The 144179-nt window shown below is 44.6% G+C and overlaps 5 protein-coding genes across 9 annotated transcripts in view; 3 read left to right on the plus strand and 2 right to left on the minus strand.

Annotated features, from left to right (window-relative positions):
• Positions 1 to 2247: 2247 nt before the first annotated feature.
• On the plus strand, positions 2248 to 85414 carry xkr6b (XK, Kell blood group complex subunit-related family, member 6b). Its single transcript, XM_056294923.1, has 3 exons — positions 2248 to 2816; positions 83372 to 83568; positions 84444 to 85414. Exons 1-3 carry the CDS (start codon positions 2248 to 2250, stop codon positions 85412 to 85414), a joined length of 1737 nt encoding a protein of 578 aa, XP_056150898.1.
• Positions 85415 to 95592: 10178 nt separating this feature from the next.
• Positions 95593 to 110111, plus strand: ccm2 (CCM2 scaffold protein). 3 transcript variants are annotated; one of them, XM_056294668.1, is made up of 11 exons: positions 95593 to 95654; positions 95866 to 96094; positions 102133 to 102309; positions 102543 to 102626; positions 103324 to 103507; positions 104088 to 104224; positions 106547 to 106682; positions 107144 to 107201; positions 107628 to 107763; positions 108412 to 108550; positions 108795 to 110111. In XM_056294668.1, the coding sequence occupies exons 2-11, from the start codon at positions 96065 to 96067 to the stop codon at positions 109097 to 109099; spliced, it is 1386 nt and encodes a 461-aa protein (XP_056150643.1). In that variant the 5' UTR covers positions 95593 to 95654; positions 95866 to 96064; the 3' UTR covers positions 109100 to 110111. The 3 variants fall into 3 exon arrangements, with proteins under 3 accessions (XP_056150643.1, XP_056150644.1, XP_056150642.1); XM_056294669.1 differs by lacking the exon at positions 95593 to 95654 and adding an exon at positions 95720 to 95730; XM_056294667.1 differs by lacking the exon at positions 95593 to 95654 and having other exon boundaries at positions 95730 to 96094.
• Positions 110112 to 119005: 8894 nt separating this feature from the next.
• fam167ab (family with sequence similarity 167 member Ab) lies at positions 119006 to 128263 on the minus strand. Of its 3 annotated transcripts, XM_056294647.1 has the most exons (4): positions 128188 to 128263; positions 126881 to 127053; positions 124182 to 125402; positions 119006 to 120093 (listed from the first exon to the last, which is right to left on the minus strand). In XM_056294647.1, exons 3-4 carry the CDS (start codon positions 124539 to 124541, stop codon positions 119830 to 119832), a joined length of 624 nt encoding a protein of 207 aa, XP_056150622.1. In that variant the 5' UTR covers positions 124542 to 125402; positions 126881 to 127053; positions 128188 to 128263; the 3' UTR covers positions 119006 to 119829. The 3 variants fall into 3 exon arrangements, with proteins under 3 accessions (XP_056150622.1, XP_056150621.1, XP_056150623.1); XM_056294646.1 differs by lacking the exon at positions 126881 to 127053 and having other exon boundaries at positions 124182 to 124897; positions 128188 to 128229; XM_056294648.1 differs by lacking the exon at positions 126881 to 127053 and having other exon boundaries at positions 128188 to 128222.
• Positions 128264 to 129371: 1108 nt separating this feature from the next.
• Positions 129372 to 139416, minus strand: lca5 (lebercilin LCA5). Its single transcript, XM_056294649.1, has 9 exons — positions 139065 to 139416; positions 136135 to 136595; positions 135289 to 135530; positions 134210 to 134515; positions 133426 to 133563; positions 133026 to 133122; positions 132364 to 132500; positions 132047 to 132227; positions 129372 to 131053 (listed from the first exon to the last, which is right to left on the minus strand). The coding sequence occupies exons 2-9, from the start codon at positions 136532 to 136534 to the stop codon at positions 130140 to 130142; spliced, it is 2415 nt and encodes an 804-aa protein (XP_056150624.1). The 5' UTR covers positions 136535 to 136595; positions 139065 to 139416; the 3' UTR covers positions 129372 to 130139.
• Positions 139417 to 142248: 2832 nt separating this feature from the next.
• Positions 142249 to 144179, plus strand: part of sh3bgrl2 (SH3 domain binding glutamate-rich protein like 2) — a 12631-nt gene continuing 10700 nt past the window's right edge. Inside the window, exon 1 of the mRNA XM_056294626.1 lies at positions 142249 to 142531. Coding sequence (XP_056150601.1) covers positions 142487 to 142531 — 45 coding nt within the window. The 5' untranslated portion in view covers positions 142249 to 142486. The remainder of the gene's footprint in view (positions 142532 to 144179) is intronic.

A 144179-nucleotide genomic window follows, 5' to 3' on the forward strand; every position in this document is an offset into this window, starting at 1 on the left:
CATCAGCCCCTCAAAGTATTCCTTCCACCTTCTTAGCACACTCTCCTCGCTTGTCAGCACATTTCCATCTCTATCCTTGATCACCCTAACTTGCTGCACATCCTTTGCAGCTCGGTCCCTCTGTCTAGCCAATCGGTACAAGTCCTTTTCTCCTTCCTTAGTGTCTAACCTGTCATACAACTCACCATACGCCTTTTCCTTTGCCTTTGCCACCTCTCTCTTTGCTTTACGCTGCATCTCCTTGTACGCCTGTCTACTTTCTTCATCTCTCTTACTATCCCACTTCTTCTTTGCCAACCTTTTCCTCTGTATAATTTGCTGTACTTCCTCATTCCACCACCAAGTCTCCTTGTCTTCCTTCCTCTGTCCTGATGACACACCAAGTACCTTCCTAGCTGTCTCCCTCACTATTTCTGCAGTGGTTGTCCAGCCATCTGGCAACTCTACACTACCACCCAGTGCCTGTCTTAACTCCTGCCTGAACTCCACACAACAGTCTTCCTTCTTCAACTTCCACCATTTGATCTTCGGCTGTGTCTTCACTCGCTTCCTCTTCTTGGTCTCCAAAGTCATCCTACAGACCACCATCCGATGCTGCCTAGCTACGTTCTCCCCTGTCACCACCTTGCAGTCTCCAATCCCTTTTAGATCACGCCTTCTACATAAGATATAGTCCACCTGTGTGCACTTTCCTCCACTCTTGTACGTCACCCTGTGTTCCTCCCTCTTCTTGAAATATGTATTCACCACAGCCATTTCCATCCTTTTCGCAAAATCGACCACCATCTGTCCTTCCACATTTCTCTTCTTGACTCCATACCTTCCCATCACCTCCTCATCACCTCTGTTCCCTTCACCAACATGTCCATTGAAGTCCGCTCCAATCACCACTCTCTCCTCCTTGGGTACCCTCTCCACCATGTCATCCAACTCACTCCAGAATTCTTCTTTTTCATCCATCTCACACCCAACTTGTGGGGCATATGCGCTGATAACATTCAGCAATAAACCTTCAATTTCCAGCTTCATACTCATCACTCTGTCTGACACTCTCTTCACCTCCAGCACGCTCTTGACATACTCTTCCTTCAGAATTACCCCTACCCCATTTCTCCTCCCACTCACAGCATGGTAAAAGAGTTTAAACCCACCTCCGATACTCCTGGCCTTACTCCCCTTCCACCTGGTCTCTTGCACACATAGTATGCCTACCTTTCTTCTTTCCATCATGTCAGCCAGCTCTCTCCCTTTACCAGTCATAGTGCCAACATTCAAAGTTCCAACTCTCACCTCCAAATGCCTACCCTTCCTCCTCTCTAGCTGCCTCTGGACATGCTTTCCCCCTCTCCTTCTCCTTCGCCCAACAGTAGCATAGTTTCCACCGACACCCTGCTGGTTAACAGTACCGGTGGCGGTCGTTGGTAACCCGGGCCTCGACCGATCCGGTATGTAAGTCTTATTTATGATCCGCATATTTGATTTGGCAAAGATTTTACGCCGGATGCCCTTCCTGACGCAACCCTCCCCATTTGTCCGGGCTTGGGACCGGCGCTAAGGATGCACTGGCTTGTGCATCCTCGGTGGCTGGGTTATTTAATATTCCCTTTTCTCCCACAAAAAAAGTGACCATCATCGATTGGTTAAAATGCTCCCACATATCACAGAGCAAGACTGTGCAAGATGTGAAAAATTGTGAAAGCATACAGCATTACATCATGCAGTCCTCTCTTCCATATTTGGGTCTTCAAACGAGACACTAGATGGCAACCACGTTGAGGGAGGGAGAGAGGGACAGAGAGAGGGAGAGAGAGAGAGAGAGAGAGAGAAGGGGGGGGAGTGAATTACGTCGTCATGGGACAGTGAGAGAGAGACGGTTTGCTCATGGCACTCAACCTGCAGCTGGAGGAGAGAGCTGCAGAGGGGGGGAAACGAACAGCAGGGCAGTAGATTACGCACAAGTAGGGGGAAAAAACTGGTCGACTACAGCTGGATGCGTGATTTCTACATTTGAACCTGTAGATTAGGGGATCCGTCAGCCAGGTGAGAGCAGCTCTGCAGGGGAAAGATGATGGGCTGCGTCCGTGACGCCGCTGGAGCGCAATCCGGGGACCGAGTAGGCGCCACCGCCGCACCGACAGCCCGCTTTTAGATGGCTCCAACATTCGGGGTGCACTCGGAAAACAGGTGTCAGGGAAGTGTCGTCACGAGGGCCGGAAGCCGGAGGAGGTGGGAACATCAGAGGGAAATATGGCAGCGAAATCCGACGGTCGCGGGGTCGTCACCGGTTTCGCCCAGCTGCACAACCTGGACGAGGTGGTGGGGACGGGCGAGGACGACCCGCGGGGGGGCAGCTCCTTCCACATTTGCCACTGCTGCAACACCTCTTCATGCTACTGGGGCTGCCGGAGCGCCTGCCTGCATTACCTCCGGGGGAGGGGGAAGGAGAAGGGGGCAGACGCGGGACGGGCGCCGCAGGAGGAGCGCCTCTGGCTGGACTGCCTGTGGATCGTCCTGGCGCTCCTGGTGTTCTTCTGGGACGTGGGGACCGACCTGTGGTTGGCCATCGACTACTACCACAAGCAGGACTTTCTCTGGTCTGGTCTGACCCTGTTCTTCGTGCTGGTGCCCTCTGTTCTGGTCCAGATCCTGAGCTTCAGGTGGTTTGTGCAGGATTACACCGGCGGCGGCCTGGGCTCCGTGGAGGGGCTGAGCAGCCGCAGAGCCACGACCAGCCTGCAGAGAGACAGGTGCTGCCTCCTCTCCGTCTGGATCTGGCAGACCGTCATACACATTTTTCAGATGGGACAAGTGTGGAGGTAAGCCAAACTTTGCGTGTGGATTTTATAAGGATCAGTTAACCCCCCTCCTCCCCCTCCTCCTCCCCCCAGGCAGCCCTATCTTGTCTAATAACTCATCCACCTTCAGGGGTGGATGGTGGAGGGTGGACGCGCCTAACCCCAGTCAACCCTCCTATTTCTTTTCAGACCATATTAACCACGTCTTTTAGCGCTGACGTGGGGCTGGACAGCAAAAAAACATCAGGGATCACGATATATTTCCACACAAGAACATTTGGAGAGATGCTCATTAGTAATGTGGATATAATGAGGCACCAGTTGTTCGTTTCTCTCAGCTAGAGCAGCTTAACAAGTTCAGAAATTTGCATGTCTTTACTGTAATGCAGCCTTTAAGACAAGGAAGTGACACCAGTTAAATTACATCCCCCCATATTAACGATGACCAAAATCCCAGACGATACCTAGTCTCGTATCGTAATGGCCAGATAGGCTGACGTTCATCTTCATTACATGCATTCATAGTATACGTCAGATCCTGATGTACGTTACGTGTACTTCAGTGCGAAGATACACGAATTAATGCCCCCCCCCCTGAAAGTGATGCCCATATTGGTAGTTGGTTGCCTGTCGCTGACTGACTCGCACTTCTTTTTATTTACCGCTGTGCACTCCTCCTCACTTCTGTCACCTGATATAACCTGTGTCAGGCTGCAGGACTGCGTGATGCCATTTTACTCGGTTTACTGCCTTCCTTATTTATACAGAAGCGATGCATTTATATGACCGAAACAACACAACACATTTTTCGGTTTGCAATGACTTTTTTTTTTTTACTTTTGTTCCGAACCAAATATGTCCGGAGACCGAAATGCCACAGCTGCTCGTTAAAAAAAATGTGACGTTTTAGTTATTTCATCACAGTGCGCCATTGCGCTGCACGGTGTGCGGTTGTGGGGGGGGGGAGGAAGGCGGCGGGGGGGGGGGGGCATTTTACATGTCGTCAAAGGAGGACAGACAGGTTGTAGCCTTAAAAGACTGTAAATGTGTGTGCGTCTTTGCGTGGTGTGTGCGTGCGTGAGCGATTTGAGGAGGACGCCGCGCCGTTCTTAAGTGCAGGCGAGGACTCGGCTGCGTTGACCCCCCCCCATCCTCCTCCTCCTCCTCCTCCTCACGCACGCACGCACGCACGCACGCACGCACACACGAAAACACTCCAACTCTGCAACTACAGGCCAGACGAGCATCTGTTTTCATGGCTCAGAAACGACACCCCCCACCCCCTCCTAATAGACATGATGTCATCCAACCTCTGCGACGTGCGCGGCAGCATTGCTCTTAAAACGCTCTCTTGTCACACGGAACCGACGCGTCAGGATGTCCGCGGTATCTGCATACGCGGCCAATATACGCACACTCGGTGTCTGCGTGCGTAATTTGTGTTTTGCTGACGTGACGTGCGGCGACCGGTAGTCAAATGTGACCCTGGTCTCTCTCTCTCTCTCTCTCTCTCTCTCTCTCTCTCTCTCTCTCTCTCTCTCTCTCTCTCTCTCTCTCTCTCTCTCTCTCTCTCTCTCTCTCTCTCTCTCTTTCTCCCCCCCCCCTCTCTCTGTACTCAGTGATCAGTGCTTGATGTGCAGGCAGCAGTCGCCACACCACCAGCCTTAGACCATGTACTGTGTAGGGCTGTTTAGTAGGAGCTTCTCAGCAGCCAGTTGTTGTTTTGTTTTTGTTTGTTTCCCCCCCCCTTTTGGTGCAGACAGACGCAGTGGCTGCCATTGAATGGTAAAATATAATGCACGGCGGCTGGCCGGAAAGGACTGCCGGCGGATAGAATTGCAAATTTACAGCATTGTGAGACTTACGATGGAGTCAAGTAATTTCTCTTTAAATGCTATACATATATATATATATATATATATATATATGCATATATATATATATATAGCGTGTGTGTGTGTGTGTGTGTGTGTGTGTGTGTGTGTGTGTGTGTGTGAGGCGCGGTTACGGGCACGTGCGCGCGCTCTTTTGCTCGGCGAGAGAGATCAAGAACTGGCAGTTTTGACAGCTTTCTTTGCCCCCCCATCAGTCAAAATGATTTTCTAAGACGGTTGATTTCGATAAATTACTAACATGCTGGCCCCCGAGGGGGTGAAAGCTGAAATCCATGTCCACCCTTTTTCATATCAAATTTCTCCGCAGGATACAGTACCTTCTCATGTGTGTAATCTGACCACAGTTCAAGCTCCCACCTCCCACTCAGTTCTGGTTTTGATGAAGTTTACAATTCCCCTCGCCATGAAAAAGAGATCGCCTTTATATACCTAAAGTACAAGCAAGCTTGTATTGGCGCTTGCTGGTGCATCGCACCTCATTAAAATAAGTTATTTTCCAGTGTGTAGCAATCTACCCTGCATAAGCTCATTTACGATGTACCGGAAGGCCGTCACATTGACTGGTTACAGCTGTACAGGCCCAGCTTCATTTACTCTTAGTTTAACCAATAATTCACTCACAAACACCTGTGGAGAAGTAGAGGGCTCATGCACTGGTGCACAAGCAAAGACACTGGTGATGGCGGTAAAGACACTGTAAGTAGTCAACCATGCCCAAATCCAGCCTATGATTCAGGGAATCCATAATAAACCATAATCCATTTGACAGGACCTATAGTGGTAATACCGGTGGTGACAACTAATTAGCATACTGTTGCATCTCTTCCTTTTTTTAGTATGAGGATATACCTCAAATTCTTGTTGATTAGGGGAAAAAAGGGTTAATCAAAGTGAGTCTTCAGGGATGATGAGTTGATGCAGACCGTCCCTGATACAGGCTCTTGTAATATCACGCATTGACTACTGCAACTCGTTATTGGCAGGCCTAACCCTAACCCTGCATGTACGTTCAAACCTCTGCAGATGATCCAGAACGCAGCGGCATGTCTGGTCTTCAACCAGCCCGAAAACAGCACATGTCACCCCACTGTTCATATGCCTCCACTGGCTCCCAGTCTGAAGACAGAAAAATAATCTACTCTTTGCATTTCCTCTGTGCACTGCTTGTTGGCACCTACGTCCTATTGGACTGCAACTTAGCTTTATGACACGTACTCATGTTGTTCTCTGCTGCCTAGAGCCTTGCTTGTGTGGTATTGTGTTGTATTTTTTTCCGGCTTCCGGTGTGGGAAGATGGCGGTGCAAATTCACGTTTGCAATGGCCTCACTCAGTACTGGTACGAGAAGATGGCAGCGCGAATCCGCGTTTGTGGCGGCCTCACCCAGTAATTGCCCATGCAGTGTCTGTCCACGTCTAAGTTTTGTCTTCGTTGATGGCTGGGAGAGCTGGTGCTGGATCAGCTGGGAGAGCTTGGTCTCTTGCGTCCTGTGGGCCCCAGGGACTGTTTGACCCCGTACCAGGGACCACGGCCCTGCCCGGAGCTGCATCTGAGTAGGTGACACCGAGGGCGGTCTGACAGGATGTGGCAGCAGGGCAGGCTAAGCTAACTGCTATCCCATGCAGTCCGGCAGTTCCGATAATGCTGAGGGTGGTCTGGCGGCGGTCTCGCCTAGCGTTGACTGTGGTGTTTTTGTGTCTTCATATGGAGTGCGGGGAGGTGTGTAGGTGTCGAGGGTGTCTGGCTGGGAGAGCTAGCGTTGGATCAGCTGAGGGGAGCGTGGTCTGCTGTGTCCGGTGGGCCCAAGGACCACGGCGCCTGCGCAGAGCTTCGCCCGAAGAGGAAACACCGAGGGTGGTCTGACAGGACACGGAAGCGGGGCAGGCTAAGCTAACTGCTAGCCCATGCTGACCAGCAGTTCCGACAGTCATCCTGGATGGCGTTCATTCCTTGGACAGTGATTTTTTTTATTTTTTTTTAGGTTGGATATATGTGTTAGTTTGGATATATGTGTTCTTATAGTAGATTTTGGATATGTGTTTTTGTCTTTGTGTTGCACTGCTGTGGGCTGGTGGAAAGGCTATTTCGTTTCATTTCATGTATTGCTCACATGAAATGAAATGACAAAGTGTTCCTGATTCCTGATCAGTTCTCAGATGTATGTCGCTCTGGATAAAAGCGTCTGCTACAGGAAATTGTAAATTGTATCTCTTAGAACCATACTGCATCATACAAACTGAACCAAGTGGATTCAAATGCCATTGTTCAGAAAGAGATTACATCGAGAAATCTCGAGATGCGTATCATTACACATCAACAGATCTCAGTTTACAGTCAGCGAAAACAACTGGCAACCATGTGTGGTGAAACACGAGGTCAGACCTACACTGCTATATTAGGAGTTAAAGAAGTGATTTGGCAAAATTGGAGACTTTCAGTTTGCCAAAGTGCTCTGTTTGGGACAAGAGTTTGAAACCCAGTGTGATAACGGGAAACCTCTGCAGTGCACTAGAGTCTGATATACGGTCTTTTAAGAGTTTAAGAGAGCAGCGGCGGCTGCTATCCCGGCATTGAAATTCAGACATAGAATCATATTAGTCAATAATGCAAAGATTGGACAGTCAGGATTTACCTGAGCCAAGGATGTTTATATGTCTATTCCAGGATTTACCCGAGCCAAGGATGTTTACATGTCTATTCCAGGATTTACCCGAGCCAAGGATGTTTACATGTCTATTCCAGGATTTACCCGAGCCAAGGACGTTTACATGTCTTATTCCAGTAAAAAAAAAAGAAAGAAAAGAAAAAGCTGCATCAGCGAGCAGGAATATATAGTAAAAGCTTAGCTGTGTTTTGGATCTATAAATGATGTAGGTAGGTTTGGAGATGTGTTGATTTATTGATGACTCAGAGACAACTAGTCTGGTGTCGTGGCCACTGTAGAGACAGTCAGTCCGTATACTATACATGCACAGGTCAGCAAACTGGACGATTTGACACATCTGATCGAGATGATTTAAGAAGCGCTGGACGTATGACATGGCAAACTGACGACGAGGATTTTGAGGGTGTGTGTGATTAGCACCCCTGCAACATGAGGGGGGAAAAAATGGAGGCATCATCTGGTGGCCTGTGCATCATGACTGCATGGAGCCTGTGGGGAAGGGGGAAGGGGAGGGGGAGGGGGGCTGTAATCATTGTCAGTGCACCGTTTCCCTTTGGATGTGATCGGCTGGACTGTTGGTTGGTTTGGGGGTCACAGGTCAAAAGCTGCTCTTGTCAGCTTAGTGAGAGTTCGTAACCTGGGGCCTGGAGGGCTTAACGGTGAATATGGAGATGATTAGCCACTGCAAGAGGCTATCTTGGCAAGAGGTAGTCTGTATTACATTACCGGTTATCGTGGGGGCCATATAGGCAATAAAGAGACCCGTGTAAAATGGTTTACTTGACCTTTCTAATGGATTGCACAGTTTGCGAGCTTTTTGTTATCGAGGGGGAATCAGATCTATTAACATTTGCTGTTTTTAAAAGCAGCTATTGTGGGTAGCCCCAGGCACGCTCAACGAGGTGCTATCCCTTTGTGCACCATTTGGCGCCCATTCAGATAGGAATGCAACGTGAAGTGGTGACAGGAGTCAAAAATGCTTCCCGATTATGTCTCATTACCGGATTCTGTTTTCAATTCTCGATTCAATTAGCTCCTTTCTATCTGTGCAGCTGAGGACCAGGCGGAGGACACAACCACCAGGCTTGTTTTGCATTTAACTCCATGTTGAGTGTCAACAGAACGGGGAGGATTCGTCTCCCAGCCTGAAATCCCTCCTCGTCATCGGCTCCCCGCAACTCTTTCATGTCTGCTGCACTCTCTCTCCGCGAATCCCCGGCGCCGCGCGGCTTGGAGAGTCCGTCCATTCATGAAGAGTGCGCACGTACGAGCCCGGGCGTGCATGCACGCACGCACCCACAGAGGTATACAGGCGCACGCTCAGAGGTATCCTGGAGTTAAGACGGACAGCTTAATCAGTGTAATCCCAAATCAGTGTCTTGAGCAAACAAAACCACATCCTTCTCCAACCCCACCGGGGAGAGGTGTCTGTAAAGTTTTAGAAGCCCTCTTATTCTTACTTACCTTTCTATGCTTTTCATGCCGGGGGGGGGGGCACTCGCCTCCTCCCTCGTTTTTTAGCTTTTTATCTCTTCGTTCTGACTAGTTTCTTACAGTCAAGTAAAAAAAAAAAAACATGACACGTGTGGCAGTCGCAGAGTCTTATTAGACCCAGTCTTTACAGGCCCGGTTCCAATTAGGAAATGGCCACTGTATGAGGACTTACAGCCCCGTTTCATGGGATGTCTTTGCGTCCCCTGCAAATTATTGGAGGAATGTGGAGACTGTAGATGGCTGAGAGATTCAAACATTCATCACATTGTGGCAATTATTCTCTTTGATATGCTGCATTCCAGGGTGGTGCATGGGCTGAACTGTTAGCGCTGTTGTCTCACAGCAAGATAGTGCTGAGTTTTAATCCCAGCCCATCTGTGTGGAGCCATGTTGCATGTTTTCCCCGGGTCCTCCGGTTTCCTGAACTGGAGACTCTAAATTGCCCATAGGTGTGTGTGTGTGTGTGTGTGTGTGTGTGTGTGTGTGTGTGTGTGTGTGTGTGTGTGTGTGTGTGTGTGTGTGTGTGTGTGTGTGTGTGTGTGTGTGTGTGTGTGTGTGTGTGTGTGTGTGTGTGTGTGTGTGTGAGAGAGAGAGAGAGAGATTTGAGCTGTATTGGACAAAATGTCCAGGGTGTTTCTTGCCTTCTGCCCAGTGCATGCTGGGATTGGGCCTCTGACCCTTGCAACCCCTACATTTGATTAATCCCTGTACTCTGTCCAGGTCAAAATGACTAATTCGAGTAACAACTATTAACCGTACATATTGTTAATATTATTAGTTGTTGGGAAATGGTAAATGGACTGGATTGATATAGCACGTCTCCACTCTGCAGAATACTCAAATTAATGCCCCACATTCACCTGTTCACACAACACTTCTACACATACTGATGGCAGAGTTTGTTTAACGTTGACACACCTTGTCTGTGTCATTTAATCATGAGTATGTCAAGACTACAGACAATAGAAGTGGAACACTGCATTGATGAACAGTGCAGATAGGATTGTTCATTATCCTGCTTTTTGACCGGTAATGAGATTTATTCATTTATTCATTTATTTATTTTTTTACTCATTTTCATTTCACGCACAAAATGTTGAGAGGGTCATGGCCAAGAAATATCTCCACAGATGGGTCACGGTTTGAAAACGTCAGGGAACCGCTGGTGTGGACAACGGAGAGATGGATGGACTGTGTTTGAGGCAGGCGTGGGAACTGTCTGGGACTGAAATTGCCTCCACTGTTCCGGTCTTCCTATGAGATAGAGCTGTCCGGTGCTGAACCGCAGCTTTGTGGCCATACGGTGTTCGGCTTTAACGAACATTTCTCAAAGCTCTTATCTTGTCTCCACGCAGCCCTGAAACACATAAACGACTCAATTGATCCCTTTCTAGAGAGGCCAGAACAGAAGGTCAGTTTCAGAGCAGTTGTTGACTCACTGTCTTACTCAAGGACATTTCCGCCGAGATACAAAAAAAAAAATCTTAGCTTATATTGACATGGCGCTCCGGCCCAGGCGTTTCACTTGCAGGAAGTCACCCAAATTATTATGCCATCCTTCTGCGCAAAAGAGTGTTACTGGTGGCAGGACATATACTTGACTTAAAACTCCATTCTTGCAACCTGCAAGAAGGAGCATGCTGGCTGTGTGTTATGATTAAACAGGAGATGTGGATTGAGATTACATTTGACAGATAGCAAATGTATTTTACAAACTTGGACCAAAGCAGGGCTAAAGTTCACTGGAGTCCTGAAATTCTCCATTAGGTTCTCCTGCAGAAACCAGTTCAAGTTTATAGAATTGAATTGAACATGTTTACCAGAAACCTAATCATTGGAAGGATGAAAAATTGTCATTTAATGATGGGCATCGGATGATGTGGGAATGTATTGGGCCAACATCCTTACCACAACCTTCATGGTGGTAGTTTGAAGATGAATTTACAGCGTCTACAATCTGAAGATGAATGGCATGGTGGCCCAGAGGTTAGTGCTGTTACCTCACAGGCAAGAAGGTCCTGGGTTCAAACCCAGGGTTGTCCAACCTTGGGGGGTCATCCCAGGATGTCTTCTGTGTGGAGTTTGCGTGTTCTCCCCGTGTCTGCCGTGGGTTTTCTCCAGGTGCTCCGGTTTCCCCCACCATCAAAAGAAACATGCATGTTAGGGTTAGTACTCCTGTCTGTGCCACTGAGCAAGGCAATGGGTAAAGGAGTGGAGTTGGTCCCCGGGTGCTGCATCAAGGCGGCAGCCCACTGCTCCTAGCTACACAGATCACAGCTAGGATGGGTTAATTTGCAGTAACTAAATTTACCCAAGGGGATTAATAAGGAAACTTAATTAATTAAGACGTCCAAAACCAGAAAGCAAGGAAGATAGTTTCATGGATCCTGTTAGGTCTAGTTGAGACTGGTAAACTGTCAGTCATCATACACATTTACACGTCAACATTTCAAACGTAGTCAAACACTTCCTCTTGGGCCACTGAGGGGTTTATCTGCTCTGCACCAGCAAAGGTGCCCAGGGTTTCCCCACTTAACACCAGTTCACAACGCGCTAACACCGCAAACCTGATGTTTGGATTATGCCCTAATCCTGAACAACACTGGGCTAACCGCACAGCAACATGATGGGATCTGCTCGTGGTTGACATCTGCCTGTGTTTCCCAGCTTGGTAAATATTAATACAGGCTGTGGAGAAGTCGACAAGAGCCTCTCTTGGCTGACTGGCTGCTTGTAGTTGCCAAAAAGGTTTGTATGCGCAGCGAAGCGAGACATCGAGACTGAACAATGTGACCAGCCGCCCTGTCAAGGAAGAGAGAGAGAGAGAGAGAGAGAGAGAGAGAGAGAGAGAGAGAGAGAGAGAGAGAGAGAGAGAGAGAGAGAGAGAGAGAGAGAGAAAGAGAGAGAGAGAGAGAGAGAGAGAGAGAGAGAGAGAGAGAGAGAGAGAGAGAGAGAGAGAGAGAGAGAGAGAGAGAGAGAGACTGGGTTGAATTGGTGGCAATCCGCATGATTGTGTGCTAAGGATTTAAAACGTGGAAAGATGGGAACATCTTGTTCCATGTCCACTGGAAGCATTGAAGGATTGAAAGATTGACTAGAAAAAGAGAGATACCCCTGTGTACTCACTGATAGTCAATGACTCAGGAGACACCCCCCCCATCCCTCCACCCCCACCCCCTGGCTCCGATCAATCACTTTACAGGTGTACAAAATCATGATGGGACATAACATGAAACTTTTGGTGTCGACGCGCACATAGCTGCGCCTCACATATCAGAAACTGACTTAAGAAAATGCGGAGGCTTCCTTCCATCGAGGATGGATGCTGACAACCCGTGCGCATGTTTATCAAAAATAAACATGTACGAGCGAGTCGGTATGCAAAGTTCTCACAGATGGCACATTAAACTTCCGCCGGTGCGGTAGAAAGTATCAACGTAGCGGCGCTCATTTTCCCATTAGCGCTGATAACGGGGGCAAGCCATCCTTTAAAGCCAGCGCTCGAAGGAAACCCCAAATTACGAGCTAGAGGAGGCAATCAAAACACAGGAAGAGCCGGCTTTCTCAGGAACACTTCCCAGCCGGGGGTAAAGGAGACAGCTACCATACGTGCCTCGGTTCTACAGTCAGGTGGGAGGTTGCAAGGGGAGAGCGTTTGCAAAAAGGGGAAGTCGATTCATTTGCTGCCTCAGTTCACCATGCAGGATTTGGATGCAGTTGTGTCGCTGACTGAAGAGGAAACTTGGAAAGGAGGATTTTTTTTTTCATTTGTGTGGTTTGTGTCTGGTTTATTTGTTAGCTTTAGAGAAACAGAATCCCTCGCACTGCATAAAATATTGGTTGTATGTCTGTGTAGAAATATCAACAGATGGGCATCCGGGTAGTGTGGCGGTCTATTCCGTTGGTATCAACACGGGGATCGCCGGTTCGAATCCCCGTGTTACCTCCGCCTTGGTCGGGCATCCCTAAAGACACAATTGGCCGTGTCTGCGGGCGGGGAAGCCGGATGTGGGTATGTGTCCTGGTCACTGCACTAGCGCTTCCTCTGGTCAGTTGGGGCACCTGTTCAGGGGGGAGGGGGAATTGGGGGGAATAGTGTGATCCTCCCACGTGCTACGTCCCCCTGGTGAAACTCCTCACTGTCAGGTGAAAAGAAGTGGCTGGTGACTCCACATATATCCGAGGAGACACGTGGTAGTCTGCAACCCTCCCCGGATGGGCAGAGAGGGTGGAGCAGCGACCGGGACGGCTCGGAAGAGTGGGGTAATTGGCCAAAAAATTCGATTGGGGAGAAAAAGGGGAGGGGTGGGGGAAGAAATATCAACAGATTATACAAAACGGACACATACCTAGACAGTGTAAAAATAAATAAATGGATACGGTGCACTCTGCTCGCTGTTTCCATGGCCATTTTTCACACCCACTATTTTTTTTGCTTGTTTTTTTGTTTTTTTGTTTTTGTTTTTTGCCAAGGGCTCATATTCTCCCTAGTTAGATGTAAGTGAATGAGAATGTAAAAAAAAAAGAAGGGTACTCTGACGCGTGAGTCAGCTGCCTCAGGCGTAGCTTCTGAGCAACACAACGCGGCGTGGTAAGCCTTGAGGCCTTGATCTTACCGAGTTGCCATCTCTCAACTCCGGTCAACAGGCAGGCGAGCAGACATACAAGCAAGCAAGCAGGCAGGCAGGCAGGCAGATTTGTATGCAGATGGTAGACACACACACTCACACACGCGCACATGCAAACACACATGCACAAACACCCACGCATGCAGACTCACAAACAAGCAAACTGCACCTCAGGGGAATAGAAAGTAGCTTTGTTACACACCTCCTTATACATAGTCACACATCACACAGTCTCTCTCACTCTCAAAGACAAACACACACGCACGCACGCACGCACACACACACATGCGTGCGCGTACGCATACCTCGAGGGAGTGGCAGAGTAGCTCTCTGTTACACTCTTCGCTGTCCTGTTTCTTTAGGCACTTAGATCAGCGAGAGCTGGTGCAGCCAGTGGACTGTGAACTCCCTCCTCCCCTGGTCCTCCTCTCCTATAGGAAAAGTCATTATGAGGGCCATCTACTATACGCTATCCCCTCTGGAATAGAGAGACCTGTCTCCTTCTTATTTTAGATTTTTCTACACTGGGCTGCTCACAGGCATTGCATCATATCTTGGCCCGGCGTGGAGTGCATTTAAATCCGTAATGACGGTTCGTTTTACAATATTCCTTAACGCTAATATACATTTTATAAACAATTGTCCCCTTGGTTTCTTCAGGAATACCTCAATTATATAAATCAGGATGCAAATGACTACAGCAGACACTGCTGGGGGTCCAGTGACCTGCTAGCAAGAGGAAGAACTTGTGACTGACTGTATGTGCTCAGGAGTTGCTGGAAAGTCATCTGGCACTTGTATGCCAGTGAAATTGCTTATGATGTTGTGTGAGTTTCTTCCTCTTTGAGGTTTGTCATTCATTCAGTGCGGTTTGGAGTGCAGTGAATGCCTAGTTGCTGGCAAAATTACTGGCAGCATTCTTCCCATTTTCCTCTTTATCAGAGGTCTGAAACCATCCCCGCTCCTACCCTCCGTCTAAGTCCCATGCACAGGCCTTCGTGGCACATCGTGTCATTTATATTTTTTTCACAGTGGTCTGTTGCCTACAATCCAAAGAGAAAATCATTATTTGGACCCACAAAATACTCACTGCTGTTGAGTCGCTTGCACACAAATGCTGTTTCTCAACTGAAGTCTTCAGCTTAACAATAGTTGAAGACCTAATATGTTCCCCCTTTTCCCCCCATCCTCTTTTTTTTGTTGCAGAAACTGTGCGAGTACTGCTCCCAGATGTACTATTTAAGATCATCGTGTGTTCACCCCTTCACACCCTCTCCATCTATTAGCGATGTTCGTATGCTGTCGCGGCCTCATTCGCATCTCTCCTCCCTTGAAAATTTCCATATGTTCTTTTATCCTGTCCCGCTCCTCTGTCTGTTATATCTGTTAATGTGCTTAGGCTCTGCATAAAGCCTTTTTATCCCCCTCTATCCTTCCTTCAAGGAGACACCATACAGTATGTTCTTCTATCCCGTCTCATCCTCTCCCTGTTTGCTAGTTTGGAGCGCTCTCTGCACGGCGGGTCTGAAAAGCCGTCATGTGCTCCGTCCCTCACCGCTAGTTAAAGTCATCATGGCACCTCCTCCCTCCTCGTCCACCCTCGTCGTTCTTGCTCTCTCCCTCTCCCTGTGTTCCCTTCACATAAAGCTGCATTTGACCTCCATTTCTGTCAAGGAAACTGGAGCATCTGGCTCCTGCCCCATTACAACTGAGCTACCCCCCCGCCCAGTGGCACTCCGTCCCTCCTCACTTCATCCTGCCATACCACCCTTCTTCTTATGCTTCCCTGCTGAGCCCCCGCTTTTTCTTTTTTAGATTTCTCCTCACTCTTTGTCATCCCTTGCTTTTCTGATCCACACAACTGTCATCTCTCTGTATCTCACTTTCGCTTTCACTTTCTCTTTCTCTCTCTTTTTAACAGGCTGTCCCACTTCTCCTTCCCATATGGTTGTACTTGAGCTCATAACTCCAACTGTTGGATCACTTGATTTCCTATATCACCTTTGTGGGGGTTTTAAAGGTATCTCCAGGGTTTTAATGGGAAATGATTGACGCTCAGCCAAAACGAATGCACACTGGATGATTAAAAGGAAATTGCTAGTTATACCAGTAACATGAAAAGCATATATGGAAAAATCCCTTTACAAACACCAATCCCTAACTTAGACATGGATAAAGTGCTCTATATGCACTGCAGTAATGACCAGAGACTGTTGCTGGGAATGTGTCTTGCAGTGATAACAGATGACTGTGATTAGATGCGACCCAGACATCCATCTACTTCCCACTTGCCCGGTTAGGGTCGTGGTGGCAGCAGGACAGCCCAGACGCTTCTTTTCTAGCTTCCTCCAAATCCTCCTGGGGTGATCCTCAGGCACTCCCTGGTCAACTGGGAGATATAGTCCCTAAAGTGTGCCCTGGGATCTCCTCCTAGTTCGATGTACTCAGACACTTTATTTGTCAGGTAGACAGTGCAATACGTAAGTACATAACATTTTAATGAGCATAAAACATAAAATAAACATAAAATTCCAGCCGCAGTAATTTTTGCAAACAGGTTTAAAGTGCAGTGTTTGGGGTGTCTGGGTAGCATAGCTGTCTACTCCGTTGCCTGTCAACACAGGGATCGCCGGATTGAATCCCCGTGTTACCTCAGGCTTGGTCACGCGTCTACAGACACAATTGGCCGTGTCTGCGGGTGGGAAGCCGGATGTGGGTATGTGTCCTGGTCGCTGCACTAGCGCCTCCTCTGGTCGGTGGGGGCGCCTGTTCAGGGGGAGGGGGAACTGGGGGGAATAGCGTAATCCTCCGACACTCTACGTCCCCTTGGTGAAACTCCTCACTGTCGGGTGAAAAGAAGCGGCTGGTGACTCCACATGTATTGGAGGAAGCATGTGGTAGTCTGCAGCCCTCCCCGGATTGGCAGAGAGGGTGGAGCAGCGAACGGGAGAGTTCGGAAGAGTGGGGTAATTGGCCGGATGCAATTGGGGAGAAAAAAAGTGCAGTGTTCGTGTCTGTGTGTGGGTTGTCCAGAGGGTGCGGGGGTGGGGGGGTCAGCGCTTTGGGCGGAGAGGAGGCAGCCTGAGGGAAGAAGCAGTTGCAGTCTGGTAGTCATGGCCCGGATGCTCCGGTACCTTCTGCCAGACGTCAGGTGGGTGAATAGACTATAGGAGGGGTGGGAAGGATCTGCAACGATGGTAGTAGCACAGTGGGTACAATGTCTATAGGGGAGTTCAGTGACTGGTGTGAGAGAATCAGAATCAGAATACTTTATTCATCCCCAAGGTGAAACTGGGAAATTGGAAATTGGGTGAGGGAGGTTTTGATGTTCCTATCAGTTGTTCTCACTATCCGCTGTAGGGATTTCTGGTCAGTGATACGGTAGTTCCCAAACCAGACAGTGATGCAGCTGGTGATGCAGTCGGAGAGGATGATCTCTATGGTCCCCATGTAGAAGGTGGTGAGGATGGGAGAGGAGAGGCTGTCCTTTTTTTAGTCTCCGAAGTAAGTAGAGGCACTGCTGGAATTTCTTGGTCATGGTGGTGGTGTTTTGTGTCCGGTTGAGGTCTTCCGTGATCTGTACTCCAAGGAACGTGATGCTTTCGACTGCCTCTACCGCTGAGCCATCGATGTTCAGTAGAGTGTGAGTAGTGGAATCCCTCCTGAATTTAACAATCATCTCTTTTGTTTTGTCAATATTTAGAGACAGACTGTTGTTGTGGCACCAGTGTACCCGCTGTTCGATCTCAGCTCGGTATGCAGATTCATTGTTGCTGATGAGCCCCACCATTGTCGTGTTGTCCGCAAACTTGATAGTTTGAGCCGTGCTGTGCAGCACAGTCATGGGTCATCAAAGTTAACAGCAGTGGCCTGAGTATGCAGCCTTGGGTGGCATCCGTGCTCAGTTGAGTGAGGTGTTCATGCCCAGCAGGTTCAGCTTCCCGACCAGTTTCTGTGAAATGATTGTGTTGAATGCTCAGCTAAAGTGTATGGACAGCATTCTGGCATAATTGTCTTTTTTTGTCCAGATGGCAGAGTCAGGTGGAGGGCAGTTGAGATTGCATTGCCAGTTGTCCGGTTGGGGTGGTAGGTGAATTGCTGTGGGTCAAGTTGTTCTGGAAGTTGGGACTTCATGTGTCTCAGTACCAGCCTCTTGAAACAGTTCGCAATGATCGATCGGCATGAGTGCTGCCGGCTGGTAGTCATTGAGACAGGACACAGTTGATTTCTTTGGCACTGGGATGACCTTGGTTGCTTTGAGGCAAGCGGGAAGAACCGTTGTGCTCAGGGATCTGTTCAAGATGTCTGCTAGATTGTCTGCCACATTCTCTGAGCACCTGACCAGATATGTGTTCTGGTCCAGCAGCTTTGCTTGGGTTGACTCTGCATAGAGTCGTCCTGACAACAGCTGTGGATAGACAGAGGTGTTGGTCGTTTGACGGAGGGGTGGTATTCCTCGCAGGTTTGTTATGTGCCTCAAAGCGGGTATAGAGGCCATTCAGCACATCAGGCCAGGGAGGCTTCGCTGCTAAAAATCTAGGGTGTTTGTTTGTAGTCAGTGATAGCTTGAATTCCCTTGAATGTACGCAATCTACTGCCAACCAGAGGTGCCCGGGGGATGGGGGGAGTGTCCTCACAAGATGTCTAAACCACCTCAGCTGACTCCTGTCAGTGTGGAGGAGCAGAGGCTCTCCTTTGAGGTTCTCTGGGATCACTGTCCTCCTCACCCCAATGCGGAGAGCGAGCCATGCAGCCCCACCGAGAAACCTCATGTCGGCCTGCATGTATCCGTGATCTCGTTCTCTCGGTCAGCTACCCGAAGCACATTATCACAGGTGAGGGTAGGAACGAAGGTTGATCGATAAATTAAGAGCCCTGCTTTTTCCTTTATCACCATGGTCCGCCACAACAGCGGCATTAGTGTAGTTGTAGTCAATCTCTCAAGCCAGTTTTTCCTCACTTGTGATTGAAACCCCTAGATGCTTTCTGGGAGATAACCCTGGCCTCAGACTTGGAGGTGGTGATCCTCATCCCGACCCCGTCACACCCGGTTGCGTAATGAGATAGTATATGTAAGATTGGGTAATATCGCAGATTTATATTTCACTGGTGAAGTGCACTTAATTACACAGAAAAAAAAATTCTCACTCTGTGCACTTGTCGTTCCATGGGACTAACACCAACTTACCAATTAAAAGCTAACTTTAAGAAACATTGCACACTGGTTAAAAGGGGTCAGTCATATATTAGGTTTCTTAGCAGTGTGAGTTAAACATATCATGGTTTAATGAGAACCACTGCACCAGACAGCCAAAGCCTCATTAGAAAAAAATAAAGAAAAAAAATATTGCACACTATTTTCTTCCAAAACCCTGATACTTGTGCCATTGTGTGTGCATAAAATGTCTTTCCGGGCACATTTTACTGATGTCTGTTTTTTATTCATATGTAGACTGTGTCTTGGAAGCTGCATCAGCAGTGCTCAGAGAAGACCACCATTGTTTGAGTCTAATCATGGTCGACGCTCCAGGCGTCAGTTTGATAAAACAGACAATCTCTGCTTATAAATAATTGAACAGCCCCTTTAGTTCGCTCACTCTCAGTGTCACACTTGCAAGCGTGGCACACTCGTTTCTTCTTATTCTTATCAAGGCTTGGTGATACCCTGCTTAGTGAGTTGTTATACTCGAGAAAAATGAGGCACATGAAGATATACTGCGGGCTGCATGCACTCTCCAACAACACACACTCTGTCCAAATCCCAGCTCGTGTTTCACTCCTTAAACATAACTTGCCACAGTAAGACACACTATGTGCCGTAGCTTTTTTACATTCAGGCCAGTTTGGCACACAATCAAACACTGTTCGGCATGCAGAAGCAAGACTCGATCCAACACAGTATCATAGACGTAGTCTAACTTGAGAAATGCTGAATTTAAGGGCGTCCGGGTAGTGTACCGTTGCCTACCAACACGGGGATCGCTGGTTCGAATCCCTGTGTTACCTCCGGCTTGGTCGTGCGTCCCTACAGACACAATTGGCCGTGTCTGCAGGTGGGAAGCTGGATGTGGGCATGTGTCCTGGTCGCAGCACTAGCGCCTCCTCTGGTCAGTTAGGGGCCTGTTCAGGGGGGAGGGGGGACTGGAGGGGAATAGCATGATCCTCCCACGCGCTACGTCCCCCTGGTGAAACTCCTCACTGTCAGGTGAAAAGAAGCGGCTGGTGACTCCACATGTATCAGAGGAGGCATGTGGTAGTCTGCAGCCCTCCCTGGATGGGCAGAGGGGGTGGAGCAGCAACCAGGACGACTCGGAAGAGTGGGGTAATTGGCCGAGTGCAATTGGGGAAAAAAAGGGGGAAGAAAAAAAAAAGAAGTGGAAAAAAGAAATGTTGACTTTAGCTGTAATTACAAAGTGATGGGGTTTTTTTGTTGTTGAGGATTTTAGTATAAAAATAAGACCATAACCTTGTCTGGAAGGAGGAAGAGTCTTTGCAGATACTGGGTTTGAGATTTTAATTCTGAATGTAAATACTTGTGTTGCGGAAAGCATCGACGCGGTTTCAGCATGAAAAACGCTCCTAAATTGGATTGAAAACGCAATGTAAGATTAACGCTTATTGAAATGATACCAGTCTCTTTTCCCGCACTGTCCACAGTGAATCATCAGAAAGTGATTGGATGTGAGAAAAAAAATAATGATGGCATAACGGTACTTTAAGTACAATATGAGTGAGATTCTGTGAACGGAGAATATGTTAGTGACGCTGAACACCAATTTATTGGGTTTATGATGCTTTATCACACTGGTAATGAAAATGTAATGTATTAAGAAAGATGAGTTGAGCGATTGTATTGGTCTGTGCCAACATATCTTTAGATGTGTGTCTAAATATAATTTCCATCAGATGGAAGCATGATAAACAGTGAAATGTTTTTTTTTTTCAATTTATCTCGTATCATTGAGTCATTTCTTTTTTCTTTTTTAACCACCCCCCTTTTTTTTTCTCCCTAATTGTATCCGGCCAATTACCCCCACTCTTCCGTGCCATCCCAGTTGTTGCTCCACCCCCTCTGCTGATCTGGGGAGGGCTTAAGGCTACCACATGCCTCCTCCGATACATGTGGAGTCGCCAGCCGCTTCTTTTCACCTGACAGTGAGGAGTTTCACCAGGAAGATGTCACGCAATTCCCCCCAGTTACCCCCCCCCACCGAGCAGGCGCCCCAACCGAGCAGAGGAGGCGCTAGTGCAGCGACCAGGACACATCCACATCCGGCTCCCAACCAAGCAGGAGGTAACACGGGGATTCGAACCGGCAGTTGGTAGGCAACGGAATAGACCACTACGGTACCCGGATGCCCATCATTGAGTCATTTCTGACAGACTGAAAGAGGGCATTTGCTATTCACATTTAAGAATTTGGCCTTAGTATTTATTTAGTCGTCTATGGATTTTCCTGTGTGAGTGAGTGTTTGAATGACTAATATCATGATCCACAATATTTATTCCCATAAACTGAACACTGAAGATGAATATGGTATCCGGCCCACACACACTCGAAATCTCTCTTTATTTTCTATCTAACTTTCACCCCTATTTGGGCATCCCTCCAAAGAACTGGCAACTGGTATTAATTTTTTATCTTTCGTTGCCTCTTCTTTATTTCCTACACTAGAGACGTGCTCAAACGAGTCAGTCTTTTGATATAAGTTTTGAAGTCTTTCTGATGAGTCATCTTGCTTTTCTGGGTTGTCGGTGAGCCAAAGACATGACTCAGATGAGCTAACTTTAGCTCTGTTGAACTGGTGCACAAAGCATCTGTTTTACAACGTCGATGTTAAGCGTCCAATGAGGACGTGGCGTAAATGATGTGTAACGTTAGTTCCTCATTTGAAAGTGTGCAATCGACCTACATCTAATTGTTTGTGTGTGTTCTCGTATGACACAACAGGCGGCGAACGCACTGAAAAGCTCTCATAATGTGCAACTCTTTAATAACAGAACATGCATTGTTGTAGAGTTGTGATTCACATCTATGACATTGTGTGCTCATCTTTCTTTCTTTCTTTTTTGGGATTCCCCCCCCCCTTTTCTCCCCAATTGTACTTGGCCAATTACCCCACTCTTCCGAGCCGTCCCGGTCGCTGCTCCACCCCCTCTGCCGATGATCGGGGGAGGGCTGCAGACTATCACATGCCTCCTCCGATACATGTGGAGTCGCCAGCCGCTTCTTTTCACCTGACAGTGAGGAGTTTTGCTGGGGGGACGTAGCGCATCACACTTATCTCCTCCAGGTCCCCCTCCCCCCTGAACAGGCGCCCCAACCAACCAGAGGAGGCGCTAGTGCAGCGACCAGGACACACACTCACATCCGGCTTCCCACCCGCAGACACGGCCCATTGTGTCTGTAGAGACGCCCGACCAAGCCGGCGGTAACACGGGTTTTGAACCGGCAATCCCCGTGTTGGTAGGCAACGGAGTAGACCGCCACGCCACCCGGACGCCCTGTGTCCTCGTCTTTCTCTACGTTGCCAAAACACAATGGCAGTAAAAGGCTTTTCTTGAATTTTTTTGAAGTTTTGATGGCATAGTAGTCTGCCAGTTACTAGCAGTGCCGGGACAGCATAGCTGGGGGCCCGTGGGGCGGGGGGGGGTATCCGCTCAGCAGCTAACAGTGATCTATTAGCTGTCACACACCACCAACCTTTTCAGGCCTCTTTGGGAAAGGGTCCATGCCAAGTATGCCTCAGACATGGAAACTCAGCCCTTTTTCATTCTGCCTCTTGCTTTTCTTTTTATGTCTTTGCCCACTTTCTGCCCTCCTTCCCTGGGGAGGCACTGATGCAAAAAATGCAGTAAATCAAGCCATTTTGCTATTTTTTTTCATTACATGTTGCTCATGGCTTTTGGTATCGGATTTTAGCCTTTGAGGTTAAAGCTCAGATAACGATACTCCATTTTAGCCTGGTATTGACCCGGTATCTGATACCAGTTTAGGTATCGATGCATCCCCATCCCTCCCTCATTTCACTATGTTGTCTGTTTTGTTGTAGTTTTGTTTTCCAACCTTGTTCCCTGACCTCTGTCTGTCTCTATCCCTCTGTATCTGCCCTCTCCCTTCTTTTTCATGTGCATCATTCTCGTTCCTCCTCAGCTCGCTCTGTTACTCTTTTCCTTCCCTTTGTCTGTTGTTTTCTCTCTCTTCTTTCTTTTCTGCATCCCCTCTCGCTCTGTCTTTGCCCTCAGTGTGAATTACATAGTAATGGCTGTTGATTGCAGCTTTGTGCAGCCTGTAGGCTCCAGGCTCTGGAGGTAATAAAATACACTGACAGTCTACTGTGTGTGTGTGTGTGTGTGTGTGTGTGTGTGTGTGTGTGTGTGTGTGTGTGTGTGTGTGTGTGTGTGTGTGTGTGTGTGTGTGTGTGTGTGTGTGTGTGTGCGTGTGTGTGTCAGCGAACAGGGGCAGAAGGAGAGACAGCTCACTGATTCACTGCTCCATCACCGCTCTGTCAAACACAAATGTATATGCGCACATAAACATTAAAAAAAAATCAAAATCTGTCACATATAGTAGTTCAAGCCACCTGCTTTATGTGTGCACACATGCGTTAGAGGTGTGAATGTTCTTATGCATTCTGTTATGAGCGAGCAAGGGAGAGGTGGTTGACTCATGGCATACCGTATATGTATATGGCATCTGAAGTGTTACTGTGTGATTCTTAACTTCACAGAAAACTGGACCGCATTTTTAACTAAGACCCAATGTAGCGCTGTCAAAATGTCTGCATTTAAGACATTGATGCTGCATACTGTAAACTGACCAGTCAAATGTTTATATAGAACAACGCTGTAGTATACTTCCTCTGCAGTGGCTGGAGATAATACGGAGTCAGTGTGATATTTTCAGCTACCGTGTCTGAGTGGATTAGTCCAGTATTGCTTTAAGGGAAAAAACAGTTTAAAACTGCTCCTCTGGCTGCCTTGCTGCTTATGGATTATACATTTTGAACATACAGCTGCTGTACACATTAATGCTTATACAGCTATTTATTCTGAAGCAAGCGCTTGACATATAGTTACTAAAGTGTATTTTTGTACGAAGCGATACTGGATCAACTACATTTTTTTTTCTACCTATTGCAAAATCAAGAAGGCTCACTGGGGCGTCCGGGTGGCATGGCGGTCTATTCCGTTGCCTCGTTCGAATCTCCGTGTTGCCTTCGACTTGGTCGGGTGTCCCCACAGACACAACTGGCCGTGTCTGCGGGTGGGAAGCCGAATGTGGGTATGTGTCCTGGTCACTGTGCTAGCACCTCCTCTGGTCGGTTGGGTCGCCTGTTCTGGGGGTGGGGGAATTGGGGGGGGAATAGCGTGATCCTCCCACGCGCTACGTCCCCCCGGTGAAACTCCTCACTGTCAGGTGAAAAGAAGCGGCTGGCAAGTCCACATGTATTGGAGGAGGCATGTGGTTGTCTGCAGCCCTCCCCGGTCGACAGAGGGGGTGGAGCAGCCATCGGAAAGGCTCGGAATAAGTGGGGTATTGGCTGGATACAACTGGGGAGGGAAAAAAAGGGGGGGGGCACAAAAAAAGACTCACTGCAGTCTGTTGGTACCACTGTATATGAGGACTTTGTGACCATTAGACTGTAGTTGCCTCAGTTTATTCTCAGACTTTATTTACATAGTTGTACAAACACACACCCTCACACTGAGGCGCATTTGCCTTTCTGCTTGATAAGGCAGAAGGCAGCTTCAGGTGGGTGGGTGGATGTTTTCAACCTCACTATAAGTGATGACGGGCCGCTGACACGTTCCTCGGAGTCTGCATCTTTATATAGTTGCCATTTTGCACCTGAACATTTTGATGGCGACCTCCCATTCTGCTTCGCCTCACATTCTACAGTAAATTGATTTACGCTCTGAGGAGTTTTATATGTGGAATGCTCCAAGATTAGCGGGATGTTTAATCATGGAGCCTTTTGAAATAAGCTTAACATTTATCTGTGTGCGAGGCAAAAAAAACGGAGCGGGAATCCTCTCCTGGCAGCACTGAAGGAAAATGTCCCTGGGAATACAAAATCAAATACCTCTATGCAACTTGTGAATGGGTATTTATTGATTAATTTTAGACTGTTTTGATTTTGGTTTCCTCTGTGGTAATTTGAGATGTTTACCAAACCATTTTATGTCCAAAGAGAGAGAAAATGATTTTATTCTTCTTTGGCATATTTCCCTGACTGTTTCGACCAGCCAACCCGAGTCTGGTCCTTGTTCTTTTTGCCATAGCCAAGATTTCTTTCTCTCACTCCCTCACTGGGCTCCATGTTTATCTGAAAGTAAAAGAGGAGCAAGATGCAGCATTGTCATACTCCACTGTTGGCAAACTAAGCTGACTAACCTCCAACCTCTGCAGCCCTCAAATAAGACCAGTTCCTTGCTTTTATTTTACATCCATTGGTAAAGTGCTTCAAACAAACACATTTATATGATGCATCATCTGACCACCAAAATGAAGGAATGGTGGGGATATGTCCGTCATAACGGCATCTCTGAGAGTTAAGCAAATGTGGATAAAGGTGGACACTTTTCCTCAAAGCTATTCATGGTGAGCAGTCAACACGGTGGCCGAAGTCATTGTGTGAAGAATGAACAGATCGAATTTGCAGACCACTTGAAACCCCCTTTCCCCCCAAATTGTACTTGGCCCATTACCCCACTCTTCCGATTCCATCCCAGTCGCTGCTCCACCCCCTCTGCCGATCCGGGAAGGGCTGCACACTTCCACGTCTCCTCCGAGACGTGGAATCACCAGCCGCTTCTTTTCACCTGACAGTGAGGAGTTTCACCAGGGGGATGTAGTGCGTGGGAGGATCACACTATCCCCCCCCAGAGCAGGCACCTGACCGACCGACCAGAGGAGGCGCTAGTGCAGCGACCAGGACACATCCACATCTGGCTTCTGCAGACACGGCCAACTGTGTCTGTAGGGAGGCCCGACCAAGCCGGAGGCAACACGGGGATTCGAATCGGCGAACCCCGTGTGGGGAGGCAACGGAATAGACTGCTACGCTACCTGGACGCCCCACCTAGAATGTATATAAGTACGATGTGAGCGACTTAAAACACTATGTGAGGAAGTTAAAGTGTTAAACACTGCAGGGGCACTGCAGATAGCCTTTTGAATGGTGCGAGTGAGTTTTTATTCATGCATAAAAAAAAAACTCTTTACACCACCAATGCCAAAGTTTGATGTTTAGTTGTCTATCGACAGTCATCCGGGGTACTTTGCATTGAATCATAATTTCATAGGTTCATTTCGCAAAATATACTGGAACAGAGACATAGAAAGAAGGCTAACTGGCTGCAGGTGCACCACAATATCACAACAGACCGCTCCAGGGTTCGAAGGACAAGTCCGTCGCACCCCTAGAGGAAGCAAAAATAAAATGTCGGGGGGGGGGCTATTAATATTTGTATTTGAACTTTTTTCATGCATCTACACCTGTTAAAAACACATTTGCGAGCATCGTTTTGTCTCTTCATTTCTATTGGCTGTAATTATCAGCCAAGCCAGAGAGGCGCTATGCACAGAACAAGCGCGTTTTTTATCATTTCAAAGAAATTGTCAAGTCATTGTTGCATAGACGGGAACGGATGCATAACGTTACGGCAGCAAATTGCAAATGTTGCTTGCTTTTTACTTTACTCATACAAATCGGCAACACTATTAAATAGTGTAGCAAATATGTCAAAGCGAAAGCAAGTCGACCTGGGGAAGTTTGGTTTTACCAAACAACCAACAAATCATCGAGTGACAGACCAGCAGAAGCGGAGACAACCAGCGCTGCTAGTGGTAGCAGTAAGGCCGTTAGTACGGAAGCTAGCATAACGTTAAACCTACCTGCTGGAATCAACCACAAGGCAACTGACGCAGTTAACTTTAGCAGCTGCAGGGCAGAGTTGGAATTGGAGTGCCCCATCGTTGTGACGAAGGATTTGTTAATTGGGTATTGTAGTTTGGTCACTTGGTGGGGTGGTGGGGATCAGCCAGTCAGCGCCCTTGTTGTTGGATCGGATGACAAAGGAAACTTGTGGGGGTGCGATACAACGGGCTATCAGGTTACCGTGAGGAGTTGGAGAATTCGAGAAAGACTTAACGAATATTCTTTCAAGCCGGTTATGGAGCTCTTCCCATTCTAAAGTGTGTGTGCGCGTGCAGCAGATCAACCACACACACACAGTGGAGAGTTAAGCTGTTTCCATATAACAGAAGTGAAGCAACGCAGCCGGCTGATACCCGACCCAGACGTCAGATACGTCCACCAGCCTGGGCCGCTGACTATGACGTCTCCCCGCCTGCCGTCAAGAGACCCCCCCCTTGCTGCTGCTGCTGCAGCACACTCAGTCCAGCACCCCCAACAGAGGCAGAAGTCCTACCACAGTACGGAGAGGACTGCCGAGATGCTACCGCCCACCCCCCTGCCATTTGGTCAGTGGAGTGCAGTGGGTGGTACCCATCCGAAGTATCCCAGGGAGTCAGTGTACTCAGGACCCCATCATAAAAGCACCCCAGACCCACTGTCTCCCTGACAAGTGCCAGAGGTTTCACCTGCAATACTGGAAGCACTGCGACAGATCAGGGAGGACAACCAGAGGCTACAACTCACCATGATTGAGATACAAAGGCAGCTTAATTCAAGTCAAGGGCCAGATCTATCACTTCTTCCTCCATGGTGCACAGCCCACTCGCTCAGCCAGCAGTGCACGCCACTGCTCTCAGTCTGCCAGGCCCTGCACCACAGGCCATCGCCCACTCTTCATCAGTGCCTGTGCATGCTGTCAGCAAAGAAGAAGCTGAGGATGGAGACTGCCCCCCCCAGTGGCAGAGGAGGACACTAAAGCTCAGCCCTCCACTATCACACTGCCCACAGATCTAGTGGCGGAGCTGACTGCACTCCTCCGGAGGATGGGGATGACTCCAAAGCAGCCACTCAGCCAACCGATGTCTGAATACTGCAAGCCTTATGCCAAGTCTGTTGTATCAGGTCTTGTGGAGAGGTCACATCATCTGATAGAGCCACCAGTTCACTCACATAAATCACCTTCTCCATTAACCCCACTGCTATGCCCCCTTGATGACCAGAGACATGAGGACTTCCACTCCAGCCGACAGACAGAGAGTGTATATCAGGGCCCTCAACCCACCATCCCAGACTTCAGTAGGGAGGACCCGCGTGAGTTTGCCAGGCTAAAGATCTCCCTGGAGAACGTTCTCCCTAGGAACACGATGGAGAGGTTTAAATATCAGATCCTGGTAGACCACCTGAAATTTGAAGATGCACTACTCATTGCACACTCGTATACAAACTCTACCCAGCCCTGTACAGACACCATGGTCTCTTTAGCAGAGCACTCTGAGCAACCCCACCAGCTGACGTTAAGGCGCATCGCAGACCTAATGGAGGCACCTAACATCCATAGCCACGACACAGCTGCCTTTAAAAGAGTTGCCCTCAGCATGAGAGCGTTGGTGGGCATGCTCGACCAGCCGGGAGAGAAAGGCCATATTGAGCTTCAGTGTGGTTCCCACGTCACTAGGCTGATGTCCAAGCTCCCACAAGACATGCGGGCTGAGTTTATGAGGTATTTGTACCCCGTCCGCGCACAGAGGGGGCAAAGAGAGCACAGAGGTGAAGAAGGAGAGACGGAAGGGATCAAAGGCTGATGGGCCAACCACAGTCCTCCATGGGGCAGAACAGACTTCAAGTGGCCCTGCTATTCCAGAATCCCCATCCCCCAGTGCCAGGCCACAAGGAAAAGTCGTCCTGTTGTGCCCATACTGCGCCAATGACCAGCACTACCTGAACCAATGCACTAATTTCAGCCAGTTTGCCACTGAGCAGCGGAGTGCATGGGTCAAGAGTAACAGATGGTGCTGGTGTTGTTGCTGCTCTCACCAGGCCACTCAGTGCAGACTGAAGGCCCGGTGTAAGAGATGTGGCGGCAGACATCTGGAAGCCCTCCATGACTTCAACACTAAGTCAACCCCAGAGAACACCTCATGCCTAGTGAGTACTACCAATGAAGTGCTTTACCTGGATAGGAAGTTCAGTTGCAGTCAGGTGCTCCTGAAGGTGGCCAAGGTTGTGCTACATAATGGAGAGCAGGCCATGGAGACCTACGCAATACTAGATGACGGATCAGAGCGGACGATGCTCCTTCCGGCTGTTGCTAAGGAGCTAAAACTTCAAGGGGAGCCAGAGCACCTTGCCTTGAGGACTGTGCGCCAGGATCTCAGAGTACTGCATGGTATGGCCGTCTCCTTTTACCATCAATGGGCCTCCACTGGACAAATTCGACCCTTTCCCATTCGTGAAGTCGTGGATCAAGGCTGACCATCGTTCGTCTAATTCATGGAAGACAGGACCACAACCACAGAGCGCTGCCATCAGGCCATTGTGGTCTGTTTTATTCTAAGGTAAACTCTAATACTTAATTTGTTATTGAAAAAGTAAATTGTCGCATAACAAGATCTGTCTGTATAAATATGAAGTAGAGTAGCCCATATACTGACCTACGTTTATTGTAAAGCAACTTTGAGTGTTAGAAAAGCGCCATATAAGTTTAATTTATTATTGTTACGAACTAGACACATAGTAGGCATATCAGTGTGTGGCTTCCTCCTAGTGTCTGTAAAGGAAATGCAGTGAACATAACAGTTACAGCTGACATCATTGTGACCGACATGTCGGTAAAGCGATGCTTGAGTTCTGTCTCTGTCTGAGATTTTAATAACTCTTGCTTTGCTAAAATCTTTGAGTTTGAGGTCAGGCCCTTTGTTTTATGAAATGTTCTGATGAAATGCATATGTAGGGGGTCTATGTGTGTGTGAATCTAGGAGAGATATGTGAAAAGAAAAATTCTAATTACCTTGTGTGAAATGGCTAATAAAGTTCCGTTATATTCATAAGAAGCTGCAAAATCTTTTCTATTATTATTATTATTATTATTTCTTTCATGTTTCCTGTTTTACATCCTGTAGAGCTGAGTCCAAACTATGGACCTGAGGCACTATAGGGCAGATGTCACTTGATTGACAGTACTCGTTGTAATATGTGGGCTGTTCCAAGTAGGGCGATCTTCTGGACTGCACAGATGTTGATGTTGCCTGGGATACGGTTGGTGAACTTTTCCATTCTCTTCTTCATGAGTCCTAGAGCTCCGATAACCACTGGTGTCGTTTCGGTCTTCTCTCCCCACATCCTGTTGATTTCAGTCTCCAGGTCTTTGTACTTGGTCAGCTTCTCTGTGACTTTCACTGAAGTGTTTTTTTCAGATGGTATTGCCATGTCGATGAGCAGGCACCTCTTTTCCTTTCTGTCCTTGATAACGATTATTATTATTATTATCATCATCAAAATAATGGCATATGTATGCTATATGTAATTTTTATGCTGATCAGCCACTTCAATGCGTGACATGTCCGTCCATCCAATTTTTAAAATTATTGTTATTTTTTGGGGGGGGGGGGCGGCCCACTGGACATCGTACTGTAATTCAAACACTGCCACTCCTACGTATCACTCCTCTTGTGGTTTGTGGGATGGGTACAAAAATTCTGTTTGACGCTCCATTTCTTTGCCTTGGGTATGTAGGTATGTATGTATGTATATATGTACGCGTGGTATGCGTCGCCCCCTGGAATGCTGCAACAAACAACACGCCTAAGATAGGGAGATTTCTAGCAAACTGTTGTAATCAAAAAACAAAACAAACGATCATGATAACTCCACAATACCCCTGTTGTAGAACCTTTTATACGAAAATAATGTGATCTCTTCAGTGAACTAAAAAGCCAAACAAAGTACATCATCCTACAGCATGAATAATGTCCTAAGCATATAATGTGTGTGTGAGCATGTGCACGTGTGTGTTGTTTACATTGTACACGAATGCATGTGTGTGCACTCATATTCTTGTATACATGCTTGCTTATGGGTTAGCATGAGCTCTCTCTCATCATGGAGTCTGCCTGTTGATATGTTAAGATCTCCTTTTTGGCAGAGTGAACTGATGTGCTGGTTTGTTCGTGGATGTACGTATCCCTCCATGCGATTTTTAAATACTGCTTTGCACAACACTGGCACATCACAAGCACAAACCGAACCCGAATCGCTTTATTTGCCAAGTGCAGTGAATGTGTCAAAATCCATCTGTGTGACTTCAGTTAAACGGCATATTACCACGCATTTTATCGGCATCCACAAATTTAATGAAAATCCCAAATTAGAGACACAGGTAAGGACCTCTTGAGACCTTTTTTTTTTTTTTGAAAAATAAATATCGCTCTAGTTTAGAATTGCTGTTATTTTATCGACAAATCCCCCCGCCTTTTTTTTTATTTTTACACGCGAGCCAATGTCGAGAGATATTCAGTGAGTGTTTGCAGAGTAAAATGTGTGTATTGAAAATTGTTAATGAGTTATTGCCCTGGTGCCAGACGTGACCCAGATTTGTTAGTGTAGTCCTGTCCGGACCAGTTTGACTAATACTGCTTTACAGTGGGAGCACTCTGCTGTGCTCTGCAGCACAGTACACACTCAGAGCCAGCCATGCGAAGCAAATAGAGCCCAAAGCAGAGTAACTCTTTCTCTTTTTTCTCCCTCTCTCTCTCACTTCCTTGTTGTCTGTCTGTGTAATTCTGTCATCCCATCGTTGTGTTTTGGTGGTTCGTAGCTTGAATCAAACACTCTTTGCAATGCAAACACACACGAGTTGTCAAGTGAACAAGATTCACTATAGCTTCTGTTTACATTTCTTTCTTTTTTTCTTCTTCTCTTGACTTGTTTGATCATCTGCCACTACAGTGGATTCAGTATCCCCATGGGTGCTATTAATGTTTTTCAACTCATATTTTATACATTGAAAAAAAAGTTGAAGACATTACCCCTCCTTTTTTCCAAACTGCTGTTTTATCGATGTATAGACATAGACATATAACTACACACAACACACACACACACACATGGCTCTCTCAGATGATGCGTTTGATGATGGGGATGTTGTCAGGGCAGAGTGATGGAAAACACTCACTGCTCTTTATGGAGAACTTCGCAAGGATTCCCTGAAGGTCCCCTTGCTTGTGTGAGGTTTAACTTGGGGAACATTTTCCCAAGGATTTCTTGAAAGTCATCTCGGTTAGTAATGGCTCTTGAATCAAACAAAACACCGCATCGCTTGGTCCTGGGATGCAAAAGCGGAGCCCGGCAATTACCCTTCTGCCCTTCTCTGGCAAATCTCTTCACCTCCCAAACCAAAGCAGCGCTGCACTTGACCAAGAATGACCCATTGTTCCCTACGTTCACATTTAAACTATTGCTTGTTGTGATCAGGATCTTATACTGTGGGCGATGTGGTGGTAAATTGGGCAGAGTAACTCTTCTCTGTCTGCCGGACTGGGGTTCATGTCCCTGTGTTGGCCCTGTACCCATTCTACTGGAGTGCCTTTGAGCAGTACACAGAATCCTTACCAGCGGCATGGGCTCTAAGGACTACTCTATGACAATAACCATAAGCGCTATCATCATCATCAGTTCCTCATCATTGTTAATTGTTGTTGCTGTAGTAGTAGTAAAGGTAGTAGTGGTAGGAGTAGAGTTATTAGTATTAGTAGTATTAATATTAGTAATAGTAGTAGTTAATAGTAGTAGTAGTGGTGGCAATTGTGGTAGTAGTAGCAGCGGTAATAGTGGTTGTAGTATTTATTTAACACAACTGAGAAACAGGTGGAAGGATCCTCCTTATATGAGGGCCTAGTTTTCTGTGTATTTTTGTAAAAATTGAAATAATTTGCTTTGTACTGTTGGAAGGGCACCTGTTTGGACCGCGTTGTGTCCAGTGGGCCAGAAAACGTTGCCTGTTCGCAGCCATCCACCCGTCTGACCTGGTGACCGTGATGTTACAATGTGCAGCCTTGTCAGCAGATGACCTCGGTGACTGGCGGTAGTCTTAGCAGTCTGCCTCTGAAGCCGATCTCTCTCTCGCTCTCTCGCCCCCCCCCCCCCCCCAGTGAAATAACATCCTTCTTCGTGTGCCTTCTTCGCTTATTATTTTCTTTCTATCCTTTACTCTTTCTCTCTCAATGTTTCCTCCCCGTTTTTATGTCTATCTTTCCCTCCATGGGTTTGGGTTTGGCATTAATTTCCATTCTCCACATTTCTCTCCTCCTGAATTCTGCTCTGACCATCTCTCTCTCTCTCTCTCTCTCTCTCTCTCTCTCTATCTCTCTCGCTCTCTCTCGCTCTCTCTCGTGCTCTGTCCCCCCCAGCCTGCTCTCTCATGCTCTGAACCCCCGTCTCTCTCTCTTGCTGTCTCTCTTGCTCTCTCTCTCTCTCGCTCTCTCTGTCTCTCTCTCGTGCTCTCTCACGCTCTGTCCCCCCCAGCCTGCTCTCTCATGCGCTGAACCCCCCCCCTCTCTTGCTGTCTCTCTTGCTGTCTCTCTCTCTCGCTTACTTTCTCCTACTCTCTCACGCTCTGAACCCCCTCTCTTGCTCTCTCTCTCTCTCTCTCTCTCTCCCTCTCTCCTTGTCTCCCTCACTAGCATTCCACTGCTCGCTCTCTCTCCCTGGCTGATGCTGCTTGGGCCCAGGCGGGCAAGCGATGACAGTTGTATTAGCAGTCGATTGCGAGGTCACTTTCGCTCAGCTCCGCTGAGACTCAGCAGCACTGCTTGTGCCAGAGAGAGAGAGAGAGAGAGAGAAAGAGAGAGATATGTAAGGACAGAGTAAAAGCAGAGCGAAATGAGAGTGAAATAGAGAAAAGATAGCAGGGTAGTAAATGGGAAATACTGAGAAACTGCAGAGGGATAACATAAGCTGAGAAGGAGAAAGGTGAAGGTGGGCGGAGATGAATGCTTCATCAAAAATAATTCCCAGGGAGCTGAACCTTTTGAATAAAAATGACATAGCTAATTTATTTAGGTACCGAGCTCAATGCTTTCCACAACATGATTAGCAAACACCACCTAAATATGTTCATTCTTGTTTGCAAACATCCGTTTTTATGGCACGAAGGGCACGTGAGTGTATGTGTATGTGGGTGTTGATTCTAATTTAGAGGAACCCGCCAACTCCTTGATTGACATTTAATCACCATGGCAACGAGGAGCTGAGAGTGACTGCTCCCATGAGGGTGTTTAGTCCTGAGGTTTCTGTGAAAGAGAGCGATTGAAGACTTTCTAATAGGACCTTACCACTGTCTTTCACCAACCATCATTTTCTGAGGTCTCGGTGTTGAAATGTAACCGCGGACCCTCACCACCCTCACCCCTCACTGTGGTGGATGTCTCCCTGTTAGACACACACACACACACTATACCCCCCCCAGCAGATGTTGACCCACTATTCAAATGTGGAGGAGCGTTAGTGATTAAACGCGAGAAGCAAATCAGCCTGCGGTCTGGATGTCGCACTAATTGTACCCACCCCTGGTTGGACGGCTGCTTCCAGCGTCATTGTTTATCACAGTTCCTGTGGTAGATTTAAGGATCAATGAAACAGCGCGGCAACAGCACCACTCTCTGCCGTTTCCAGATGGTGTTTGTCTCTGTGGTGTCATCCTGCTCCAAACGGCGTTGACTCAAACCAACGCCTGCCGCCATGACTCTCACTGCCTATACCTTCGCCCCCCCCCCTCTCTCCCACACACACACACACACACACACTCACTCTGCCTTTCTCTTTCCCCCCTAACAAGCTCACCACAAAGTGTGGGATAAGTGTAAACTGGAGGGCAAACAGTGAAGTGTGCAGTCCCTCTGAAGCGTGTGGGTGGAATCCTGAAGTAGTAGGAGGGGTGGAATGGGAGTCCCTGAGAAACTGAGAGGAGGGGCAGGGGTGGGTGGGGGGGTGATTGTAATGATTGTGGGGTTTTTTGTGTGCCCCCTCCCCCTTTCTGTCACACACACAGACACAAAATTTCCCTCTCCCCTGGCTTCTTCTCTTTCATCTTCAGGTACGTTTGTGCTGGTGGAGCATAGAAAATCGTCTTACTTCAAAATGTGCCCGAGCAAAGTTCACAAGAGAGTCATGTGTTACTGTGGCACCCCCAAGAAGCACCCCCCCCCCTTTTGGAATCTCAGCAAGGGGCTGCTTAGGGGGCTCCACGCAGACCTTAGAAACGCCACACTCAGTAGGGGTCCCCGTCAGGTTATTAGAGAGTGTTTTGGTGAGCGAGTGCTTGGGTTGTTGTAGCATACAAGGTCTTTAAGTCTTATCCCTCTTGTCCCACTGGATGAGGAGAAGCAGTGGCCCCCAACAGGGCAGCTACATCCTCCACCTGAGGGTGAAGGTCTCATGTAGAGAGCAGGGCTTCATATTGTGTTAACATCATGCTGTTTTCATGGATGTTTTTTTTTTCTACCTCAGCTTTAGCTGCGTTGTGTGGTGTGTGTTAAAACTCCTCCGGAAGATCGTGGTTTTTGGTTTTACGAACACGTACGGTGAAACTGCCATTGGTGTTTGGCCAGTTCAAATTTATAATGAAAAGGGGTCATCAGTGTACCTTCCCCAACCCCAAAGAAAAAAAATGGCTTAACTTAAAATTTAGCTGTTGGGGCGTCCAGGTAGCGTAGTGGTCTATTCCATTGCCTACCAACGCGAAGCTCGTCAGTTCGAATCCCCGTGTTATCTCCAGCTTGGTCGGGCGTCCCTACAGACACAATTGGCCGTGTCTGTGGGTGGAAAGCCGGATGTGGGTATGTGTCCTGGTTGCTGCACTAGCACCTCCTCTGGTCGGTCGGGGCGCCTGTTTGGGGGGGAGGGGGAACTGGGGGGAACAGCATGATTCTCGCACGTGCTACCCCCCACTGGCAAAACTCCTTACTGTCAGGTGAAAAGAAGGAGCTGGTGACTCCACATGTAGCGGAGGAGGCATGTGTTAGTTTGCAGCCCTCCCTGGATCGGCAGAGGGGGTGGAGCAGCGATTGGGACTGCTTGGAAGAGTGGTGTAATTGGCCGGATACAATTGAGGGGGAAAAGGGGGGGGTCGAAAAAAATTAGATGAGTGGAAATTTGCAAACTTTATACTAACTTTGCAGTGGAATGTATGACTGTGCAATACCATGGTGAAGTGTGTTGTTGTGAAATGTTTGTTTTATTGCTGGAAGAGCAGATTTGTGAGGTTGCAGTCCGGTTTTGATGTAACATTCAAAGCCTGGTTTTCAGGGGTTGTCAGGGCATTAGGGTTACATTCTGGGAGCGCAGCCTTATGCTGCCTTCATTTTTTTTCTCAATAGCAGAGTAAAGCAGTTTAGGAAGGAATTTCATACGGAGAATAGGAATAAGGTTATTTTATTGTCCCCGGACACTTGGAAGAAACTCCAGCGGTGTTAGAAAAGAAAGTGCATTTATTGATTTGAGTTTATACTGTATCAAGGTGTTTAGAGGCACAGTGAAGGTTTCTTTTTTTTCTTCTTTCTGGAAACTAACTGCTGGGTTAAGTTTAAGTAAATGTGTTATTGTTCCAGTTCACCATTCTACCAATTCTGTCTGCTAGCTAGAGAGAAAGTGGTGAGAAGCTGTGAGGTGGGTACACAGTCACTTAGGCCTATACCAGCACACAAAATGCAACACCCCACTACATGAGTACAGTTTACCCGTTACAATAAGATGAGGGAGAGAGTATTAAATGGGACAATAGTTTGTAAATCTTTAGGATTCCATCCATCCATTATCCAAACCGCTTATCCTGCTCTCAGGGTCGCGGGGATGCTGGAGCCTATCCCAGCAGTCATTGGGCGGCAGGCGGGGAGACACCCTGGACAGGCCGCCAGGCCATCACAAGGCCAACACACAATTGAATATATGGACGACGAATTTTTGGATCAAATATATAAAAATGGTGCTGATTACAAAGCAACATTGGAACGAATATGCGAAAAGGTTTATACGTCCTGGCTATCTAAGGATCTAAGGATCATCAAACAATGAAATGTAATTCCAAAAATGATCCCAGATTGGTCCCCTAATATGGTTTCTATCAGTCATCCTGATCAACATGGATTCAGGCCAAGTCATATTCATTGGATATGTTTTTAATTTATCTTATTATAACACCAAACAAAACAATGTTTTTGTTTTAAGTGAGCCTCTTATCACTTAACATAAAAAGACAACAACAAAAAAAAAAACCCACACACAGCACCAGCTTTTAGAGGGCTTAGGCGCTGAGGTGGTTTGGGGGGGGGGGGTGTTTGGTCAGGACATTTGGGCATTGTGCATTGTTTTCACGTCATTTTGGACCATTATCACTACAATATTTATAAAAACACTACAGTACACTCATACATTAGTAAGAAGAAAAGCGAAACAGATATGCTCACTGATGAAGTAAGCGCTGTCCTGAATCCTTCACGTTCTTGTGAGTGATCATACTGTGCGCCATACAAAATAACATTGGTAAAATAAGACTTAGAGGGAATGGATTTGAACTGCATAGTCTAAACTTGATTTTTGATTATTGCCAACATGTCTGGTTACAGACACCGTTTCCATATTCCTTGGCTGTAAACGCATCATGCCAAAGACATGCGTATTGCCACCGAGGCCTATGGCCAGGGGCTCGAAATTAACTTTTTTCCTCAGTGTCCCACAACTGTTCCGAATTCTACTTTGTATTGTCCCGGACATAACCAACAGTGTCCCAAATTTTAATTCTTGTCGTTGCCTCCCCAATTATGCAGAATACATATAATTTGATCCTTTTTTGTCACTTAATCATCACACCATGGACTCTGGTCCACCATATAAGTTTAAAATACTTATTCTTTTGTTAAACATATGAATATTAGTTTCGGGAGTTTCGGGAGTCGGCAGTCGTTTCGGGAATCGGCAGTATTGGGGCTTGCATCAGGGGGCTGTTTATTCAACCACCTCAGCATTTCTTTCTTCTTCTTCTTTTAACTGTCGTTGATGATGGTCTATCACTCTGGCTCTATGAATGTTGCATTGGCGTGAGTCAAGCAGCAGCCACTGGCGGAGTGGATGACGTAGAATGCATTCTATGATTTGCACGAACAGGCGATTGACTGCCCTATCGTGAGGTGCCGCAAGAACGTAAGCCTTCTGTAGTTTCGCCATTCAGACGTTTTTATTAAATTATTCAAACGACAAAGTAATGTCTAGATACTCATAATTAACGACTTTGCAAATAACACCTATTTCGAAGTTTACTTTTGACATTTTTTTTCACTGTCCCGTAATTGTCCCAGACAAAATATATTTGTGTCCCAGTAGGATTTTTTATGGTCCCCGGGACATCGTTAATTTCGAGCCCTGCCTATGGCATTGATAAAGGAGCTGCTGGAATTTCTGCCAAGTCTTGGTTGCTCCCTACATGTGACAACAATCTCCCGTATTCTTCATATGTCCGTGCTATGGGGTAATTTGTGAAGACAGAAGCCTTTTAACATGTAAAAAAAAAACATCCTAGTTTGGCTAATTTTGCATGAAGATACACCCAGTCTCCAAAAATCATGCAGAAAATGTGTTATGTTGTGAAGAGGTCAAGGTTGAACTTTTTGGCCATAATTCCAGAAGGTATGTTTGGTGCAATAACGACACATCCCCAAAAGAACAGCAGCCCCACGGTGAAGCATGGTGGTGGCAGCATCAGGCTTTGGCGCTGCTTTTCTTTCTTCAGCTGGAACTGGGGCTTCAGTCAAAGTGGAGGGAATCATGAATAGCTCCAAATACCAGTCGATTTTGGTGCAAAACCTTCAGGTGTCTGCTAGAAAGCTGACGATAAAGAGGAATTTCACCTTTCAGCGCGACAACGACCCAAAGCATACTTCTATATCAACAAAGGAATGGCTTCACCAAAAGAAAATTAACGTTTTGGAAAGGCCCAGCTAGAGCCCAGACCTGAATCCAATAGAAAATCTGTGGGGTGACCTGAAGAGGACTGTGCACAGGAGATGCCCTCGCAATATGACGGATCAACAGCGTTTTTGCAAGGAAGAGTGGGAAAATATTGCCAAGTAAAAATGTGCCAAGCTGATGCTCTTACCCAAAAACAATAAAATAAATAAAATCAAAAGGTGCTTCAACAAGGTATTAGTTTAGGGTTGTGCACACTTATGCAACCAGGTTATTGGACATTTTTATTTATTTTTCCCCCTTAAAGGTTTGTTTGTTTGTTTGTTTTTCACTTGAATTTTATAGGTTGCAATTTCACATTAAAGGTGAAAAAAAATTCTGGGGTGATTTATCTTGGTTTCTTTTTTTTTTATATCACAAAAACCTGATTAGAGACCGTGTTCTTTTTTCTTCTTCATTGCTTGAACTTAATAGAATGATGCAGGAAATTTAAAACGATTATAGAAAATGTTTTCCTTTTTGAAATGTAGGGGAGATTCATTTGGTAAATTGCCTTTTTTTATGCCAAAGACCGGAGCGTAAAGGGCTGTTTTATTGACCTCTGCAACACATGGCCAACAATTCAGTCTCACCGAATTGTTATTTTACCCCCTGGGGTGGTCTGTGACTTAACACTCAGGGGTGTGGGTACGGGGCTGTCATAGTTTCAGACCTGGAGTGAAGCTGAATATCTTGTGACATGTTGTTGCCAGGCTCCGCCCGCCATTACATGCCTTCACTCTTTCCGCTCTGCTGTCAGTTATCGTTATGGTTACAGGTTGCCCCGCAGAGATTCAAGCGATGGAGTAGTATGTACCGCCTGAGGCTGCGCCAGAGCCAGTTTTTCACCTCACCCTGGAAATTATAGTTTACCTCACGCCCACACACACACGCACACACACACACATACATAATGCCTGTTCGAGAGTGAAATGACAAAGAACGGAGGGCCGTGGCGTTAGGTTAGAAAGATGATAATGGAGTCAGAAGTAACTGTAAGGGGGAAAAACACGACACGGTGGGTCTGAACTACAGGCTTTGTAATCGGCAATCGACATGGCTCTGCATAGAGGTTAAGTCGGGCTAAACTCTATGCAGCCACTTTGTAAACTATAGAATTGGATTTCCCATCTCTAAAGGTAATATAAACTAAGGTAGATGTTACATGTACTGAACCTTGACAGCCCAACTCAACACATTGTACTTTTTTTATTATTATTTAATATTCACATCCAACTCTGGTGGCACAGTGGCGCAGTGGTTAGTGCGGTTACCTCACAGCATGAAGGTCCTGGGTTCGAGCCAGCGAGTTGTCCAACCTTGGGAGTCGTCCCGGGGTGTCTTCTGTGTAGTTGGCATGTTCTCCCTGTGTCTGCGTGGGTTTCCTCCGGGTGCTCCGGTTTCCTCCCACAGTCCAAAGACATGTAGGTCAGGTGAATCGACCATACTAAATTGTCTCTAGGTGTGAATGTGTCAGCCCTGTGAGGGACTGGCGGCGTGTCCAAGGGTGTCTCCCCACCTGCCGCCCAATGACTGCTGGGATAGGCTCCAGCATCCTGGGACCCCAATTGGGATAAGCGGCTTAGATAATGGATGGATGGATGGACATCCAACTCTACTGAGTTCCCTGTTGAGCCTGTACCGAACAGCCAGTTTTTTTGGGTATGTGCAAGTCAACACCACCTTCCTGTGAATGTCTTGACACTGTGATACTTTCGGAGACAAAACCGATCAGTCCTTCATAGGTGTGCCAGCCTTGTGTAAAGTTATTGATCATATTTGCCTCAACAAAATCATGAAGTACATAGTGTACACTCCCAACCTTCCTCAGCAAGTGAAGTCCGCATCCATCACCTTACTCATGTTTAGAGGAAAATCATCATTCACACAGGGTCAGAAATGCAGAAATGAATCTGCTCTCCTGTGCAAGTCCCTGTGGTAACTGCTACAGGCTTTCCTACATGAAAACAGACTGTAGCAGAAGCATAGAAAATTGAGGATTACTGTCATATTTCCAGTTTTTTTTTTCTATTACATTACTATACAAACACTATAACCATGTACTGCAATGTGACTATAGTACAGCATTAGTATTTTGCACAAACTATGAACACTTTCTACATTATAGAAATGCTATATGTATTTACTATATATATGTTAAATTTCTGAAAAAAGGAAATACAGGATATTCTCCGGAAAATGCTATGTCATCGGCTATTGTGTTTGCATAGTAATGTGATGAAAAAACGAGAATGTTATAGTTATTTTTTGGGTTTTATCATAGTCTGTTTACATATGGGTTCCTTTTCAAAGATGATACAGTTAAAATAATGTTAGTTTGGTTCATCACCTCCATCCTTACATCCTTACACCAGCTCTCCATTCACCTCAGGATAAACTTCAACATCCCTCATGGTCTCGTCCCTACATATATCTCAGAACTTCTCACGCCGTATAACACCACCACCCTCAGACCCTCCCACCGTGGCATGTTGGTTATGCCCCATTCATGGAAAAAGAAAAAGGCCGGGGACAGGTCTTTTTCTGTAGTGGCTCTGTAGCAGCCTGCCGGAGGCCATTAGACAGGCTGAGTCTGTTGATGCTTCTAAGCTGCACATTAAGACCCATTTTTATTCTCGGGCTTTCAACTGCTTTCCTGTTTTTTTTAAAAAAATTTCTGAATATTTGGGTTTTAAACTGTGCTTAACTTTTCTCTATTTAAATCTTGCTATATTTCCACAGCATTTGTTGTGCACATATATGCCTTTATGCTTGTATGTGTATACAAATATCTCTGCCTGTGGGAAGCACTTTGGTGCAAAACCTGTTGGCTTTTTAAAGTGCTATACGGATGAAATAAACTTGAAATTTGAACTAGTTTGACTTTTTCGGGGGGAGGGTTCCCCCTTTTTTTCCTCAATTGTACTTGGCCAATTACCCCACTTTTCCGAGCTGTCCTGTCCCGGTCACTGCTCCACCCCCTCTGCCGATATGGGGAGGGCTGCGGACTACCACATGTCTCCTCCAATACATGTGGAGTCGCCAGCTGCTTCTTTTCACCTGACAGTGAGGAGTTTCACCAGGCAGATGTAGCGCATGGGAGGATCACGGTATTCCCCCCAGTTCCCCCCCCCCCGAACAGGCACCGTGTTCGGGGGGGTTACCTATTTACCTATTTACCTTGATTTATATGGGTTGTTATGTATATTTTGATATTTCTGTATATGTGTATTCGCGACACACTGTATATAGACTATTCTATTTCTAGTTTTGTGGGTCATCTTGGTTGATTTCCTTGTTTAAATTCTTTACATCTGGGGTGTCCGGGTAGCGTAGCGGTCTATTCTGTTGCCTGCCAATATGGGGATCGCCGGTTCAAATCCCCATGTTACCTCCGGCTTGGTCGGGCGTCCCTACAGACACAATTGGCCGTGTCTGCGGATGGGAAGCAGGATGTGGGTATGTGTCCTGATCGCTGCACTAGCGCCTCCTCTGGTCGGTCGGGGCATCTCTTCGGGGGGGAAGGGGAACTGGGGGAATAGTGTGATCCTCCCACATGCTACGTCCCCCTGGTGAAACTCCTCACAGTCAGGTAAAAAGTGACTGGCGACTCCACATGTATCGGAGGAGGCATGTGGTAGTCTGCAGCCCTCCCCAGATCGGCAGAGGGGTTATAGCAGCGACCAGGACGGCTTGGAAGAGTGGGGTAATTGGCTGGATACAATTGGGGACAAAAAGGGGGAACCCCCCCCCCCAAAAAAAACCGATGCCATATTTATGTTTATTCCTTGATTTTGCAAAGATGTGTGTCTTGTCACATCACTTTCCCAGCAGTGAGAAATCATCAAACAAACACAACATAGGAGATTTTTCCCATCGCAATGGAAAAGATATTTTATATAAAAAGAAAGAGAGCTTTGGCAAAAGTGGGTTAGAAAACTGGGAGGACAGCAAAGAAATTAGGAAAAGAGGGGAAAACACAGACAGACTCAGGAGGGGGGCCATGGAGAGGAGCCAAGAAAGAGGACTATGAAAAATCCCAATTTGTGCACTACACATACTGGTTTTGATCTTGACCCTTATCCCACTGATCACGCTGTATGTTTTTGACTTTTAAATCATCCGCTCACATCTTTTCACAATGATTTCTCAGCAAGACGCGACATGGTTAGAAATAATTCTCTTAATGGTAACATCTAATTGTGGAAATCCACTTTTTTTCTGTTTGTTTTACATTTGTTAACTTGCACAGACATTTAATCTACCATATAGTGTCTACATATCTAGTTTCCATAGGGCATGTATTCAAAGTCATTTCAGTCATTGCCGTGTCAATGCTTTTCATGCGAGCGCTTCTGTAGACTTCAGCGGAAATACCAAGACAAATTTGTGTCCATGGGCGTTATGTTGATCTTTCCAAAGGTTTTGTTGGCCTGACCTATTCCGGTGAAACATGCGTTACCTCCCTGACTTGAATACTAAATAATTTGGTTTTCTTGTAAGGCATTCCTCTGCTTCCTAAGATCAGTTTCCTTTCATTCTATCTTTCCATCCATCCATTATCTATACCGGCTTAATCCAATTCAGGGTCACAGGGGTCTGGAGCTTATCCCAGCAGGCTTTAGCCAGAAGGAACGAAGACACCCGGGTCCTCATAACAAGAATCAGAATCAGAATCAGAACTATCTGTATTGGCCGAGTACATTTGCACATCCAAGGAATTTGACTCAGCTTTAGTGGCTCTCAATGTGCTTGCACAAAATAACAACACAGTAATCTTCAGCAATATAGTATGCAAGGAATGACTACTATCTACAGGTGAAACCACTTCTGTGAACTGTAAATGAGATACAAATAGTGCAAAGAAGTGAAGCAAGCAAGGAGTGCGGAGATAAAAAATTGTAAAAAAAATAAAAATTAAAAAAAAGACGTTACTTTATATACATATAGTGGATGCTTTGTATGTGCACTATACAGCCTGTTCAGATATGCAGTAGTGAATGAAATGCATTGCAAAATTGTATTTTAGACTCAAATAAATATATATGATTTGTAGGTATAGTGGGTATTATAATGTTCCAGGGTTATTGCACTTTATGATTTGGTGGGTTGGATATCATTGACCATTCGCAGACAGCAGTACTGGTTTATTTTTATCTGTAAAGCGATACTGGGGAAACTTCTAGCTTATCTCTGTACTCTTCTCTATCTCGGCTCTGGAAGTTAGTTACCAGCTACTCTCCTCCAAGTGGTTGCTTTTTAATGTACCCTGGGTTTTGAGACGTGGGGAAAACTTCATTTTCCTATTATGCATCTTGGTCATGGAATCATTTGCAAAAAGTTCTAAAAGAAGAATCATTTCTATCCATTGATGAATTTAAGGACATTATAAAGAATGTGGTGATGGCTACTGTGTTTGAATAGCTGTCTTTCTGTGTTATTGTGAATTTTTTGTCTGCCATGTTGTATGTTGCATTTATGTTGTGATTTGTATGGCTGCTACCTTGGCCAGATTTCTCTTGTTAAAAGAGATTTTTAATCTCAATGGTACTTCCTGGTAAAATAAAGGTATAAAAAAAGTGTGACGGCAAGGTTGAAGAAATTGTTCCTGTGTCTGATGGTTTTGTGGACAGTGCTCTGTAGTGCTTACCAGAGGGGAGGAGTTGGAACAGGTTGTGGCCAGGGTGTGATGGGTCTGCAGTGATTTTCTCTGCCCGTTTCCTGACTCTGGAGGTGTACGGGTCCTGGATGGTGGGCTGGTCGGCACCAATGATCTTTTCTGCAGACCTGACTCCGTTATAGACTGTTCCTGTCCTATTTGGTGGCCAATCCAAACCAGACAGTGATGGAAATGCAGAGAACAGGCTCGATGACTGAAGTGTAAAACTGGATCAGCAGCTTCTGAGGCAGGTTGTGTTTCCTGAGATGGCGCAGGAAGTACATCCTCTGCTGGGCCTTTTGATGACTGTGTTGATGTTAGACTCCCATTTCAGGTCCTGGGAGATTGTAGAACCCAGAAACCAGAAGGAATCCACAGCTGACACAGTGCTATTGAGTATGGTGAGGGGGGACAGTGAAGGGGGGCTCCTCCTGAAGTCCACTGTCATCTCCACAGTTTTGAACATGTTCAGCTCCAGGTTGTTGTGACCACACCACAGGGCCAGCTGTTCAACCTCCCGTCTTTATGCGGACTCCTCTCCATCTTAGATGAGGTTGATGACTGTAGTGTTGTCTGCAAATTTCAGAAGTTGAACAGATAAGTAATAATAATAATAATACATTTTATTTGTGGGTGCCTTTCAGAGCACTCAAGGACACCTTACAGAACACAGTTAAAAAACAAGCAGCACTGTATCAGACAGCATAAAATCAAAACAAAACAGGGTATACAATAAAAAGTTAGTACAACAAATAAGTACACATCTTCTGCACAAAACTCAATGAAGTGTGGCTCCGACTGAATATGCCAGTTTGAAAAAGGTGCATTTTGGGATGGAATTTGAAGGTTGGAACCGAGTCAATTTTGGGAATGTCTTGTGGGAGAGAGCTCCATAGGTGGGGGGCAGAATGACTGAAGGCTCTAGACCCCATGGTAGTCAAGCAGGCCAATGGTGTAGTGAGTTGGAGAGCAGAAGAGGATCTGAGAGTGCAGGAGGGCGTGTGGATATGAAGGAATACAGAAAGATATGAAGGAGCTAGGTTATTAAGAGCCTTAAAGGTGAGAAGTAGGATCTTAAAGTCAGTATGGTATTTAACAGGGAGCCAATGGAGTTGCTGAAGAACATGAGTGATGTGATCTATGGAAGAAGTTCTGGTAATGATACGGGCAGCTGAATTCTGGATCAATTGAAGTATATGAAGACACTTTAGGGGAAGACCAAAGAGGATAGAATTGCAGTAGTCAATACAGGATGTAACCAGGATGTGAATGAGTATGGCGGTGCTGTTAGGTGCAAGTGACAGGTGAAGACGATTAACATTGCGTAGGTGGAAGTATGCAGACTGAGTAACATTGTTGATATGGGCTTCAAAAGCTAATATGCTGTCCAAGATGACACCCATACTTTTAACCTGAGGTGATGGAGAAACTATAGAATTGTCAATAGTCAGAGAAAAACTATCAGGTTTAGCCACAGTAGATTTAGTACCTACTAGGAGGACCTTGGTTTTATCACTATTAAGTGAGGAAGTGGTATGAAAACCAGGATTTAATTTCTAGTAAGCAGTCAGAAAGGGAAGTCTGTGGAAGAGTTGAGGTAGGCTTGGTGGATAGATAAAGCTGGGCGTCATCCGCGTAACAGTGAAATTGAATGCCAAATTTCCTGAAAATGTGACCAAGAGGTAATAGGTAAATAATAAATAGGAGGGGTCCCAATACAGAGCCCTGGGGAACACCGGTAGTAACAGGAAAGGACTGTGATCTCAAATTTTTAAGTTGGACAAACTGAGTGCAGCCAGAGAGATATGATCTGAACCAGTCAAGGGGAGTGCCAGTCTCCTGAGTCTCCTGAGGTGCAGTTTTTGGTGTAGAGGGAGAAGCGCAGTGGGGAGAGCACACATCCCCGTGGGGCGCCAGTGCTGACTGTCCGGGTGCTGGATATGATTTTCCCCAGCCGCACCTGCTGCTTCCTGTCTGTCAGGAAGTTTGTGATCCACTGACAGTTGGAGGTGGGCTGAGTGAGCTGGGTGAGTTTGCTGAGTAGGACTTCTGGGATGATGGTGTTGAACACTGAGCTGAAGTCCTCAAACAGGATCCTTGGGTATGTCCCTGGGGAGTCAAGGTGTTGCAGGATGTAGTGCAATCCCATGTTGACTTCATCATTCACAGTTTGCCCAGTAGGCAAACTGAAGTAGGTCCAGCAGGGGGCCTGTGATTTCCTTCAGGTGGGTCAACACTAGTCTCAAAGGACTTCATGACCGTAGACGTCAGAGCAATGGGCCTGTGGTCGTTCAATCCAGTGATGGAGGATTTCTTGGGGACCAGGATGATAGTGGAGCATTTGAAGCAGGAGGGGACTTCACACAGCTCCAGTGATCTGTTGAAATTCCTTGTGAAGTTGGCGGCCAGCTGGTCTGTGCAGACTTGAAACAGGAGGGTGACATGCCATCTGGACCTGGTGCCTTCCGGATATTCTGTCTCTGGAAGAGCGGACACACATCCTCTTCATAGACCGTCAGTGCTGGTGGGGAGTCGGAGAGGAGAGGTGATGGCAGGGGGGTGCAGTTGGTTGTATAATATCTGAGTTGGAGCGGGTGAGGGGTGTGGAAGTGGGCTGATCAAACCTGCAGTAAAACACATTCAAGTCATCAGCTAGTTGAAGGTTGTCTACAGTGTGGGGGGAGGGTTTCTTGTAGTTGGTGATGTCTTGCAGGCCTCTCCACACATACCCCCCTTTTCTACCAAGGTGGTTTGAGGGCAATTGGGACCCGGTGCCTAATCTTGAACCAGTTCTTTGCGTTTTGACAGCCAAAGAACCAGCTCTTGGCCAGGAAAACTGGTTCCAGAGCAGCACCAACTCTTTGATAGGCTAGAAGAAAGAACTGCTTACCTCAGGGGCTGGGGGCAGGCAGCAACAACAATCAGCTCTGCTGAATGTTAACACTCAGTAATGATACCTCAAAGTGAATTGATAGGAATCAAATGATTTTATCAGCACATGCTTTATTTAATTGACTTTGACAGAGTAAATTTGAAACCCCACATTCCTTTTTCCACATTAAAAAACTCATTTTACTATTAACTATATGAAATGTTATGCTTATAAACACATTGACAAAGAACACTGAAGAGTTCACCCTAAGAAACATTAAGAGATTAATCAAGGAAACCTTGTAAATTTCAGACCAATTGGCATCCGGGTAGCGTAGCGGTCTATTCCATTGTCTACCAACACAGGGATCGCCAGTTGAAATCCCCGCGTTACCTCCGGCTTGGTCAGGCGACCCTACAGATACAATTGGCCATGTCTGTGCGTGGGAAGCCAGATGTGGGTATGTGTCCTGGTCACTGCACTAGTGTCTCCTCTGGTTGGTCAGGGCGCCTGTTCAGGGGGGAGGGGGAACTGGGGGGAATAGCGTGATCCTCCCACGTGCTACATCCCCTTGGTGAAATGCCTCACTGTCAGGTGAAAAGAAGCAGCTGGTGACTCCACATGTATCAGAAGAGGAATGTGGTAGTCTGCAGCCCTCTCCGGATGGGCAGAGGGTGTGGAGCAGCGACCGGGATGGCTTGGAATAAAGGGTAATTGGCCAAGTACAATTGGGGAGAAAAAGGGGCGGGGGGGGGGAATCCAGAAAAAAAAATTCAGACCAATCATGCCACACGAGAACAAGGCAGATTCTGTTAATTTTATAATGGACATTTGTGTTGTGATTTTAAACAAACCATCCCTCAACAGGGAAATAAAAGTCTCTTGTCTATGAGACCAGTCTCTTGAGAGAGCTCCGGCCAGCTCACAGCAGGGTCTGTGAGTGAGACTGACCAGCTGGTTACCAGTTTGTGAAGCTTCGTCTTCGAAAACGTCGGAGCAATTTTTGATTTGCCATAAGTTTTCGTAAAACTGCCAATATTCAAAATCTGCACTGTTAATTTCCCACCTCAAACATTCTCAGACCTCAATTTAATGACGAAATAGCTTATGAAAATTATATACGAAAATTGTGAAAAATTCAACATCTACACAGTTCATTTCTTGCCTCATCCTCGGAGACGTATACAGATGTATACAGTGATGTGATGACATGGCTCTACAGCCAGCACTAGCCTGTGGAAAAGCAAGCCACTTCTTAGAAGGTTCACAAGTTGAACCAATTGCGAACTGTCATCAGCACGACCCCAGAGCTAGAACTAGGTTCACATTGGTGGAAAGGGGGTAACAGATGCAGGATTGTTGGCTACTCTGATCTCCTTTGTCAGTGTGTTCTTGGCCTGATTTTACAGGAGCCTGTCTCCTCTCCTGTAGGTCTCCTCCTTGGCCTGACGAGACTGCCTGAGTTTTGCTGTGAACCAGAGCTTATTGTTAATGAAGGTGCAGAAAGATTTGGTGGGCACACCTCACAGAAGCTGATGTAAGATGTCACAGTGTCAGTAAGTTCATCCATTTCTATAGATGCAGCCTCAAAAATGCTCCCATCAGTGCAGTCAAAGCAGGCCTGAAGCTCCAGTTTTGATTCATTGGTCCATCTCCTCACAGTTTTAACTACAGGCTTTGTAAATTTTAGTTTCTGCCTGTAGGTTGGGAGAAGATGAACCAGACATTGATCAGAGAGTCCCAAAGCTGCATGGGGGACAAAGCGATGGGCGTCCTTTAATATAGTGTAGCAATGATCCAGTGTGTTTTTGTCTCTGCTGGGACATTTAACATGCTGTCTGTATTTGGGCAGTTCATGGCTGAGGTTTGCTCTGTTAAAATTCCCAAGGATAATGAAACGGGAGTCTGAATATTTGTGTTCTATGTTTATTATCTGGTCAGCCAGGTGTTGTAATACCTCACTAACACAGGCCTGACTGAGTTGGGCTATAGCCACCAACCGGAATAAAGGAGGAAAACTCCCACAGTGAATAAAATGGTTTACAGTCAATGAAAATGGTCTCTTAGTGAGGGCTGCATGATTTGTTCATCACTGTGACATCTGTACACCAACCTTCGTTTATACAGAAGCAGATTCCGCCTCCCCATTTTTTCACCATTAGCTCCATGGAGGAGTTGGAAGTGTAGCAGATGGAGTGAGCTGTCCGGTATATGCTCACCAAGCTAGGTTTCAGTGAGGCACAGTACGACAGATCTGGAAAATTTTGTGCTTGTTCTGTGGAGGAGCAGCAGTTTATCCGTCTTGTTGGTGAAAGAGTGAACATTCTGCAGGTGGATTGATGGGAACGCAGTTTGAAATCCCAACTGTCGCAGTTTAACGAGCGCTCCAGCTCTCTTCCTCAGTTGTCGGCTCTGACAAAGCCCATACAGAGCTGCTGCTCCTCCAACTAAAAGCTTGGTAAGTAGTACTTCATGGAAGCCTTATTGGTCACAGCTCAGCATTTCTACAATTCTTACAACAGACCTTAAAATTATAGGCCCTTGTTTCTAGATATTTATATGGGCTTTTATTTTCTCTGATTTCAAATAGGATTCTTGTTCTATTATATCCAAATAGTAATTTGCATGAATTTACCAAATAATGACCCCTCCTCTTGATTGCACAGCAACTATGTAAGCAGCAGCTGTTTTGTAAAGAATACAGTGCAAATGTTAGGAACTATTTGACACCGTTGCCAAACATCACTGACACATCTTTGGCCACACCATTCATAATTTTCTATCGGTGCATCTGCACCAATGGACAGGTTGCCAATCCATCGCAGGGCCCACACACATACAATCACTCACACACACATAATTCAGACTTATTTTCCTTTCTAAATTACTGTTTATTGCATCCATTTCTTAATGCTCAGTTCTTCTTATCTGCATATTTGTTATTGTGCATCATCAACCATTAACAGCCTTAAGAAAAAGCTAATCAAATAGTTTTTCTATGGGCCGATAAAGGAATTCTGTACTGCATGGAAAATGGCCTTTAGAGTTGACACTCTATGCTTGCTTTACTCCAATTTTACAATTTATTTTCATAATTTTTGACATATATTTTGTAGAATTGCTAAATCAACCTTTGCCACCATCTAAGACAATGTCATCTTTTTCCTGTTCAAAATGCTTTAATCTGTATATGCCCTCCATCAGAAATGGAGAGAGCATAGTTTGTATAGAGACAGACCGGTTCCTCACAGGAAGTCTTTCAAGGCAGCTTCCATTCTCCATCGTGCTTTGATGTTGTGAGATGAAGCTGTGTATAGGGCCTGTGTCCCGGTGGCCCCCGAATCTCACTCTGGGTCAGTGTACAGCATCACAAGGTGAGCAAGGGCCACTGAAGCCTCCACTAATGACTTATTGACTGAGCGCCACTGAGCATGCTCGCTCCAGGCGGCTTCAAAGGTAGAGCTGGCGCCAATGTGATGCTCGATGAAAGCAGGCTGTTTGAAGTCCCTCATGTCTTGTCTTGTGCTCTGACATGCAGAGATAAGCAAACACACACACATACACTGTGAGGAATTCAATTAAGTATCGCCAAACAAAAGCACTCTGCATTGGTCTATAGTTGTGCAGAATTCTTTCTCTCCTGAATGTGCTGCCATATCATCTCATTTTAGGAGGGATTTCTTGCTTGAGATAATACTGGGTTTTGACTGGACATTTTGACATTCCACTGGATATGTCTGTGAGCCTTCGACTCATAGTAGGTTGGGATAGGCTCCAGACTGGCATGACCATGAAAATGAGTTGGCGGGTGAGGATAATGGATGGAGGGATGTATGTTTTGTCTCTTTGTCTCTGCATATATGTTTTTACTTTATAGTGTAGCCATCACACTAATTTGTGTTCATTCCTGTCTCAAAAAGTAATTCTTCTATCCATGTATGTTGTGTGTTGCATGCTAGTTATGTTCTTAGATACAGCTTATGTTATTTGCAGTGATGGACATGTGTATTTGTGTATTGCTGTTACTGTATGTATATAAACCAATCAGCCAAAACATTAAAACCACCTGCCTAATATTGTGTAGGTCTCCCTCGCGCCACCAAAACAGCTCTGACCCATCAAGGCATGGACTCCACAAGACCTCTGAAGGTGTCCTCTGGTATCTGGCACCAATACATTAGCAGAAGATATTTTGAGTCCTGTAAGTTATGAGGTGGGGCCTCCATGGATTGGATTTGTTTTCCTAGCACATCCCACAGATGCGCGATTGGATTGAGATCTGGGAATTGGAGGCCAAGCCAACACCATGAACTCTTTGTCATGTTCCTCAAACCATTCCTGAACTTTTTCCGGTGGCTCGAACCCAGGACCTTCTTGCTGTGAGGCAACAGTGCTATCCACTGGGCCACCATGCTGCTCGAAGGAGTGTACTTGGTCTGCAACGATGTTTAGGTAGGTGGTACATGTCCAAGTATCTTCCACATGAATGCCTGGACCCAAGGTTTCCCAGCAAAACATTGCCCAGAGCATCACACTGCCTCCACCGGCTTGCCTTCTTCCCACAGTGCATCCTGGTACCATCTCTTCCCTAGGTAAATGACGCGTTATTATGAAGCCCACTGATTTTCTGGGCAAGACACGCCCTGTGCAGCATTCAAGCGCTAGGATTGGCCAGTACTTGTTGCCTCCGTTGGTTGGGTTGGTTAAGGTTAGGGTTAGGGCGGAGTTAGGTTTAAGGTTAGCTAATCAGAGGCAGAGTAGGGGTGGGTCTTCCTAGAATCCTAGCGCCTGGATGCTACGCAGGGCGTGTCTTGCCCAGAAAAGCAGTGGGATCCATAATAACGCATAAATGACACACACACACCCAGCCGTCCACATGATGTAAAAGCAAATGTGATTGATCAGACCAGGCCACCTTCTTCCACTGCTTTATGGTCCAGTTCTGACACTCATATGCCCATTGTAGGTGATTCGGTGGTGGACAGGGGTCATCATGGGCACTCTGACCGGTCTGTGGCTACGCTGCCTCATTCACAGCAAGCTGCAATGCATTGTGTGTTCTGAAACCCGTCTATCATACCCAGCATTAACTTTTTCAGCAATTTGAGCTACAGTAGTGCTTCTGTGGGATCAGACCAGAAGGGCTAGCCCCAAGTGCATCAATGAAAAGCCTATCAAAGTGCAGACCTAGAAAGCCTTAGACTTAGACAACTTTTATTGTCATTGCCTCATATGCATGTTTCATACATACAAGTGAATGAAGGTATGTTTCACAAGGACCAGTGTCGCATAAAAACAAATAACACACAATAAATATTAAAAACAAAAAGTCCATTAAAAACAAAAATTACCTCACAGAACTAAACATCATAAGCACACCTGACACAGACAGGGAGTAAGATGGTCAAAAAGTCATTCTGTGGAAGGTCTAAGAGTTCAGGCTGTTGAGGAACCTCACAGCCTGAGGAATTAAACTATTGCATAGTCTGGTTTAGGCAGCGTGGATGCTCCGGTATCTCTTGCCAGAGGGTAGGAGGGTGAAGTGGATGTGGGAAGGGTGGGTGGGCTCCTTCATGATACTGAGAGCCTTCCGGGTGCACCGTGCATCATAGATGGCCTGGATGGATGGAAGAGCAGTTCCTGTGATCTTTCCAGCTGTCTTCACTATCCACTGTAGCGATTTGCGGTCGGAGGCCTTGCAGTTCCCATGCCAGACAGTGATACAGCTGGTCAGAATGCTCTCTATGGTGCCTCTGTAGAATGTGATGAGAATGGGTTGGGGGAGACTCGCCTTCTTCAGACACCGCAGGAAGTGAAGATGCTGCTGGGCCTTCTTGGAGAGCACAGTGACATGTGAGGACCAGGAGAGGTCCTCTGTGTTGTGAACTCCCAGGAACTTAACACAGCTGACTCTCTCCACGTCCATACCATCGACGGTCAGAGGGGTATGGTGGGCGCTGGTCTTTCTAAAGTCAATAATGACCTTCTTAGTTTTTCCTATGTTTAGGAAGAGATTGTTGTTTTTGCACCTCATCACCAGTTGATCCACCTCCGCTCTGTATAATGATTCATCGTTGTTGCTGATGAGACCTACTACTGTGGTATCATCAGCAAACTTTATAATGAGGTTGGAGGTGGATGATTCTGTGCAGTCATGAGTCAGCAGGGTGAACAAGAGTGGACTGAGCACACAACCCTGTGGAGCGCCGGTGCTCAGTTTGGTGGTCCTGGAGGTGATCTTGCCAATTTGCACAGACTGTGGCCTCCCCGTGAGGTAGTCCAGCACCCAATTGCAGAGGGAGGTGTTAAGGCCCAGCTGGCTCAGCTTTTCGATCAGTTGTTGTGGTATGATTGTGAAGTCAATGAACAACATCCTCACATAGCTGTTCTTTCTCTCCAGGTGGGACAGGGCTGGATGAAGAGCAGAGGTTATGGCATCTTCTGTGGAATGGTTAGCCCGGTATGCAAACTGGAGAGGGTCCAGAGTGGAAGGGAGGCTGGACTTGATGTGCTTCATCATGACCAGCCTCTCAAAGCACTTCATGATGATGGGAGTCAGTGCAATGGGGCAGCAATCATTGTGGCAGGACACAGGAGACTTCTTTGGCACTGGTATGATGGTGGTAGACTTGAAACACGTGAGGATGACTGCCTGTGACAGTGAGATGTTGAAGATGTCAGCAAGGACATCTGCCAGCTGCTCAGCACAGTCTCTGATGGCTCGGCCTGGGATTCTGTCTGGACCCGCAGCTTTGTGTGGGTTGACTCTGGAGAGGGTCTTTCTCACGTCATCTGCGGTCACCTGCAGAACCAAAGTGCCCATGACCCTGTCACTGGTTCACCAGTTGTCTTTCACTGGACCACTTTTGATAGGTACTGACCACTGCATACAGGGAACACCCCACAAGACCTGCCATTTTTGAGATGCTCTGACCCAGTCGTCTAGCCATCACAATTTGGCCCTTGTCAATTTCGCTCAGAGCCTTACACTTGTCCATTTTTCCTGCTTCCAACACATCAACATCAAAAACTGACAGTTCACTTGCTGCCTAATATATCCCACCCCTTGACAGGTGCCATTGTAACGAGATAATCAATGTTATTCCCTTACCTGTCAGCAGTTTTAATGTTTTGGCTGATCAGTGTATGTGTTTGTGTTTGCATGCATGCTTTTGTGCTGCAATGTATTTTTGCCTAAATGTGCTGCATATCCTGGTCTGCTTTAGTAAAGCAATTTGACCGTGACATATTGAGCCTTTCTGGGGGAAAAAAAAGAAAATTGCTCTCCTGTGCTCTGCCTTTGATGAAAGTATGTCACAGACTGTGACCGCGGGTGTTTGATGTGGTCTGATGTGATTTGGGGAAGTGACACATGTGGGAGAGTGCACACACACAAACACACACACACAAATAGAAATACACACGCTAATTATGTTCTCCCGGATGTTAATTTTTGGAAGGCTCATTTGAGACAGAGAAAAATATTTTACAACTGTAAAGATCTGGCTGTTTGCTAAATCATTTGTACATGATACATGAAGTATGTCCATATGGGTCCTTTGGGTTCTTCTGCCAGAGAGCTATTTTCCTGCAACTTTACATCACATTGACATGGACACTCTTTTTTCATGCCACTAGACTTCAGGAAGCCACCTAACCCCCGAGTATTGTTTTTTTTTTCCCTTCACTGGAGGAAGGGAAAAAAGAGAGAGGAGAAAGGCTTTGAGGGCTATGGCATACAGAAGACACATAGGAGAAGGGGTTAATGCAGGATTTGACTTCAGGCCATTTGAAAACGAATTTATATGAAGCAATGTCATCCTGCAGCTCATGTGTTCACTACAAGCCCCCTCCCACAGGAGAAGCAGTAGCCAAAGGCAGGTGATGGAAGAAAATGCACCAAACGCAGCAGGAAATCAATCTCCTGTCAAGTTTTTTCACACCGCATAAGATCAAAACACAGCAGGTCCCTGAACAAAATTCCGACACTGCCCTTAGTGGTCCAGGTGTCCGGTCTAGATACAGACAGACATCACAGACAACCATAGACATCCTCCTGTCAAGGATGAGCACCTCAGCCCCCATGGTGATGGAGAGAGGATAATGTCAATTTGTCAATCTCTCTCTCTCTCTCTCTCTCTCTCGCTCTCTCTCTCTCTCGCTCTCTCTCTCATGCTCCATGTGCCGCTGCCATGTAGATGGTGACAGCTTGTTTTTCCCTCACAAAGTGCTGAGTTTCGAGAAAATGTCACTTCCCCTTAAATATTTAATATTTCAGTATGAGGTGTTTCAGGATGCTATTACCACAAGGTCTGGTACGGGAATTGAACCTTGATGGTCTTGCTTGAGAAACAATTTCTTTCACGTCCATTTAGGAGCGGAGTATGATGTACAGAAGGGCTTTTAAGGTTTCTGAAAGTTTTAAAGAAAATGTGGGTTTAGTAATACCTCAACCATGCTCCCATGTAAAAGATTTATTCCTTGACCACAAAAGTACCGTGTAAGTTGTTATTGCTTTAGCTGCTACTGCATAGGCTGCTGCTTATAAAGGAGAGCAACTTGTATCAATCCCATCTGGATCAAGTCTCTTTCATTTACATCACTTTTGGATGAAAAGCGCCTCATGGCCTCTAGCCTATTCAGTCATAGACTGACATTCAGTCTCACATGTAGCTGCACCATCTGTGTAGATTTGATGGTAGGGGGAGGGGGTTGACCCCCCCCATGAATGTTTGGTGGGTGACAGTGGTTCAGTAGGTGGAGTAGGTCATCTGATAACTGAAGGGTTGCCGGTTCCATCCTCGGCTCATCTGCAAAAATTACGAGGTGTCCTTGAGCAAGACACTTAATACCCATCTGCTCCCAGTGAGGTGGTTGTTACCTTGCATGGCTCACACTACCGTTAGTGTATGAGTGTGTGTGTGTGTGTTTGTGAGGCCTTCATTGATCCTAAAGCACTTTGAGTTGCTGTTGTAGCTAGAAAAGTGCTATATAAATGCAATCCATTTACCATTTGTGAGTTGAGTACATCTAATACTATGTGCTGTTATAAGACATTAAAGGTTTTGTGATTTTTTTTTTAATAATCGATTTTCAGCAAGCGGCACGTTGGCCCAGTGGTTTGAGCTATCAACCCACAGCAAGAACATCTTGGGTTCGAACCCCGGGGTTGTCCAATCTTGGGGGAGGGGTCATCTCAGGTTGTCCTCTGTGTGGAGTTTGCATGTTCTCCCCATGTCTGTGGTGGGTTTTTTCCGGATGCTCCGGTTTCCCCCATCATCAAGAAGACATGCATGTTAGAGTTAGTACTCCTGTCTGTGCCCCTGACCGAGGCATGGCAAGACGAACTGGAGTTGGTCTACGGGTGCTGCACGGCAGCTGCCCACTGCTCCTAGCTAAACAGATAGGATGGGTTAAATACATAGCGTAATTTCCCCACGGGGATTCATAAAGTATATCAAAATCAAAATTTCATTGGTTAAAAAAAATGATACTATATATTTTTTCTGCACCCCCCCACCCCTATCCTTTGTTAGCCTCTCCCTCGTATTATCTCACTTGGTATTGCCCATGCAGTTTCATTCGAGGTAGGATTTCACAGAAACACCATTGACAGAGATGCAAGTAAGATGTGCTCTATCACCTTTAATCTGTTCAAACAAATCAATCTTTTGATAAAAGTTTTGTAGTGTTTCTGATGTGTCATCATGCTTTTCTGGGATGTCAGTTAGCTAAAAAACATGATTCGGACAAGCTAACTTTAGCTCTGCTGAACCGGTGCAAAAGCACCTTTTTACGATGTCACTGTTAATCAGCCAATCAGGATATATGATAGGTAACGTTAGCTACTCAATTGAAAATGTGCAGTCAATAATAAACCCACTTTCAATTACAGAGTTAAGATAATGATCCTGCATTGTTGTTCACAACAAAGTCACATAACAGATGAGCTTCGCATCAAGGACACTTAAATGCTGAATGATTAGTTTGTTTGTTTGGTTTTTTTTATTTCTGTTCAGTTTTTGATTAGGTTTTAAAAATTAATGTCACTTTCAATTTCTTTTTTTTTTATTTGATTCTGACTATGACCAGTGAATCTGTCTCAAATACATATCTATCATTCAGCATAAAATGACATTTAAAATTCTGACTGCTATGAAAATACCATCAATTTATCACCGGTATTTTCAACCATGATGTATATGCAGTGGTGCTTGAAAGTTTGTGAACCCTGTAGAATTTCTATATTTCTGCATAAATATGTCCTAAAACATCATCAGATTTTCACACAAGTCCTGAAAGTAGATAAAGAGAACCCAGTTAAACAAATGAGACAAAAAGATTATACTTGGTCATTCATTTATTGAGGAAAATTATCCAATGTTGCATATCTGTGAGTGGCAAAAGTATGTGAACCTCTAGGATTAGCAGTTAATTTGAAGGTGAAATTAGAGTTGAGTGTTTTCAATCAATGAGATGACAATCAGGTGTGAGTGGGCGCCCTGTTTTATTTAAAGAACAGGGATCTATCAAAGTCCGATCTTCACAACACATGTTTGTGGAAGTGTATCATGGCAAGAACAAAGGAGATTTTTGAGGACCTCAGAAAAAGCATTGTTGATGCTCATCAGGCTGGAAAAGGTTACAAAACCATCTCTAAAGAGTTTGGACTCCACCAATCCACAGTCAGACAGATTGTGTACAAATGGAGGAAATTCAAGTCCATTGTTACCGTCCCCAGGAGTGGTCGACCATCAAAGATCACTCCAAGAGCAAGGCGATCCAATCGAAATGTTGCGGAAGGACTTGAAGCGAGCAGTTCATGAGAGGAAACCCACCAACATCCCGGAGTTGAAGCTGTTCTGTATGGAGGAATGGGCTAAAATTCCTCCAAGCCGATGTGCAGGACTGATCAACAGATACCAGAAATGTTTAGTTGCAGTTATTGCTGCACAAGGGATGGGATGGGGGGGGGGGGTCACACCAAATACTGAAAGCAAAGGTTCACATACTTTTGCCACTCAGATATGTAATATTGAATCATTTTCCTCAATAAATAAATGACCAAGTATAATATTTTTGTCTCATTTGTTTAACTGGGTTCTCTTTATCTACTTTTAGGACTTGTGTGAAAATCTGATGATGTTTTAGGTCATATTTATGCAGAAATATAGAAAATTCTAAAGGGTTCACAAACTTTCAAGCACCACTGTAAGCCAAACTTTTCATGATCACCTCTATCTCCTTCTTTCCTCTCTTCCTTCTTCCTCAGCCATAACACATCTACCTCCTCCTGCGGTAGAGCTTTGCAAAAACTGGAAAACACCAGGTTGTGCAATGCATTATGGTCACTGGGGGTTATTGCAGCACTGTGCTGAATATCTGGCTTTTGAAAGTACAATTTCCAGCAGACTAGACGCTGCAAGGCGTAGTTCTGCACTCTGCTGATAATAGCACGCGCTGCATATCATTTTCTCCCTGATCACGAGCTCATTAGAAAAATGAACATTAACCAAGTTTCGATGTTTCTAATGATTGAACCGATCTCGATTGATTAGATTATTAAACATAAAAAATTAACCGAAATTTCAGTGTTTTTTGGTTAATTTTCTTGCTCAGCGCTAATGATGCTATGTGCCCTTGTTCATCTAAGCGTCAGTGTTTTTGATGTGGTGATGCAGCAATGCAGGGGAGGAGAGAGATTGAATTGTCTGCAGCTATCTACTCCTTCTACTGTGATTCAGAGATTCCCCTTGATCCTAAAGTATGACTAGCATTTTGCCTCCCCTCCCTGAGAGAGTGCCGGAGTAATAGCAGCTGCTGAGTTCTGTTAGAGCCATCGTCCTTCCTGACTGTGGCCCACACATCTCTGTCCTACTTTCTCTCTCTCTCGCTCTCTCTTTCTCTCCCTCCTCCCCCGTCAGCTCCTAATGTTGTGCCTCCAGCTGCTGCATAAGAATGTCAGATTCCTAAGCTGAACTATTTTCCTTTGCTTGAAAGACAAATAGTTATTGTTTCTTCTTCTTGGTTGACCACCCACCCCTATCTGCTTGTTTTTGTAAACTGGGGAAGCAGAGGAATTCTTGCATATTTTCCGTTTTGAAATGCACACAAGTGCAGAAAGCAGAGTTACGGTGAGTCACGGTGAATGATGTGATGACCACCGCTGAGCAGGTGGTCCTTAAGTTACATCAGAGAGAACACCAGCCTGCACAAAATAGTGAACATTTTCTTTTTATTCTCTTCCAGTAGACGAGCATTCTCTAGGCCTGACTCATTGTGCCCCATGGCGCTTTGTATTGAGCTATATCTGTGAATATCTCCTGGGTATAGCCTTCTCAAAAGGCTAAGCTGAAAGAGTTTGTCCTAATGTGGTGTGACTGTCTGATGACCTTCACTGTATAACTGGAGCAGCTTCAAGCTGAGGTCTACATCCTCGCTCTGTGGGTGTGTGTGTTTGTGTGTGCGAGAAGGAATGAATGTAGATACAGTGTGGCTGAAGTGCAATGAGATAATCGCTCGTGCAATATTTTTTTTCTCAATTTCACATAGCTTCAGGAATCCCCCCCCCCCATTCTTTCCTTTGTCTTGTGTGCTGTTTTTCATTCACTCCTATTTCAAGTAACTGTGCACCCTGATGAGAGCATGCCGCAGTACTGTGGAGCAAAGAAACTCCCCAGGGTTATAATCAAATTAATTGGTGTTATTTTCATATTCGTTAGTGATCTTTCTTTTGCATCTATGACTGCAGCATCTTTACTGTGGATATTGTTTTTCACTTTTTCAGAGGGGGGCTCAAACTATGACCACAAGTGGAAATTCGTGCATTTTCTCGCATTAGTCCTGCAGTGGCTTAAATTATTATGTATTAAGAGTAATTTGAGCCACATGTGAGTAAACATTCTCCAAAATCACAACAACAACAAAAAAAATGAAAAGACAGACGTAACAGAAATAATAGAAAACTAGACAAGACAAGCTTAAAAACTTCAGAGGAGGGAAGGGGAGTCTAGTGAGAGAGGAACAGGGGGAGCCGAAGCTCGCTAGTCTTTCTTGGGCGGGTTGTGGCGTCCGACGCAGGACATGCTGTGGGGTTTGTGAATGAAATTGACGCCTTGGCACTGTGCCCATGCATTAGTCGGCTCTGTCTCTTTTCCTGCCCACCTTCCATCCCTGTCTCCGCTCGCCCCCCTCCGTCCTATTCATCAGGAGATTTCCCAGACTGCAACATGTTGGAGTCCGGTTACCGTCACTTAGCAACTCCCAGGGGTCGTCTACTCTCACTGAGAGCGCCCCCCCTTCCTCCTCCTCCTCCTCTCATCTCTCTCATATTGTCTCTCTCTCAAGTTCTCTTTCCTGTTGCCTCTTCCCATTCACTTACTCATTCACTATTTACAAGCAGACTCTTTCTGTTTCATTGATACAAACACAGCACCCGCCCCCCCCCCCTCTCCTGATGCTGTAACGGCCAGTGGTGTCACCATGTCACATGATCTGTGTAGGACATGCTGGCTGATCTGCAGGAAAAGAAAACATAGGTGGATCCTTACCAACCAAAACGGGCCATTTTCTCTCAGAGAGTTCATTCAATTGTCACAGCCGTGAGATTTTTGAATTGCAGAGAATGAGTGTTTGAGTGAAGGCAATAGATACATGAATGGGCAAATTGTCTCTGAAGCCTCAAATTAAGCCATGGCTGGCCTAGCTGCACTATGTTGTATTTAAATGCCACATAATGGTAGGTTTTATCTCATCTCATCTCATCTCATCATCAGCTGCTTCTGCGGGGTCGGATCACATTAGGTTTTATTATAATAAATTATGATAAATATATGATAATATAATGTAAGTATGATAAATTCTAATCGTAGTTTTATTCTTTGTAGATGATTTCAACGAGGCAATGCTAAAGCTACCAGAAGCCATTGAACACACTGACCTTGGGAGGGATGGGGAGGATTCTCCAGTTAAACCCAAATGACGAAGTATGCTGTCGCCTCACTGCCTCACAGCAGTGGCACAGTGGTTAGCATGGTCGTCTCACAGCAAGAGGTCCTGGGTTCGAACCCCAGGGTTTTCCAACCTTGGGGGTTGTCCCGGGTCATCCTCTGTGGAGTTTGCATGTTCTCCCCGTGTCTGCATGGGTTTCCTCCAGGTGCTCCGGTTTCTTCCCACAGTCCAAAGACGTAGGTCAGGTGGCTCGGCCATACTAAATTGTCCCTAGGTGTGTGTGTGTGTGTGTGTGTGTGTGTGTGTGTGTGTGTGTGTGTGTGGGCCCTGTGATCTGTTCAGGTTGTCTCCTCGCCTGCTGCCCAATGACTGCTGGGATAGGCTCCAGCATCCCTGCGACCTGACTTCGGATAAGCGGTTTGGATAATGGATGGATGGATGGATGGATAACAATGGGTCACAGCTCTGATAGGATAACTTCCTTAGGTGGTAGAGTATCTTCAAATCGCCCTCACAATTTGGTGAAATGTGTGTATTCTGCCACAGTTTGGTGTTTTTCGATTGAGCACTCTTTGTTGATGTGTGCCCTCGCCTCCACTCAAGACTGTGTACCATGTAACACATGTACCCCTCATCACATTATCAATACATCATACACACCTGTGTGGTTCTGCCGTGCTTTCCAACATACATCTTATCGCCTATCACAAGCCTTTCCTCTCATAAGTCATCCTCAGGCACATACAGAGAGATATGGCCGCGATCCTATAGGCGCTGCCTTTATTGATATATGGCAGATATTGCTGCCCTGGGGGATGTTGCTGCCTGCTCAAATAGCCAATCATTTACTGCCAGCACTGATGAACTCCCCCTGGGGGGGGGGGGGGTAGAAGCCACGGTGTCTCGGCTAGATCTGATATTCACGGGGGTGTTGCTCCGTCAGCATCTGCGCTTCCTTTTTATAGATTCATGGAGAAAGAGGAAAGTTTCCCAGGATACTGCTATTGATTTGGCCCCACCCCCACCTTCTCTCTTTTCTATCCTCCACTATCCTTGCATCCAGCCATCCCCCCGCCCTTAAAGCTACCGCAGATACAGGAGTGACTTGCCTCATCACAGCCAGGTGTGTGTGTGTGTGTGTGTGTGTGTGTGTGTGTGTGTGACTGTGTGTGTGTGTGTGTGTGTGACTGTGTGTGTGCGCGCGCACACGTTTTTGTCTGCATACATGTTTGATATTTTTTTTTGTTTGATTAAAAAAAAAAAGAAAGTTATTGCACGTATGTGTGTGCATGTATTTATCCTGGAAAAGCCTACACCGTGAATGTGGTGCTCCTGATGTTGTGTAAGCCCTGTGTTTGGGTAATGGGAGGAAGCTGTTTATAGTGCTGGGAATGCTGGGATGGGCAGGATGCTCCTCTCACTCTTGCTTTGTGTGAGGGGGGTGGGTAAATGTTTGTATGTGTGTGTGTGTCTGTGTGTTCGTGTGCCTGTGTGCGTCCATTGCAAAGACAGGAGCAGAATGTTTTTTTTATTCCTGCTCACCGCCAGTAACCTATATCTCGCTATCTCTGATGGCTGTATAACCCCGCTGTCTGTCTCTGACCTGAAAGAACCGCATGTCTAAGTTATCTCTGCTATTCATTGTTATGGAAGCCACTTCATGCTCTCTCTCTCTCTCTCTCTCTCTCTCTCTCTCTCTCTCTCTCTCTCTCTCTCTCTCTCTCTCTCTCTCTCTCTCTTTCTCTCTCTCTCTCTCCGTCGCTCTCCCAGTGTTTCTGTCTCCCACTTGCTCTTTCGCTCTCCTCCTCCTCTCCTTGCTTGCTCGCTCACTTCTTGGCTGCCCCTGCCAGGCTGATATTTTGATCTGTCACAACAGGTTTTGCTCAGCGAGCCTGTCAGTGACTAGCAGCTGCAGGCTCACACATATGCTTTGTGTCAGCGGATCCCCTCAGGTTAGCGCAGTGCTCGGGGCTCTCCCATAGTCACTGTGTTTGATGGTGTGAAGGCTGGTGTGAAAATCTAAATGTGCATCTACGTCTGCCTGTTTAGGTAGAGAGGGTGTATGAACGCGCGGTTACACCTGGTGTGAATGCGTGCACGGTGAGCACTTTGAGTTGCATGCGTGTGGGTATTTTCTGCATCGCGCATCAGCCCGCATTGAGACATGTTGTTGAAATCCTTTTAACGCGTCTGACATTTGCTTCGGGTTACTGACTGTGCTGTTTATTTTGCTGAATCTTCGCATCTGTGTGTGTGTGTGTGTCTTTGTGTATAAGCATGCACGTGTTTGATTGAACTGAATGTTTGAATAATGTCCCAAGCATATAACGTGTATGTTATATAGCTATCTATCTATCTATCTATCTATCTATCTATCTATCTATCTATCTATCTATCTATCTATCTATCTATCTATCTATCTATATATTTATATATATACACACACACACACACACACACACACACACATATATATATATATATATATAATCTGCATTGCCTGTTGGAGTGTATATATAGTTTTTAAATAAAAGCTCTTTGTGTGTTTGTGCAGGTACACACACATGTGATGTGTGTGTGTGTGTGTGTGCGTGTGTGTGTGTGTGTGTAACACATCTGCATTGTCTGTTGGAGTGCATATATAGTTTTTAAACAAAAGCTCTGTGTTTGTGCAGGTGCACACACATGTAGTTTAGTGTGTGTGTGTGTTGGGGGGGCAGTGACAGGAGTGTCCATTATAATGGATGAAGTGACATATATCACACATCGATAGCAAGCTGGCACACTTCCTCTCCTCGATATGGGTTCCAATCTATCATATTAGCATGTTATGTAAAATAATCCTCCCCCTCCAGTCGGCATGCCTGGAGAACTGGGGCGCTTTAGAGACTTGCTGTCTGTGTGGGAGCATGCTGCATTTTCCTCAGGGTACACCCCCTAAAGTGGAAGATTAATATATCAATGGATGGCTTGATTGTATTTAAACATACGCTTGTGTTGCGTGTGTGTGTGTGTGTGTGTGTGTGTGTGTGTGTGTGTGTGTGTGTGTGTGCGCGCGCGCGCGCGCGTGAGTGTGCACGGCATGCGCGCTCGTGTGCTCTTTGAGGCTATACGTGCATTTGTGAGTGGGAGCATGTGTGATTTGGAGGGCCGCCCCCTTTATTTGCATGTCTGGAGCGAGCATCTATCATCATCATCAAGGCACTGCAAAAACAGCCAGGCAGCCAGGCGCCGCCGACGCTCTCGGGAGACAGACTGAACACACTCAAACCTTTACCGCAGCGCTATCAAACGTTTCATAAATGCCGCCACCTCTGGGGACACACACACACACACACACACACAGTGAAGTCAAACAGCTACTATTTTGTTGCTTTTTATTTCGTTTTGCTGAGTAGGGTTATACCTCTCTCTTTCACCTATTCTCTCTCTCTCTCTCTCTCTCTCTCTCTCACACACACACACATACACACACACACACACACACACACACACACACACACACACACACACACACACACACACACACACACACACACACAGCCACTCAAACACACACGTATATAGTTGCAGACAATCATGCAAACGCAAGCGCACAGCTGTCATATTCAGTGAGCGTAACCCTGTGAACGTCGTCCTCCAGTCGAAAACCCACAGGATTTCCAACACCCCCTCCTTTAGAAACCCACTCCTCCCTTTGTCAGTTTTTTTTCCCCCTCATGCTGACGGCCTGAGTGGCTCAATCCATTTTTTTGGGAGCCGGGGGAGGATTACTGGGCAGTGGAAAGGAGAGGAGGGGGTTCCTGCCAAAATGGTACAGCCTGATAGATGGAGGAGGGAGAGACGGCGTGTGTGAGCAGAATAGTAAAAAGAGCCCCCGAGATGATAGGGGGGGGAGTGGAGGGTGGATGGGGGTGTTGTTGGGGTAGGAGGAAGTGGGCAAGCGAGGGAGGGAGGGAGGGGTATGGTAGAGCGGAGGCACAGAGCCAGAAAATTGCATTGCGTGCCTGGTGATTAGTTTACCTCCTGGGTCTCATTCTCTCTTTCTCTCTCTCTCTCTCGCCCCCCCCCCCACTCCCCTGGTCTTTCGCGCTTCTCCTAGCCGCTGCCCCCCCCCATCCGTTTGTATTATGTATTTTGTCTTGCTACCCCCCCTCCCCACTTCCTCTGTCACTACATCACACTGTCACTTCTCTCCCTCCTCTCGTTCGCCCTCCACCGGATTCTTTGCCAGGTTATCTCTGCTGCCTCTCCTCTCGATCTCTGCCCCCCCCCCCCCCGTCCTCTATGTGTGCTGACTTGGTGTCTGCCTTGGCTCCGGGTGTCTCAGGGGATTTGACAAGCGTGAGATGCTGCCAAACCCGTGAGCAAGCCCAGCAAATCTGGAAGTGTGTGTGTGTGTGTGCGTGCGTGCGTGCATGCGTGTGTGTGCGTGTGTGTGTGTTTATATATAAATAAAAAAATCAATAAAAATATATGAAAAAAATCTCACCCTTTTTTTCAGGTGGTGTGTGTCTTCCTCCAGCTCGGGTCCTCTGCCAGAGGCTTGGGAGTTTGAGGGTTCTGCGCAGTATCTTAGCTGTTCCTAGGACCACACTAGACCTCAGATGTTGTTCCTGGAATCTGCTGGAGCAACGTTCCCAGTTTGGGGCTCACAGCCCTTAGTACTCCTATTACCACTGGGGCTACTGTGGATTTCACCGTCCACATCCGATCTAGTTCATACTTCAGCCCTTGGTATTTCCCTAGCTTCTCATGCTCTTTCTCCCCGATGTTGCCGTCACTTGGGATTGCTACATCGATCACTACTGCTGTCTTCTGTTCCTTGTTGACCATAACAATGTCTGGTTGGTTAGCCAGCACCTGCTTGTCAGTCTGGAACTTGAAGTCCCACAAGATCTTAGTTAGCTCTGCCATTCTAAACCACCTTTGGTGGTGTCTCCCATTTGGACTTGGGGACATCCAGTTTGTATTGATATATAGATATATATATATATTTACACACACACACACACACACACACACACACACATCCTGTGAGGTACATAATAATGGTTCTTTTTTCCTGCTTCTTGTGATGATATCAGCAAGAAGTAAATGCTCAAAGGCAGAACTCAGATTCTTGCTCAGTGCCTTTCCGTTAGTATGTAAGTTGGGGAGGCATTTTTAACACCATAAGCCACTGCTGCTAATTATACTCTTAAGTGCAATAAACTTCAGTTTCGAGGGTCTCTCACAGTAAGACATAAGTGCTGACACTGAATGGCAGGCAGCTCTTTGGGTTTGGCACTCTTTGAAAAGCAAGTGGGTCAAGCCTTTTCTTTTTAATCCATACGTAATCTGGCCCTTCGTCTGGTTTGAGAACTGCCTTAAAACACCATGGGAGAGGTGGAGCGATCCGGGAGGGAAAGATGGAGACAGAGAGAGAAGGGATTTCAGCTCAGATTGTACTGACATCGTAATTCTCTTTTCTGTTCTCATCCTTTGAGGTGATAAGAGCTAGATTAACATATTATTAATATTGTTATTGCTGTGATATTGCTGATTTGTGCAGTTCATCTGAGTCCAGTTGTATGTTAGGAGTTAATGCGGTCTCTCCTCTCAACTAGTGCTGGGCAATATGGAAAATATGGTTGTCACAATAATCATAGGGTAGTTTGTACAATGTTGAGATATATGTATACATAAATATATGTAAAATATATAAATATATATTCTAGATCTGTATATATATATATATCAGTTCCAGGTTCTCAGCCATATCCATGGATGTCTTGTTCTAGTCGCCCATTTCTCTTCAGGTTGCCATGGTTCAACACCTGACACGGTGCTTGTTAACCCGGGCAACGTCTGAGCCGGTATTACTCTATTAGTGTTACTCTCACTCATGTCTGACGTATTTGGCTAGTTTAGCGTTAGGAGTCTAAGCAACGGACTCTTACTGGAGACGTGTCCCAACCAGGGTTTGAATCCCCGAGCTCCAGCGGGAAAGCTGGCATTCTTATCTGCTGAGCTATCCAGGATGGACTGAATGACAGCACAAAGGCTCTGATCATAGCAGCACAAGAACAGGCACTCAGCATCAGCTCTGTTGAGGCAGTGGTCTACCACACAAGACAAGACTCAAGATGCAGGCTGTACAAAGACGCCCCTGAGACAGTCCAGCACTTAGTAGCAAAGTGTAAAATGCTAGCTGGGGAAGTGTACACTAAAAGACATAACCAAGTGCCTGTGATAGTATAGTCAAGTCAATTTTATTTGTATAGCCCAATATCACAAATTACAAATTTGCCTCAAGGGGCTTTACAGCAACACAACATCCTGTTCTTAGACCCTCGCATCGGATAAGGAACATCTCCCTAAAAAAAAAAAACCATAACAGGGGGAAAAAACAGGATGAAACCTCAGGGAGAGCAACAGAGGAGGGATCTCTCTCTCAAAACGGACAACGTGCAATGGATGTTGTGTTTACAAAATTATACAGGAATATCTGTACTGAATACAGACTGAAAGTCCCCAAGTCCAAATGGGAGACATCGCCAAAGGTGGTTGAGAATGACAGAGCTAAGATCTAGTGGGACTTCAAGTTCCAGATTGACAAGCAGGTGCTGACTAACCAACCAGACATTGTGGTGGTCGACAAGGAACAGAAAATGGCAGTAGTGATCGATGTAGCAATCCTGAGTGACGGCAACGTCAGGAAGAAAGAGCATGAGAAGCTAGAGAAATACCAAGGGCTGAGGGAAGAACTAGATCGGATGTGGAAGGTGAAATCTACAGTAGTCCCTGTGGTAATAGGGGCACTAGGGGCTGTGACCCCCAAACTGGGAGAGTGGCTCCAGCAGATTCCAGGAACAACATCTGAGGTCTCTGTCCAGAAGAGTGCAGTCCTAGGCACAGCAAAGATACTGGTCTGAACCCTCAAACTCCCAGGCCTCTGGTAGAGGACCCGAGCTTGAGGAAGACACCAACTGCAGTGTAAGAGTTTGGAAACATCTGTTACAACGTTTTGGTGTGTTTGATGTTTTGCCATAGTTCCACCGCTCCCTCTCACCCTTGAAAGAGCTAAAATTCCCTACGCTGACCTCTTGGGCACACAGCATCCATGGCCATGCCAGATATACAGTGTAGTTACAACAGCAGGCTTTTTGCTCACGTGCCTCAAATTGAAATCTGACAGTACATTTGAAACTAAGAGCAGCATAGGATACTGTGATGTACATTCAAAAAGGGAAAAAAACTAATTTAGAAATATCACCAGATCTGAGACATTTACCCTTATTTAAAAACCAAAGACAAATCAAAACCATATCACATTTACATTTACTCATTAGACAGATGCTTTTATCCAAATTGAGTTACAAGAACATCTGCAATTAGCAGACAAAATTCAAGTGTTACTGGCTGATATCACAGAGCGCTAAATATTAACGATATCATTGCCAAGACTGTGTGTAAATTTGAGTGCCTTAGATCATCAGGACGTACAGAATGGGAAAATCAAAGTACAAAGTAGATTAATATTGCGAGAAACGATAAAACATATTTAACAAGCGAGACTTAAAAAGAAAGAGGCTAGTTTCTGAATTGGGTAGTATGCCGCATGTTAGCACGTCATCCCTGTGCAGCTTGGTGGTTGACAGAAGTCGCCCTTGGCTGTACACCCAGATGAAGACTTGAAATAGTCTTTGGTGGAAGTGGATGCGTCTTCTTATTGGCTTAAAAGCAGTCACAAAAGGTACCATTTCTGCACAGTTAGTCACATACTAGCTTCATGTAAGATGTCTGCACAGTGCAAGACTGCACAGCTGTAACTGACTTAACAACTGCTTTCTGTCTCTGTGTTGTGTAGTTGAGTGAGACAAAAACACCAGAGTTGGAGATCTGTAGGGTTTATTTTTCTTCACAATAAAAAAAAAACGTGGGCATCAGTCACATAGCTTGTCCTCTCTATCTCTCCATACAGCTCCAAGTATATGTGCTCACTCACAGTATGTCATGTAGGATGTAGTATATAGCTTATTATGCATACTGACCAAAGTATAAAAACATATATAATAAACATAAAAACAGTCTAAAATATAATGAATGCACAGTATGAAACAGAATCCAAAATATACTAAAACAAAATAAAGTGCAATGAAAACAGTATAAAACACATTTATCATAGTAAAAATCATCAAATTATTTTACCCACATCAACCCATGTTCTTTTATAGTGCAAAAATATAAGAAAAATATAAGAAAAATAGCAAAGTAGCATACCTTCACAAGAAAAAGAAAAAAAACACGGACCGGCTGTACGTGCAAGATTTCTGCACAGTTAGCCACATAGCTTTGTGCAAGATGTTAGCATTGCCTTGTTGGCTGTTGGTGTCTTCATCTAACTTAGCTGCCACGTAGACATCTCATCTCATCTCATCTCATAATCAGCCACTTGTCTGGGGTCGGATCGGGTCGCGTTGGTGGCAAGCTAAGCAGGGCACTCCAGATGTCCCTCTCCCCGGCAACGCCCTCCAGCTCCTCCTGGGGGATCCCTAGGTTTTCCCAGGCCAGATTGGACATGTAGTCCCTCCATTGAGTTCTGGGTCTACCCCAGGTTCTCCTCCCAGTTGGTCATGCCTGGAAAACCTCCAAAGGAAGGTGCCCAGGAGGCATCCTAATCAGATGCCCAAACCACCTCAACTGGCTCCTTTTGACTCGAAGGAGCAGCGGCTCTACTCTGAGCTCCCTCTGGATGTCCGAGCTCCTCACCCTATCTCTAAGGCTGAGCCCAGACACCCTACAGAGGAAACTAATTTCAGCTGCTTGTATCCGCGATCTCACCCTTTTGGTCACTACCCAAAGCTCATGACCATAGATGAGGGTTGGAACAAAGATTGATGGGTAAATTGAGAGCTTTGCCTCCCAGCTCAGCTCCCTCTTCACCACAACAGTCTGGTACAACGTCCGCATTACTAGTGATGCTGCACCAATCCGCCAGTCAATCTCCTGCTCCATCCTACCCTCACTCATGAACAAGACCCCGAGATATTTGAACTTCTTCACTTGAGGCAACAATTCATCCCTAACCCAGAGTGTCCACGTAGAGATATGCTACACAAAACCGATTGCATTAGTGGGTTTGACTCACTGGATGATGGGGATACAAAGATCACTGTAACGATTCAGCTCAACATTAAAAGTTGTCCAGGTATACTATGATTTTTTTCCTGCTTTTTTTGTACCTTCTTTAAACTTGAACTGACAATCTCTGGTCCTTTCAATGTTTCTTTTTTTTTTTTTACCTTGACAGTGAAAAGCCATAGAGTGGGATGAAATGAGCAGCAGAAACACAGCACCAGTGTGATTCGATCCTAAGAAAGTTCAGACTCACGGTTCTGTGAGGAACCCTGTCACTATGTTTAAGTCTGGGCACACATAGTGTAATTGTAATCAGGTTAAATTACGCAATGATCCTCTATTTGTTTTACGGTGGCTCTGCTGTCATGCCACAGTCAGCTTTTTAGATGACACAGATTCTGTCCAGCAACACCAGGTGAGTGGCAGAGGTGTCTGGCCAGTCAGTGGCATCCAGTACCTCCATTAACTAGCGGTGAGAGAGATAAAAACAAACACCATGCGATGTTTGGCTCAAATTCATGAGTGAAAGAATTTGTTGTACGATGGTTTTGGTGAGCAGTCACTTCACCTCAAAGTTTAGACTATAATGACTGTAACTTTGTGTCAGCATGCATGCAGTAGATGGTGTGTAGAGCAGGGGCAGCACAGTGGCCCCAGTGGTTAGCACTGTGTTGCCTCACAGCAAGAAGGTTCTGGGTTTGAACAGAAAACAAATTCCTTTGTAACCAAACAACTGTACAATGGCAAAGATAAAGTGGCTTTCCTCTTTCAAATTTGAGATTTTAGGCACTCTGTAATGCACAGTAGATAATGTTGCTTCTTCTGGGATAAGCGTGATGAGTCTTCATTATAAATGGTCAAAGGAAATCGGTCATTTAATTGAGCTCAGGATGTTGTGTAGTATAGCCCCGTCGGTGCTGATTGCTGCTTATACCCAGCTAATGCACTCAGTAGCATTCCATATCTGCATGGCAAGGAAACAGCCTCTCTCCTTAGAGGCGATAGGGACTCTGCTCCTCATCCTTATCGTTCCTCAGTTCATTATTTTCAAACAACCACGATCTCAGATCAGCCTGGATCTCTGGCTTCTGTCCATCTGAAGGCAGAGAGGCATTGGTCACATGGCAAGTGGAACCCCCCCTGCCCTACCATTTACACACCACCGCCAACTTCCCCCCTCCTCCACCTCCTTTCCCTACCCGCTCTTCTCCTCTCTGTTCTTTTCCTATTCTTTTCCTCTCTTCCTTTCACAACTATCTCCTTTCCTCGCTTCCCCCTTCCCCCTCCACCCCTTCTCTCCCGTCTTGGGCTGAGCTCATTGTCACGTGGGTTGGGGTACCTGAGGACCGTTGCTAATGGTGACAAATGACTGTGGCTGCACAGAGAGAGAGGAGAGGATGAGAGTGAGAGCTACTCTACATGCTGGGGGTCAGTGTGTGTGTGTGTGTGTGTGTGTGTGTGTGTGTGTGTGTGTGTGTGTGTGTGTGTGTGTGTGTGTGTGTGTGTGTGTGTGTGTGTGTGTGTGTGTGTGTGTGTGTGTGTGCGTGTGTGTGCGTGTGCGTGTGTGCGCACACACGCACTTCGTGCACAGACATGAGAAGGAAGGGAAGGAGAATGCTTTTGATGCTGCCACATGAAAAAGCAATTCTGATATAACTCAGTAAGTGAGCTGAATTCACTTGAATTGAAATCAATTATTTCTCGATGATTTCCATTGCGGCGCTGAACCGTGTGAAAGCTAAATAGTGCTTAGGGCTAATTTCCATATCTCTCTCATTCTAATGCTGTAGATTACAACAGATTTATATTTTACTGGTGTATTAATTTCTCACTGGTATCAGTGACCCTTTTGGAAAAAAAGACGAGAAAAAAATAAGACGTCCACCATAAATCACTTTTCCATCACCGACCTCATTGCATGTATTTTGGGTGTCTTATGATTACAGCAATAATGTTTAGTCAAGACGCCAGGATTAGTTGCCTAGTAGACACTACAGGAGTTGACGGGGCGGAGCAGACTTGACAAAGCATCCCTCATCGCGGCTTGTCGCCTCCCATCGCCTTCAGCTTGCATCATGTCAACTTGGTCTACACTCGACATTTCAATAGCACCTGATGGTGAAATCACCCAGAGGCACTGGTCACAGATCATTATGTGATTGTGTGTGATTATATCTGAGTCATCCTTGGGGCTCAGATCTCAGATCAGCCAGCATTTCAACCAGGCCCATTCATAGCCATGATGTAGATGAAGAGATGTCTTATCTAGGATCTGTGTTATTACAGTCATAGGAGAAACCTGCACTAACCATCAAGTCTTTAAAGTGGGTGCAAAATGCTTTGCTGTTGAACACACCATTTGCCACACACTGTGCATAAAGACCATATCCTCCGTGTTATATTTTGCACTTTTCAGTACCATACTTATGTTAATAAATGAATAGCTGGGCATCCAGGTAGCGTAACGGTCTATTCCGTTGCCTTCCAATGTGGGGATCACCGGTTCGAATCCCCGTGTTACCTCCGGCTTGGTCGGGCGTCCCTACAGACACAATTGGCCGTGTCTGCAGGTGGGAAGCCAGATGTGGGTATGTGTCCTGGTCGCTGCACTAGCGCCTCCTCTGGTCGGTCGGGGTGCCTGTTTGGGGGAGAGGGGGGAACTGAGGGGAATAGCGTGATCCTCCCACGTGCTACGTCCCCTTGGTGAAACTCCTCACTGTCAGGTGAAAAGAAGTGACTGGTGGCTCCGCATGTATTGGAGGAGGCATGTGGTAGTCTGTAGCCTTCCCCAGCTCAGCAGAGGTGGTGGAGCAGCAATCGGGACGGCTCGGAAGAGTGGGGTAATTGGTCAAGTACAATTGTGGAGAAAAAGGGGGAATTTTTTTTTAAAAACCCAAAAAACAGACCAGCCATAGAGATTATTCTGCTCGTTCTGTTTTACTCAGCCATTATCGAGTCCATCATAACATTTTTTATTACAGTATGGTGTGGTGGCACGGACAGTTATATGTATATATAGCTGCATATATCGGCATCGGCATCAGCAGTCGGCCAAAATGAGTTGGAAAATATCGGCATATCTGATATGGGCAAAAATCCAATATCATGCATCCCTACTGCTCAGTATTATGGCTGCTAATGGAGCGTTAGCCCTACAACAAACACACACACACACACACACACACACACACACACACACACACACACACACACATATAGTGGAAATCACTTATAGTGATCGCAGTTATAGTGATCAACCACTTATACTGATCAAAAGTCACTGAATGAGATCGTTCCTATAAACACACTGTTTAAATCATCCAGTTGTTGTGATTAAACAGTCCTCTGGAAGTTATCATTTTGGGTTCTTCATGTGGGAAATTAGTAAAATAAAACCAAGGTAATTCAGGAAGTCTATTTCTTAAATGTTTATATTTTACTTGCTTACTCCCATGTTGCTGAACGGCTCCACGGAAAACCCGCCTTCAAAATCACCAGATAGCCACAAGTGGCATGGACTTATCTTCATTTTTAGGTCTCGCCTCGGCTTACTGTTATTAAAAATGATCTTTTGGGGATGCTAAGTGATGCTACTGTAACCGCGGAGTCTATTTTCTCAATTCCATACTCAAGCATTTGAAGCAGCTGTTATTTTCTTACTGCACAGTAGCCGACAGAAGGTCGCCATCTTTCCATCAATAAAATTCAGTAAAATTGAAAAGTAGCTTGTTTCATTGCATAATATCTATTCATTAAGTGTAAACATGTCGATTAGATGGTCATCAGAAGGAGAAAAATACAGTGAAGAGGAGCAAGACTACACAAAAAACACTGCATACATGTGTGTTTCTCTGAGTTTTCTCTGCTCACCGAGTATGACTGATAATATAATCCTTTGTGAGGTTTTTGATTTGCACAAAGAATGGAGTGGCTTTAACTCGGCGTTTCCGAAGCGCGCCGCTCTGTGAAAACTTGTGAAGTGGTTAAGCAGAGAGTCGGGACAATAGGCGGCTAGACAGACTGGGATAGACTGACAAGAGAGATTGACAGGAATAAAGAGACAGACAGGAGGAGAAATAATGGAAAGCCCAGTGGGTGGCAGGGAAAGCAGAGAAGAAGGGATGTTGCATACCTTGGATATCTACAGTAGCGCTTTTTAACATTATAAGATGGCGGCATGAACTTACGTTTGCAGTGGCCTCACCCAGTGTTGTCCATGCAGTGTCTTTGTCCACGTCTGTTTCTGGGTTTGTGTCTTCGTCTGATGGCTGAGAGAGCTGGTGCTGGATCAGCTGGGGGAGCTTGGTCTGCTGCGTCCTGTGGGCCCAGGGACCACGGCCCTGCCTGGAGCTGTGCCTGAAGAGGTAACATCGAGGGCAGTCTGACAGGACACGGAAGCGGGGCAGGCTAAGCTAACTGCTAGGCCATGCGGACTGGCAGTTCCGATAACACTGAGGGCGGTCTCGCAGCAGCCTTGCCTGGTGTTGACTGTGTTTTTAGTGTCGTCATGTTGAATGCAGGGAGGTGTGTCGGGGATGTCTGGCTGGGAGAGCTGGTGTTGGATCGGCTAGGGGAGCCTGGTCTGCTGCGTCCGGTGGGCCCAGGGACCACGGCCCTGCCTGGAGCTGCACCGAAGAGGTAACACTGAGGGCGGTCTGACAGGACGCGGAAGCAGGGCAGGCTAAGCTAACTGCTAGCCCATGCGGACCGGCAGTTCCGATAACACCAAGGGTGGTCTGGTGGCGGTCTCGCCTAGCCTTGACTGTGTTTTTAGTGTCGTCCTGTGGAGTGCGGGGAGGTGTGTCGAAGGTGTCTGGCTGGGAGAGCTGGCGTCGGATCGGCTGAGGGAGCCTGGTCTGCTGCGTCCTGTGGGCCCATGGACCACAACCCTGACCGGAGCTGCGCCCGAAGAGGAAACACCGAGGCCGGTCTGACAGGATGTGGAAGCAGGGCAGGCTAAGCTAACTGATAGCCCATGCAGACCGACAGTTCCATCAGTCATCCTGGCTTTCGCTCTCTTGGACAGTGAAATTTTTTTTTTTTTTTGGATATGTTGGATATATGTATTTTTGTAGTTTTTGTAGTTTGTTTTTTTTGTAGTTTGGCTATATGTGTTCTTGTAGTTTTTGTATATGTGTTTTGTCTGTGTCGCGCTGCTGTAGGCTGGGGGAAACGATAGTTTATTTCATGTCATGTATTTGCGTACATGACATGAAATGCCAAATAAATGTTCCCGATTCCTGATTCTCGAAGTGCAAATCACCAGAAGACCGGTAGGACAGGTGTTGGGAACAGTGAAGTTAATGGTCACAAAGCACCCACAAATTTTTGGGGACAGGTTGATGAAAACCATAAAGACACACAAAAATGGTAGAAAAGGGAAATATTCTGCCCAGTGCTTTATTCCGATGTGTAAAATTTCAAATTTGAGAAAGAAAAAACAACGACAGAAAAACTGGAGAAATTTCTACCTGATGTCCTGTGATGGACTGGCAGCCTGTCCAGGGTGTCTCCCCGCCTGCCCACCAATGACTGCTGGGATAGGCTCCAGTATCCCCCGCGACCCTGAGAGCAGGATAAGCGGTTTGGGTAATGGATGGATGGATGGATTTCTTTCTGAATATTTGAGTAAAACGTACGGTTACCTTTTTAAAAAGTCAATCATTTTCAGGTTGTAGAATAGCTAATAACGCGCACAATGTCACACTCCCGTCAACACTTACTGCTAATGCATGTTGCAGTCTGCAAATGGTGCATGATTCATTTTGGAACAAGACTCAAAGCCAAAGCAATGAAAGTATTTTTTTCTTTTTCACTGTAGAAGAATTCAAGGCGTTTGCGGTGTAATGCAGGTCTAGTTTTCAATGTAACCTGAATGAGGGAAATAAGGGCAAAGGAGAAAGGAAGGTAACACCAAAAGGGTGGAGTTGTGTTGGGGGGGGGGTGAAACAATGGAGGGAGATAGGGAGGGAATGGCGTTTATGTCTTATGGTGCTGCAAATGGGAAAGCAGCACCTGCTGTATCACCCCCCACCACCACCACTACCACCATCCCTGAAACAAACAGCAGCATCACAGAGGAAACGCAAACCCCATAAGCGAGAGAGAGAGTGTGTGTTTGTGTGTGCACGCGCACATGCATGATTGCATGTGTGTGTGTGTGTGCATGTAGGAGAGGCAGGGCGGACGAGGGAGAGTTAGAATCTCGCTGATGAAGGAAGGTTAAAGCAGGTTGATTGCAGTGGTACCGCCCCTGTTAAAGTCCTCCGAGTGACTCAGGGTGTGACTCATCGCTGATGGCATCACGTAGCCTCCATCTTATGTGCACGCGTGCCGGCACGCGCACCCTACACTGATTTTTAAAAACTCCTCAGGCCTTGCATATGTCATGTGTCCTCAGTGCTCAATGTCCTGCCTAACTCCTCTTGTTACAGTGAACTGAATAAGGTCTGGCTCATGGTCAGCCTTGGCTGCTGTAATAGTATTTGTGATCCCATTTTTACAAGAGACAAGTGCAGTCTTAACGCCCGAGTACTGCCACCAGCCTAAATGATAGATGCTTTTAAATCTAGCTAGATGTGTGTGTGTGTGTGTGTGTGTGCGTGTGTGCGTGTGTGCGTGTGTGCGCGTGCGTGCGTGTGTGCGTGCGTGCGTGCACGTACGTGTGTGTTGCTGGACCTATTGACCACCCACTCAAGGGATTAGTGTAAAGTTGGCTGGATGACTCATCGGTCAATGACTTTGGAAGGGACGGAGGAGGAAGTGTGGCCGTGTGCAGCCAATCACACCCCCCACACCCCCCGTTTGTGTGTGTAACTGTGTGTGTATGTGCATGTTTGGGGTTTTGTGCATGGTGTTTGAGATTCAACGGTCAATCCCTCTCCCTGCCTCAAAAGGGACAGTTTGACTACCTCCATATGTTGATTAAATGAAGCCCCCAGACTCATGAGTTGTGTGACGTCTATCACAAGGAAATTATATATATATATATATATATATATATATATATATATATATATATATATATATTTGTATAGCAAATGGGTTATTCTTGCAGTAATTCAAACACTGGTCCACTAGTCCTTTAGGCACAAGTCTTCTAGTCCTTCAGACACCAACACCTCACAATAACTCGTGCTCATCTTGCTTCGGTAATCCCATTCATAGAAATATTGTAATTACAACTTGGAATCTCTTCCCTTGGTTTACAACAGTCGTTGTCCTTTGTGTGTGTGTGTGTGTGTGTGTGTGTGTGTGTGTGTGTGTGTGTGTGTGTGTGTCTACAGCAGTGGCAGACGGCCGGGCTTGGAACACGACCCGGCACAGCGTTGAGCTGTTAGGCCATGCGTACGCTGCTTAACGAGCCATGAGCGATCGCTATGATCTTGCCACAAATAATTCATGAGGAGCCGTGTAGAGGAGCTATGGAGCTAAAAAGACGAGGGAGGCGAAAGCATAAAGGACCGGACCACAGACTTAGTAGAGAGACAATGGAGGTGAAAGAGAGAAGAGGAAGAGAGGAATTCGCTATGTCTCGACTATCTGTATTTGGAATAACAAGGAAAGCTGCTTCTACCATGATGCATGTGTGTGTACGGGTGGGTGTTTGGGTTTGCTGGTGTCTATGAGCATCAGTTTTTAAGGGATCAGTCGTGTTGCTGCACCCTAAATATCACTGTGGGAGTGTCGATATCACAGTGTACATCACGCTCCCCGGATGTGTGTGAAACGCTTGTGAAGGCAATGGGCTGTGTGTGTGTGTGTGTGTGTGTGTGTGTGTGTGTGTGTGTGTGTGTGTGTGTGTGTGTGTGTGTGTGTGTGTGTGTGTGTGTGTGTGTGTGTGTGTGTGTCCGAAGTGAGGGAGTGAGTCCAGATCGTTCTGGCAGCTGTGAAAGCCAGTGTTTTCACCCGAGCCGTGGGAATGTGGACAAACGGTGTCACCAAACAGAAAAGGTTTCGGTTGGGGCCCTTTATTAATAACTCTTATTCGCGGAGGCAGAGTCTTACATCTGTTATGAATCATAGCTGACAATATCGACACCAAACAAAACACCAGTGTCACGGGGCATCTGGGTAGCGTAGCGGTCTATTCCATTGTCTACCAACATGGGGATCGCCAGTTCAAATCCCCGTGGTACCTCCGGCTTGGTCGGGCGTCCCTACAGACACAATTGGCTGTCTGTGGGTGGGAAGCTGGATGTGGGTATGTGTCCTGATTGTGGCACTAGCACATTCTCTGGTCGGTTGGGGCGCCTTTTCAGGGGGGAGGGGGAACTGGGGAGGAATAGCGTGATCCTCCCACGCGCTACGTCCCCCTGGTGAAACTCCTCACTGTCAGGTGAAAACAAGCAGCTGGCGACGCCACATATATCAGAGGAGGCATGTGGTAGTCTGCAGCCCTCCCCGGATTGGCAGAGGGGGTGGAGCAGTACCGGGATGGCTCGGAAGACTGGGGTAATTGGCCGGGTACAATTGGGGAGAAAAAGGGGAGAAACCCCCCCCCCCCAAAACAAAACCCAAAACACCAGTGTCACTGGGAGTGTCAAATCGTGCAGAACCATGTTGAACCATTCACAGCAATTAACATTTTCTGTACCTTTCTGAGCAAACCAGCAACTGGGAGACTAAGGAGCAGTATTTCTGCAGCACCGCGGACCAGTGAGACGAATCAGAGGAACATGCAGACTAATGGAAACAGGGGTGCAAGAAAAAGGGTCTGTGTAGGTTTCTGTGGCATGCCATTAGTGACGGAGGGGGTTTGACTTGTTCCATCTGACATTTACCAGTCTGACTGGAAATGTCACAGAATGCCAGGCTTTACCTCTGGATATAATGGTGCCTCTTACAGCCCAAAGCTATTGATCCCAAAAAGCTTTTGTCCATTTTTCCTTTTCCCTTATCCCTGCCCAGTGTCACAAGACGGAGAGCTTTCCCCATCTGCCTAATATTCCTTGAGTAGCCAGACATTTCCCTACAATTTCATAATAATAATAATAATAATAATACGCTTTATTTGTGAGCGCCTTTCAGAGCACTCAAGGACACCTTACAAAACGCAGTAAAAAAACAAAACAAGCAGCACTTTATCAGACAGCATAAAATCAAAACAAAGCAGGGTAGACAATAAAAAGTTAATACAACAGATAAGTATAAAATCATCATCTGCACAAAACTCAATTAAGTGTGGATCAGACTGAATATGCCAGTTTGAAAGGGTGCGTTTTGAGATGGGATTTGAAGGTTGAAAGAGAGTCAGTGTTGTGAATGTCTTGTGGGAGAGACTTCCATAGGTGGGGGGCAGAACGACTGAAGGCTCTAGACCCCATGGTAGTCAAGTGGGCCGATGGCGTAGTGAGTTGGAGAGCAGAAGAGGATCTGAGAGTGGATATGAAGGAGTTCAGTAAGATATGAAGGAACTAGGTTATTAAGGGCCTTCATGTTTTTTTTGGGGGGGGGTTGTGCCTCCATGCATCAGCAGTCCTGTGCAGCTTAATGGGGGAAACGTACTGTATGGATGGATAGCAATGCAAGGGCTTGGGTCGGTTCCCTCTGGAAACCCCTAGCCGAAAAATGCATCTGTTCCAAGTGTTATAAGGCACTTGAGATTAAGGAAAATGTTCTCTGGATGGCATCCAGTAGGTTCCCATCGGCTTTTCTTTGACATTTGAAGGCGCTTCCCGGTGATGTTCTGTTGTACGGTCTAGTCAGCTCTAGATGAGATACTAACATGGACACTCTCTCAGCACCTTTGTCTGCAGGCAAAAAAATTAGGGGGCAAGATGTCTGAAGTAACCAAGTTTGCAGTGACAAATTGCAAAACATATTTTCCACTTGTTTTATTAAGTTTATGCAACTGTTCGTGTGCCTAGATGTGCTCTAGCTTGCAATGTCCGGCTTTTTATTACAGCCAGTGCATTTAAAACAACAGGAGCTTTTTGCAGTTGCTCATTTTAATAGTTCCTGTCAGATAGGACTTTCTCAACACGAATGATACTGGGCAGTCTTTTAGGTTTTCAAAGTTACAGGGGAAGGCGAGTTGTGGTGAATTTCTAAGAGGAAGCCGCTGTGGCTTACAGGCAAATATGGCCAAACATACTCATTAAAGACATTTAGGTAAAACCTAGGGTCACCCAGGTTTTATATGTGTGGATTTCCGGAAGGCACTGACTAACAGAACTAGCAACTCTGTTTCATATTTTTGAATGGGTATCTGGGATGTAGTTAAGAGTAAGGGTTAGGGGTTCAGAGCTGAACCACCAATGCAATGCAATGCATTGTGTCCATACATGTCAGTAAGTTGAAAAAACACCATTATTTCCAGGATTGTAGCTTTAATGCTTTTTGCCAAAACAATAATCACAAGCAAGTGGGCTCCACTTAACCTTGTATGCTTTGTGGCCTGATTTCAAACCAAACAACAAACGCTTTCCCCATGCACAACACAGTGACTCACCGCACCCTAAGAAAACATTCATAGGCACTTGTCCGGCTTTGTTTGTTATGCTACAATGAAGTAATGTCGCACTTGTGAGCCCTGAATTTAGATCCAGGACCATTCAGTTTGTTTTAGGGGGGGCTACTGTCTAGGTTATTTCTGTCCTTACTGTCCTCAGTTGACTGCCTTCACATCAAGTGGTAGATTTATTTGGCCACTCAGCCAGCTCAGGCTGATAGACCCTGCAGCTACCACCCAATATGCAATAGTCGAATTCACTGTTAAGGAAACTATAAACCACTTTGACTAGCATGGTGTTTTCAATGGCGTCATAGAGGACCCTGTGTCTTTTCCTGCAGAAAATGATGATGACCAAACCACACCTCAGATTCAGAATCATGTTTATTGGCCATGTAGGTTTGCGCATACATGGAATTTGACTCCGGTTTTGTGGCTCTCTCAGTGTACTTAACATAGAATAACAACACTACAACACAACAATCTTCAGATATATACACAAGGATTGACTTATACAGGTGAAATAAGAGGTGAAAAAGTGCAATGGTGCAGAGAATATATCAGAGATGCTGAAATACGTAGATGTTAGCAGGTTACTTACATACATGCCTGAGGTAGTTGGAACAGCTTGTGACCAGGGTGTGATGGGTCTGCAGTGATGTTTCCTGCCCGTTTCCTGAGTCTGGAGGTGTATAAGTCCTGCATAGAGGGCAGGTTGGCGCCAATGATTTTCTCTGCAAGCATCTCCGTTGCAGTGTTGCACACCATCTTTCCACACAAACACAGGGTTAATCAAAAGATGTCCACTTTATTCATTGCTTGCTCTCTGTCTTGCGCGCACAATAACTGGTGGCCCCATTTGAGGCTTTGCGTTTCACAACAAACCCAAACCCAAAGACGGTAATGATTATAATTAGCCCTGAGATGTGTATTACATTTCACAGCACAGAGTGAGCTTTAAGATCTTGTCCCCTTTGAAATGTAGTAGTAGCTTCTGATTGCAGCTGGAGTTTGATTCAATGAGCCGTTATTTCTCAGCTGTACTATCTACCATCTTCCTGATACTACTGAAGCCATCTCCCCAACCAAACCCATCATAATCACATACCAGCAGCTTACAGTATGGTCTTATGAAGCACATACGGCAATGAGCATTGTGTTGCTTACTGTTTGCACTTTACAGAATATTCAATAACGCTGTCTTGAGTGGGAATAGTGAAGATTGTAAAATCTGTCATACCAATTTGGTCACAGATGCCTAGTGGTTTATGGTGATGACTGTGAGATGCTTAGCCCCTCTAGATCCCTTGGACTTATCATAGGATTGATGCTTTTTCCTCATCATTGCATCACACAAGGCAGTATATGTGGCTTCAAACCTACTAAGCGATGCTAATACTTGCTCTGTGCCCAAGGGAGCGTCTGTGCACTGTGTGGTTGAGAAGTAAATGTAGCTGACTTTGCAAATGGCTTTCAGTTAGATTTGAAGTGGATAGAAGTTAGAAGTCTTCGGTTTTTTTTATAGTTCTTTTAGTTTTTGTTTATGTTTTGTTTTTTTCCATCTGCACAGATCTGTAAATTTTTTCTCTTCTAATGTGTTATTTAAATGATAGAAGACTGTAAATAGAAGATTCAATAAATATCAATAAATCAATAGAAAAATCAAAAAATTAAAAAAGCAATTAAAATTCAAAAAAAGAAGAAAAATCAATGGAAGACTAAAAAATATCGATCGGACGTGTGTGTGTGTGTGTAAACTTTGTTTAACGAAACAACGGTAGGGAAAGTGCTCAACAATAAGGAGCAAAATAATCCAGATAGAAAATAATAAAATAATCCAGATAATCCTGGATTATATGTATTATATATAAAGATAAATGTAGGGGGAAAAACCTTAATTTATAGCAGTACAAGCCTGATTCATGTGTCACACACTCATCATTAATATTCCACTCCTCATTTGTTGAGCACTTTTATCAACACCATTGACGGTTTCCAAAAAAAAAAAAAAAGGCTATATATATATATACATATTGTGGCAGGAATGAGGAAAAACACAGTAGACCAAGGCGAGTTTGATGTTTATTCCTCAACTCCAAAAACCAACTGCAGCAGGAACAACCCTGCACCGGCGAGCCCGGGAACGTAAACCACGCCCCCAGCTCACAGTCCTGCTGGGTGAGAGGCATAGCCCCTTGTGTCCGCCACAATATATATATATCCATTCCATTATCCAAACCGCTTATCCTGCTCTCAGGGTCACGGGGATGCTGGAGCCTATCCCAGCAGTCATTGGGCGGCAGGCGGGGAGACACCCTGGACAGGCTGCCAGTATATATCTCCGATTGGTATTTTTATAGTCTTTTTTTTCAGATATATATATCCTATTGCTATTTTCTATAGTCTTCTATTGATCCTGCTATCATTGCAGATTAAAGTCTCAGTTCCCATGCTTCTAGAACTGGCAAAGACTCATTTTTGTTTACAAAAACTGGCTGGGCATCCTAAAGACCATATACAATTCCTAAATTAAATGGTATAGTCTCTTAGGTGTTGGTAATTCTGTGAAACTGTTTTTCAGATATTATGTTTATCATCAGACAAAGCCTGAAATAGATTTAACAAATTCTCTTTTATTCAGTTGGAGCATGTCACATCCCTCATAGATGCAGATGGATGCATTTTTGCCATATATTGAAGACAGTAGCTGGGAATGACCAAGTGTCGTCCAAACTCAACCACATGTACTCTAAATGACATCCTGAACATGTGATCCACGCATCTGGGGAAACCCAAGCGGCATCACTTCTCTTATCACTGGAGTGCCGCATCCATCACATGTGTGCACGGTACATGAGAACAAGGAGGTAATTTCAAACACGCTGGAGATCGCCTTACAAACCATCCTGTCTCTGTTTTTCCAGGTACATCCGCACCATGTACCTCGGCATACAAAGCCACCGGCAGAAGGAGAACCAGCGACGCTTCTACTGGGCGATGATGTATGAATATGCCGATGTCAACATGCTGCGGCTGCTGGAGACCTTCCTAGAAAGCGCCCCTCAGCTTGTACTTCAGCTCTGCATCATGATCCAGAGCAACAGGGCTGAGAGGCTGCAGTGTAAGGGGCTCCCTAAGACTCTGTGTTGTCATTAGCGATTTGTATGCTGACATATAGTCCTTTTTTTTTCTTTTTTCTTTTTTTTTTTTGTCATTGTGGGCATCTTTTTTTTTCTATTTTTTCTACATTTGCATAGTTTTTCACACCAATGTCTAATTTTTAGATCGTTCCCTAAATTATGGCGAAAATATTTCTGTCAGTTTAGTAGTGAGATTCATGTCTTAAATGAATTACCATATTGCAATATGATGGTCATTACTTGGTAAATTGCCATGTTGTCTACCAATATCTAACGTCTTTCAACATGAATCATCCCTATGATGGTACAAACCTCTTAAACAAGAATGAGATTTCAATGACTGAATAATCCACATATGTATAACCATATACAGAGATGCTGTAAATTGATTTGACTGAAATGCAACCCCATGTGAGACTAATTTGGCATGGCAGTCAAGTTCAAACTACAATTAAGGGATTAGAGAGTCTTTATAGTGTACATTGCTTTGCTACCAGAGAGTGATTAAACTTGTAGGCTATTTGATACAAGGTCTTTTAACTGGTCATAATGCAAATCAAATGGTCATCATTTGGGTCAATATTCCTTTAAAAAGGATTAAAATCAGTATATTTGTTTGTATCAGTGGCCTTATCCAGTGCTTTGATTGACTGCAGAGGTCCTTGTAAAATGAAATTGGATCTTTCCTTCCCATTTCCTCTCCATCCTTCCAGCAACACCATCTATCAATGTTCTTTTCTTTTGTTCTACATATACTTATTCAGTAATGTCGTACTCAAACTTTTTTCTATCTTCTATGTTTTACCCTTTCTCTCGCTTTCTCTCTTGCTCTCTCTCTATAAATATATATCTACAGGTGTGTCTGCCATGGCCTCCCTCTTGTCCCTGGCCTGGGTGCTAGCCTCTTATCACAAACTACTGCGTGACTCACGTGACGACAAGAAGAGTATGAGTTACCGGGGTGCCCTGGTGCATTTGTTCTGGCGCCTCTTTACCATCTCCTCACGGGTGCTCTCCTTTGCTCTCTTTGCCTCTGTTTTCCACATCTACTTTGGCATTTTTGTGGTGCTCCACTGGTGCGCCATGGCCTTCTGGGTCATCCATGGCGGCACCGACTTCTGCATGTCCAAGTGGGAGGAGGTACTGTTCAACATGGTGGTTGGCGTGGTCTACGTCTTCTGCTGGTTCAACGTGCGTGAGGGCCGGACCCGTTACAGAATGGTGGCCTATTACACTGTGGTCCTGCTGGAGAACGCCGTCCTCAGCTCCCTCTGGTACGCCTACCGCGACCCGGCCACCACTGACGCCTACGCCTCCTCCGCCCTCTGCAGTGTCTTCTTGTGCTTTGCCTCAGGTGTGGCCTGCATGGTTCTCTACTATGGGGTACTGCACCCTATGGGGCCTCGGCTGAGAGTGCTAGCCAGCTCCTGCTGTGCCGAGCTGCTGTGGGGCCTTCCATTACCCCCTGAGGCTGAGCCCATGGCTCCTACACCAGGCCCTCGTGGCTCCCAGGCTACCCCCACACGGGGCCTGGCGGGGGAGTACATGGAGTCAGATGAAACCGCCACAGACACTTGCCTTCCCGTTTTCCAGGTGAGGTCCACAGAGCCCGTGGATGCTGCCGGCAGGCCCATCCGGCCCGAGGGGCCTCTCATCAAGATAGACATGCCCAGAAAGCGCTACCCAGCCTGGGATGCACATTTTGTGGATCGGCGCCTGCGCAGGACCATAAATGTGCTGCAGTACATTAGCCCTAACGCAGTGGGCATCAGGTATAGGGACGGTCCACTCCTTTATGAACTCCTGCAGTACGAGTCCTCCCTCTGAAGGCATTCACCCTCACAGCTCTGTCACACTCTCTGAACACAGAGATACACACTTATTTTCTCCCTTTCTTCCATTATGCTCCTCTACCTTTCTGGATATAATCTATCCATTTGACTCTTGACTCTCTCTTTCTCCCTTTCATGATTGTTCAGTTTTTCTGCAGAAAGCGTGTGTATGTGTGCGTGCGTGCATACATGCGTGCGTACATGCGTGCGTGCGCGTTTGTGTGTGTGTGTTGTCGCCGAGAAAAACACACAGTCACAATTTATTTTTGAGATGAAACATACAGTACAGAGTGAAATTATGAAGCTATTCTATGTGACAAATACATTTACAGAAGTCTAATATAAACCCCTCCGCATTCATAGAATGGGGTAATGTATGAGTGTGTAGATAATGTATGAATGTTTCATTATGAAATGTGTTTAATGCATAATACTGTATTGGTGATTTAACCTGTGAATATTTGTGAAGGACATATTGTATGTCCCTGTGACATAGGACTGGCACAAAAGCCTGATGGGAATGATGGAGGAGACTCCCGGAGGTGGCATGTCTTTGCACATACCAACATTAACTGCCATTCTTTATGTATATTATTGAAACCTGTGACATTGTCCCTTAAGTCCTTAGCCAAACGGTGTATTGCATTAACACTGAAATAATTACTTGAAGACGTTACAGATTATGGAAGGGAGCAAAACAGATGTGCGTGTAGTAGTTTCACACGGCATCTCCAGTTGTGAGCGTACAAGACTCAAGTTTATCCTTGCTGTACTATTTCTGCTCCAAATACTACATCGTTCTCGTGTCACATCTGGAAGAAAACTAAGCACACTGACCTTCAGTCATTTGCGCACACACACACACGCACACACACGCACGCTCCATTTTCACAATACAGACTGCCCCCGTCTGGCAGTAAAGTGAAATAGCATGCCTTATTATTTAGTACTTTTAAATGCTTGGCCATGACATAGCACAAAAAAAAAATTTAAGTGCAGCAAAAATAACCGCTGTAGGTGACAAAATATTTTCTATGTGCCGTATACCACCCCCCACCCCCACCCCACAAAAAAAATAAATTGCAAAATAATAAAAAGAAAGGAAAACTAGAATGTAGCAGATAGAGCACAACATTTTTTGAATTAGCATTTCTAGGAAGAAAAGAAACCAACAAAGCATAATTTTCAAGTAAAAACATTCCAAAGACCTTTTTGAGATTGTAAGGATTTAGTGTGGGCGGAGGGTGTCGAATGTTGCGTTTAAAGCCAACAACACACTTGCACAAAAATGTTTGTTGTGCAAAGACGGCCTTTAAAACATCCTCCACCATTCCCCTCTGAATCATAGGAAGTACGTCATTTTCCACCTTTCCAGTTTTCATTTTTGTTTTATTCTTTTTTGCCTTTCTTCTATTGGACAGAAGTTTTAGGTTGATATATATATATATATATATATATATGCTTACTGAGTGCAAAGGTTTGTCATAAGGGTTGGAAAAAAAGGAGTATATGACAGATCTGAGAAAACATTTGTATGCTACTAGAATTCAGTGTTTATTGTTTGTGTCCATCATTTGTACTTATTGACTTTAATATCTTTACCAGTGCATACTTTTTTACAGAACAAAACAGGTTGCAGTGACAAGAAGCAAGCTCCTTCAAATTAGCGTGCCCTAAACAAGGCTGCACTCTTACAATGGGTGTGCAGGGCAGCTGATCTGCCACCTGCTAGTGCAGTGCAAGCAAAGCCAAAACACATCTTACCGTACTGTCGTTCCCATTTCTTCACCCCTACCGATCAACCACCAGAGCAAAAGCAGTGCAAACAGCTGTGCCACGTGTACGCCTGCTGTGCATCAGTTATACTTTGAAATATATCTCTCAACTCGGATCTGTGGTTGCCATCCGCCGCAGGTAATCTGTGGGGGTTGAACACCGTATTCGCCGGTGAAGAAAAGATAAGTGTTAATGCCTTCTTTGTCAAAGGAGCTTGACTGAAATTTCCACAGAGGGCTACCAAACAACTCATGAGAAAAGTGAATGCATTTCATACTCCAATTTTATCTATTTACTCAATGATTCATCTGACTATATAGTGTGTGTTTTTTTACATTGTAGTGTATGGCATGACTTTAGTATGAGGCATTAGTACAAAATGCAACCCCCCCCCCAAAAAAAAAAAGCACCAAGAGCCCTACACGAAACAGAGGATCCTTTTCCTTGCTCACTGGCTTTCTGCTTAGCTGTGGCCCTACGTGCCTGCTAACATCGTACTGTAAATGGCAGATGCCCTGTGAGTTTAGGCTAAAGGGGGGTGAGGGGGTCTTTGCCAGGGTTGGAAAAGAACATGAGAACAGACCCTGTGAGAAGGTACTAGGTGAATTGTGAATGTGTCGCTGTGTGGTCGTGTGCAGGAGACATGAGTGTTCAGACATGTGTGTCCGTTAGCATGTACTGTATCGCCTACGGTATGCATTGGTTTGGAATGCATATATGTTTGCATGTTGGTGTGTGTGTGTGTGTGTGCGTGCGTGCGTGTGTGTGTATGTGTGCGTGTGTTCTCGGTGCTTGTTTGTGTGCCTCTTCGGCCTACCCACCTGGCTCTGTTCCCTTGCCGATTGTTCGGCTCCCTCCCTGGTTGCTGCTCCGCCCTCTCGCCCATCTCTTGAGTGCAGGGCCTCGGTGTGATTCCCCGTGCTAAAACTCATTTTCTGGTTACTGAACAAAGGGGGTTGAGGCTGAACAAACTGGAGATCCTGACATGAGAACATGCAATGAGGTACACTGCCATAACCAAGAGCTTCAACATCCAGGGTCCACTTGCCCTTCAGCTCAGAAATGATGTTCAGCCCTGAGGAATTGAGAACTTTTGGGTCAGCTTGAGTGGAAACAAACATACCACACATGCCATTTTGCACTGTATAGATCTACTCGTCCGTATGCAACAGCAAATTGTATCCCATCCTTTACCATAGTTAGAGTGGTTACTCACTGTCACGGTGAATAAACAGCCATGCTCGTCGTAGTTAGTCGGTAAATTAATAATTTAACAAGTGATACTGTCGAAATGATTTATACAAATTTAAAACTAAAACAAAACAGCCAACGCAGGGGTTCCTCAGGACCAACGTATAAGACCACTGAACCAGCTGACTCAGGGGTGTCTCAATGCAGTTCTTATCCCCAGGCATGTCCTCAAGGGTCTCCATTTTTTCCTTACCATTTTACATCCTGGACCACCCTTGTCTGCTGGGATAGTACCCGCTAATTATGTTTTTTTTTCCTTCCATTTTTGTCTTTGTGAGGGATTGTTCATTATTATTTGAATGGTTCTGGGGGGGGGCAGGTTTTTGTGGTAGTTGGCTGCCTGGCATCCCGTGCACCCTGTTCTGAACTCCGTTGACCTTTTTCCAGACATGGGCTCATGTCAAAAGTCAAAATCAGGTGCAGATACACTGTGATTCATTCATGTCTTTGGGTGGGGGGGGGGGGCTATGGTGTCACGCGGCGTCGCCAGTGAGATGACGTGCCACGTTGTTGCTACCTTCATCTAGCGGTGCTCAAACCTCAGATAGCATTTAGAGCACTTGGGTTTGGCCAGCTGTTTTACTATAACACTGGCCACGGCAATGAATAAAGGCGTCTCCTTCACATCACGTAGATAGATGTACCAGTCCGGCTCTACTAAAACTGACCACGTCGATTGATTGATTTGCCAACCAGTTTTGTGACGCATTGAAAAACGCGTTTCTATAAGCGCGATTGCGTTTCGTTTTGATATATTTTCAACAATGATTTGCCAAAGGCCACACATGACGAGTTGTTTCTTCACTTAACCTACAAGTTTCAAGAGGTGATCATGTATTAGAAGGCAAGCGGCAGCTCTTTTTGTACTTTACACGTAGTATTGTATGCAGACTGTCCAACGTTAGTAGCTATACCGCGCGCAAGGTCACAGATCAACAAAACCCTCAGTCGAGACACACACACACACACACACACACACACACACATACACACAGCAAGAGCGTCCAAACAGCAAACGTTTTGCTTCTCCCTCCTTGTTGTGCCTTGTTACTTTGGGTGCTTCAATCCAGCCATGGCAGCCAGGTCCGCAAACAACAATGCCAATTTCTATATTTACTTATTTCATGTGCCAGCACACCTAACCAAGACAACCACGCCAGACGACGTCTCCTCCCGTCTCTATTCCAAAAAAAAACGGACGAAGCCACGTGGTTGTTGGTGGGTCTACTCGCTCGGCATCCCCGCTTCGTCGTAGGCCAGGGCGGAAGATGCAACCCGGTCTCGGACGTTTCATCCAGAGACGGTCCAGACCACGTGTTACGTAAAATGGCCGTTACTGAAGAGGGCAACCCAACTCTCCCATGTGTTGGCCGTTATTTTTTAGTTTCAGCGGACGGTTGATGAAGAGGACAAGGGTCCGGGAGGGGGGATAGGCAATACTGAACATCCTTTGTTCTTGAACGCAGAGTTCTCTACATTTTTTATTTTATTTTATTTTTTCTTCTCTGACAGTCGAACAAGTCGAGTCAAAACGGTCCCCCGGTTAATTTAAACCAATCTGGATTAAAAGGTGAGAACGACCTCAAAAAGACCCCCCGCTGGGTTGGTGAGAGATGGCAGCCACAACACAGCTGAACATGTCGGTCTACGATTGTTATGTACTTTTTGTCTATGCCTTTACATCTTCTGTCTTGCAAAGATGAATGATTTGTAGTGCCAAGGCGTAAAACTTTTGTGTCGTTTGTCTTGTGTGAACAATACATCTTCTAGCCAAATGAGTAATGCCTGCAACGAGGAAAAAAAACAACAAAACAAAAACATGGAAGAGGTTAACGATAAGAAAACGCGCAAGGTATCCGTCATTTTGCATCTCCTCAAGAGTGGAGTGATATATTTGAAACAGGCCCAAAATCACTTGATTCACTCTCGAATTACCTCTTTTCCTGGTTGTCCCGCCACCTCCCAGCATGCCTTTCGAACTCATTGTGAGGTGACCCTCGACATTTAGCATGCTCGCTACTGTGCGATGACCCCCCCCCCCCCCTCTCTGTTTTCTGCATTCATGTGTAGCAGCAAGACAGTGTTTGACTCGGTTGAAGTCTACCTTTGTGTCGCCCCCATCTGTTTGCCCATTTGGAGCAGTATGCTCAGAGGGGAAAAAACGGTGCATTTTTACTTCATTTCTGTTTTGGGTTTTTTTCTTCTTCTTTTCGTTTGTAACCTGGTGCTGAATAAATACATCTAAAGGGTGCTACCACAACCTGGGGACCGCTTCGTCCACCTCGTGGCTCTAAGAGCATGGCCTTCTGGTTGGAAGACCCTGCCTCCCGACACTCGCAGACTCTTCAATGCTCTCGAACTAGCACCTCAATTCTACACAGTTTACAGCAGAAGCTCTACGGTGCCACTTTGATTTTCCAACCTGCACAACAACAAAAAATCAATAACAACTCTTTCTCTGTTCATGTAATGGTTTCAAAATTATTTTTTTTGTCTTACTACGAATTTATCTGCACTAGGATCTTCTTCTTCTTCTCCTTTTTTTGTTTGTTTTTTTTTGTTTGTTTTTTTTGTTTGTTTAGTTGTTCTGACAGAATGAAACAAGCAAAGGACAAACATGCATTGTTCCTGCACATGCGCTGAAGTACCAGAATACTTCTACACATGGAATAAGGGGTAAAAAGTATAGAACGTGATTGCTGTGTTGTAAATTCCTGTCATCTCTATGTCCTTAAACTCGTGTGTATCTATTTTTTTGGTTTATTTATTTTTGTTGGAACTGTAGAATTGGCTGTAATATTTTTTTGTTTGAAGAAAAAAAATGGATTTGATATTTCCACGAAGCGACTATGGTTATAATTGCTGCTGATTTTTTTTTGGAAATTGTTATCAAAGGTGTTGGGAATAATATATTGCTTTGTTAAATATTCAATCAGTTTATAGATTGTGTTCGCTTGTTGGTGTATTTCACGAGTCTTATCAGGATGCTCCCTATAGGCTACAGGAGTCATCTGTGGGGTATTCAGAGCATTGGCACAGTGTCACTAAGCAAACTTACGTGCTACGATCTGTAGCTCCTCCATGAAAGTGTACTCATACAACCTATGTTGTGATTGAGAGCATATAATATAAAGAATGATTTATTTGTTGTCGTTAAATATAAAATGTAAGTAAATTTGTTTCATGGAATCCCAGTTCTTTAAAAAAAAAAGAAGCAAAACTGATGTCCAGTATTGTACCTACCCCCTATTTTCGGGAACAATATGAATATTATTAATAACATATGGTGCTAAAGTTCTTTTTGTATGTTTTGGTTTTTAGATGAAAAGAGAAGTATTATGCCGAAAAATGTAATGTTAAGCCTTACTGTAGATTAATATATCAGACTGTTCATCCCAGAAGAGAAAAAAAATAATAAATATAGTCTTTGAAAGTGACAACTATACCGGTACTGTATTCACATGCACCTTTCACATTCTGACTGAGCGAAAGTGGTGATGTTGCAAGGGGTGTATATGTGAAAGAGGCCATACGTGTTGTGGATCCACGCGTGCAAAGCGTGTGTTTTCCCCAGCCACAACAGCTGATGTGAAAGGGATTTTTATGAATTTGTCCTCTAGTGACAGCCGGTGATTAGTAAAGGGTGCATAGGCACACGTCTTCAGAGATCACATCACACCCACTAAGTACTATGTGAAGTCACCTCATCAGATGGTTAAATTGGTCCATGACCATATTAGTTTAGAATACCATTAAAAGGCATTTTTTTCCACTTGTTGGTTAAACGTTATCTCTACTTTTGTATGTGTATGTTCCGACCTCTGATGAGTTTCCTTCACGATAGAATATCCTCCAAAAAAAGGGATGCGAGGAATGCTGCAGTTTAGTTTTCATGAAAGGTGAAGCATGTTTCATTGGGTTTTGAGGCATATTGTTGCACACAGCTGCCACAAAAGGCCTCCAGAACCTCATGATATGCTCGTGTCCACAACATAGACTCTATCTCATGGACCTTCTCTAACCTAATGTGTGAAAATGTCTCAGACTGAAAACAATATGTTTCATCTCCTAAACTCAAAATATGAAGCCATTATTTTGTGAGATAGATGGATGGATGAATGGATGGATGGATGGATAGATAGATGGACAGACTGATGGACACAGATCGATGTGGAATTATAAAGAGAAGCCAAAAGAAAGCAAATTGAATATACTATATTTGAAAATACACTGATAAATCTTGAAATTTACATGGAAAATTAACACGGAGGATTCAAAAGGCATAATTTACTTATCCCCCCCTTTTTTTTATTCAGTTTCAGTTTAATTTCCACATTTATTGATTCCTTTACATCTGTATATATTTCCTGATTCGTCTCATGTATCTATTAAGTTTCATTTGTTCATTTATTTTCACATAAATTTTTTCATTTCATTTCAGACGTATTTCCACTTTCATTTCAAATATTTCTCTGTTTAGTGTTGCTTTCCCTGCCAAGCACATATCAGCTCGTTTTTGGTTCCCCCACTAAATCCCACTCAGGACTCTGAAATGTCGTCGTTCCAGCCCATTCGGTGCTACATGCCATGTTTTTAAATCCACAAAAAAGAAAAATCACTACATGACATTTTATGTTTTATGGTTTGGCAAGCAAAAGTTAGCATAGTCAGTAATATTACATAGTTAAAGCAACATGAGGATACAGAGGAGACAGAGGTCATGCTGGAGGTCATGTTGACTTAGGCCATGAAATTTGGCAGTCCAACAGGTTACTTACTGGCTTTCCCGGGTAGTACAAACGTGCTCGTTTCTGGTAAGTGTACAAATATTTTCCAAGTGTTATTTACACCTGCCATCTGTTGGGTCCTTTGATGGTGCAATGGTTGGATGTTGCTGGCAATCCACTGCCAGCAGCATCCGACCAGTCTGTCGTTTCTCATACCATTTGAGGAAACACGTTGAAAGCAAGTACGTATATCAGGGAGTAATGAGTTGGACTAAGTGGATGGACCAAAACACACCCATTTTAGCCCAGTGTTCCTCAGGAAAAGCAAAAATAGAGAAATCTTCATGGAAATGAATACATAAAGTTATTTATATATATATATATATATATATATATATATATATATATATATATATATATATATACACTACCGTTCAAAAGTTTGGGATCACCCAAACAATTTCGTGTTTTCCATGAAAAGTCACACTTATTCACCACCATATGTTGTGAAATGAATAGAAAATAGAGTCAAGACATTGACAAGGTTAGAAATAATGATTTGTATTTGAAATAAGATTTTTTTTACATCAAACTTTGCTTTCGTCAAAGAATCCTCCATTTGCAGCAATTACAGCATTGCAGACCTTTGGCATTCTAGCTGTTAATTTGTTGAGGTAATCTGGAGAAATTGCACCCCACGCTTCCAGAAGCAGCTCCCACAAGTTGGATTGGTTGGATGGGCACTTCTTTGAGCAGATTGAGTTTCTGGAGCATCACATTTGTGGGGTCAATTAAACGCTCAAAATGGCCAGAAAAAGAGAACTTTCATCTGAAACTCGACAGTCTATTCTTGTTCTTAGAAATGAAGGCTATTCCATGCGAGAAATTGCTAAGAAATTGAAGATTTCCTACACCGGTGTGTACTACTCCCTTCAGAGGACAGCACAAACAGGCTCTAACAGGTACTATTTAATGAAGATGCCAGTTGGGGACCTGTGAGGCGTCTGTTTCTCAAACTAGAGACTCTAATGTACTTATCTTCTTGCTCAGTTGTGCAACGCGGCCTCCCACTTCTTTTTCTACTCTGGTTAGAGCCTGTTTGTGCTGTCCTCTGAAGGGAGTAGTACACACCGGTGTAGGAAATCTTCAATTTCTTAGCAATTTCTCGCATGGAATAGCCTTCATTTCTAAGAACAAGAATAGACTGTCGAGTTTCAGATGAAAGTTCTCTTTTTCTGGCCATTTTGAGCGTTTAATTGACCCCACAAATGTGATGCTCCAGAAACTCAATCTGCTCAAAGAAGTGCCCATCCAACCAATCCAACTTGTGGGAGCTGCTTCTGGAAGCGTGGGGTGCAATTTCTCCAGATTACCTCAACAAATTAACAGCTAGAATGCCAAAGGTCTGCAATGCTGTAATTGCTGCAAATGGAGGATTCTTTGACGAAAGCAAAGTTTGATGTAAAAAAAATCTTATTTCAAATACAAATCATTATTTCTAACCTTGTCAATGTCTTGACTCTATTTTCTATTCATTTCACAACATATGGTGGTGAATAAGTGTGACTTTTCATGGAAAACACAAAATTGTTTGCGTGATCCCAAACTTTTGAACGGTAGTGTATATATATAAGTTTAGATAGAAATGGATAAATTTGAAACTATGTAGGATAGTAAGTCGTGTTTTCTTACTGAAATAGATGAATAGATTAATGTGAAAATAACGTGAAAATGAATAAAACTGGAAAAACTATGAATGCATGTTTTCATATTAAGTCACAGATTTATCAATTTGTTTCTGATTATATTTTCACGTTGTTTTATTACTTTGTATATTTCCACATTTATTTGTTCTTTCATCAGTTTATTCATTATTGAGGCACTCGTAATTGTGCCGGATCAGCTCTTTTACATAAGCCTTATAGTTCTGTTAAGTCCGTTATAAATCTAAATGTATTGGTTTATTATTATTTAAGCAAATGAATGTTTCCTTGGCGAGGAATAGCGTGGGCCAGCTGCAAATTCAACATCCAATTTGTTGGAGGTCTGTAACTGCAATAACAATTCACCCGTCTCTCATGATAAATCAACACGTGCCATGGAGTCAGTGTCCGAAGGTCGTGAGCTGGTGTATGCTACCGTTTGTAAATACAGAGACTATCTAACGGGTGAACGACATGATATATCTTTTTAAATTAAACTTCACTTCCGGAAGACTGACATCAAAGCGAAGGAATACGCCCAAAAATACAAACTCTACGTCACACGGATGTTTTCTTGCCTTTCTGGACGCCAAACTGTGCTCAAATGTCACATAGGAGTTTACATCTGACACGAAAATCCTGAGGAAATGTGGAATCGTAATTTAACAAGGCCTCCTTAGTTTGTAAACTATTCACCAGCTGTACCAGGAAAATCAAAACAACTTCTCATGCTGTCAAAGCCTTTTCACACCTACGGCAAGCCCCAAGGGAATGAAAGGTAAAACAAGCACAAGTCGCTAGCTGTGTGCAAAGCATGCTGGCCTGGCCACCACAGTTCAACGCCCAAAATGGCGGTAGGGTTGAAAAGTTGGAGTTGTTTTGTCCGAGTTGGTTTGCTCTTTAGATCATATCTGTGGATGCTACACTTCCATTTATGCACGCCGTATTTACAGTGACGATGCTGAGGTAATTTTTTCTTCTCTCTGCAGAATGATGCCAAAGGGAGAATGGCGTATTGTTATCAGGTTAAATTTCACCCGTTTTGGGCATCCCTTCCCAAACGCTAAGGCTGGGCTAAAGCTAACAAAACGATGCCGTCAGATATCTGTGTGAGCTAGCCTCTGCTATGTCTATCCTCTACAATACCCACGTTGAAGTGACCATGAAGAAGAGGATCTTTTCATAGAAATGGAGGATGATGTAAAAAAAGTGAAAAAGGTAAGATGGGCCCGTTAATCAACTTGCTAGATAGTTGACCGGTCTGCTAGGTTAAGCTAACGTTTACTATATAGCTTGCGGCTAAGAAGAAGCGATACCTGCCTTTAGATTGATTAGATTTAAAGTTCACTGTTGTAACTGGTTAAGTTCCGTTCAGCCGGTCAAAACAATGGTATGTCACTTTTATGACCCATAGGGTATTTTATTTATAGCTTAATAGTAGCACTCACTAACCTAAAGTCATAGACATAACATTAGCGAACAGCCTCTATAATAATCTCTGCCAGAGTTGAATAGTGCAGTGAATCGCCAAGTCCAGTTTGTTAGATCTATCCCGGCCGGCCACTATTTTACATTTTTATTTCTTTGGATTGAGTAGCTTTAACTTGGTTTGAAGACTTTAAATTCCGCTATCATTTGTCCAGATGCTGTTGCTGTAGTTATTCCAAAAGTGAACTTCAGGTGAAATTCATTAGATTGTTTAAGTAATTAGGATCATGTTTTATCCTTTTTGGAAGTTGTTGTCAAAAGAAAATCGGTATTTAGGAAGGCTAGTAGCTAGTATTCTTAAAAGGGACGATAGTTCATTTGCCCAGGCTTCCTGGAGTCATACTCTCATTGTTACGGAAGGGGGTGGGTGTTGGAGGGGTTGCTTGCTCACCATCAGCTGTCAAAAGCGATGATCATCAGTGTCATTCATTGCGTGTGTGTGTGTGTGTGTGTGTGTGTGTGTGTGTGTGTGTGTGTGTGTGTGTGTGTGCGCGCGCGCGCGCGCGCGTGTGTTAAGGGGATTGAGGCATTTATTACTTTTTTTTTTAGGTCACAAACACGCAGATTTTGTATTTCCCCACACACAAACATACATTACTGAATAGCCTGCTGGACATGACGGCTAGTCTTCCACATTCAGCCTCATAGCTGCCTGTCTCTGTGGTTGACAAGCCGTTTATTTTATCTTGTCTTCCTATTATGTCTTATCTTTCACACTGTGGAAGGAAGTGCTTTGATTTTGCATGGAAACTAAATTTTCCTACTGTGTCTCTGGTTGGCTCAGAAGGAGAATGAAGGAAAAGGCCCACCAGAGCCAGGGCAGGAAGTGATGTTGACGAGCGCTCTGCCTGACCACCCCTGACAGGGAATGTCTAGAACTCAGACCAGGGCTATGCTGTTTCTTATCGCCGTTTCTATCCAGTACCTCCTCTGCAAGAATAGCAAGGAAATTTGATAGGAAATAAATCTAGTGTGAATGTTGGTTATGGCAAGTCTGGATTGGCAAAATGGTCTGACTTTATTAGGATGTGGCGTAATCTTAATAATTTCATTTTCTTTTACAGCCTGGGTATTGTTTTCATAGTTTTTGCCATAGTGCAAAAATATCCGCTATGATATCATTTTATACTGACTTTATTGTTTAGATTTTTGGATACAGGACCACTGCTGGACACAGCTTTACAACAGCACCTTACAGTACCACAGAACACAAACATTAGACATGTTTCAACAAGTCCAATTTAGCTCATTTATCTAAGTCACATATTTAGAATTGAAAATAATGCAAGTTAAGTTATTGGTAAGGTACAATCTTATCAACAATGGCTAATCACATTGCTAAGCTATTTGATTCAGCTTGCAGGAATGATCCTCTTACCTACTGTAAGTAGTAGGAACATTCATAAACTCCCCAGCCACCGTAATGGAGAAGTCGTAGACAATAGAAAATCATGTACATAATCTAAATTCATTAGTTGTTGCTGCTGCTGAAAAGACAGGTTTGGTTGTAAAAAGATAGTTGTCTGCTAAAATGTGTCCCAAAGAACTAAGTAATTTTGTGAGATTGCCTAGTTATGGCAGCCAAATACAGTATTTTTCTGTTCTTTTCATGTTTCTTTAGGGAATATCCTGGTAGCAAATTAACTGTTTTAAAATGAAAGTTAGAGTGAACAGAGTGGTTTATTATGTTGTTATCCCAGCTCAAAGCTTGATTACACACCTGGTACAAATAAAACAACAAAACAAAACGGTTATTGATAACCTTTCAATGTGAGATTAAAATTCTGTCTCTAAGGCTCTGTCTTAAACAAAGCTGCAGTGGACTAGTTAATTTGGTGTGTGAGATGAAAAGTGTGAGGCCAAGCATGAATTGTCTCCTTCCCATTAAATACGTTTACTTTTTATTTTTTAGATCTGTTTTATGTGTGTGTGCGCGCACACCCACATACATACATACATATATATATCTCAATACAGATGCAGGAAAAAAGTTTTAATACATAGCAGTACAGGCCTGTTTCGTGCGTCGCGCAGTCATCAGCTGCTAATGAACTGTTGGCTTTGAGTTTGTTGGAGGAAATAAACGACCCCACGGCTGTGTGGTCAAACAGAGAAGTGGTCTCATCTCCTTTCTTTCATCCTCCACATTGGAGGATGAAAGAAAGGATATATATACATACATACATATATATATATATATATATAAATACCTCGTTAAATGAAACACTCAACGGTAGGGAAAGTGCTCAACAAATAAGGAGCAGAATACAGCTGATGATTGCATATGTGTATACTCTGATGAGCCAAAACATTATGACATCTCACAGGTGAACCAAATAATGTTGGTGAACCAAATAATGTTGATCATGTCCAAACAAGGGCACATGTTAAGGTCTGGGTAGATTAGATGGTAAGCAAACAATCAGTTCTCGTAGTCAACGTGTTGGATGCAGGGGAAATAGACAGGAGTAAAGACCTGAGCGACTTTGGCAAGGGCCAAGTTGTTATCGTCAGACGGCTGGGTCAGAGCATCTCTGAAATGGCAAGGCTTTTGAGGTGCTCCCAGTCAGCAGTGGTGAGTACCTTCCGACAGTAGTCCGAGGAGGGACTAACCACGAACCAGCAACAGGGCGCACCCAAGACTCATCGATGTGCGAGGGCAACAAAAGCTATCTCGTCTGGTCCAAACCGACAGAAGGTTTACTGTGGCACAAGTCACAGAAAATTTTAATGATATTTACGGGAGGAATGTGTCAACACACAGTGCATCACACCCTGCTGTGTATGTTGCTATGAAGTTTTAGTCTGGTCAGAGTGCCCATGATGACCATGGTCCACCATCAATAGTGCCTACAATGGGCACGTGAGCATCAGAGCTGGACCACAGAGCAATGGAAGAAGGTGGCCTGGTCTGATGAATCACGTTTTTTTTTTACATCATGTGGACAGCCGGGTGCGTGTGCGTCATTTGCATGGGGAAGTGATGGCACCAGAATGCACTATGGAAGAAAGCAAGCCGGTGGAGGCAGTGTGATGCTCTGTGCAATGTTCTGCTGGGAAACCTTGGTTGCTGGCATTTGTGTGGATGTTACTTTCACACATACCACCTACCTGAACATTGCAGACCAAGTACACCCCTTCATGGCAATGGTATTCCCTGATGGCAGTGGCCTCTTTCAGAAGGATAATGTGCCCTACCATACTGCACACATCGTTCAGTGAATGGTTTGAGGAACATGATGAAGTATTCAAGGCCTCCAAATTCTTCAGATCTCAATTCGATTGATATTTGTGGGATGTGTTGGACCAACAAGTCCGATCCATGGCGGCTCCACCTCGCATATTACAGGACTTGAAGGATCTGCTGCTAATGTTTTGGTGCCAGATACCACAGGACATCTTCAGGGGTCTTGTGGAGTCCATGCCTCAGTGGGTCGGCGCTGTTTTGGCGACACACAGAGGACCAACAGCATATTGGGCAGGTGGTCACAATGTTTTGGCTTATCAGTGTATGGGTTTATCAGACAATTTTTTTAATACAAGAAAATTAGTCTTTATTTAAGACTACTTTTCTTGTATTATTAATGGCACCAACAAGGCCAAATAAAATGCCTCGTGCATGTAAGGCACATGGCAATTAAAGTCTTTCTGATTCTGATTAAGTTGGTGACTGAGGACGTAGTAGGCTTTTCAGCAATGCTTTGAAGCTATACACATGTTTTTGTGAAGGCTTGAACTACTGCGAAATTCAAATTAGTTTCTCAAAAACCTTGTTAGGTCACGTTGATACAAAAATTACACAAGAGCTTGGGTCTGTAGTGGTTTGAAATCATCCCATGTGTGCAAACTGTGTTGGTTGTACATACAGTTCTAGTTTTCTCCACTTAGTGGCGATATAGGACAACATAGGACGCCAATGCGTTTTTAAAAAAAAACATTTTATTTGTATGCAACTGCCAGGGCTCCCTTTAGATAATCCGTAGGAGTGCAAGTGCACACTCAGATTCCTTTATATGATAACTTGATAAGAATGTAAGCTACTCACACTTTGCTCAACCATCCGTGTTTCTAAGATGACTTAGGTGTGGCAAAATGGGGGCAAGCAAAGGCTTAGACTTATCCCCAAAGTAATTATATAACAGCCTGAACGGTGCTCCCCTGCAGCCCTAATAATGTGTTGTAGATTTAAGTTGTCTGTCACACACACCATTGTTGTTTCACACCGAAGAGTAAATAATGTAAGTACCCTTACTTGCATGTGTTACTCTTATCTCAGCACAGGTCCACGCTCAGTCCTGGCAGGTACCACTTCTCACGTAAAATTGTCCCATTCATCATGAGGCCATTTACCAGGGGGCCCAGAGTTCACTTGTGGTAGCTGTAGTCTTACATGTCATCGAGAGGGGTCATGAAATGTTAATGCACCTGTCTTCCATGGCACCCAGGGTCCACACTATTAAATAATGCACTGGCCATACATTTTGTGGTTTTACAGAGTTGAAAGCATGGAATCAAATATCCAGACTGGACTTCCTGAATGATAAGCTTGGTTTAAAAGAAGCTAACTTTCTCTGTTTGTATATCGAAAAAGTTCTGAAACTAACGTCAGCCCACATTACAGTTCCCTTTCTCATCTGCCTGCATTGCAGTTTGCAAAAGGATTAGAGAAGTTGTTAGGTATCTGCCACAGATTTTAATGTATCTTGAGTATTCAAAAAAATGAACATATGTCATCACAGGAAGTTGGCGGTTTGTCCCCTTCCTGTTCTTGGTGTCTGTATAAAACAGTAAAGACGCTCCCCTTCCTCTGTGTGCATCGGGGAGGGGGGGGGCTGCCCTCCTGTTTGACCCTTGTAACCAGCTTCCTAGTGGCAACTGTCTCTAAGGTTGTTTGTCACCAGAGACAACAGGTGACTGGTGTAGTGTGTTTGTGGCAAGAACCGTCCGAGGCAAAGCACAAGCTCTCTAACTGCTGTATAAGTGGCTGTAGCGGCTGAGGGTTCATGGAGAACGAGGTAGGACACGCAGCTTTTCTTCCAATCAATAGGCGTGTGTGTGCATGGGCTTAGCCTTAGTTTCTAAGTGTTTTGTTACACCTTCCTCTCGGCTTTCTTATCCGGTGGTTGCGTGTTCATATCTTCCGTATGCAGACAAAACATAAAGGAGAGGAAGGAAAATATTTGATTCCTCTTTTTCACTGTTGTGTTGGAAGCCAAACAGCAGCTGTTTTTTTTTTGTTCCCCCCCCCCCCCCCCCTAGGATGTCAGTGTTCTGATTCAATCGTCACGTTTAAATGTTTGCACTGGACACAGACCCACACACACACTCCACCCCACTCTCCTCAAGGAGTAATGTAATGGCATTTGTTTTTATCTGGTAATGCTAATGATGACATTTTGGGCAACTGCTATCAGAGGCCGCTGCACAGTTGGGCTCAATGAAGGGTTATCTATCTCACTTTGCAGTAGTGGGAGCTACCAGTACAGGTCAGCAGAAATTACGAAATATATAAAGGCCCAAAATCATATGCAGCTTTTTGAGTAGAAAGGTTGCATATTCTTGTTTTTTTTCTGCTCTTTCCCATACACGATGTCATCTGTGGTTTATGAACATCGTGAAGATGAACTGATAAGTTGCTGTTGCAGATAATCTGTGGGTGCCATTCATTTTTGTTCAGAGGCATACAAATTAGACACACAGGTCAGCTGTAAAAAATTTATTTTTCCTTTGAATTTTTTTTTTCTCGCCATCTACCTTTCATACGCTAGCCTGGTATCGTGTCTCCGTTCAAGCGTGTTTTCCTGAAAGGAGAGAAGGGGAGGGATAAGAAGGCTCAGGAGAAGGCCACTGAGCGCAGGGCCCTCCACACCTTCTCCCTCTCCCAGCCCGACCACCGCATCGATCCCGACATCCTGCTTAATGACTACATAGAGAAGGAGGTCAAAGTAAGTATGGCCAGTAGCAAAAATATGCACCTCCTATTCATAAACGTAACATTTAGCAGAAAGGAAGTAGAACAGAGGATAAAACTGTTTTCTATTTGCATACTAGGTTACGTTTCTTTTTCACCTGTTAGACTTGTTGCTATTGCTTATTTTCTTGTGAATTATATTTAGTGGTACTTGTAGATTTGATAGATCCAGAGTAAATATTGATTTTTATATTCTGTCGTGTCCAGTACCTGGGGCAACTGACATCGGTACCAGGATACTTAAACCCGTCCAGTCGGACAGAGGTGCTGCAGCTAATTGACAATGCAAGGGTAAGTTTCAGCAGAATTTGACATCACCATTTGCCTCAATAATTTGTTTGTTTTTTTTTAGACTGGTACAGAACAATCAGTGATTTTAAAAACAGAAATATGGTTTATAAATGAATGTCATTTGATATAATCCAAAGTGTGCTACACGAGAAGTCCAAGGCACTCTTCTCTTAGCTAGAAGTTTAAGAGCCTTTATTTCTTTATTGCATAGAAAGATGTTAAAATGCACCAACACATTTCGGCACATTGATTTTTCTAAAGATGCAACAATAGGTAAAAGCCACACATGTATTTGATTACTCACAGGGTTACCACATCGCATGACTGTTAACTTATGAGATTATTTTTTCTATATCAAAAGCTTTATCAACACCAAAACACACTTATAGCATCAATAACAGTTTAACTCATCATAAGACCATCCACAGGAGTCACACATTGATTCACAAGATGGGGACAAACTCCAATTCATCATTCAGACCGGGAAAGACAGTGGCTCTGTATTTGTATGTCCAGAATGTCTCCCTACCTGAAAAATGATTAATGGGGTCACCTCCCAATGCATTAACTAAAATTCAGTCTGGATTGCCATGACTCTTGCTTGTTTGCATTAGGTCAAGTCGTCGGATATCATGGTAGCGTTTTCCATAGTAACACAGCCTAAACTAAATGTGCCCTTTGCTTCCCTGTTTCTCAGAAGTCACATCAGCTGGCTGGCCAGCTGACGTCAGAGCAAGATGCAGTGGTTAGCCTCTCGGCCTATAACATCAAGCTAGTTTGGCGTGACGGAGAGGACATCATTCTGAGGGTGCCCATCCATGACATTGCTGCCGTCTCCTACATAAGGGACGACTCCCTGCACCTAGTGGTGCTCAAAACAGGTGCCTGGCACAGCATGGGGTGGATTACACCCTCATGCCGCTTTGCTGTCATATCTCTCTCTGGCTGTTCAAAAGGTGTTTTACCACTGAATCTATGAGTTTTATACTTACTGTGAATGATGAGAGCAAAATGAATGTGTATTCATTTTGCTTTTTATATACTAGCAAATACATTCTTAGAAGTTATCTGGTTAATGGTAAACAGTGAAGCTAATATGTATGATAGAGCATAATGTATGACTACACTTAATTGAATATTTTTGTGTATTGTGATGTTACTTTTACACAAGAATAGTAGACTGTAGGCATATCAGCATTATTCAGACATTTCACTTAGAACCTCTGCTGGATTGGAATATAGTCAAAATGTTAATGTAAGGTGGAAAAGGTGCATTGAAATAATTTGACTGTAAAATTGGCTATTATGATCAGTTTTTAGCAACATATTTACATTTTAGCTATAAATGTGTGCAACCCTATATGGCAGTTCAGAAAGTTTAAAACACTGATACTCGTTTGATGGGGTATGGAAACTAAATGATAAGATTTAGCAATGTTTGTTGCTCTGTGTTTTATTTAGCCCAGGAGTCAGGTGGCTCTCCCTGCCCCAGCTCATGCCCTGATCTCAACAAGTCCCAGACCCTCAGTTCTTTGTCAGAGAGTGGTGCTGTTTTTGTGGAAGTCTGCTGCCTACTTGTGCTGGCTGTTGAAAACAAGGTACTTTTTGTTTTTATACCGAATTTGATTATTAGGGCAACATTTTATTAAGTTTTTGCCTCTAAATCATGAGGAAGGATTTGCACTACCGATGTCAGTGGTTTTATCCATCCTTACATGGAATGTCAGTTAATTGGTAGATAACGGTGTTTGGCATCCTTGTCTCCCATGGCAAAGCAATCTGCTAAGCTGAAATGGAGAAACTGAAGAGACTTAAAAGCTCCACAGATGGTGTGAATGGTTACTGCTCTTGATTGATAAGCATTCTAAATTAAATATTCACATTGCCAAACTGTATGCTTATTAGTTGTGGAAACCTCTGCTGGGAACTTGACTACTAAATGTGCAACCATAGAACTTGGAAGAAAGCAATTCTTCAGTAGGTTTAACACTTTAACGATTTCAAAGTTTAATAACTTTGTGAGAGAAAAAAAAGATACAGACCTGCCACTCCCAAAATTGCATATATTTGCATTAAAATGAGTTTTAGATAAATTGCACAAAAAAAGATTATGATAAGAGCTACCAAAAACGACCATGATCGGTCAAAATGACCGCACATAATTTGTACGTGATCGTGCGCATCACAGTGTTGTAGTACTCGAGTCCATGACTCGGACTGAAGTCCGACTCAAGTCCTGATTTTCAGGACTCATGACTCGACTTAGACTTGAGCACTGATGACTTGGACTTGGACTCGAGCATTGACTGCATTCAGACTCGGAAGTTAGAGATGAGGACTCGGACTTGTTAATTGATAAAGACTGGTTTTTTTTTGTGATAGGCCCTAATAATTTGGCATAAGATATTGATAGCTATATTAATACCGTAGCATTTTCAATTTTGTGCAAGGGCAGGCGCATGTGTTCCACCTACATGCGGATTCACGTGCATACCCTCATGTTCAGGAACAGTTAGTGCTAAGATGCCTAACTCGAACTTGACTCAGACTCAACCTTGATGACTCGGACTTGGACTCAGGTAATGGGGACTTGACTTGGACTCAACTCAGACTCTTCTTTGGGGACTCGGACTTAGACTCAGACTCAAACACTGGGGACTCGAGACTCGACTTGGACTCGAGGTTTAGTGACTTGACTACAACACTGGCGCAACATGTCACTATTTATGACGTGTGCTGGTCACATCATTTCCTTCAAAGTTCATTGCTCTGTCCTAGAAACAAACTAGCATTCTCCAGTGCAGAGTAATGGTCTAAACTTAATTTTTGATTATTAACAACATGTCTGGTTACAGACGCTGTTTCAGATGCACCATGACTACCGCTGACGTTTTGCAGTATTGACAGGTGCTGGACAGGGGCGATTTTTAAATTGTTTGAAAAATAGTGCTAAAGTTGTTAAAATTTTAATTTTAGTGTCAGTCGTTTCTTAACAGACATATTGACATATGTAATGCAGTAATATCTTAATTGGGTATTTCTGTTGACAGAATATAGAGTTTAAAAACCGTGGTCGTTCTAGTAGTTTTTAAGTTCCGGTCATTGTTTGGGACTGTTTCAATAATGATTTTCAGTTCTTTTTTTTACATTTCACGTTATATAGGCCTTGTTACATTTGTTAGATTAGCAATACGTGTTTTCCGTTCTGTTTTTCAGGTAATATTTTTCACTTTTTCAGTTTTGCTATTCATGTTCGACCATGTCTCTCTGAAGTTTAAATTGTCTAAAAATAGTATAGTTTTTAAAATGTTAATTTTGGGGTCAGTCGTTTCCTAACAGACATACTAACATATGAAATCCATTAATATCTCAACTGGGTATTTATCTTAACAGAAGATAGTGTTTAAAAACCAACCGTCATTTTGATGGCCCATGGTCGTTGTAGGTAGGAGTGAAATCCTGGTCGTTCTAGTGTTAAGCGCAGCCATAGTGAAGACCAGATAGGCTGTTTTCAGTCACTGCCTCTATAGGTTTGTTTTTTTTCTTCCCATAAAAGCAACACCGCTTCATCAAACTGTTTTTCACAGTGGAAATGATTTATTGCTTTTGTGTCTGCTCCTGTCTCTAATAGTGGCAAAGCTGTGGCATTCTCTTTGAACTTAATTGTAAGTGATATGTGTTCCCTTTACTTAACAGCATTGCAGAACCAATACTAGTCTAACACAGGCTCCTGGTTGTTGGAATTGGTATTAGGCAGTTCTAGTTGTAAAGTCTGTCCCTCGCAGGCAGCAGCAAAGGGAAAACCGCTCCCCTTTTGCATGCTTCTCCTTTATGTGCACATCATGGCAATTAAAAAAAGAATCAGTTTTTGCCAAATGGTGAGTATGTTGTTGATCTCTGTGTATCGTTTTGTTTTTCAGGTAGCTGCAGAGGAGCTTTGCCTGCTGCTCAGCCAGGTGTTCCAGATTGTTTACACAGAGTCCACCATCGATTTCTTGGACCGAGCCATTATTGATGGAGCCACTACGCCCACCAGGCACCTGTCATTATACAGTGGTAAGAAAAAGAAGATAGTGTTTGAATGAATGATTAACATTGTCAGTGAGTTAACTGATTTGAATCGCTCACTTGTATCACAAATACTCCCCCCGGGGAACTTGTTAAATGGGATGAGAACATGGACCAACATTATTAATGATGAATGGAAATGTGTTTGGCACTGTTTTTATTTGGGTTCATCTCATTTAGTCAGCTAGTATTTCCACTTATTACCACCCTACCCCAACATTAGACCTGGTAAAAGATCATACATATAGTGGGGAAGCCATTTGAAGGTAGGACTGTAAGAATCAAAAGCTCTCACAAACACAACAGCACGCTGCCCAGCACTTAGCGCATACTCTGCTTTTTATACAGTGAACTGTTTCTTATGCCTCTGCATGTAGCGTCGCAAAAGTTTTTTGTTTTTCCGCTTTGCATAGTATGAACCTGTCTGTGTACTTCTCCCACTTCTACAGATGATTCCTCAAATAAAGTGGACGTCAAGGAGGGCTTTGAAGCAGAAGCCGGCACATTGTAAGTACTCCAGATCGATCCGTCCTACCTTGAAGATGTCCTTCATAGAGACATTTCCGAAGGGACATTTGAGACTGCTGCAAAAGTAGTTTCCTTTGCTTGTTTCGCACTGTTACCCAAACACCACCTCACTTTTTAGAATTAGTGTGCTGCTTTGTTAAACTAACCACACTGTGACCAAATCTAAAAGGAATCTGCTGACTCCTACAGCAGTCAATTTTATATCCACCATATTTTTATACTTTTAAATAGTGGTACAGCAATATCCACACAACGTGGATTTTCCACAGGTTGTCTGCCAAACGTTCTGCAGAAAATTCCATTGGGGCCTGCCCCACCACTCAGTAAGGCTGTTGGTGACCTGTACTGATGCCATGCACGACTAATTGAGACCATCTCATCTTCACCTAATATTTTCTCCATCAGTTCGTTCCAGGGCTCCCTGGAGGCAGGGGGCAACTCTCCATCAGCCTCCACCCCTGCATCCCCTCAGACCAAGACTGCCAGTGAGGGAGAGCTCAGCACCACAGCCACAGAACTGCTACAGGACTACATGACCACGGTATAATCTATCTATCAACTGTATCGGCAGTCTGAATCTGTCTAGAGATGTACTTTAGATACTCTGAAGTTCTGTGTGGGATATGAGCAAATAACATGCAAAACAAAATGATTTCCAATAAAATAAGGTTATGCTCCCTTGGGAAATAAAGCACCTACCCTGTGAAAGTAATGTGCCTTTTACTTAAAGGTGCTATGTGTGACTCTTATTTAATCCCTAACTTTTGTCATTCAACCATGCAAGCTAAACAAACAATTCCATTCACTTTTGCCAATTTCAAATACTCCGGGTAGATATCAGTTTGTGGCAGTGTTGGCTGTGGACTAAGAGTGTGAACCAGGTCTTTTAGGTGGGCAGGGCGTTAAAAAAATGACAAACACCTTCAGTGTTTTTGAAAACAGCAATCTGAGTAATTTGTTTCATCACTGTTACCACTTAGTAAAGCCTTCTTGTCATTGCATGCTTCAGCAAAGATCAAATAGTACACATAGAACCTTAAAGGAAATCATGGAAAAGCATCCTTATCATATTTGTTAGTGGAGCCTTTAAAAGTCATGTCTTTTTTTTATCTTGCTATCATTCTAGGAAATGCTCAGTTTTTCATCTATTTTTTCCCCCTTTTTCTTTCTTTTATATTCTCCTTTCCAGTTGCGGACCAAGCTCTCATCCCAGGAGATTCAGCAGTTTGCCACTCTGCTCCATGAATACCGCAATGGTGCCTCAATCCATGAATTCTGCATCAATCTGCGACAACTCTACGGTGACAGCAGGAAGTTCCTCCTACTGGGTACAAGCTGTCACTGTCTTCACAACACCTGTTGATACTCATAATGAGATATGGTTCAGTTTCTCTCCTTCGACAATGTTACTGTTATAAGGATGATTCATAACTGCAAATGGTTTATCTTAATAACAAATTCATACATCTTAATTTCCATCAGACTACATTTTTGAGTGTAAGGACAAAATTCTTTGTTGGATTACTAACAGACTTCACCAAACCTTCTCTCTCTTTTTTTTTTCTCCTGCAGGCCTGCGTCCCTTCATTCCAGAGAAGGATAGCCAGCACTTTGAGAATTTCCTGGAGACCATCGGTGTCAAGGATGGCCGAGGCATAATCACAGACAGCTTCGGCCGTTACCGGCGCACGGCCAGCTCTGCCTCCGACTCCACCACCAACGGCAACGGGGCTGCAGGAGGAAGTGGCGACAGTGGGGGGTCAGATGAGGGCCAGGAGGCCTCAGAGGGCGACGAATGGGACCGCATGATCACAGACATTAGCAATGACATCGAAGCCCTGGGCTGCAGTATGGACCAGGAGGGGGTCACACCCTGACAAAGCAGACAAAGGGAGATGTCACTAAAAAGGGCAAAGGGCGTGAGATGACTGTCAATCATCAGTATATTGTTGTGGGTATAGAGCAGGTGGTCTCTGGCACCTTTCTTTGAATGGTTTTGCCTTTTTTAATGTTTTTCCCTTTATCCTTTTAAGAGCAGCGTCCATAGTCAAAGACTTCTTCACCCCACTGCCAGGTGAAGATAAAGTCAACCGATGCTCTTACTCAAAAGCCTCTAGAGGACTTGCAATCAGTTTGGGCTGTTGTGTGTGTGGAATTGCTGCATTTCATTGCCTCCTAATATTTTATTTTTTAAGTTTCAGTGGTTTTTTTATTCATTTATTGGCAGTATCTGCCACTGCTGTCAACAATGTAGCAAATCACTCCAGAATCTTAGAGGCTGTTGAAGAGTCAGTCCATGAGTACTCTCGAAGACTGGAGTATGAAGGAATCCCTTTCACCAAAGGACTATGTACATGATGTGGAATATTAAGACTGTACTGTTATATACTTTTGTATTACTATAGGTCAATAAACTTCATCAATCTGGAGGAACATGCAAGTTTTTTTATTTACTTCACATTTGTTTATATGTTGCTGTGACTTTGTAACTTTTGTCAATAGGCTTTTCTTCCACCATATGTTTTGTGTACCGTTTTGTTTTACACTACCACTTATCAGTTTTTTTAGCTTTAATATAATTTTGCCTCATTAAAAGTGACCAAGGAAATGCTGTTAATTCTCATTCAGTTTGTGCAGGCGAGTGAGGACGGCATTTGACAAAGCCAGTTAGTTAATGGCTGATGAAAAATTTTGATCTTTGGTGATTCTTTTTTCATGCAGGTCATTGTGTTATGGTGTTACTGTAGATTCCCCATTTATCTGTATATGTGCCTTTACACTGCAGTACTGCTGCCAAAGTGTCTATGCAGACACAAACATGCAATTGTGAACCGTAACTGACTACAGCTCATGAACAAATCATGGTTTAATAAATAAAAGTTCCCTCATTTTAATTGTATGTTTTTGTTGTCGCTTGCGTTTTCATTGGTTTTCTGAAAAATGTGGACACGGTCCGTTTACCCAAATAACAAGCCCGGGGTGTCTGAGGAATTGAAGATATCTCTGTGTAAGAAGAACAAAGCTTTCCAGACGGGTGATGTTTCTGCTTTGAGGGTTGCCAGGAAGGAAGTTGGAGCAGAGATTAAAAAGTCCAAATTGACCTATAAAGAAAAGACTGAGTGGGAGCTGAGCAGTGATAATGGGAGAACTTGCTGGGAAGGCATGAGTGGTGGAGTCTCAGGGAGGGAGAAACGGTGATAAGCATAGGTGGATTTCACTCAGACAGGGAGCCAGCTGAAGAGCTAAATGAATTTTTATCTCTGATATGATGACTGTGATCTCAGCAGAGATTGCTGCGATACAAAGGATAACCTTTATAGCCCCCCCCCCCCAAGTAGCGTTTAATACCCAAAGTGTAGCTCATCTTCAGAAAAACAAGCAGGGCCTAACCTTGTGGTCAGGTAATGAGGTCATGCTTCGACTAACTCTGGCATTTTATTTATTTATTTATTTATTTTTACAATCACATTAAAGAAAGTTCCCAAACTTTGGAAATGTGGCATAGTACTATTACAGAAAATAATAAAAAGAAGTTATCTGTAATACCGAGTTTGTTCGATGACGAATAGAAGACGCCACACTGACTGCTTTGTTTTCTTATGAAACACCTCAAGCGCCACAAAACCACTCCAGGTTCCTGTTTCTTGACTTCCCGTCAGCATTGTTTTCTATCCAGCGACACCTGCTTGCAGAGAAGCTTCTCTTACACTTAATATTAAACCAAGGTATTGTTGGTCAGACAGTCCCAATGGGCAGAGGTGAATGGGGTCTTCTTCGAACAGCCAGGTTCATCTACTGGATCTCCTCAGGGGGGTGTCCTGTCTCCGCTCTTGTATATCCTGTGCACAAATGACTGTCAAAGCCAACAATCATATAAAGGCAGATTCATTATTAAGTTTGCTGAGGATTCAGCCATTGTCAATCTGCTACAGGAGAGTAAGTCAGTGCATGGTCCTACGGTTAATGCAACCTATCATACCTCAAACTGAATGTAAATAAGACTAAAGACATGGACACTGACTTGAGAAAGTTGCACCTGATCCCCTACTCACTGTGATCAGTGATCAGGATATTGAGCTAGTTGAGAACCATAAGTACTTGAGTATCATATTTGACAACTAGCTTAACTTTTAGGGTAACACTAATGTCATCTGTAAAAACAAACAGCAGCACCTATGCTTTTTGCACAAAATGAATTCTTTTAATGTCAGTCGGACAGTGATGACTTACAGAAGCGTCATTGGTTCTGTGTTAACATTGTTTACTGTGGCCTGGTTTGGATACCTGAATGTACAGAGCAATAACAGACTAAAGAGGATGGTCAGCACAGCAAGTAAGATTACTGGAGAGCTGCAGACCTGGCTCATTGATGTAGACACACCAATCAGCCAAAACATTAAAACCACCTGCCTAACATTGTGTCGGTCCCAATCGTGCTGCCAAAACAGCTCTGACCCATCGAGGCATGGATTTCACAAGACCTCTGAAGGTGTCCTCTGGTATCTGGCACCAAGCTATTGGCAGCAGATTTTTAAGTCCTGTAAGTTGTGATGTGGAGCCTCCGTGGATTGGGCTTGTTTTTCCAGCATATCCCACAGATGCTCGATCGGATTGAGATCTGGGGAATTTGGCGGTCAAGGCAACATCCTGAACTCTTTGTCATGTTCCTCAAACCATTCCTGAACAATTTTTGGATGTGGCAGGGTGCATTATCCTGCTGGGTGAGGCCACTGCCATCAGGGAATACCGTTGCCATGAAGGGGTGTACCTGGTCTGGAACGATGTTTAGGTAGGTGGTACGTGTCAAAGTAACATCCACATGAATGGCTGGACCCAAGGTTTCCCAGCAGAACATTGCCCAGAGCATCACACTGCCTCCGCCGGCTTGCCTTCTTCCCATAGTGCATCCTGGTGCCATCTCTTCCTCAGGTAGACAACGCACACGCACCCAGCCAGCCACATGATGTAAAACAAAACATGATTAATCAGACCAGGCCACTTTCTTCCATTGCTCCATGGTCCAGTTCTGATGCTTACATGCCCATTGTAGGCGCTTTCAGTGGTGGACAGGGGTCATCATGGGCACTCTGACCAGTCTGCAGCTACACAACCCCATACACAACAAGCTGTGATGCACTGTGTGTTCTGACATCTGTCTCTATCATGGCCAGCATTAACTTTTTCAGCAATTTGAGCTACAGTAGCTCTTCTGTGGGATTGGACCAGACAGGCTAACCTTCGCTCCCCATGTGCATCAGTGAGCCTTGGGCACCCATGACCCTGTCGCTGGCTCACTGGTTGTCCTTCCTTGGACCACTTTTGGTAGGTACTGACTGACCACTACATACCGGGAACACCCCACAAGACCTGCTGTTTTGGAGATGCTCTGACCCAGTCATCTAGCCATCACAATTTGACCCTTATCCATGTCACTCAGGTCCTTACGCTTGCCCATTTTTCCTGCTTCCAACACATCAACTTCAAGAACTGACCATTCACTTACTGCCTAATATATCCCACCCCTTGACAGGTGCCATTGTAATGAGATAATCAATGTTATTCACTTACCTGTCAGTGGTTTTACTGTTTTGGCTGATAGGTGTATATAAAAAGGAAAGGTTAAAAACATCCTTAAGTGCTCTGAGCATCCTCTTTTCATTGAGTTTGACTTGTTGCACTCAGGTAATCGATTGAGGACTCCCAGACTTAAACTGAATAGGACAAAGTCTTTTTTTGCTCCAGCAGCCATCAACATTCTCAACTCACAAAAATAGGTAATTACTCCATTCAACCCTATCTCTACCGGCTGCACTTTTTGCACATAAAATCTCAGAACATATATATATTGTTGCAAGAGATGTTATAAAAAATGGTGCTCCTCTATCCCCTCGATACTGTAGCCTTTTATGATATTGTCAACGTAAGTGTATGCTGGTGTTTTGTGCATTGTAATTATCTTTTGTATGTTTTCAATCCTGACTGTGAAACAAATTGCCCATTCGGGACAGGAGACTGATTAATTAATTGCTGTAAGACAACGATTACGGTATTTGACGTGCAGTCTGAAAGTCGATCAGCGAGACATACTGGATATATGGACTATGTATGACAAAAACAGACTGGAGTTATAGAGGCCAGTAAATTGTGTTTCTAATCTGTGATGGTTATCCATTGTGAGTGGTCATCTTGCTTGGATGCACCTGAACTGTGCTGAAATTTCAGCCCTGGTTTCATCAAAGTAATGCTGTTGGATGCTGCTGAATGCCCTTAAAGTCCGGGATTAGTTTCCTCAGCCTGAGAGATGGGGGAAGCTGGCAATGCAACACCAGCTGGCCCTGCTCCATCCCCTGAACGTTATGTGCCCCTGCTCTCTTCAAAGGCTGTAAATAATATGATTACATCCCAAAAGCTTAAACAATTAAGGACATGAGTGCAAACAAGGAAGCCCAGTATCAGAAGTCATCTGAATGCCGTGCTGTCTCGGGTTTTTATGGTGAGGGAACTCTGCACCTGGGATTAAATAGCCACTTTGGCATGAGGCACTGTCTGCCAGCGACAAAGGGGCGAGAGAATCAGAGACCCTGTGATCTGACTGCGAGTACAGATCGTCTCTTGTTGGCCGCGGAGACGATCTTCAGCTAGGAGTCAGAGCTAACTACTTGTGACAATGTTACGTCAGTTTTAGCGGAGACAAAGAGTAACTGATTGAGGGTCCGTGACATGTGGCCCCTGTGTAACAAAACCCTGCTTGCTTTCTCACGCCACGCTAAGGAGTCCTAATTGGCCTCCTGTAGATTTTGCTAATCCAATTTTGGCTGAGAAAAATCACTCCGCCGCCTTATTTCTGATGAGTAAATGTTAAATAGCACATAAGATGGCTTAATTAAATTGTTTAAAGATATCACACAGTTCTTCGCCAAGGGCTCGGGAGTTGTCGTTGCAGAAATTAGCATCGGCCCTCCAGTGATTCCTCGTAACGAGGGATCATTAGGGCGTCGGCGTTTGTTTGGTTGAAAGTCTCAATGGAAGAATCATTTAATTGAAATTTTGACATTTTGGTTCACAATGATAAGTGGTTAAAATTCTGGCGTCTCTCTGGCCCTATTCGTTGGATTGTTTCAGATGTTAACCACTAAACAAATCATTGAAAAAAAAATCATTAAAAAAAGAGGATAGGGTCGACTTGTAAATGGATTCAGGAGTGAGTTTCAGGAGAAGCCATGGTGCATAGAAATGCTATACTTACTGCTCTTGAGCAGCTGGTAGACAATATCACATTTTGGATATGAGCTTAATTTTCATGCCTGCAAACACATTTGGGACCCTCAACAATATTAATCTTATGACTTGAAAACACATTTTTAAGCCAGCCACTCGTGATTCATTTAGTTTCCTCTTGCAGCTCGCCAGAGGATGAAACACCGTCTAAAGGAGAGTTGGTCAGAACACTCAGAGCTACGCGCCAAATGGAAAAGACTCTTCGAGCCAGGGACTCTTTCCCAAATCAATATCATGCTTCAAGAAAGGAATCATCACTGAATGCTATTTTTAGTACTGGGCACCGCTCAATCTGTTTCTGGGAACCAAATCCAAGTGTCTGTATTTTCTAACTAAACAGGGCAAACAGTCAAGATATAGCGTTTTGAAACTCCAGGGGCCTTATCACATGGTTGGACTTGAAACCTAAGTGGTCTGTGATGTACATCACTTCCACAGCATCGAATAGTTGAGGTCAGCCCTTGGTTCCATACAATCAGAAATCCAACAGCGGGGCCTTGGTGTGGCAGTCTATTCTGTTGCCTACCAACATGGGGATTGCCGGTTCAAATCCCCATGTTACCTCCGGCTTGGTCGAGCGTCCCTACAGACACAATTGGCTAAGTCTGCGGGTGGGAAGCCGGATGTGGGTATGTGTCCTAGTCGCTGTACTAGCGCCTCCTCTAGTCGTTCGGGGGGGGGGACTGGGCGGAATAGCGTGACCCTCCCATGTACTCCGTCCCCCTGGCGAAACACCTCACTGTCAGGTGAAAACAAGCGGCTGGCAACTCCACATGTATTGAAGGAGGCATGTGGTAGTCTGCAGCCCTCCCCAGATCGGCAGAGGGAGTGGAGCAGCGACCGGGACAGCTCGGAAGAGTGGGGTAATTGGCCAAGTACAATTGGGGAGAAAAATCCAACAACAAAAAAAAAGAAGAAATCTACTACTACTACTTTTGGCTGCTCCCGTTAGGGGTCGCGACAGCAGATCATCCATTTCCATCTCTTCCTTTCCTCTGCATCTTCCTCTATCACACCAGCCACCTGCATGTCCTCCCTCATCACATCCACAAACCTCCTCTTTGGCTTTCCTCCTTTTCCTCTTCCCTGGCAGCTCCATATTCAGCATCCTTCTCCCAATATACCCAGCATCTCTCCTCCACACATGTCCAAGCCATCTCAATCTTGCCTCTCTTGCTTTGTCTCCAAACCGTCCAACCTGAGCCGTCCCTCTAATATAATCGTTCCTAATCTTGTCCTTCTTCATAACTCCCAATGAATAAAAAAAAAAAAGAGAAAAAGAAAAGAAATCCAACGTGTCATTTGTAATGTATTTCTTCTGCAGAAAAATCACACACATTGACAGGCCAGTCAAGTAAAGGATCAGCTGACATGGCAGTAATTCAAACAAAGAAGTGGAGGATAAACATTTCTCACTGCACACTGTTGACAGTTAGCATGAATCCGCCAACATGTGCACAGCCCACCGATTTATGCGGGACTACAGTGCGGCTGTTCTTGTCTGTTTATTCTGCTCTTGTCTGGGTCATGGTGGGCTGCTCCCTAAGTGTCTAAAGTAGATCCTTGATGAAAGAGGATGTCCAGAGACACTCCCAAACAAAGCCTCAGCGTGTGATGCTCTCTGGGATTCTCGCCAGCCTTCTGTCCAGCCCATGCATGTCTGTGGTTTCAGCTCAGACACACAGCCACGATGTTAACGATATCTCTGTGTTTGTCCGACTAAGCGATGCATTTCTTTTTATTCTTGAAAGTACTGCAAAATGCAACAAAACAATATTCAAACAAAGAAAATGTCTCTGATTTCATGTCATATGAATCGTGTCAGTGTCAGATAACATATCTATTGACTATGCTGTCTTGTGAGCTCTAGGTTATACTAAATACAGAGGTCAAATTACCCCCCCCCCCACACCGCCCTCACTTGACGTTTGATTTTTGGGCCGTGGTGCTTGCCATGCAAATGATAATATGCACACAAGGTCATGAAAACCATACTAAAAGCAAAGGTAAATAATATAGTAGTTATTTGGTTGGCTGACTGTGGATGTGGGAGACTGTGCAGACGAGGGACCGTGTGGTGCTTTTTGTCTTAAATTGGTGACTGCAGGCCTTTGGAGGGTCATTGTGAGAGTTTTGCCTTAACATGCAATTCACTGCCAACAAAACAGTGATGAGTAAAAAGCACAGTTGCAGCAGTGGGTTAGCCGCTCTCGATATCAATCCAGTTAGGAAGCAATTATAATGGATAATAAACATTTGAAAGGGAATCTTTCGGTGTCCTCACTGGAAGCATAAGTACAGTGATTTTTAAGGCGTCTGTTTGGCTGGATGGGGGTCTAGCTGAAACCAGAGAGCATCGCAACTTGGTCTTTCTGCCATTCACCACATGAATAATAAGGAGCCTCGGCAGCAGAGACGATGCCTAACTAACATCAAGCTTCCCGGCTTGCTCAGTGCAGCTAGGAAGGTTTAGGCATTAAATTCACTACACGGTCAACTTCTGCAACTGTGGTGGGACTGGGGGCTGAGTAAGTGCAGCAAGCTGGTTTTTAATATCAAGAACTGTTTGCACAGTATGAAATGTATATGCATCAAGCTGTACTTCATGCTGTTTTTGATCATCAGATGTATGTTGCCTAAAATGAGTTATGACAAACCACAGGGATTTTTTTTGGAGTCAGTTGCATTTATGCCTAAAGCATTTGTCTAATCAAACCCTTTGCATGTGTCAGCTAAAATTACTCATTTAACATGACCAGTTGACGTCATAAATTCATTTTTTAATGTTTACTTTTCTCTTTTTCGCCACCCTTCCAGTGTAATTGCCAACAACAAACTCTTAGCTGGCTTTACCAGGAGTGGAAAATGGTTGCAGACTGAACTCGGCCAATGGCAGCAAGACTCCCCGATCATTTGCCTCCTCCTCCTCCTCCTCCTCACCCGTTCAATCAAAAAGGGGCTGTGTCTTTCAGCAGCAATACATTCACATAAAGCCGGAGCTCATGCATGTCAATCTAAACCTGAACAAAGTCATTCATGACGTACCGCTTCAGCCGCTGGGTTCCGGATCGGGCAGATGGCGCGTTCACACTCACATGCGAAGCTAATGCTCATAACCTCACGCTCATGTCTGTATGCTGCAGAATCTCCGCGGAGTCATGAGACCGGAATGGAGGAACACTGGGCAAAAATCTTCATACCTCAGCTGACGTTTTATTGAGGACAGACGTTGTTGTGATACAGGTCATGGTTTCAGCACCGAAAAGGGGATTATGACGAAACTTGGTGACGACGATTCACACCAGCGTCTACTCATTAGCAAAAAATAAAACCGGAACTCCCACGCAACGGAGGTATTACGTCACACAAAACGGTATTACAACGCGTCCTTAAGCAAGCTAAACCACAACCAGTTCACCACCTACTTCCAAGAGGCCCCGTACTGCAACGCACGTCCGCTGAGCTGGGGATCGCTAAAACAAAGAGCTGCTTGTAGGTTCAAATCTTAAGCGTGAGTTCACAACCTCCCACGCTTGTTTAAAGATGGAAGATCCCTTACTGGATTAGCCTCATAACACCTTTATGAAGGTTCCGAAGTAAAGGCAGGCGATCGTAAACTCTGCATCAGGTCCCTTCCTGTATAACGCTGCAACTCTAATAGTGCATTCACTTCCTGGGTGAGGCGATGGGTGTGCACTTATCTCCCGATGGCACAGGGCCTCCTCAATCTAGTAAAACAATTACCCACTCCTGTTGGTTTTCTCTCAGTTGCTGTTTAACTATTGGTGAATGGAACCGCAGGACAATGACTTAGTTGTTGTGTTGTGAAGGGAAACCGAAATGTTTGTTGTCTGATCAGTCTGGGCGATAAAACGCACTCAAATGAAACACGATTAAATCAAACCCAAAGACATTCACCGAAAATTGCCTTCGGATTCAGTCGGGTCAGTCTTTACAGATGAGATGTCCGGGTGTTTTTTTTTCACATTCCTTTCCATTTTTATTCAGATTGTGTTGGGTATCTGAAATATAAGGAGGGCAATCTCAACCTCCAACCAGGCCCTGACCCCCATATGTGTGTGTGTGTGTGTGTGTGTGTGTGTGTGTGTGTGTGTGTGTGTGTGCGCGTGCGTTATGTCTGTACAGTGGCTTCCCCCGACTCAAAACTTCAGACTCAAATTGGCAATCATCCTTCTCCCTAAAATTTAGTTGCTGCAGTTTTTCAGCGAAACGTTGAATCCAATTATATTTAACTGCCTACATCCAGCAACATTGTACTGTCCACTAAATCTGTGTAAGACACATACTGTTCTTGCGCGCGCGCACACACGCACACACACACGCACGTCAAACTCACAGGCAATCTCATCGCTGTGGTTTGATTCCTGACAGATGTGCTGTTTTCAGTCTGGGTCTACGGTCAAACCCAGACACAAGATTTCCTCACAGTATAATAAGCTACCCGTGTCTGCAAAGAACTGGGCGTACTTCAGCGAATTTACCAAGTAAAGCAATTTAATACCAAGTAAAATAATTCAATACCAAGTAAAGAAATTTGTTAGTGACAGTCGTTAAAAAATGTATTACCACAAATATATTCACAGGAAACAGGACCGATTTACTGGATACTGCAACTTGCAAACTAGAAATAAACATTATGTATTTTGGTTTGATATGAAATAACGTTGATTAAGGCATCTTTTATACAGTATGTACAAAACTATCAGTAACTTCACTGGGCCTCTTGGCAGACACTGGTTGAAGTGCATAGAGGACTGATCGTATGCAACGGAGGAAAATTCAAGTTTCTAACCTCGCACGTTACGTACAAACTATTGAAATGTTTCTGAAAGTTTCGAAAGACCAAGTGCATAACATATCCCATTAACTGATTGTTTCCTGGTGATGCTAGAACCAATAGGGCAGAGGACAAAGTTAAGCTCAAGAAGATGACTTGAAAAATGCCTCATACTTTAATGGAGTAAAAGGTTCCTGCAAGATCCAGTACCACTTTAAAACACCATGCTTGCTGTAAGCTGTCTTTATAAATTTGTGACCAAAAAAAAAAACATTACTGAAGACTAAAAGCACTTAATCCATAACAGATAGGCCATTATCTTGATTGTATACAGCTCACCCTTTGATTTTAGGGAGCACACAATTAGATGTTATGCCTCTAGGTCTGTCAAGTCAAGTTTTGTCTTTTAAATACCCAAATATTCTCACCTCTACCTACTATTAAGAAGCCATGGTAGGGACGTGGGCACAATGGGAAAAATATAATTTGTAAGTTGCAGTGAAAAACACCTCCTTGAAAAGCTGGCTGGCCCTAGCAGAGCGAGAAGCGGCGAGAGTTGATGTTCATCTTGGTGACGCCAATGAGGCGCAGCGGGGCGGAAAGGCCGAGGCCCGGTGTGACGGGGCATTCGCACAGCAGGTCCGACAGCTCGTCCCGCTCCTCAAGGCCAAAGGTGGCGTCGTTGAGCATCCGCCGATGCAGGTGGCACGTTTGCTCGATCTTCAGCTTGTTGATGTCGTTGCGGAGGCGCATGAGCTGCCTTGCGAGCTGCTGGTCTTGTAAACGCATCTCTGTCTGCAGAGAGAAGGGGGGGGGGAGCTTCAATTACTATGCTGTTTTTTTTAGGATTAAAGCTAAAGTCCGGGATTTTGTCTCCATAGATGATGATAATAATAATAATAATACATTTTATTTACAGAGTGCTTTCCAAGGTACTCAAATGTGCTTTACATAAGTTAAAATAAATATAAAAGCAACACACAAAAAACATATGAAGAAGAAAAGAAGAAAGCCACTTTATTTTGTCATTGTAGGTTGCAATGGATCTTGTTTTCTGTATTTAACCCATCCTATTGTATAGGAGCAGTGGGCAGCTGCAGCGCCCGGGGACCAACTCCAGTTCTTCTTTCTGTTGCCTCGGTCAGGAGCACAGACAGGAGCATTAACCCTAACATGCATGTCTTTTTGATCTTTGTGATACAACACACAACGTTAATCACACATTAAAAGCAACTCTGAAGAGGTGAGTTTTGATTAATGATTTGAATATGGACAGATTGGTGCAGTTTCTGATCTCTTTGGTGAGGGACTTCCAGATGGAGGGGGCAGCTATGGAGAAGGCTCAGTCACCCCCGGTTCTGTGCTTGGTCCTGAGTGGTGGCAACAGGATGTTGGCATCGGAAGAGTGAAGGCGGAGGAGTATGGTAGTGGAGCAAGTCGGTGAGGTGGGACGAGGGCTGGTTATGGAGGGCTTTATGAGTAAGGAGAAGACTTTGAATTGGATCTGTTGTGGGACAGGGAGCTAGTGGAGGTTCTGGAGGACAGGGGTGACGTGGTCATGGGAGCAGGAATAGATGAGCAAGTGAGCAGCAGAATTTGGACTTTGTTTAGGACTTTGGATGATGAGCCTTAGAGAATGCTGTTGCAATAGTCAATTCTGGATATGATGGATGCAAAGATCAAGGTTTTGGCAGCAGAGAAGGAGAGTGATGGGCGGAGACAAGCTATGTCTTTTAGGTGGACAAAGGCAGTTCTGGTGATTGGATTGACGTGGTTTTCAAAGGAAAGGTTGCTGTCGAAAATGATTACAAGGTTATGGATGTGTGGGGAGGGAAACAGGGTGGAGTTATTGATGGTGAGGCAGAAGTTGTGAGTAGTTTTTGTAAGGAATTTGGGACCAGTGATGATCATGTTAGATTTATCACCATTTAGTTTGAGGAAATTGTCTTGCATCCATGATTTAATTTCAGTGAGGCAGTTGGTCAGACTGGATTATGTTGCAGTGGTGACGATTTAGTGTTGATGTTGAGCTGGACATTATCAACATAGCAGCAGAAGTGGAGACCATGATGATATATGACGTTACCAAGGGAGAGCATGTAAAGGATGAACAGGAGAGGACCAAGCACCAAACCTCGGGGAACGCCTTGAGACAGAGGAAGGGTGAAGGAACTGCAGTTGTTGGTGCTGATGGAACTGCTGTCTGTTAGCGAGCTATGTCTTTAGCCAGAAGAGGGCAGTACCGGTGACACTGAGGGAGGAATCAAGGCGGGAGAGAAGAATGGTGTGGTTGATGGCGTTGAAAGCTGCAGTGAGGTCGAGCAGGAGGAGAATACTGAGGTGGCCAGAGTCTGAGGAGAGGAGGAGGTCATTGGTGACTTTAAGGAGGGCTGTTTCTGTGCTGTGTTGTGAGCAGAAACCAGACTGAAATAATTCAAACAGGCTGTTGGAGATGAGGCGAGGTTTGAGTTGGGAGGTGACAACACTTTCCACTATTTTTTACAGAAAGAGGAGGTTGGAGATGGGCTGGAAATTGCTCATGATATCAGGGTTGACTACAGGTTTTCTGAGGATGGGGGTGACAGCAGCCAGTTTAAATATATGGGGGACTGAACCAGAGCCGAAGGAGGAGTTAATGATTTCTGTGATGAGTCAGGAGATGGCTGGGAGGCAGTCCTAAACAAGACTGGATGGGATGGGATCCAGAAAATAAATACCCCTTTCACACTGGCCAAAAAACCCGCTAACATCCGCCTTTGGTGGTCAATGTTGCATTGACCAAAGGCAGATGTTAGCAGGTTTTTTTTGGCCAGTGTGAAAGGGGTAACGTGGAGCTTCTTATTGCTACCGTAAGGTTGGACAACTCCATTGGAGACACGGGAAAACTTTGATGGGCTCAGTTGTAAGGTAGGGGGTAGGTAGAGAGGTGGAGAGGGCGGGGAGGTGGTCAGGTTGCTGTAGATGGTATCAAATTTAGTTTGGAAAAATTAAAGGGTTGCACTTGTTAACCGTGAAGGAATTGGACGTACTTTCTCTGGGTTTGAGAAGTTTGTTTATTGTGGAAAAGAGAGCCTTGGGGTTGGTGGAGGGAGAGTGTGTGAGGTGTGAGTTGTAGGTGGACCAGGCTATGATGCGAGTGTCTTTGTATTGTTGAAGATAGTCTCTGTTGGCTTGGAGATGCACTGTTTCTTGCATTGTATTTCGAGCTGTCGCTTACGGGACTTCATATGATGGAGTTCAGCAGTATGCCAGGGAGCTGAGTGTGCGAACAAGACTATTTTGGTTTTAATGGGGACAGCTGATCAAGACAGGATTAGAATGAGCCATCATAATAACTGACAAGATTGAAGGGATTATCAGACAGTGGGGCAGGGAAGGTAGAATTTTTATTGGCAAGAGAGGCAGAAAGAGCAGAGGGGGAGATATATTTGAGTACATGAAAAGTGGTTTCATCCATCTGGACCATGAAGTCAGGTTACATCAAACTAACTGGGATCTTTGCCATGGTCTGAGACACTCTCCATGTACCACTGGTGAAATTTGTGACTAGGTAGAACGAACACTTTTTTAAAAAAAATGCTCCCCTCCTTTTTCTCCCCAATTGTATCCGGCCAATTACCCCACTCTTCCGAGCCGTCCCGGTCACTGCTCCACCCCCTCTGCTGATCTGGGGAGGGCTGCAAACTACCGCATGCCCCCTATGATACATGTGGAGTCACCAGCCGCTTCCTTTCACCTGACAGTGAGAAGTTTCGCCAGGGGGATGTAGCGCGTGGGAGGATCACACTATTCCCCACAGTTCCACCTCCCCCCTGAACAGGCCCCCGACCGACCAGAGGAGGAGCTAGTGCAGCGACCAGGACACATACCCACATCCGGCTTCCCACCCGCAGAAGCAGCCAATTGTGTCTGTAGGGACGCCCGACCAAGCCGGAGGTAACACGGGGATTTGAACCGCCAATCCCCGTGTTGGTAGGCAATGGAATAGACCACTACACTACCTGGAGGCCCTGTTCCCATATAGTTTGGTGTAGTTTGTAATACATTGAATTGCCTGTGGTAGCTTTGGTCCAAGGATGCCAATTTTACACGGGTGGGAACTGTTTACTGCTGACGGCACACAAATGACAATGACTGCTACATACACCTTGTTTATAGTTCTCGTTAGGGGGGACAGATCAGTTAAATCATGGATTTGAGCTTGGAAATCTCAACAGCTGATTATAAAGTTAAAATAATACATTGATTAGAAATTAATGTGAGTGTAGTCTTTATTGTGGGACAAAAATCTAAAAGAGAAATCTCAGTGGGACACACAGCAACAAGTCTACTATTTTTTTGTGAAAAATGTTTACTGAGAAGCCTCATTGCATACTCAGGCTGCAGGTTGGCATGCAAACCCTTGGTGAATGTGCAAGACAATTAGGCAGAGTAAAACTGATTACACTTGCATAAAGTCTGTATGAAAAGGTCCGACACAGCTTCCTGAGTCTGTATGAAAAGGTCCGACACAGCTTCCTGAATCCCAATCACTCTCACTCACTTTAACCTGAATGAAAGTGTTTGGGCCAATAACACAGCATTGGACATTGTGCCCATTGTTGAATTCTAACAAGCAGGTCGTCATCTCCTCTCTGCTCTTGCAAACTAACATTGAAAGTCCTTCGTTCAAAGCAGAAATGAAGGTGTGTGTGTTTCTATTATCCAAAATATTCTATTTGTATAAAATCATCTTCAAAGTTTTCATACTGCAAAGTACACAGCCATAGGCTGCAATACATATTCCAAACATTTATCTCAGAGCATGATTTTTTTTTTTGAACTGGCCCCTTTTTTTAAGATGAAAATCATATCTATTGTAAAATATACAATTAATTACTCACCAGTTCCCTCCTGAGCCAGCTGAGGGCTTCGTCTATATTTCCAAACCCCCGGAGGACTCCTGGCGGCAACTTGTGCTGAATCACATTTGAGTTCATTACATCCCCTTTGGGTGTGACGGGGTGCCCCATGTGACCCTCCGCATCTTTTTGCACCGCTGGGTTTCTGAAGCTTTGGGCCTCTAACTGAGCTTTCCACTCGAGGTAAGATGGTCTCCTGGTTTCTAATCTTAACTTCTCTGCCAAGGCCTTCAGGTTCATGAGATGGTCATCTGAGGTTAAACCTGAATCCTCTTTGTGTGCCTCTTCCAGGTCTCTTGCACCGTCCACCACAAACTGAGGAACTGCGCTGGTTTCCATCATTAATCGTCCAGTTAAACACACCTTCTCCAGAAACACGTCAAAACCCAAGACAAAAGATTGGGGGATTTGTTCCTCAGCGCCACCCTGCTGCTCTCTTATTATTTGGGATAACAGTCATTGTGTGTGTGTGTGTGTGTGTGTGTGTGTGTGTGTGTGTGTGTGTGTGTGTGTGTGTGTGTGTTACTGTTTCAGTGTTTGCTTTGTGTATGATCTGTATCAGAAACAGTTCATCTGGCTGGGTGCTGAGATACTCCAGAGGTTTCCCTTTTAAAAGTGCCCCAATTTCTCCTTCAAATCTTCAGTGGTTCCCAAATATGTCCGCCTGACATTGATGAGCAGACAGCCTTGGGAAACCGCTGTGGAAACAAAATGCATGTCATGCAGTGTGCTCACATTTGCTGAGAACAGACATGATCAAGGATGTCCAAATGACTCGCAACACACCAATAATACGACATCTGACATAAAGTGTAAACCTCAACTCTGGCTTGTAGATGCGGTTAATTGACAGGATGTTGATTAAGAATGGAATATAGGCGCTTGTCCAAATGCAATTTACTTCATCACCACACAGCAAATCATTATCAATACTACAGGTCATTGTATTGAATGGGCTTTGCAGAGAGGGTGCTTAACGTAATTCTTGCAACACAGTCCTTCTGAATCCTCTCAGATTAGGTGTGTAGTCTTTCTCGTCATATGTTGAATAAAAGGGGAAGAGCACGCTGCCCGAGAATCCGCCTTCTGGATGTTTACTGGATGGGAACAAGCCGTTTCCATGGCAACAGCACTGGCCCAAGATGTGAGTCAGCATTTTTTTTCTTTTTGCCACTCATCCTCAGGGTTTAGCTTTTGTCCAACCTAGAGTCACAGAGACAGAATAATAATGGCCTCTCTAATAGACTTTTAGCTCTGCAGCAATCCGTGTAATAACAACCAGAACTTTGGCATGTGGTTATATATACCATCACCTCACATTTTGAAAATCATATACAATGAAGCAGGCAATATTCATTAAAATCCCTTCTGATTTATGCATATCACGGGGCTTTTCGGCACGCCTCAGAAGGCAAAGGGCCAGTAGTTGCTCAGTGTAGGTCTTTTCAGATACACAGAATGCAATAATGATGCCAGTTTGCTGTAATTAGGGCATATTATCTTTAAAAGAGGCTATTCAATAATGTATATTTCAGCCTGAAGGCAAAATTGAAATATTAATATCAAATCACAAAATACTCCCCAAAGGATTTGATACAAATTGATCTAATTCACCAAAATAACCCTTCGTTTCATTCACTGTATTAAATATGAGCAAGAACCGTGGCATGCATTATGATGGCGAGTTTCTGGTTTCTTTTTATTAGTTTTTTATTAGCACTGAATATATCAACCGCATGCACAGTGAACAGAATCCAGAAGTCAATATTCACACCTCCGTGGTTCCAGAGGCAATGCTGAGAGGGTCTTGAGGAGCCTTTTTGTCTGGAAATAACTACTTTAATGCAGCCCCTTCAATCAGATAGCATGAAGACACTAGGGCAGTAGTTTAGGTTTTTGGCTCAGGGTCCCCTTGCACAGTCTATAACCGCTCAGTAAGTGGTTACCGCTCAGTTCTTCCATAATGGGCACAGCAGACCTTCAGTGAAGTCATTGCCCTTGTATCTAATGATAGGCTTGGCTGTTTTGCAAGGTAAATTAGACCTCTGGCTGTGCAGAGCGGCTGACTTATACAGTAAATGGTTGGGCAGTGGTTCTTCTTATTTTCTCATCAGCGTGTCTCTGGAGAGTGCATTGTTAGAGGAGAGCATTATGGAGGCGGAAAATCCATGCCACATGCATTTTTAAAGACTCTGTAAAGACTGTTTGACTATAGAAAGGGGGTGACTTTTGATAGTGAAGAGAAGTGCTGAGTGAAGATTTAGTGTCCTGTTATCTTCTCTGTGTGGACCATGCAACCATGCAGTCTATGTGTACCTTCGCAAAATATGTCAAATGAGGGGTTTGAGAAACACATAGAAGCAACTTTAAAAAACAATTTCACTCATAAGTAAAACTATTAGATGTTATACTGTGGATAACAGATGTTGTTCTTACTGCAACGCTCTTTTTGTACTACTGGCAACCTTTAGGGAACCCAATAACTTCCAAATAGACCAGCAGGATATGTAAATCTCAGTGCTGCCAGAATTTGCATCCTGAATATCAAATGGCAGCCAGCCTGGGGATGAATAGCGACACTAATGGAACTTGGGAAAGAAAGGCCATTTCCTCTCATTATCTACGTAAATGTTCCATCTGGCATCCAAAAACCACTAAACATGCCAGTCTTCCAGATTTACCATCATGCGGGTTTCATGGCTGATGACTCCAGCCTCTGGCTGTTCATGCAGTGTCCAGTTGCCCCATCAGAAAACTCCACTTCATGGTGTTGGCGTATGAGAAGACAATATTTGTTCTGGATCTGGCAGAAGGGTTAGGACGTCCGGGTCTTCTGTGTGAAGCATGTAAATGTCTACATAACAGACATGACCACAGTATCACCACTGACTGTGGCCTTACAGTGTGTCAGCTGCTTCTACCATATGATTGACACCGAAGACCTTATATTCCTTTTCAGAGATGTTAATTTTTAACTTGCAGTGCAGATTATTGGCTGTACCCTGGAACAATACATCATTACCAATGGAGAGGAGCAGCTCCGTTATATCAAATGGCAAGTCTGCTTTGTTCAACTGTGGGTCAAATCCCCAATACTGTGTGTGCTCTCTGCGTTCCCATCTAATCTCAACAGTTGATACCATGATAAAAACATCCATAGTAACAGAGTAGAGAGGGTTTTTTTTGTTTTGTTTCTACCGAGATAAACTTGTACCCACTTTCTAACCTGCAGCATATATAATTACCACATTTTCAACAGGTAGCCAGTGGACGGTTCATGTGGCAGCATCAAAGCATAAGCAAGAAGAGGGCGAATTGGTTTTCTGCCACACAAAAAAAAAACAAAAAAACAAAAACTCCAATAAAGGACTTCATCGTCATAAGGTGTCTAGAAGACGCATATTTGAGAGCAGGTATTGGATTCCCTAGGACACTGAGAGGAAGGGAAAAAAACACCTTTGTAAAAAACAAATGTAAAACAAAACTTTGCTGAATATATGCCTAAACGATGTAACTGTTGTACAAAGTGTCCTCTGTCTTTTTATTGGTCTTGGGGACTTATTCGTTTCAATTACAGTTGCATTTGGAAACACAAGGCGGTGTGGATGTCGGTATATGAACTGATCACGTCCGTCTCTTCTCTCGCCACATGTGCGTATGCAAAAAGCACTGGAATTGGACATGCAGCCAATTCAGTGATTATTACCATGCACAGTGTGGGTCTCAGCATCGTAAGGACTAGCCTTCGAAACCTAAAGCCCTCAAAGCAGATATGTACATCAAACTGAAGTTGAACTGACTTAACTGTAGCGTTGGGGCGGTGTAAAAATAGGTCCACAACATAAAGATGACCAATGCGGCGTCTTGCCTCTACATTTTGCTTGCGAACAGAGGTAATTCATAACATATTCTACCCCCCCCCCCCGGATTTTTGGTTGCAGTCTCAGCTAATTCCATCTGAAATAAGGCAAATAGCACATTGCCATACCTGGTAGATTCACCGTGCTGCGCAGTCCAACTAGACTCCGACCCAGACAGCCTCAACGGTGGACCGTCACTTCCATCTGATCCTATCAGCCACAGTGCCGCAGGTGTTACACCAAATTCTGCTACCGTCGAAATTCGTGACTATTGTTGTCGTCACTGGGTGGCGTTGCTAAGGGACGACCGCCCTCCCGTATCGTTGACCTGACGTAAAGCACACCACATCGCCCCTAAACCCCCGTATTTAACCTCAACCGGGAGGATGGAGGCGTCACAGCTATTTTTTTTTCGTGGTCTTAATCAACCGTCATCACAATTTTCGGCGGGTGCGGATTTTAATAGAACACCGGCCCGGTCCGCTTGTTTTCACGCACAGATGGACCGGAGGAAGGGCGGGGCGGTTGCGTCAGGTTCTGGTCGCTGGAAGAAATCCCAGGAGTGAATCCCTGTCCGGCTCCTCTGACTTGAACCTAAACAGACAAGTTTATCTGTGGCGTTAACGTCTCACTCAACAAAGCAAACTGCGCAAACAGACAGGTGCCGAAAAGTAAAAGGAAAAAACAAAACAAGACAGAGTTTACTTATAATAAATATACAGATAAACCACAAAAGTTTGCATTGGTTACAAATTCCAAGAAGGCCTATTCATAACGATAATGCCAATGACGTAAACAAGAAACAGTAAATAAATGAAATGAGACAACGGCCCAACTCCTTTGACAAATCGTCACTTGAAGATGTGTTAAGTAAAAAGTCGTCAGACGAGTCAGACCCGGCTTTTCCCTCAGGACTCGGTATTAGCTGAGCAGTTTGACCTCAGGCGTTAGCCCCGCGGTCTTGGAGGTTGTTGTCTGATCGCCTGCAAGAGTAAATGGGAACGCCATCACGTAGCAATACTCACATCCATACACAAACGTCAAATAATGAGTATTTTCTTTCACCTCTTCAACTAACAGGCGAAATTCGTCTTTCATTTCCACACACAAATAGGGCTAAACAGACACTGTGCCAAGCCTTGATGAAATTTAACACCCATTTTAAAAAAAAATGTGTCAATGGGGCATGTCTTTGTTTGCATTTGCTCTGTTTCGTTTTGTTTTACAATGCCAGAGTTACCTCACTTGTTTGGAAGTGAATTTGAAAATCTGACCATCACCTTCAAGATTTGCAGCTGATGGGCTGGAGAATTTCCCTTTATTCCAAAAGGCAAGTCATTGAGGGAATAATAGAAATATTTTTTAAAAAAAAAACCTGTATCTTGAAATAGCCGCCAAACACTTTGCATCCATCTTACAGACAGTCTTAATTATATTACACATTATGCATTTTCATCACATGTAAACATGAGTCAATTTCTGTCAAACCTGTATCTGATTTATCACGTAAGTGCCAGCAATACATAAATATATATAATAAAAAAAACAACAATACATTTGTAGTGATGGTTAAGCACAAACATTCAACTGAATGATTTGAAAACAGTTACACAGCATGTGTTCATTGTGGCAATTTAGTATCTTCACTATGTGTTATCTATATATAATGTCAACACACACACTATTTTACCTGAGTACATGGCAACCATGTTTCATTACTTTTCTGCACTTGATTCAACTTGAACATCATCGACGGACCCATTTTAAGCAGTGCCTTTAACCATCTACCGATCACCAATGCTAACTGTATAAATATATACTAGACAGGAAAACATTGTTCAGATATGTTATATAGAAAAGGGTGACGCTACTGTTCCCTTTATAAAGAAAATTAGTGTCATTTATTTCAATCAGTCCATGACACATTTCCAGGCGACTGGATAACAATCATCCCTCTCCACCTACTTTCATGTAGAAATCACCTCCGGGCACCTGATGGTGTCACCGATAGGTGCGTCAGCCTGTCAAAGGCTGACTACTTTTACTATCCAACAAGAGTTAATCCCCACCCCCAGGCAAATCATAAAGTGAGTTCCTCTATGTCATCATCAAATGAGGCAATGGCACGAATGGCAGGCCTGCTCTCAGCTACATGCAGGGTGCCCAGAATTGGGGCTGGAGGAGTTGCTGGAGAGGAGGCTTCTGAGTTGAACTTGAACAGTCCCTCCCTTCTTGAGCGTACCCCGTTGGTCGGACTTCTGAGGATCTCCATTTTATAGGGGTCATCAGTGTTGTTAGCAGTGGGCGTACCCAAAGTTCCAAACAGCTGCTGCATAAGACTGGACTTTCTGTCCTTGCCTTCCTTTCCCACCCCACTGTCTTTCTCCTTCTCTTTGTCTTTCTCCAAACCTCTCGGACTGAAAACTCCTATCGCTTCTAATGCTGAATCTCTGTCCTCTTTGGGGACGCCAGAGGAATTGCGGGCTGATGTGCGTCCAAAAGAGGGCGCGTAGCTTCCGAATGCCAAGTCATCGTCGGAGACTTGAGCTCGCACTCCTCTCCTCCCCATACCTGTTGTTGCCACTCCGCCTTCTACACCCACACTTCTCCTCACCCCTTCTCTACTTTCCGCACCTGCATGCCAACTCCCCGTGTCGTTCGGTTCAGTGAATCTGAAAATGGAAGAGTTCTGGCGCCCTAGTTCAGAAAGGCGGGGAGGTGAACGGACAGCAGTGCCGTGACTGGGATCCGAAAGGTCAGTCTCAGCAAACACAGGGTCCTGATTCTGGCGGTCTATCTCACGCAGCTTTGCCAGCAGCTGCTCTTTCTTGCCTCGTTCCGCCTCTGCCACCTGCTTATTGGGCAGAGCTTCCTGGTTCCACCTCTCAACTTCTTCCTGAACCTGGCCTTGCTTCTTCTTGTTCCCTTCTTCTTTTTGGGTAGATGTGTGGCTCAGCCTCTTTCTCTCCTCTTGCCCCTTTTCATTCTCCCAGCCTGTGGAGATAGTGTATGTTGGATTTGATTAAGTTCTTTATTTGCTGCAGGATAAAATACGGGAAGGATGATGCAGGAAGAGATGCAATGTATCTGCAGTCTTTATTCTCACTCTTGTTTTTTTAGTAAATGGAATGGAGAAAGGTAGTTTACAGGTTGTTTAAGGTCTACACTACCTTTGACTAAAGCCATACAGTCATATAATTCAACAAAGCTGACCTTTTTGACCTACACAGAATTTCATAGGACTATAATAGAAGTTGTCTACTCTTTACATTTTCTGCAAGGTAAATTCATTCATATCTGATTTTCTATAAGTTAGGTTTTTTGGATTTTTTTACTCTCTGGTGAAATAGTGAATAGTTTTTTAAAATAAGTTTCAATCCATTACCAAATTCTATTAGATTTCATTTAATGGATTTGTTTTTAATAAAGCTTTTTGAATTTTCATTGGCTAACAATTTCATAAGACTTTGATGCCATATTTCAGTTTAACACTTCTTTTGCATTTAAGTTTGTTTATACAACTTCACAAGAAAGACAACCGTATTTGCTATCTGTTGTTGACACTATTATTCTTTGTCTTATTAATGTTTCACTGCTATTATTGTATCATTTTCTGAGACTAATGATCAAAATTTGCAAATACAAAAAACTATTGGAAACCAGATTGCACCAGAAAATATAAAATGATTTCATGACAGCTTTGGTTACAATCTGAAGTAGGAATGTGGATAAAGATCTTACTATGTATGAAACAAAATTATTCCTATGCGTTATGCTACTCTGTCTGAAACAAAAAGATGCTGAACAGTAACGGGTTTGTGTTGGACCAATGAAACACAGCAATAAGCACAAGGACAATATTATGTGCACACTTTTCTTTGCTCTGAATTTTTCCACTGTACGGCAATAGTGTTTTGTTTTGTTCCCCCCCCCCCCCCAAGATACCACAGGGATGTGCATGTGCTCACTTCAATTTAATGCTCTTACCATCTCTGAGTCTGCTTTCCTTCTCATCGAGGGCATTCCATTCCTGGTCAAGCTGCTGTCTCTCTTTCTCCAGCTGCTTCTCCCTCTCCTTCTCTCTTTTCCTTTCTTGCGTCCTCAGCTGGTCCCCCTCGTTATCGGTATTCTTCGTTTCTCTCTGTCTTCTGTCTACTTCATCCATCTCCTGCTGAGAAAATGGATTGAAAGACAAGCTAGGAGAGCAGTGTCATGACTGAGAGATTATCTCTAGAGAGCTTTCAGAGACTAAGAGTGTTGTACGACACATGGATGGCAGAAGAGGTGAAGTCGAGTCACTCTACCTTGAGTGACAGGTAGTCGTTATGCACCTGTTCGCTGTCCTCATTGCTGTCGGTGATGGCGGGTGGAGGAGTGGGGAAGTCCAGACTGGACATCCTGTCCTCAGTCTGCACTGCCTTGGTAATATTGCTACCGAGGGCTACAAGTGGGATGGATTTACAGTTCAATATTCATTTAGGTCTGGCTGATCATACAACGTGACCATCCCATGACATACAACACAGCTTCCAGGACTAACAGTGGCATGTATTATTTGTTTGTTTTTTTCCAATAGAAAAATCAATAGTCCCTTGCCTTATGACCAGGGACTTGGAAGATGATTCATAAATTTGTTATTTCACATATATCTCTAAAAGAAGCTACATCTACTGACAGCAACGCTTGTGGTAAAACACTTGACCAGTGGGCAAAAGACAAAGTTCATGAAGTTTCTAACAAAAACAAACAGATTTCAAGGTATTCCAATTTGACTGCTAGAGCTCAGACACTTGTATTTAGACACACACAAATAGCACAGGATTTAATGTGAGCTGAAGTGCACATATGCATAAGCTTGTGTTTTTGTGTACAATATAATCGTAAAAAGAGAAAACAAATGTCTGCGTGTATGCATGCACAAATACACACAGACAGCAGTGATCATTTATCACAACTGAAGCCTCACCCTTTCTCTTGGACCCATTGTCTGTGTCTTTTCTGGGTGGTGGTTTCACCATGCGGTTGGCATAGATGTTCATGGTATCAAGCTCTCTCTCCTTCTCCTGATAGCAAAATAATTTACATTAAAATTTGAGTCAAACAGAATCTGGTATTTCATGTCTATAAAACGTACAGTGTTAATCAACTTGTGTGTATGTGTGTGTGTGTAAGCTCATGCTTTGTGTGTGTGTATACAGTGTTATCCACTGATAGGAGACCTAAATAAGTATAAAAGACTAATATACTTGGACAGGCAGTTAATTTACCTGAGTGGGCTGCCCTTGTATAAGTGTTACCTAGGACACCCTAGTGTGTGCCTGTGCATGTGTGTATGTGTGGGTTTGTGTGCACGCGTGTGTGTGCACCTTGAGTTTATTGCCCAGTCGTGCCAGCTCCTCCTGCAGAGCCTTGATCTCACCCTGTGCACTGATGGTTTTCTTTCTCTCTGCAGCCAGCTGCCTCTGGAAACTACTGCTGCTCAGTTCCATGCTGCGTTCCAACTCCTAACACAGACACACACACACACACACACACACACACACACACACACACACGTCTACAGACCTTTCCATCTCAACATAATATGAGAAAACAAAGGCTTTGGCTCCATGATTCATCAAAAAATATTGCATAGGAATAAAGCAAGTCAAGTTATCAATTTTACCTCCTAGTGGGCTTACTGCACATATGTAGAGAGATGACTGAATGACACCAGCTTTTTTTCCAAAGTAGACAAACCTGTAAGCTTTATCCTGAGAGTATCTGGGCTAGAATGGGTTAGAAGTTAGGCTGTGTCAATTCTCTGCTTGTTGATCTGACCTCAGCCTGTGTAAGATGGAGGATTAATTCTTGTCACATCGATGCCTTCAGTGGCTATGGCATTCCTACTTGCAAAAGGCCAACGGAGAAATATCTGGGCAGTTTTTCAAGGAAATAATTTATCCATTGACAGGTTTGATACATCCTCTTCCTGTTACCAGTTATTCATGCGGCTTTGAGGCCAATTCTGTGTTGCAGTGGTGATAGGATTCTTACCACCACATGCCACACATTTCCATCTCCATACTATTGTATATTTTCATAACACCACTGTTCCTTAAAAAAACCAACCAACCAATGACAGGAAAAAAGAAAATGAAAGAAAATCACCTTAATCTTGCGTTCTCTCTCCTGGGCCAATATCTTCTCTTCCTCCAGCCTGCGGCTCAGCTCCTCCCTAGGTCCTAGCTCCTGCTGGTCCGCAAGCTTCTTCAGCCGGGTCACAGCCGCCTTACTCCTCTGCAACCGTTCCTCACTGTCCTTCAGCCGCCTCTCGGCCGCTCGCTCCCTTTCTTGAGCTCGCCGCAGCCGCTCGCGCAGGGCCTGTGTCTCATTGGAGTGACGTGACAACAGCTGTGCTATCTCACTCTCAGTGTCATCGTAGCGCTGCAGTGCCTTCTCCTGACGTACCTGAAGCTGAAGAATGGTGAGGAGGAGAAGGATCAGAAATAACATTTTGAGTTGTTAAAGCTGTTAAAGTGGAAAGCGAGGGATGGCGGGTAGAACATGGAATAGATTTTTTTTGGGGATGTAACCTGCTTGTACGGCCTGCTATGGACTCAGAAAAAGAAACATTAAGACACCCTCTGATAAACTTCTTCCACTATGGGCCTGCAAAATGTTAACAGTTTTCCAAGCAAGATCACAGTCTTGGAAAAAAAAGTTTAAAATTTGTTATTCAGTCATAGGAAACAGATGCAGCCTCTCCTATGTTTTACACCAAGTTTAACTGGCCTGGTCCGAGGTGGTGGCATGCCAGCAAAAACTAGCAGAGAACAATTTACATTGTTCACCATCAAAGAAACTGGGTCCAAATCTAGACACCTGTTTCCCCATTAGCCATGAACTCTTTGATATGGCTTCTGGTCTTTTAGCATTTTTTTTAAAGACTTCTCTACCGAAATGCCAAGTTTTGTAAAATCAAACATATCTGACAAGCTAAATATCAATTTGTGGCCAGATTTTGACACGGACTTCTTTTACGGAAATCCAGCCCCCACTGCTGCCTGATCAAGCATAACAGAGGTGATCAAAGGTGACCAACTCATTAAAACATGCTTTTGCCAGTACTGGATTTGCGTTGGTGTTTGTTGGATCACTGCAGCACCATTGCAGCATTTTCCCACTATCAACTTGACTTGGCTTCAAAGATACAGCTCCTTCTGGGCTCCCTGTGTCATCTGGATTACCTGCCGAAGGATGCGGTTCTCCTTCTGCAGTTCGTCAGTGCGCATTTGCAGCTCAGTGAGGGCGTTGCGTAGCTCGTTGATCTTCAGCAGGCGGGCTGACAACATGCGCTTGGTGACCAGGTCCAGGTCTTTGGGTGGCGTGGACTCCTTGCTCTGGGAGCGCACCCCCCAACGGTGCTGCTGAGACTGGGCTGCCCCACCAAGACGGTACAGGCGAGTGCCCCCCCGTCGCCCAACCCCACCTGGGTGACAGAAAAATTCATAAACGATTGTCTGTAACTAAAACTATTCATTTGGTTGCAGAATTAAAGCCTGTTATCGAAACACAAACACATCCCAACAATATGCATCACTTTGGGAAGGAATTTACACACAAACAACATAACTGGTTGGGTTTTTAAGATAAAAAAGCATTAAATGACACATAAGTTTCAGCATGTTGTTCAGGATGTTGGGACTTTTTAAATGACTTTAAATGACTTTAAAGTCTGCAACATGCTGAAACGTTAAATAAAATCCCAGAAATAAGAATTCTTCACCCTAAAAAATATCATTCTCCTTTGATTAGAGATGACAACAATAACCTTTTATTAAAAAAAATGGGCACACTACTTACTACTTTTATACTTTCAGTGAGTGGGTTAACGTTTGTTCAGACGCCAAATGACTGGAAAGTGACTTTACACTGCCATCTACCTGACAGTTTCGGGAACTTCAACAACAAAGGACAAACGCCAATGGGGTCGCACTTTATTGTTTTGATTACTCCCTTGACTAATTTGTTAATGCAATATGATTCATAACCTGCCTTTTGGAATGGATTCTTGCTACATGTTCTTTACCTACCTGTCTTGTAAAAAGGGCTACTAGAGGTCCTGTTGGCATGCACCCCTCTTTTTGGAGTGGGGGACGGCGTGCGGGACCGTGAGTAAGGTGAGAGTGAGCGCTCTGAGGGGGACTCATTGTCATAATTCTCTGAATAGAATGACCCATTGCTCCTCCGTCTCTCACCATCTGATAACCGATCTCGGTCCGGATCAGGATCCTTGATCCAACTTTTAGACCTGTCCCCATTGCAGCTTTCCTTTTCATCCGCATCTGGGCTTTTACCCCAGCGGGCCTTGTTGGGATTTTGAGTTTGAACTGTTGACGCTGGGGAATCTTTTCCTGTGCTCCGCAGTGACACAGGACTTTGATCAGTGTTTCGGTTGTCTTCGCGGGAGCGGGCAACGGGCTCTGATTCCATTGGAGTCACTTTGACTGGGAATGCTGTATGGATGAATGAATGAAAATCACATCCACTGTGGCTGAAAAATAGTCCAAGAAGACAGAAATTACATGAATTTCTCCAAGTAGTAATTTAAACTTAAAGTTGCATATTGATTCTTGGTTAAAAAAGAAAAAGAAAAAACTAATGAAAGACAGAAAGAAAGAAAAACACTAATTTACCAATTTACTTTTTGAAATCAATACTTTACTGAAAGTAAAGGCTCTCAAATAGTGGGCCTCACAACCTGCAGAGAGAGACAACCTGCAGACAACCTCTATTACATTAGTTTTAATTAACATACAGGCTGGTCATCGAGATTAGTATGGCCCTCTGGTAGACTGATCCTAATGTCTATATTGGGAAATCAAAAGGAAATGTCTAAAAAAAAATTACCCTAAAACCGGAATAACAAGCAAGGCCAATTCCTTTGTCATACATTTGCCATATTGTGCAGCTTGTCACTAAGCAACACAATAAGCACGTCTATTTTGCTGAAATATTATGCAGTCAGTTTCTTTGTTGCTAGTCACAATGCAGTGCTTGCATATTTGTTCACATAGTGCATTTCAAATAAGTAAAGAATAAGTGTTATTTCTTGGAGTTTTAAGAGAAAAACACAAAACACACCACACTGCTGTTATATGGTCTAAGTATTGTTGGTGAGGACATCTAAAAGGTCATGCAAAGTGAGTCATTCATTACCCAATCAACAATAATAAAATCACTTGATACCCAGGCATCCATGACAACACTTATACACACAGAAACAATCTCCATATACAACTAATGTCATTGTAGTTGTGCACACAAAAGGGACTCAAACGTGAAAGTGTGCTTTTCAGAGGAAACAGCCTAAATGTGGCTGGTGCAGGCTAAGTAGTTTGCTGAGCGGTGGCAGAAAGCAGATGGCAGGAAGTTTGTGTCATTGCTAACAGATCACAAGTTTAATCACTTTAAAAGAAAGTGCTAGTGTTGATTTTGGCCTCAACCTCAACAGGACTGCAATAACCCCTCTATTTGCCTAATTGTTCCAAAGCATCTTTACTCTCCTAAGTGCATCAGAATAATTCTCCAAAGTCACATATTTATCTGTCTGATCAATCATTGTTATGTTGACTAAGTAGGCACTTGTGTCAGAATTGAAATATGGAGTATATGCCCTAAAAATACTCTGGCTGAATCAGTGGACAGGCATTCTCTCCTGGATTCTCTCCAACCTCTACAAGTATACAGTCAACAGTCTGCTGACAGGCTACATCAGTGCCTGCCTGGTATGGCAGCTGCATGGCCCAGGATCTCAAGGCACTACAGAAGGTGGAAAAGTCAACATAATCCATCACTGGGATCACCCCGCCAATCTTTACCAGAGACATTTACGTCAAACAGTAAGTGAGGAATGCCTGTTAAATCATCAGCAACCCAACATAAGGGTCAGTATGATGACCCCCCCACCCCCCAATTTGGCAAGTGGTTCCAAAGAACCAGATGTAAAGACAGTTTCCATTCACAGGCCAAAAAAAAAAAATCCCTATGAATATTGTCCCAGTGATCCTGATCTCCACGCTGACTGTCTATTCAACTGACACCGTGCACTCTTAACCAAAAGCTGGAATCACCACCACTTTGCACACTCACTGTTATTCATACAGCATGGCCCTAATCTATAGTTACTGTAATGTTTATTACCCATCATAATACCTTTTCTTACATAAACTACGTAAGTGCCTATTTTCATACACACATTGTATGTATACTTCATAAATCAACAAAACAGTATTTCCTTCCACATTTTTATCCTTTATGATTTATCTTTATATTTTATCTTTATCTTCAACTGGTGCGGATATGGTGTCAGCATAACATTATTTGAAAACTCACCACCACCCTCGTCATATGTCCATCATCTCTGTTGAACTCTTCATATTTTCTCCATCATCCTTATATCTAACCATTTCTAGGGTTTGATTGTAAACTCATTCGTTGTGGAAATCTATGTAATGGGGGAACTTGCAAGTTGCATGGAGAAAAAAAATCTATACACTGACTGAAATGTATATGCCCACTACGTTGACGTGATTTGGCCTCAGCAGATGGGATTAAAGGTCGCCTGCTGTTGGTTGACAGGTGCATTGTTTTGAGAGCAAGTCACCTAACGTTAAACGCATGTTATGTCACCCACTCCACTACGTCAAGCACATCGTACAAACTGGTATCGCTTTTTAAGTTTACTGTTAAAAACCCAAAATGAAAACAACGACAACGATAGCGTCAGATTAATCGAAATGAATCCGTATGTAATAACGTTTGCAAATGTAAGACAGATGGCGTGTAGCTCTGGTCAGTTGGCCGTGAGTGGAGCAAGCTAGTTCGCGTCGGCACACATTAAAGCTACACAGCACAAGAAAGAAAGCTAGCAACTTCAGACCACGATCCAACAGGTGGGGTATGTTACTGTTGTAAGCTCGTCGGCTCATCAACCTGTTCGTTTTCGGCCTCGGTTTCGTACCTCGGATCCTCTTGAGTTGTTACTTCATGGTTTTATTTCCAGTCCGTCCATAGCGCATGACTCGTTTGGCTTAATCAGCTACCGTTAGGTAAGCTAACTAGCTTTTACTCAACAAAGTGTTAGCAAGCTAATTTAGCTACGCAGGCTAATGCTGAAAGCACACTGGCCCGGTTCTTAAACGCCAGCAAATAACGAGTCAGTTTATGGATTATCGGATATTTGAGAATTACACAGTTATCCGACGTTATCAGCATCCAAAGCGGAGTGGCTGGGCAGCGGCTCAGGGATAAGAAGACAGACACGGCTTCTAGCTAGCCGCGTTTTCCTCGCCCCTGTCTGTGACAGTCCGGCCAGTGACGCCACACCATGGCAACCGTTACAGTTCGCTGCAGTTTCACTTTGACAGTCAGGGTGGCGCTGTAAACCATTCCCCCCCCCTCTGCTTAGTCTGTGGCTTCTTCTTTTTTCTTTTTTCTTTTTAATCAAAGGGCGTACAGAACACAAAGCACGCAATACGAACACACAAACAGGATAATTAATCGAAGACATATTTGAAGTACAAAATACTTAAATGCTGGAGGTTACAAGGGTGAAATTAAATTCCAAATTATTCAATTATCGATTTGGTTTTGAGAGTGTGTTTTACTGTCCAGGTTAGTTCAGAGAGAGTAGACTAAATTCTATGTTTGACATGGTTTGGTGAGCGCATGGTAAGATTGTGGGCTAAAAACCTACCTAAGACTCAACCTGTACTTGGGAGACTAACATCAACTTTATCCTCAAAAAGGCCCAGCAGAGGATGTTCTTTCTGCGGCAACTTGAGGATATTGGTCTGTCACAGCAGCTTTTGAGCGAGTTCTACACTGCAGTCATTGAGTCTGTCCTGTGCACATCCATCACGGTCTGGTTCGGAGCAGCAGCCAAGCAGGAAAGGAACAGACTTCAGCGAACAGTAAGGGCACCAGGAAGAAAAAAACAAAAATCGTTGGCGCTCCCCTGCCCACCCTGCAGGACTTGTACACCTCTAAAGCCCGGAAACGGGCGGGCAGAATCGGCACAGACCCCCCCCCCCCCCCCCACACCCACACACACACACAAACACAAACACAGTCAGGACACAGTCTGTTTGAACGCCTACCCTCTGGCAAGCACTACTTAACAATGTGCGCCAAAACCACCAGACAGGAACAGTCCCCCCCCCCCCTTCAGGCCATCTCTCTCATGAACGCTTAACAATATGGTGCAGAAATAAAACACTTATTGTAACCGGTTATTTTCTTGCCCGGTGCGGGATTCGATACGGTGTGTACTTTACCACAAGGCGACGTCACTAACCGCTCGGCTAATGGGTCAGACTCGTTATTTGGGGCTAACGTGTCTTATTATTGGTTTACAGTTGTCACCCTCCCCGGAAGCGCGCTTTCGCGCTTTGTTATTCCCGCGCTCCGAAGAGACTTCTGAGGATCTGCACGCTTCCGGACCCCACCGCTGCCACCAATGTAACCGGTTATTTTCTTGCCCGGTGCGGGATTCGATAAGGGGTGTACTGCACCACAAGGCGACATCACTAACCGCTCAACTGAAGGGTCAGCGCCGTTAGCTAGGGACTAACGTGTCTTATTAGTAGTTTACATTATGTAAATATGACATTCATTATTTTTAATGCAGAATTACGCGAAAATTGTCTCTGAATTATCTTGTATATCTGCGGTAAACGGAAAAACTGGGGGGGAAACAGCATTGCAACCATCTTTAATTCTATTATAGCAGGTATCAGTGCAGTGTGTTAATTTGGTCAGGCTACATTGCAGTTGGCTAGGCTACATTGCAGTTGGCTAGGCAGATAAAGTTATCTTTAAGTTATCCTTGAAATTTTGACCCCGACATTCTCAGATCTTGAGATAGCAACAAAAAAAACCCCAATGTGAAGGCCCTCGGACCAAGTCATCTAATATCCAGTCATTTCATATTGTAGTTCACATTGTTGATAATTTCACATTGTGTATTTAACGCTGCATAAAATACCTTTTATTTATTGTGATTAGTGGGGTAGTACCAATCCAAAACCACCCACTTACCCACGTGCCCCTCGGCATCCGCCTCTTTTTGCGTGCTCAGGTGAAGCCTCCGCCATACTGAAGGGCATCCCAAACCACTGCAGTGCAACCAGCAATCACTGTGTTGGGACCTGGGTTTATGCATGGAGCACCGCCACTAATGTATCATTTTATCATCATGTAGGCCAAATAATGTAATTACAATGAATGGTAACTTTAAAATAAACGTGAATGTGTTGGATTGAAACCTTGTTGCTATGTACGCTCACTACCAATAGGTGGCAGTACGTCCCCAAACAATAGGGTCCCAAGAGCTCACACAGGTTGCGCCCAGATTGGCTCTTCGCCACGTTTAAACTGGACTTCTATTTGGTTGATAAGACGTGTTGGGAGACTGGTCAAAGTCTCTCACTGAAGCTAGGTTTACAAGGCAAAACAGCTTACTTGCCACAGTATACGACATCACTAAGGGCAACAGGGAAGAAAGAAAACAAAAAAACGACGCATTTAAAATCCAAAGCTTCTCCTCCCCCTCTTCTCTCTCTCTCTCTCTCTCTCTCTCTCTCTCTCTCTCTCTCTCTCTCTCTCTCTCTCTCTCTCTCTCTCTCTCTCTCTTTATATATATATATATATATATATATATGCGTTTCCAGGTCTGTTTTGAATAGAGCAAAAGTATTCCACTTATGTTTATGAATAAATAATTTCCCCATGAATAATACTCAAGTTTATAAATATACCTTCGTTCCTGGTCAGTGTTCCCTTCTTAGAACAAATGGAACAAATACATAATCAAGTTTTATTTTCGACTGAGTCGGTACTTTAAACAAGTGTTCAAGATCTATCCGCATCGTTTAGCAGCCATCTACACTACACTTACACTAATTCCAAACTGTGCGCCGCACAGCCATGTACAAAATAATGACTGTTCTTTTTGGTTTTCCACGCACAGACATAGACTGTATAAAGCAGACGAACGAACTGCACAGACGAATACTTTAGCAAATGTGTCGAGGTGAATTACATCGTCAAGTTATCACGACGACGCCGAAGACTTACAAGAACTACATTTCCCGTCAACGCCACGGCTCGGCTCCTCCTGCTTCAGCCGCGGATAACGCGGAGGATAGAAGCCAGCCGGCGCGTGAGTGAGGAGCTCGCCAGTCAGCTGTAGTGCCCCTCGTGTTTTGTCATGGCACAGGGTAAATACCGAAGACGCGCGTTTACTCTCTTCTAAGATTACGATTAGGGATCAGAGAAAATACACGCCAATTTGGATTTTTGTCTAGTTTATCACCACCGAGGGGCTCTCCACATTACCTGCGACTTCGTTTGCTGTTCGCACGACGCGAATTTAGGATTAAAATGGTCATCAGGGTTTACATCGCCTCCTCGACTGGCTCTGTGGCGGTGAGTTGATCCCATCTGGGTGGGCATCTTCAGATCGTGCTGCTCGTGGAAGGGACGCGTTGCCATGGCGTGTAAATGACAAGTGTGTGGCTGGTGCTACCAAGCGCAATGTTTACTATTATGTAACTGTAACTGTGCTTGGAAACTGATCGCCTAATAATAATGATAATAATAATAATGATAATAATAACAATAAGCCAGGCCTTTTCAGTTAAGATCACCCATTATTAGAAAATGTGCAGATTGACGTGTCTGGACTCTCGAAAGGGCGGTCTTGACTGAGTTCTATAGTCTGAGAGAATCCCCATGTCACACACTGCGTCCTGTTGCATTTGTGAATAGGATGTATACTCAGTCATTGCAACGCACTATTGAAATAGGTGTTACGCAGATTGTAATCAAAATGCATATTTTTCACGAGTGAAGAAGCTGAAAAACACAATGGTTATGATCTTCCCAGGCGGGGAAAAAAAAGTACGTGCTGGGTGTGCAAACAAGTGATGACTGGTGCAATTTAAAGGTGTGCTGTTGGCATGAAAAAAAAAGCTCGTGTAATATAGCTGCCCACATACATGTGACTTGAAGTTCAAGGTACGCGCACTCGCAAGCGCGCACATACACACGCATACACACGCACACCCATACGCACGCACTTGGTTCTTCCCTCCAGCAGAACATGTTGATAACCTCGCCCATCCCTGTCAAAAGGAATCTACGTCAGCAACACTGATTCAAAGGAAAACCCCATTTGTCGTCTCCCTTTTTAAACAGGCGTAACGGCTCGTGTGAAGTCGACCTGGTTGATGTAAGTGTTTGAGTACGTTATCGCTAAACAAAAGTCTGGGCTAAAATGCTTTTAGTCTGAGGTAATGGTGCAAATGAGCGATAATGTATCAGACCCGGTCTGTGGAACAGGTCAACACAACCCTTTGAGCTGTTACAAAGAGGTTATTTTTACCCCCAAACGACACACACACACACACACACACACACACACACACACACACACACACACACACACACACACACACACACACACACACACACACACATGTATGTTTTGATAGGCCCTACCATTACAGGGTCAGCAATGTTAGCACTGAGCTCATGTGAATTTAATTCCCCCTCGAGCCTTTTGAATTGAATTAGAGCTGGTGATTAAAGAGGAGAGATGGGATGTGACAGGCATCCCTGTCTGATTAATTACAGTGACCTGGACATGTGGGTGGGTGGGTGGGTGGGAGGGTGGTGGTGGTGATGGTCTAATAGAGTAAAGGGGGCAGAGAAAGAGTAAATAGACTGAGAGGAGGAGGAGGAGGAGGAGGAGGAGGAGGAGGGGCAGGGAGAGAGAGGGGTTTGGGGGGGGGGAGTTTAAAAAGGACCGTTAAAACTCATGGAGTGAATGGGAACGAGAGAATTTGGAGGAGCTGAATAGTGAGGGCAGACTTGGAGAGATAAGAGCAAGTGAGAGAGAAAAATAGGCTGCCTGTGAAAGGGAGGGGGCATTAATGGTTGAGGAAGGGAGAATAGTGAGGACAGCAACAGGGAAAGCACAGAGGGGGTGGAGTGTAAGGGGAAAAAAGGTGAGAGAATAAAAAGTGTGTTTGTGTGTGGAAAGTTCCCTGCCATGCACACACACACACACACA

This window comes from Lampris incognitus, chromosome 15, assembly GCF_029633865.1.
Source record: "Lampris incognitus isolate fLamInc1 chromosome 15, fLamInc1.hap2, whole genome shotgun sequence".
Taxonomy (NCBI): Eukaryota; Metazoa; Chordata; class Actinopteri; order Lampriformes; family Lampridae; genus Lampris; species Lampris incognitus.

Bases quoted from the DNA above. Each gene is read 5' to 3' on its own strand.
- fam167ab (XM_056294647.1), bottom strand. From the start codon at position 124,541: ATGATGGAAACCAGCGCAGTTCCTCAGTTTGTGGTGGACGGTGCAAGA. The intron at 120,094-124,181 runs GTGAGTAATTAA...TTCTCTCTGCAG, and splicing joins GCTGGCTCAGGAGGGAACTG to ACAGAGATGCGTTTACAAGA.
- xkr6b (XM_056294923.1), top strand. From the start codon at position 2,248: ATGGCAGCGAAATCCGACGGTCGCGGGGTCGTCACCGGTTTCGCCCAG. The intron at 2,817-83,371 runs GTAAGCCAAACT...CTGTTTTTCCAG, and splicing joins CAGATGGGACAAGTGTGGAG to GTACATCCGCACCATGTACC. The intron at 83,569-84,443 runs GTAAGGGGCTCC...ATATATCTACAG, and splicing joins CAGGGCTGAGAGGCTGCAGT to GTGTGTCTGCCATGGCCTCC.
- ccm2 (XM_056294668.1), top strand. From the start codon at position 96,065: ATGGAGGATGATGTAAAAAAAGTGAAAAAG. The intron at 104,225-106,546 runs GTACTTTTTGTT...TTTGTTTTTCAG, and splicing joins TGCTGGCTGTTGAAAACAAG to GTAGCTGCAGAGGAGCTTTG. The intron at 107,764-108,411 runs GTATAATCTATC...TCTCCTTTCCAG, and splicing joins TACAGGACTACATGACCACG to TTGCGGACCAAGCTCTCATC.
- lca5 (XM_056294649.1), bottom strand. From the start codon at position 136,534: ATGGAATCAGAGCCCGTTGCCCGCTCCCGCGAAGACAACCGAAACACT. The intron at 133,564-134,209 runs GTGATTTTCTTT...TGTCTGTGTTAG, and splicing joins AGAGAGAACGCAAGATTAAG to GAGTTGGAACGCAGCATGGA. The intron at 132,501-133,025 runs GTGAGGCTTCAG...TCCCACTTGTAG, and splicing joins CAATGGGTCCAAGAGAAAGG to CCCTCGGTAGCAATATTACC.